Here is a 144,179-nt window from a genome sequence, read left to right as displayed (position 1 = left end):
CAGCAGGTTTTTTGTTTGGAAGTTTTTTTGTTTTAGACCCGTTTTTTTGGCATGGAGCCAGAGCTGCCCCTGGGCAGGCGATGGCCCCACGCCATCATACTGCAAGTGTTGCTGCATCTGCATGACACAGTCATGAGGCTACTTCCCCATCTGGACCCAGACCAGAGGTACGAAGGGATCGTCCGTCATGCAGCCCCACTGCCCTTGCCTCCAAACTTCTTTGTGGACAGGGTGTTTGGAGGCTTGACACCCGCTCTGACTGGTGGGACCGGCTCGTTATGGAGCTCTGGGATGACCAAGAGTGGCTACGCAACTTCCAGTTGCGAAAGGCCACTTTCCAGGAGCTGTGTACCTGGCTCGCCCCTGCTCTGCAACGGCAAGACACCCACCTGCGGCCCACTATCCCCGTGGAAAAGAGGGTCACCATTGCCTTCTGGAAGCTGGCAACCCCTGACAGCTACCGCTCCATGGGACACCAATTTGGAGTGGGCAGGTCTACTGTTGGATACATCCTGATGGAGGTAAGTCATTGTCTGGGGACAGTCACAGTTTGGGGTGGGGGAAAGGGAGACTGACAGGAAGGGCAAAGTCGAGTGTGAGTGGGAGGGAGCTCCTCCACTCACTCTGAATTGTTGGGGGGGAGTTCTGAGGAGGGGATTCCCGGGGTGTTTGAGAGGGAAGGTGGGTGGTGGGTTCTCCTCCTAAGAGATAAGGCACCCCTTCTAACATTTTGTTGTCTGTCTCGTTCTGCAGGTGGTGAGGGCCATCAATTCAGAGCTGCTCAACAGGCTCATCTGTCTACCAGATCTGGACAGCATCATGGCCGGCTTTGCTGCCCTTGGCTTCCTGAATTGTGGAGGAGCGCTCGATGGGACACACATTCCAATCCATGCACCGCCCCATCGAGCAGCCCAATTCATTAACAGAAAGGGCTACTTTTCTATGGTCCTCCAGGCCCTGGTCGACCATCGTGGCCAGTTTTCTGACATTTGTGTTGGGTGGTCAGGGCGGGCACATGATGCCCGCATCTTCTACCAGAGGCTTCAGGCAGGAACATTTTTCCCGCATCACAACTTTGCGGTTGGGGATGTGCACATGCCGGTGTGCATAGTGGCTGATGCCGCCTACCCTCTGATGCTGTGGGAAGCCCTACACCGGCCACCTGGATGTGAGCAAGGAGCAGTTTAATGCTCACCTTAACCGGGCTCACAACCAGGTGGAATGTGTGTTCGGATGTTTAAAAGGCAAATTCCAGTGCTTGCTCACACGCCTAGACGTGGGAGAGAGCAACATCCCTGAGGTGGTGGCCGCGTGTTGGGCCTGAGGTGGCGCGTGTTGGGCCGCGTGTTGGGCCTGAGGTGGGAGGCCTTCTTACCAGGGTGGGTACAGGTGCTGATGGTCAGGAGAGGCACTTTGCCCAGCCCCGGACAGCTGCTATCCGCCAGGCTCACCGGTCTGCTGTTTGCATACGGGAGGCCCTACGGGAGCAATTCTCAATTGGAGGCCACTGACTCTACTGAGGGGCTTCTGCCTGGGGACTGGGCCCTGGCCCAATAGAAACTTCCCTCCATAACCCATCTCCTGACTCTGTTTGGAGAAATAATAAACACCAGGGTTTGTCTCAAAATAATAAGTTCTGTTTTATTTTTTTAAATATCACTCACTGGAAAATGGTATAACTGTTGCAAACATAAAAAAGCTTTTGTTCATTTTTGATGTAGAAAATATACTTTCATGCCAAACTATGTACAATAAACATTTTGTTTAACACATTGCTTGGCATTTAACTGCGGTGATGGGGGTGCTTGAAACCTGGAGGGGGGAAGGGGACTTGAAACCTGGAGGGTGGAAGGGGATCAGGTTGCACAGTGCTTGCCTGATCTCAGTCTCCTGCTTGGGCCTCGTGTTCGGGGTCCACCATGGCCATGGGATCGGGTGGTGCACCTGTTGGTTGGCTGGATAACAGCGGGTAGGTGCTCTTGGGACTGGGAGGCCTGGGGGAGAGGAGGGCCAGGGGGAGAGAGGGGCTGGGGAACTGGGGGGGCTGGGGGAGAGTAGGGTCCAAGGGGGGAAAGGGATGCTGCAGTGGAAGGGGGTTTGGTGGGGCGGGGTCATGGGGTGCTGGAGGAGCAGGACCAGACACAGGAGCAGGCAAGCCGCAGACCTCCCTGAGAGTGGCACTCAGGGACGTGCGCTGCTGGACCAGCTCCTCCATCAGCCGGTCATGCCACCGATCCTCTGCCTCCGCCCTCTCTCGCAGGATTGTGTTGAAATAGCTGTAGTTAGATTTTGTTAATTGTCTAAACAAAATTGAAATAAAATTTGAGGCAAAACATTGTTTTGGATCAAAACATCAAAACCTGTCTTATTTTTTCTATGAAACATTTAGACTGTTTGGAATCCCCCCCCCCCCCCCCCGCCAAATTCACACAAAAAAATTGCCCATCTCGACTCCTCTCCTCCTCTCTCCCTTCTACACTTGCAATGATGCATTGTAAACTTTTTGACCATTTAATCTCTGTGCTTTTCCAGGTGGCTTTGCCCCTCCCCACAAACTTGTCTGATAGGATATAGTTGCATGAGTCATTGGTGAGATCATTTAAACTGTGGTAAATACAGACCAAAACAGTTAAATGTATTAATGTAGAACAGATTTTTTTTAAAAAAGCTAGACTATATTCTTGGGAAATAATCTGTAGTGGTGATCAACATAGATACCCACATCAGAACTCAGTTGCAGAGAAGGGACACCTCTTGGCAGAAACCAAGAAATTACTTCACAATACTAACAAGACTTGGCATGGAAGATTATGCTTCTGCTATTCTATAGGATTAATAAAATGATTCTGTAACATAGAATTCTGTACCAGAAAAGTAACTCTCCATTAAACACTATAGAATGGTTTAAAAATTCTATAGAAAAAAAATCATTCTCTATCAAATATCATAGGTTTTAGAGTTATTAATGGTGCCATTCCTATTACATTCTATAAGGCTTTTCCATGTGGAACAGTTCTATATTCATAATGGTTAAGAAAACTATAAAGTAATAGGGAATGAAGTATATGATTCCTCAACAGTTTTGTTCCAGCATCTCTAGTGACTCATAACGTCCATTCTTGAGTTCATCCTGGGTGGTTCTATATCACTTTCCGTGGAGTGTTTTTCCCTTCATTATAAACTATATTGGCATTGTACAGTGTTTGGTGGATCATTCAATCTCTTGAAATGATTCTTTTTGTCAGCCTCTTGAATCCTGTTTGTAGTCACACCACAGATGATCAGATGGCTCTTTTTCCTCATTCTTCATTGTCTGTCATCTCCAGTGAATTAGGTCCATACTTTAGCCATCTCTCCTGTGCCTTGATAATTTTTTTCCCAGTGGCAGTAACAGAGAGGAATAAACACAACTGTGCAGTTAAGATTCTTCCTCAAGATTTCCTCTAGTAACTATTCTAATTTAGAAGCTTCAGGGGGTAGCCGAGTTACAGAAAAAAACAACAAATGGTCTGGTAGCACTTTATAGATTAACAAAACATGTAGATGGTATCATGAGCTTTCATGGGCACAGCCCGGAGTTATCATTTAGTTCCTAGAAGGCTACTTCTGGGATCAGTATTGTGCAAAACTTCCTCCCTTTGTTTCATGTCTCCAGAACAGTCTTGCCCTGCAGATCAACACAGAAATTATGTTAGTCTAGCACCCCAAAAAGCTATCTTTTCTGCTTTTAGTAATATGGCTATGAACATACTGCACACCTAGGCCTTTTGTCAGAAAGTCAGCCCCACAGGTTCTTGAATTATTATTCCCATTCAGGCAAGAAATCTTTGCCATGTTAGACTGAGTGGTTTCATTCATTTCTCTTTCCAGCGGGCCTGTTTATGTCTCCAGTGCTCCGCACACCACATTCTGCTCCCAAAAAGAAACTACAACCATCATTCAAGCATTCTGAACCCCAAGCTATGAAGCTCTGTGTTCTCCAAGGATTCCCTCAGTGACCCTGTTTTTAACTACAGCTTTTAATATCTTTTCTTTGCATACTGTGTGTTGTAATGAATGCTACTCTCTAGAAAACTCAAAATTAAGTTTCATCTCATAAAGATGCCTCAGATTACCTTGTTGCTAGGCAGGCCTGTCATGGTTTTTCCTGTAGGCTATGGGAATTTAAAAACCACCAAAGTTATGTGTTTCTTGGTCTTAACTAGTGAGTCTCATGTTTACCTGCCAGACAAACTAGCCTCATTAAAGCTGCAAGATACGGGTAGAAATTCAAGGTTTAGATAAATTTACAGGTTTTAGGCCAGAAAGGATCACTTTGATATTCTAATTTGACCTCTTGCCTGATATAGGCCACAAAATTTAGCCCAGTAACTCGTACAATTCAGGGAATATGTTACCCTTATTGTTTAAATAACAAAAATGACAGTCACTGAATATTTTATTTTCAATATCTGCACACTTCTCAAACACCTGGCAACTAACTTCTATTTTGCCTTCATGCTCTCAAACCACAAAAAGCCAGGCATCTCTAATACAATAGATGTGTTCCAATATTAGAAAAGCAACTAACTAAACATAGCTTCATGTATTTAACACAAACTCTACAGCACCAAGAGGATGTGCTGTGGGGGCAAAGGAGCTCCACATAATATATGGATACCCATAGGACCTAATTCATGGAAAAAATACACTAATGAAGACTTGCCTTTAATCAAATAAATTAAACTAGATTGTAAAAAAATACATTTTAAAAGGAAGAAAATGTTCCATTGAATGTTTTTCTCCTGACTAGGGAAAAATTGATTGAGGGCATGGCTACACTACAGAGTTTTTTTTTGAAAAAACAGCCATTTTTCTGAAAAAACTTCAATTATGTCCACACTGCAATCATGTTCTTCTGAAAGAAAATGGAAAGAACAGAGGGGTTTTCATGACATTAGTAATCATTATTCTATGAGGAAGAAGCTTTTTTCCGAAAGAGCTCTTTCAGAAAAAAGCGTGTGTGGACAGGGATGGGAGAGTTCTTTCGAAAGAAGAGGAAAAAGGAAAAAGCACAGGTGCCCTGGTGGCCACTCCATCCATAGTAATCATAGTTGAAATGCAAGTCAGCATCCCTTCAGTCTGGACACTATCTTTCGAAAAAGCAGATCGCTTTTGCAATGCGCTTTTGCAGTGTGGACACTCACTTGTGGAAGAAGTTTTTCCGGAAGATCTCTTCTGGAAAAGCTTCTTCCAAAAGAAGCCTGCAGTCTAGATATAGCCTGCATTAGGTAAGCTAACCACCCAAAAATCTCCAAACTCATTAAGATCAGTTCAAGCCAAACAATTATAGCTACTGGAACTGGGCAATCATAATGAAAAACAAATAAACAAATAATACTGTACTGCTAATCAGAAACTATTAGATTGCAATCTAAAGTCCTTTCACAAAAGTAAAAGCAAATGAATTATAGATACATTCAATATTAGATAATCTGATCTAGATATTGATTTTTATATTGGCAAATACCTTTCCAAGATAATATAATATATTATAATGTTAGCGTATTGTAATAATGGTGTTGTATTATGTTCCTTCTTGGTTTTGCCTACATAGGTACTACTTTTAGCTAGAATCCGTAGCTTTCACCTCTGAATATACACTAGTTTTCTAATAAGAGAACAAAGTTTTGTTGTGTGAATGAAGAACAGATTATATGACTACTAGAGGCGTAGTATATACTGGAGTTCTGACTTTAGCTTAAAATTGATACTACCCAATCGAAATCCATAGAAGCAAAAACATAAGTGAAGTTCATGCAATTCGTACATCACAATGTACATCTGGTTTAGTGAATTCTGAAATTAAACTCACCAAGGGCCTGATCCCATACCCCCTGAATTAAGTGCGAATATTTCTATACATATGCAATCATGCAAACTCTACACTGAAAATTTATTTTCAGCTGAATTCAAATTGTACCATATTTTACTCCAGGGAAAACCTGACGGGTGGATCACACACTGTCGTTGGCTCAAGGAGGAAGGATACTAACAAGGATTTGACTCCAGAACAATAACTCATTTTCTGCACTGAATGTTGTTTCAAAAAGGGAAGGAAATGTTCTGTGTTCACATCTTCTGGTCTTGAATCTCAGCTCTGAGCTACAGAACTGATTTGTGTTAATTAAAGTTCTCTGATCCCTCAAACCTTTGCTCATTGCTAGAACCAGCCTCTGCACCAAATGTTTATGAGGTTCTGAGATATTGCTGCTGCTAATAATGTTAAGTAATAACACCTTCTTGTCAACTACAGCACTTGAAACAAATTAACGTTGCTCTGCTGTTCTTTTATGCCTCCTGTGGCTAAGTATGCTAAGACTTGTATGTGTTCCAGAATAGTGGTGCTATATATGAAATAACATACAACAGTACTTACTGGTGTGAGTAGATAATAAATCTTGTTGCGTGACAGCCATATAGTTAACTTTAGGACTCTGGCACAGGTCATGTGACTAGAATTGGGCCATAGAGCTTCTGTTTCTTTCTTTCAAGCATCCATTTTTTTATCTTTGTGTGAGGCATTTATTACATTTCATCATTTTTCTATTATGACTGCAATGAATGGGCACATCAGAACAAGTTAAGGGAGTGGCCTGAATTCTAAGTTTCCTTGTTTTTTTGAGTTAGTTTCAAACCTTTGACCTTATGTATTTCCCCTTTGTGTATTTAATGGAAATACATTTATGTGTATAAAAATGTTCTCTCAGTTAAGGTGTGCCTTGTCATGTGGAAACCCACAGGAAGGACAAAACTAACTAACCTGTGTTTGAATTTAAAGAGTTTTGAATAAGCTAATTCATAAATTAACTAAAATATTAATTGCAATTAAAATTCATCACTATTAATCTCATGTTTTACTTGTACTTTTAAAAATTGAATACTAATTGAAATGTATGAAATATTTTTGATGTTTTCTACATTTTCCAATATATTGAGTTCTCTTGCAACATAGACTGCAACGTGTACAATGCTCACTTTATATTATTTGTATTACAAATATTTGCACTGAAAAAAATGATAGACAAAATAAATTGTATTTTTCAGTTCACCTCGTACAAATACCATAATGCTATACTGCAGTGTCTCACAATACTTAAGGGAAGAGAATGGGAAAAATCTTTTTAACAACTGAGTTCCATTCTAAAAGTTGCCACTAAGATCAGGCTCGTTAGCTTCAGGATTCACTAGTATGAGGGGCAAAAACATTGCAGGACAATTTTCAGAGTCAATTCTTGAGTTGTCTATATTGTGCAATGATGTCAAAAGGTTTTACTTTGTAAGCATCTAAAATATCACCTTTTTGTTTAGAAAAAATGCCATTTCAGCAAATGTATCAGACGTGTTTAATTTGTGGCAATACACACACTCTCTCTCTCTCATAAGCTATTGGCTTTTTTATATATTCTCCAGTGTTCTGAAAGGAAGAGTGGAGGGCAAATGGATTCTAGTACAAAAGGATAAAAGCTTGGTTTCTTAAGTTTAAAAGTTAAGGTTGACACTCCATCCTTCATGTATACAAGTTGTGCCTTTTTCTGAGAAGTATATTGAAACATTATGACGACAAAATTAAAAACACTCACTTACTGGAAAGGACCCACTATCTACCCACTATCCTATCTTCAGCAGTGTCCAGTGTCAGACACATTATGGAAAGGTCTAAAGTGTTTGACCCAGCTCTCCGTTGGGGACTAGATACTGGACAGATACAGATGATATGTGACGCTTCGATGTTGTTGGTTGGTTTGGGTTTGGGAATTTTTTAGGGGTAGGAAATAGTGGTGGATTAAGTAGGGGAAACTCAGGAATATACATTTCAAAAGGCTCAGAATATGCCAATGCTTTATAGATCAGTCATGCCTCTCCATTTTCTTTTTTTCACAAGGAAAAAAAATGTGGTCACTGGAAAATATTCAAAAGCTGAATCCTGCTACTTGTAAGAAAAATATGAAACTGGCTCTATATTCTAATTGAAGTTGTCTGGTATGTATGCCACACATATTGAACCTATAATATATCTTAAAATTACTAGCCGTGGGATGGGTTAGAAAATATCTGAACAACACCCTCATAGGAAAGATGGAGCTAGCTGGGAGGCTTAATCAACTGAATTCCTTACTTTCTAGTCATCCGCTTTATTTTTTCTTTTGCTCTGTTATACTTCATTAATGGTCATTCATTCATTCATGAAGGCAGGGAAAGATCTTTAAAACTGAGAGGTATATCTGTGTTAGTAACTTTAAAAACAATGAATAGCCCTGTGGCACCTTAGAAACTAACAAAAATATATAGAGTATTATGAGTGTTCATGGGTAAAAACTGTAAACCTGAGTGTCTCGGGTTAGACTTCTGATATATTCAACAGCTGTCTATTAAAGGGGCAGCTCCACAGACACTTGAGGGCCAAATTCTGCTGCCCTCCCGTATTCATTTAGTTATGTCTAGATATCATTCCACAAACAGTACCATGTAACTATAAGTTGCTGGGCAATTTCACCAGCCTAGAAAGGGAAACTGAGCTCCAACCATTAATTCATTTAAGGCCTTTTCCTTGAGCTCGTTTCGCTGTCCACAAAATGATCATATGTCAACTAAAAAACACAGGACAGTATTTCCCGAAGGCTTTCTCTTGTTTAGTCGGCAGGCAGAAGACACACCTCTTACCTGAGACTTGGCTTCTCCTACTTTACATCAGCTCCCTCCCCCACACCATTTAGCATGTGGTAGGAGGTTAGCCCTGTTGTGTATATGTTAATTATGACTCGGGATTGTTAAATAACACAGAATGCAGAAAGAATAGATACATTGCCATCATAAAGACATGGCCTGTATTTCGCCTTCATTGTATCTGGAGGGATGTGACAGATTCATTCCCCAACTAAATTCCAGTAGCAGTGTCATTACACAGAGATTTCAAACAGGCACCCGCTTTTGCCAAATGAAATATATTGTAATGTCATTTCTACACTGTCTTAATGTACCTGATTTGTGGAGGAAGGTATTTATCTCTGAGAGGACTTAACAACATCATATATTTCAGTGGGTCTTTCTTCCTCCATAATTATTCTTTCCTATCTTCTGTAACAACCATTCCTTATTAAGTCCCCAAGTTTACACATGCTTATGTAGGCATTTGTGTAAATATATTAAGGGAATGCTATCCCACACTACCTGGAGTTCTGTGGACATAGAGGTGCCCAAGATTGTTAAATTCAACATGAAACATTCTGAATAGAGTTACTTATTGGACAAGATCAATGTTCTGGGCCTTAGAATTCAACATACAATTTGTTAATACCAGTTGCAGCTCCCAAAACTGGGACTCTGTCATCGAGCAACATCCATGGCCCAGTAGGCCCATGGATATTCCTGAACAAGAGAGCCCCAGGACAGAAGGGCCAGCAGCTTAGAACACCGTGCAAAGCGAGGCTGGTGGTAGCCGGGCCTGGGCCTCACCAGCCCAGCAGCAGTAGTGGGGCCATGGTAGCGGGGCAGGGGCAGCCTGACAACCCAGCTGGGGCCAGAGCAGCCTGTGTGTGCCGTCCCAGCAGTGGGGCTGGTGCCATGGCAGCCTGATCAGAGCTGAGTGCCAGCCCGGTAGTGGGGGCAGAGCTGCAGCAGCCTGGCTGGCAGTAAGGCCAGACCATGGCAGCCCAGTAGGGGGAGTCCAGCTGGGGCCACAGTAACCCAGCTGGGGCCAAGGCAAGCCAGCAGCCCAATCAGGGCTGTGTGCTGGCCAGCAGTGGGGCTAGTGCCACCATGGCTCCGGCTGGACCAAGACAACTCAGCTAGGGTGATATGCCACCCAGCAGTGGGGCTGGAGCTGCGCCGGCAGAGTCACCTTTCAGTGGGGCTAGGGCTGCCCTGTTGCCTGGCAGGCAGCAGAGCTAAAGAAGCCAGTGGCGGGGAGGAGCAGCAGTCTGAGGGGGCTGGTGGCAGGGGACCTTCCCTAGTCTGGCAAATTCCCTCATCCAGGACTGCTTAGGTCCAACCTGTATCTAAACATTCTAAATAGTTAATACGTACATCAAATATACTGAAAGGACAGAACTAAGACTACGTCTAGACTGCAGTGTTAATTCGGAAAATGATACGTGATTTGCGGTATGCAAATTACATATCTTTTTCCAATTTACTTTCAAAAGAGGCTTTTCCAAAATTTAGTGCACCTACATGGTGCCAAATTTCAGGAAAAAGTGCTCTTTCAATACATCCCTTATGCCTCGTAGAACGAGGTTTACAGGGATGGCGAAAGAGCACATTCACTTTTTCAAAAAAAATTCAAAAAAGTGGACGTGTTCCTTGGACATGGCGTTGCTTTTCAGGGAAACTTCCGGTATCCTGAAAATCAATGCAGTCTAGATGTAACCTAAAAGAGTTAATATTTACTAACAGAAACTAACAGCCTTTTAGCCCTTTACAAGTCACAGTGTCTCTACTTTGACATGGTGCTATAGCACACTTACCAATAAAGCCTTTCAGACTGCTGAGCTAAATTCAGTAACAACTTTTGAAAACCTCAGCATCTTCTGAGTTCATTTTTTCATCCTAGCCTGTGTAAGGGAGCATTTACACTGTACCGTTTTTCAAGATAACCAGCATTATTTCGAAATAACAATGTGAGCGTCTACTCAGACTTTCCGTTCTTTCGAAATAATTTTGAAATAACAGACAGCTTATTCTGAAATCTGTAAACCTCATACTATGAGGAATAATGCCTATTCTGAAATACCTATTTCGAAATAAGGTGTGTGTAGATGCTCTGCTGCTATTTCGAAATAGCTCCTCACCAGGGCCAGTCTAAGTTATTCCTCCCCAGGGCCTTTTGGGGCTCTAAATTGAGATAGCACGTCTACATTAGGGAAGCCTGCCTTGGACTAATTTTGAGGCTTCTCTGGGGGTATAAACTTGCTATTTTAGAAACTATTCCGGAATAGCTTATTTTGAAATAAGTGTGCAATGTAGATGTACCGCAATACTGGGATGTCAGCTGTTGCTTCAGATATTTAACCCTTTCTCTCTGGCTATCCTTGTACTATAATATCAAGGAAACTTCTGCCCTTTGCTTTGCTTTGCTTTGTGTTGTGTTGTGTTGTGAGAGTAGCACAGACAACATTTATAAAACTATTGTACCTCTTTTTGTAAAATGTCTGGAAACCTTTTGGTATTACCAAAAGACGTAGGATCTTTTAAAAAAATATAAAATCTTAAGCCCTTTGAAGTATTTAGGCACAACTTGCATACATTCAGGATGACATGTCAGTGTTAACCTCAGCTTCAACTCTTTCTCAACCTCACTGAATATAGGATGATATTCTTCATCATAGTAGAAATGTTACCAACCATGTTTTTAAAACCTCAGTAAAATAAACCACCCGCTAAGAAAGATGGAAATGCTGACATAACTCTTAACACTGCATTGCTGAAGTAAGAAGCCACTGCTAATAGTGGAGCTGTCAGAGCTTGAGGAAAATGTACCTGAAGAACAAACTCTCTCTCATAAAAAGGAAAAACAAACAAAAGAAGTATTTCCAATCCACCCTAGCCTTAGGAAAAGCATATTTCTGCAAGATCTCTCTGCTTTGATGTTGTGTGTTTTCTACTTTGATATCCAGCCAGCTGTAGACACGTTAGACATATTCTTAAGTAGTATAAATGATGTGGCTACATTTCACTAGATTAGCTGTTCCATTATATATCAACTGAGGATCTGGCTTTGTTTTTTAAGATAATATATTAAAGTGACTAAACCTTCAGAAATTCTGGTTAAGCCATTGCCCACCGTTCCCCTCTCAGCTGCAGATTCTCACTCTCTGAGCCTTGTTTTGGAATAAAAAATAAACAAATGAATTGTGAAAAAATCTGCTTTGTGTGCCTGTCCCACTCCAGCTGCAAAAATTCCCATCCCTGATTCCTACCTCTCCCCTTTTTTCAACTAAGATGTAATTGCATAGAGATTTTTAAAAAGCATCTTCCTTTTGCATCCCCTTTCCAGCTGCACATTCCCAACGCTGTATTCTGTGCTTTCGCCACATGTTTAAAATAAAGAATCCTCCTTTCCCTCTGCTTTGACAAATGACTTACTCCAGCTCTAACAGGAATATAGGGCCTTTGCTAAATATCTAAGGAGGAAAACATGGGGGCATTAAAAAGATTCTCCTGTTTGATGGGTATTCACTTGTTTCAGCTAAGCAAGCTAAATAGGCTGTTCCCATAAGGCTATGCTTTCTGCAGAGTTGAAGTTTACATTAAACTGCCCTGTCTTCCATCCTCCCCCAAACATTCAGAATAAAGAATTTTATCTCTTGAATCTAACAGTATAGCCAAGACAGCCAGCTCAAGGGAAGATGAAAGGATGATATTGCTTTGTGTGTAATGCTCTTCCTAGTCAAGGTACCCTGTGTCATTTTAAAAAAGAACAACCTTACTAAATGTAATGCAATGCAACCCAAGAGCACTTCCACATCAAACACTTGCTACCTTGAAAGAATATATGGTAGGTAGAGAGGACTCTGGATAATTCACGGACAGTACAACACAAGTGGAATTAGGTGAAAGGAGGTCAGCTTTTTTATCTTTATGTTTGTGCTTTGCCATTGTCAAAAGCTGGGAGCTGCTGCTGCTCTTGTATTCACACTGCAAAACTCTGTGTTGCTGGATGAATTCCAGTTAAAATTGTTCCACAGCACATAGATTCCTGTGAAAAGACTGACCCTCCAAGAAAAGGCTAAGTTGCTTTACTGTGTACAGAAATTCTTAATATGAGCAGCTGGAAGTCCTCTCTCAGCATTCTATAGGGCATCCTCATGACATAAGTTCAGGAGGTCATTGTGATGGGTATACCCATGAGCTACCTCAAATAATGTTGAAGGCGAAGTCATAGAACCACGAACTTCAAGAGTGCTAGTTTAAGAGGGCAGGTATGTGTAGCTCTTTAGCCAGTATAGAAGAAGCTGTGAGGCTTTTGGAACACTGTATGGGTGCATCTCCACTGCACAAATTGCGTAGCTTGTTTAGAGTTATTTTGAAATTTGGTGCTGTGGAACGAGGTTTACGGGGACATCGGAATAGCGATCCCATTATATTTCAAAATAACAGGCTTGCTTCAAAGATGCAGAATAGCTATTTCGGGATACAGAAGTATCCCGAAATAGCGCCGCAGTGTAGACGTACACATATATGAAATTAGATGAGGATTAGCTCTTTAAAAACCTGGAGCCTGTACTTTCTACAGCATGCCACTGCTAGTGCTCTCTGTGCATAAGGATTTGGGGCAACCCTCACAAACACACTCTTGCACAAACAAGATATGCTGTTTTTCAGCAAGTAAGACCTGGTGGTAAATTCTGACAGCAGTGCTAGCTGTCTACTCTTCTTTTGGACTTCTGAGCCCAGCCAGCCAAATCATGACTTCCCTCCTACATGGCTGTACCTCTGGTGAAGTAATGGGGACTCTTGCTGGAATCAGAAAACTAGGAATTTCTAACCATCATCTTCATGACTAGTGTAAGGGGACTGTTACCCCTTACTAAAACTCTGTGGGAGTTTTTTGGTTTGCCAGCTCCCAGTTTCAGAAGGGGAAGGGTTCATGAGACTGACAGACCCCAGAGACAATGGAAAGCAGCCAACACTCCAGCTCAGCCTGATTGACAGGTTGGACAGGCCAGTGAGGAAGGGGAGAGGCCAGGCCCCATCCTCCCTGTGAGCTGGGATTGTTCTGGCTCTCTCTGAGCAAACAGAGAGCTGAGAGACAGCCCAAGGAGTGCAAGCTGTGTGCAGAAGAAGTCCTGCAAAAGGAACAGAGAGCTGAGAGACAGCCCAAGGAGTGCAAGCTGTGTGCTGAGGGGCAGTTTTTGCAGCAGCTGAGCCTGACACAACCTGCTCAAGGAGCGCAGACCCTGTGTTGAGCAGCAGACTGGCAGTGCTCAGAGAGCCAAAAGGAACAGAGAAGCAATGCAAGAAGCTAGAGACTGGCCAAGCAGCACCCTGCAGCTGGATGTGGTGAGCAGCTGGGAACTGCAAAGTGTGGGGAGAGGCTCTGGACTGGGAGAGGGGTCTGGCCACTTAGAGCTTGAGGCTGTGTGGTCACTGCTAGAGCAAGCGTGTCCAGCCTGCAACCCCCTCCCCTCCGCAGCACATCCAAGGCCTCTAAGGGGCCTCTAAGGAAGAGACTGTGGACTGTCCTTACACTCTGCAGGCTGCTGTTTTGATGTCCCTGTGCTACAGAGCAGGGCTGTGTGTTCTCATTTAACCATTCTCATTTTTTTTCTTATTCTATTCTCTTTAATCAGTTGATGTTTAATAAATTGTATTTGATTTGAACCTTATGAAGTGATCACTGGGCCAAGAAGGCCTGCAGTTTAAAGAGAGCACCTCGGAGTGGGGACACCCTAACTCCTTCCCCTAGTGACTACAAGGTCGGGGATTAAGCCCCAGGAAACCTGGGCCCAGCCTTGTTGGGGTTTCAAGGGCTCTGCTACTCAGGAGAGTGGAGGGGGAGCCCTCAGGAACAGGGGAGCCGTGGGGTAAAGGAAGTGGGAGCACTGGTTCATTTCACCGGGGTGGTATAGAAGCCAGGAAAGTTCCCCACAATAGCGGGATCATTCCCCCGCTTACACTAGTGATGCATAACATGAGCAACCACTATGGTCACAGTCCGGGGAAATGCCTGAGCTAAGTTCTATTAGTTTTAAAAGAGACGGAGCTGCTGACAAGGTGTTCTTCATTAGGGCCCTGCCCCTTTGAAACTCACTTTTCCCCCTTGGTCCAGAACAGCCCAAGTCTATTAACCTTCAAGGCATGCTGCAGTGCAGATCTTTTCTCCCTGGTTCACAGAGAGTTGGGAGAAGGGTGAAATTGGAAACTGTGGAGGCTTTGTTAATTGAAATTATTAAATATTGTTATATTTGTGTTGTTGCTGGGGTAGTTCTATAACTTGGTTGCCAGTGTTTGTATACATTGTAATTTTAAGTGTTTGTTGAAGCCTCTGAGAGCTCGGAATGGGCATTCTTTTCCATAGCTAGAATACAGAATTAATCAACCTGGCACCAGTGTAGACTGTCTGTATTTGAGATCACTTCCAATATTAATCTCTGCATGTTGTACTGTAGCAAGGAAATGTATCTGGTTTATAATGTAATTAAATCATTGTGCTGAGCAACAAAGGACACATGTATACTGACACATAAATAATGTTTCCTTAGAGTGTTGAGAAGTAAGAGCTTAGAATTCATCTTGGAGAGAGAGACAGAGACAGAGAGTCAGTCAAATACAGTCCCGTCACTAATACAGCCAGGCCCAGCTCCACTGAAGTCAATAAAATACACTGTGGCTTTATTTGGCTCATAAACTGTGAGCTAATATGTCCTCAAATACTAAGCCACAAGAAATGTGCATGGAAAATGCTGTTCATTGTGATTATATATTAACATTGTGCTTTTCTCTGCAATCTCAAAATTTAAGAGGCCAAATTCAGCCTTGGTATAACTTTAGTGACATAGTAGAGTTGTGTCAAGGCTGAATTAAGCTTAGGATCTAATGCCTGGGAAGTAGAAGATGGGCCACTGTATAACCCATCAGAGTCTCTTCTTTGCTAGTAGAAATTGATAAATGGGATGGTTGGGAGGGTATGCACATGTGCAACACATGCATGTCATTGTATATGAATAAATATTCTTTGTTTTTGTTCAAGGCAAACTATATACTCACATACATTTTCTGGCTTAATGCTGACTGAAACCACTATCAAAGAAAGTTTGAATTGTGTTTTTGTTTGCTTGTGTGTTGTTTGCACTGTCCAGTGTGGTAAACAGATGGAGAAAACTTTATGTTAATCTTTAACCTTGATGCTCACAGGAAATTAAGAGGCCTGATAGCTTCAGGGTAACACCAAACACACAAACACAATGCGACTTGAACTACACGTTCATGCATATGTTCCAAATTTCAAATACCCAGCCTGCGCTATTTTGCAGCATTTGAATTATGTAGTGTCTTCTATGTAAGAATCTCAAAGTCCTGAACCAGTATTGATTTATTAAACCTGACAACATCACTGGGAGGTTTAGTCCAACTTAACAGATGGGGAAACTAAGGTTCAAAGAAGTTAAATGATTTGCTTAAGGTCACACAAGAATCCACGGTAGAGCTTAAACCTCTGACTGGAAGAAGGGGGATCTTGGAGTTAGGACATCTAGGGTCTATCAGATATATATATTTGTATTCTGTCGACTAAAAGTATATGATTTAAGCACAAATTATTCCATGAGAATTGTAGTCCCCATTGTGCATTTCCTGTTGACTTGTGCACACTTAACTGGGGATAGAATTTAGTTGTGAACGCATATAGAGAGTTCCTGAAACCACAAAAACTGCTCAATAGGATTACAGTAGTGTAAATAACAGAAGAATTTGACCAATGTGATGCTTAATTAGACAAGTAGTACATTATCTTTCTGTGTCTGTCAAACTGAAGGGTCCATTAAGTCAATTGAAATTGATGGAGTTATATGCATTTACACCAACTGAGAATCTAGCCTGGGATGTGCTGGAGAGTGGGATTAGAGTAGACAATGAGGATTTAATGGCTTTATAGTAATATGAGCTTGTATCCTTTTAATTGAGAGGGAGAGAGAATATATATGTATGTGGATCCCTATTTCATTTGATCACTTGGGAAGATTATTCAGAAAGAAGATGAAAAAAATCCCATAGCCAGAATTTACTCTGCTGTGGTAATGTCAATGCTGCATACAGACATAATACTTAATTATTTTTTAAAAATACAGATACAACAGTGAAATTCTGTTTCTGTAGTTCAACACTCACTGCTTCCAATATGTTTTAAAAGAAATCATTGAAGGGAATCATTGACTGCTGGAGCATTTCTGACACTTGCCACCTCTCCTCACAGATCCCTCATAAATGAAGTGCAGGATTTTAAAAGTTCAGACATCAGGGAGGTTACAGAATTCCTGGCAGTTCCTCATTAATAAGTGCCCAGTTGCCAGGAGTGACAGTAAATGAGAAGCTGGTTGACAGGGACAAGATTTGCTTTCCCTCACTATGCTATTTTTCCCCTTGAAGTCAATGACAGAGCTTTCCATTGATTTCAGAGACGATTAGGCCCCTTACTCATATTTTTTTTTATTCCATACTCTAGGATTATTTTCATTATTCAAAGCTACATTCACTACCCTTACTCACATTCAATAGCACCTTACTCCATGAGTAATCTCATTGAAATAAATTGAACTAGGCACAGAATAAGGCACTTCTCAAAATAATAGTGGCACAATCAGGCCATTAATGTTCCTCAGGAAAATAGGCCAATGTCATTAAGGGTCAAAGAATCCCTCGTATTCACCCACTGTTGAGACTTACATCAGTCTTTCTGCATATTGCAAAGAGCTGATCCTTCTCTATAAAGCTGTCCTGGGGAACCTGGGAATTCTCATTTTATAAAAGCAGCATTTAATAATGTAATTCAGTGGAAGCAGAAGTTAAATTACAACAGGAAAATGAGAATGTAGTGTCACCCGAATTGTTTTGGAAAGTCGGAGGAAATATTAGTCAATTGTAGTACTGTATTAGAAAATTCAGTATTGTGAATGGAGCCACACTTTCAGCCATATGGGTATGTCTACACTACCACCCTAGTTCGAACTAGGGTGGTTAATGTAGGCAACCGGAGTTGCAAATGAAGCCCGGGATTTGAATTTCCTGGGCTTCATTTGCATATTGCCGGGCGCCGCCATTTTTAATTGTCCGCTAGTTCGGACTCCATGCCCGCGGCTACACGCGGCACGAACTAGGTAGTTCGGATTAGGCTTCCTATTCCGAACTACCGGTACACCTCGTTCCATGACGAGTAACGGTAGTTCGGAATAGGAAGCCTAATCCGAACTACCTAGTTCGTGCCACGTGTAGCCGCGGGCACGGAGTCCGAACTAGCGGACATTTAAAAATGGCGGCGCCCGGCAATATGCAAATGAAGCCCGGGAAATTCAAATCCCGGGCTTCATTTGAAGCTCCGGTTGCCTACATTAACCACCCTAGTTCGAACTAGGGTGGTAGTGTAGACATACCCATAGTTATTTACGTATTTTAGTTTAAACAATAAGAAAATTAATCACTCACAGGGAAATAGAAACAGGGCAATTAATCCCTCTCCAAATGCAATTTTTTTTTTCAGGGATGAGCTTTGTGGCATATTCAGAATGTCAATCGATGTGGGCTGTTTCTAATTCAAGAAGCCTTCATGAAGAAAGAAATGAAGGCACATATTCACAAAGGTTTTTAGGCACCCAAACATCAGGTGTAGATGCCACAGCAAGTCACAAAAGCCCTGCTCAACTGGTACCTACACTTGGTCCTTACATTTTCAAGATAAATATTCCTTAGGAACCTAAGACTTTTGCCTCAGGGCACAAGCACTACTGCTTCATGCTAGGCATCTGGGCACATCTCAAATGATGATCCATGACTCTAACTCACCTTTGAGGGCCTGATCTAATAAACATGCACCACTACCACCTACCACACTGGGCTTATTCCAGATGTGGTGGTGGTGCTGCTGCCACCACCCACCTTGTAACTTTTACCCCAAATGTTAGAGCACTCCCCTGGCTCAGGGGAGCATGTGGTAAGGTGGTGGGAGAGAGGATTTGAACTGTGATCTCCCACTCCTCAGAGATGCACATGCTAATGACTGAGCTATGGGATAACGTAGAATCATAGAACACCAGAACTGGAAGGGACCTCAAGAGGTCATTGAGTTCAGTCCCCTGCCCTCATGGCAGGACCAAGCACTGTCTAGACCATCCCTGACAGGTGTCTGTCTAACCTGCTTTCAAACATCTCCAGAGATGGAGATTCCACAACCTCCCTAGACAATTTATTCCTGTGTTTAACCACCCTGACAGTTAGAAAGTTTTTCCTAATGTCCAACCTACACCTCCCTTGATGCAGTTTAAGCCCATTGCTTCTTGTCCTATCATCAGAGGCTAAGGAGAATAATTTTTCTCCCTCCTCCTTGTGACACCCTATTAGATTCTTGAAAACTGCCTTCATGTCCTATTTCAGTTTTCTCCTTTCCAAACTAAACAAGCCCAATTATTCAACAGGACAGATTGAGGGTAGACCACATCAGAATAACTCATAGTTCAGTGGTTAGGTAGCCCTCTTGAGAAGTGCAGGAAATCTATGTTCCAATTATTTTTCCCCCTCAGGCAGAGGGAAAAAATGGAACCCAGGTGAATACTATAACCACTCGGCTAAAAGTTATAATGTGAATTCTTCCCCCAACTCCAGTCATTTTATGTAAAGTGAGCCAGGTGTTCAACTCATTTTCATAAGAAATTAATTAGCTGCCTAAGTTTGTCTGCTTCCTTGCAGCTTAGATTTAAATACCTAAATCCATAAAAGCATGGGGTTTAAAACACTCTTCTCTCATAGGCATTTCCCATTGGCTAATTTAGGTGATTTTCTGCTTAGCTTGCTAGCTTTTATGGATCTCATTCTAAGGTGCCCGTATCTCCTTATTTATTGTATAGGGAACCTATGTGCCTAATTCAGGTTTTGTGGTTCTCAGGGTTGCTCAAATGTTTCTTGGGGCACATAAAGGTGAGATGCAATGACACTGAGCATTGCAACACATGAACCCCTTTGGGGGCCCAAGATGAAGATACTGAAGGGATAGCTGCATTGCAGTTGAGAGATGTGATACCCATTGAGCAGTTGAGCATGACAGACTCGTGCTAACCAAGCACCTTAATGATGAGAGGATGTTGTGGCCCCATCATGCTAGCCACCCCAGTCAAGCCCATCTGACCCCATCAGCCTGAGCATGGGCAATTAGTATGACCAGTGTCATAACACAGTGCTCTTTTTAAGGTAGCAGAGCTTAGCTAGTGTGAGTCTATCTACCATGCTGGGAATTACACCTCCTAGGTGCAGAGCAGACATACCCACAAGGCACCACTTTCCACTCCTGCCAGGGACTGAAGACATCCATCATGTCAAAGACAGTAGATAGATCTAATAAGTGAGTAACTCTGAAGGAGTCCTGGATGTATGTACCTGCCCATGGGAGCTCTAAAGCAGGATACATGCCAAGTGAACTATAATTGTGTTTAAATTGATTCTGTCAATGGCTAACCCTTACATTACCAAGCTTGTATATAGTACATAGCACATGAATATAATTGGAAAAGGGAAAAAAATAAAATATTAGTGAAATAATTGAAAATAAGGGCTAAAATTTGTAGTACATTTTGTAAGAAAACTTATTCTCCAATTCATACCCAGGCTTTTGTGTGTGCAAATTGTAATGAGCATCAAACTGACTTTGCTGTGGACCAAATTCTGGACCTTTGTATGTTCTGCTGTGGAGGCAGGGAGAATTATGTAGCCCAGGCAGACAAAATAGCCAGGGGAGCTCTGACAAATCTTGGAAAAGCATCTACAGAGTTATCAACCCCGCTCCCTACCCTCTAAGGCTATGTCTAGACTGCAGGCTTCTTTCAAAAGAGGCTCTTTCGAAAGCATCTTTTGAAAGAGCCTCTTTCGAAAGAGAGCGTCTAGACTGCACGGAGAAATTTCGAAAAAGCGGCTTGCTTTTTCGAAAGAAAGCATCCAGTGAGTCTGGATGCTCTCTTTCGAAGAAGCCCTATTTACATTGAAGAACGCCTTCTTTCAAAAGAGGAACTTTCGAAAGAAGGCGTTCTTCCTCGTAAATTGAGGTTTTCCGCCATCGAAAGAAAAGCCGCGTTCTTTCGAATTAATTTCGAAAGAACGCGGCTTGAGTCTGGACGCAGGGGAAGTTTTTTCAAAAAAAGGCTACTTTTTTCGAAAAAACCCCTCAGTCTGGACACAGCCTAATAGTCACAAACTTTGCCTCAGCTGCATGCTGGTGGATAGCAATGGAGTTAAGTGCTATGCTTCCCTGGGAAGCAGTTTGTCCACCCTGCCCAGCTCTCAGTCAGTCAAGGAGACTGAACAGGACATACTGTGCCAAACAGGATCTTCAGATACCATCTCTGAAACAGCTGTCAACAAGGGATCAGGCAGTATCCACTGGAGTGAAGTTGCCACTTCTTGTGTAGAAAGAAGGACAAACTCCCAACATCTCTGTGTCTCCTCTACCAGCTAGCAAAAATCTTTTTTTTTTAAAGAAATCCAGTTTCCCTTATCCCCCTCCTGCCTGGTAACCAGCACTGCATGCATCATGATTTTTTTAGTTTGCTGGCAATTCTTACATCTCAGATCACAAAAATGCAGTTTGGGTTGACCTGAAAACCAGTAATTGGAAAATGAAAAAATTGGCATAAATTCAAGATGGGTCAAATGAAAACTAGATTCACAAAATGATCAGAGAGGAGGTTGTGCCCTCTTTATAACTTTAGCCCAGTAATTAGGGTGCTTACCTAGGATGTTGGAGTCTGTGATGAATGTGGAGAAGGGATATGAATTTTGGTGTCCTACAGTGCACTATGGAATATTCCGGTATACAGCTTCCTCAGTTGAGCTATCTGTCTGGGAGTCCATTCAAAACTCTCTCTGAATCGTAAGAGCTAGGACCACCAAATTTGGCATGGAGCTTCCTCTTATCCTAGGTTAAAGCAAGGACAAAGTTTGACTGTGCCAGGACAATAGGATGTGCCTGGAATTCAATTGTTTCTCATAAAATGGAAAAATACGGGTCTGGTATGTGGAATGACCACAGGGGGGCAGCAAGCACCCTAGCAGCAAGCCACTGGCTAGCAGCAGCCAACACCGTTCGGTGCTATACCCTCCCAAGAAGTGCTGGCAGGAAGCCCATGCCCCTCCCCCCACCCCTGGGCTGGGACCGAGGCATGCTAGTGGGAGGCCTGTACATCCCCTTGTCGTCAGACCAGCCCTCAGGAGTGCCGGCAGGAGGCCTGCATATAGCTGCTCCCCACTCCCAGGTTGGGCCCCGGGCAAAGCTGGTGGCTGGAATATGTGCCCCCCCCCCCAAATTCCAGGCCAGCTCAGAAGCTGGTATGTGCCCACACACACACACCTATGAGCTGAAGAAGGGAAGTGCTGATGTGAGGCCTGCTTCCCTCCCACCCACGATCCACCCGCCTACAGGTTGGTCTGGGAGAACACCAGCAAGAGGCCTGCATGGCTCCATCTGCCCCTGGGAAGGCCCTGGAGTGCTAGTGGGTGGCCTCTACACCACTCCTCACTGCTAGGCCATGCCCCCTGCCACCAAGCACACTCCCCGTCCCCCATGGCAAAGCCAGCGGCCAGAGTGCATAACACTTCCCCGCTCGGGGGAGAAGCCAGGAGCCAGCATGTGCAGCCTCACCCGCACCCTGGGCCAGACCCAGGAAATTCCAGGTAAATCTAGTGTGTTATATTGATGCTATTTCATGTGTAAATAGTCACTGGGAAGAGACATGAATTTGCATCTCCTCTAGGGCTATGTCTAGACTGCAAGCCTCTTTCGAAAGAGGCTTTTTCGAAAGATACTTTCGAAAAAGCCTCTTTTGAAAAAGAGCGTCTAGACTGCAAGCGGAACTTTTGAAAAAGCAAGCTGTTTTTTTGAAAGGCAGTCTGGATGCTCTCTTTTGAAAAACCCCTGTTTGCATTCAAGAACGCTTTTTTTCAAAAGAGCACTTTCGAAAAAAGGCGTTCTTCCTCGTAAAGGCTGTGTCCAGACTCAGGGGTTTTTTCGGAAAAAATAGCCTTTTTCCGAAAAAACTTCACCTGCATCTAGACTGCAGCTGTGTTCTTTCGAAATTAAATCGAAAGAACGCGGCTTTTCTTTCGACGGTGGTAAACCTCATTTTATGAGGAAGAACGCCTTTTTTCGAAAGTGCTTTTTCCTGGAATCAGCCGCTGATCAGTTTCAACAGCAGCTGAATCTGGACGCCTGGGACAGAGCAGCTGGGGCGCTGCCGGGTAGGTCCTCACAGTGCCGCACCTCGGCGCTGCGGGGACCAACTCGGCAGCACCCCAGAGAAACTCTGCCTCGGGCTTCCTGTAGTCAGCTGCTGGTCAGTTTCAGCAGCGGCTGAATCTGGACGCCAGTTCCGACTTACATACAAATTCAACTCAAGAACAAACCTACAGTCCCTATCTTGTACGTAACCCGGGGACTGCCTGTAATGCGGTTGAACATGGATACTGATGATTTGCCTTTTCCCATTTGAGAAGTGGGAAATAGTGAAAAGCATCTTTACTGTAAAATTTCCAAGCATTTTGTCTGTAATCCTTTCCAGAATGAAGGTGTTTACAGTAATGAGTATTTGCATGTGATGCTAGTGTGAGAAGATCGGCAGAAACAAACAAACAAAAAGAATAAAGCAGGAGTAGGTGGAATTATGAAGGGTGTATCCCATAATCCTGCAGTAAATTCTGTCCTAGTAAATAGTAAAAATAGTGTTGTCTCGCTAATATTTTCAAGCCATTTTCATGTCACTCATTGTAAAGCAGGTGGTTGAAAGCTGCAGTGCAGTGTCTGAATAAAGACACTGCAGGTGTATGGCTAATGAACTACTAACTAGGTAGCTAGAAGTGGCTGAATGGAAACACACATATTTGTGACACTCCTGTTGATCCCAGAATATTTGAAATGACTGAGCTTAGCGAAAGGAAATATTAACACTGTTCTAAAGGTTTTTTGATAGTCTTTTACAAGGATAAGATACTTCTAAGGGTGGTTTGACACCCATCTACTGGCAATTGAGTTACCACTCCTTACTTAGTCCAATAAACATGCAAAAGTTTCAAATCCAGGAATTTTAATTTTTTTATAGCTGTTGGTAAGTCTACTAATTTAGTCATCTCACAGTTAACTAGAACTATATTTCCTTCTACATGTTAGTGTGTCATTAGACTCTTGTTTTGAATGCTTCAGAAGGGTAGCAGAGTTAGTCTGTAAGAGGAAAAACTTAAACAACAAATAGTTGAGTAGCACCTTAAAGACTAACAAAACATGTAGATGGTATCATGCGCTTTCGTGGGCACAAACTTTGTTGTTTTGAATGCTCGGTCTTATTGAGAGTGCTTTTGTTCACCAGTAGTTAATCATGTGGAATGTATCCAGAGTTTCCTAGAAGCTATGTGAAGTGTGTAATATGCACTACAATTTTCTGTACTTTCTTAAATGCAATTAGGATGATTAGCTCAACAGCATCTTCCCTTGCTGAAGCTGTGCTGGTTAGATGATGACAGTATGAGTGCTCTGTCCTCTCTAGTCCCTCAGGATGTCATTATTTTCAGTGCTATTAGTAGTGAGATAATGGGCTATTGGATTCTTTTAAAAGTTCTAAAGCTCAGTATGATCACAAGTTTCTTTGGATTTTTTTTTAAGCATATCAAAGCCTAACTCTAATTGCATCGCTAAGACACTGAAGGTTAAACTGATGAATGATCACAAGTTTTGAAGTTGCATAAGAATTCTTGATTCCTCTCCCTTATCAAAGTCATAATGAAGCTCACAGGACTGTTCATTGAGAGTGGAAGGAGAAAAATTGAATAAGCAGCTTAATTGTTCCTCTGAGGTTCATGTTTTTCCCCAAAAAGCAGTCTCTCATTTATCACTCTGGTACATTGATTACAGCTATCTTTAAGATTGCATCATGTCTGAAATGAGAGGGATCCTAGTATTCTGTAAGTGCTGCTGCTAAGGTTTCCAAAAGTGACTCATCTAATGATTACGGCACCCTATCTGAGATGCCTTAACTGGATTTGATTTTTCAGAAAGCACTTTCTTCCCTTCTCTCAAGAGTGGCACCCCAAACCAGTAGTGAGTTTTGAAAATGGTGGCTTATGGTTGTAAAGCAAATGCAATTTTGGGTGTGGGCCTTGTAAGAAAGATGGGAGGAACTGCACAGATGGAAACCCAAGACAAATATCTCTGAGGACTCAAGAGATGGTTTATTTGAGAGTTTAAAAAAGCAGTGCCCAGAAGGAAACTGACCCAGAAATGCTCACCAAATGGAATATGCTCTATGCTAGTGAAAGAGAATGATCCCTACATAAGAAGTAGTAAATCTATTGATATGATTGAGATAGCTGTCTAAGTCACAGTCGGACTAAGAACTCTAGTAGCAGTGCTTGGGAGGGTGTAGTTATAGCTAAATACTGCCGTGTATCCCACGGAAAGCATTTAGCAGCTCTGTGTCCATTTTCTCCTGATTTGTAAATGATATGAATACAGACCTACTTACGAGCAATGTTGTGAGTTTTAATTCAGAAATATTGGTGATCTGCATTCCGGTCCTTGAATGGAAGATCGTAAAGTATTATTAAGGGATTCTTTCCTCACGGTTCAGGGTCAAGCCAAGAAGAAAGACTTATCATAGTTAAGATGGAGATCCAATACAGCAGCAGTGGAGCATGGGCTGTTTGTCTATAAAGGTTCAGACATGAGCTAATTTATTAGTGACAACCTTGGCTGAGTGTTGACCGTAATAACTCAGTTTGAGCCTGAGGTTCAGATGCTGGGGCGGAGAAGCAAGAGAGAGGGTAAAGATGGCTATGATGGCTTGACTGACACAAGTGACCAGAAGCAGAGCCACATGCTAGCATGTTTGTTTAGTAAGAGCTGGAGGTGACAGTAGCAACTGTGCACTGAGTGAAGATGGACGAACTGTGATATACGTGAATCAGCAACAGTGGTGCCTAAGACCTGTGCATAAGAATTTACAGCCACTATGTTTCAGTGAGATACCCAGGTTTCTCACAGATAAACACACACACACAATATTGAGAATCCAATTTGGTTAGTGCTGATTGATATAGTGAAATGTAAGCAGAACTCTGTGATTCTATCCGTTTGGTAAAGGGACCACCCTAAGTGTAGAGGAAGTGTCAGTAGGAAATTGTGAAGTATTTATTTGACTCTTTATTAAGACTGTTTCCTGAAACTACAGCTGCAGGTGTCATGTAAGGAAAATCTCAGGGTTTGCAGAGGTGGTGGTACTGAAATGCAGTTCTGTAGAAAATAAATTAATGTATATTAAACAGGAGCATTCCCGTGGTGCATGATTCCCATTCCAACTCCATTCTAACTTTAGGTCATTAATGATAACTGCTATTATTTACTTAAAAGGGTATTTTACCTTGGGAAATTATTACAAATATTAAAAAGCATAAAAAGGGCAATTTAGTATTATAATTACAGTAAGTATGAAGCAAGTGGTTTATGGAATGTAATAAAAGTAAAAGAAAATACTCCTGGGAGAATTGAGATATATCTCCAAATAATTAAACCTGCAGGTCTTTGCTGTACAAGAATTTGTAGCCTCCTTTTTGCTAATAAAATAATCTATTTGGTTTTATTTGAAAGCTGTGGGTCTCATGTAGACAACCAAAGCTAAATAAGAGAATGGAGTTGGGTTTAAGTAACAATAGGCTGTAAAATGACAAACTTTATGATCAACTAAATGAGAAAATATAAGATCTTCTACTCACTGAGATATTACACTGTTAAATATTGGAGAAAGCTGGAGCCCTGGGTTAAGGCTTCATCAGCCAGGCCGTTGTTAGCCTAACCCAGGCTACGTCTAGACTACATGCCTCTGTCGCCAGAGGCATGTAGATGAGGCTACCAGGCATAGGAAAATGAAGCGGCGATTTAAATAATCGCCGCTTCATTTAAATTTACATGGCTGCCGCGCTGAGCCGATCAGCTGTTTGTCGTCTCAGCACGGTAGTCTGGACGCGCGGGTGTCGACATCAAAGGCATTTGTCGACCATCCTGGTAAACCTCATTCCAGGAGGCATACCTAGGTGGTCGACAAATGCCTTTAATGTTGACACCCGCGCGTCCAGACTACCGCGCTGAGACGACAAACAGCTTATCAGCTCAGCGCAGCAGCCACGTAAATTTAAATGAAGCGGCGATTATTTAAATCGCCGCTTCATTTTCCTATACCTGGTAGCCTCATCTACATGCCTTTGGCGACAGAGGCATGTAGTCTAGACGTAGCCCCAGTCTTGAATAGAAGAATTTTCTTTGGCTCTGGGTTCCCTCCTGAGTTTTTTATAATGCCCTCAACACTACAAACAGTATAATCAGCTATGACCTAACAGCCATTTACATTCTAGATTGTTCCTGTCTGTTTGTGGAACCCACTGGCCCATCTTTCTCTCTCCTTGCTTTGTACTAGTTTACTTACGCTATTGTGGCCTTTTCTTTCCTTCCACCTGGTAGAGTCCCCTGAATCTCTTGACACTGTCTCTGCTCCTTTGAAAACATTACTGTCACATCAATCCTCCTGATGCATCTTGAACAGTGTATTTCTTGCTCTTCATGTTATTGATGTTATGCTTAAATGAAGCACACAAGATCTTTTATAGGGGAAAAGGCAGAACACCGCATTTATTGAGAATACAATAGTTGCATATACTTTTCAATCATTCACACTCAAGCACCATGTACACACACAGTCCCACCAGATGATGTTATAGTTATCAGTCCAGAGTCTGTATCAATCTAGTGGCCAGTTAGATTGATCACAGAGGGACAGCAGGGCCTTTGTCGGTCGCATGATCTGATGCTCCTCTGGAGTTGGTGGCAAGATGAACCCTAAGTTCCATAGCAAGGCACCCTGCTTTTATAATCCTTTTCTCTGTTGAAGTCTATGGATTCTGCTGTGTCAGTCTGTGACTGGAGTGTTATCTTTTTGATGTCAGTGTTCCCAAAACATTTCCAAAGCTCATCATGTAATCAATCGTCTTTCAAGGCTGCTCGCTCCGCTTTAAGGCCCAATATTCCAATCATCCTGTGAGTAGGGGTACACATCAATGGTTCTAGGTGGTCCTTCTTTGATGCCAGTCTAGTTTTCACCCACGCTCACCCCTCCTTCTTTGGCCATCTGGTTCTGAGCAATAACTTTTGCACCTTTATCTCGACACATACATACCACTTTCACACACAAACAATCTTTTACAAGGACTCTCGAGGAAAAGCATAACATCAGTATCTGCATTGAGCAAAGCAAAAAGGCATTGTGAATCAAACAATTAAGGCCTTAGCCTTCAATATTCCTCTAGTCTCATTAACACAGACATAATACCAAAACTCTATCTCTTTACTCACTACACTTTAGAACAAGGAAATATAGGAGATATATACTTAACTAAAGGATTTAATTTGATAAAATATTTAATGTGTGTTAATATGTTACCTTGCATTACTATACAGGCAGTCCCCGGGTTACGTACAAGATAGGGACTGTAGGTTTGTTCTTAAGTTGAATTTGTATGTAAGTCGGAACTGGTACATGTTGTAGGGGAAACTCTAGCCAAACATTTCTCCAGAGCTCAGTTTTATTCTCCCACACCTCACTTCCCTCAGTCCTTTATTCTCAAGATGAGGTGTCTGCTGAGAAAAGCCGCTCCGCATCTCTCTGGTCTGCTGGGGGAGGGGGAGCGCTAGCTTCGCGTCTCCCTGGTCTGCTGGCGGGAAGCAGCTAGTGCGGGGTTGCCTCACCCCGTTTGTAAGTAGGGATCTGATGTAAGTCGGATTCATGTAACCCGGGGACTGCCTGTATTACTAAACCTAAAATACAAATATAAAAAAGAATAAAACCTTCAATCCCAACACTGATCCAATGAAATGTGTGGCCCCAGATCTCTTGGATGGCTTACATCTTAGTATGTTCATTCACACAAAGGCATATGGAGTATGAATGAATGAAGTGCATTGACATAGAAATCTATCTGGTAAGAGGAAAAACTTCTGCTGGCACATAGTTCTTCATGTTCTGCAATGTCCAGGAAGGATACATAGTACATTTACAAGACAGTCAATCAAATGGAATTTCAGACAAATATTGTTTTATAGCTTGTGTGCTGTGGGTTCTGTAATTACATAGACAATTTTACTTTTTTGCACATAGACATACTGCCTAATCTATAATAGAAACTTTCTTCTGGATTTTGAAATGAAAGAACAATTTGTTCTTTCCATTCCAATGGCACAGCACCCACATCCTCATTTGCATTCATAACTTACAAAACAAGAAAAGGTTTTCTGTTTTATTGCAACCAGTATTCATTAAAGAAAAACAGCTGAGACTGTCAAAATTCATCCTTTTGGCAACCTCCCAATAATTGTGCCAAAGGAAAGGGTAGGAGTTGAAAATCAAGGAAAGAAAATAATCAGAAAGCAGAGAGACGTTTGAAACCATTAACATTCTCAAAAACTAAGCAGCTATGAGAGATGTAGAAAAATATAAACCTGCCCACATGAATTCCCCAATGCCTCTGTGATATATGCTCTCTTGTTTTGTTTCAAATCAATTTTGTGAGGGTTAGGGAGAGATGATACAGATGCTAAACCTGGATTTCACAAGCAACCTCAGGAAGCTTTTTTTGCATTGTCAGAGTCTTCTGTAATCATGCATTTTGCCTGCCTCTTAATTTATGTCCCAAGGCCTAATGTAGCCCTGGAGCCCAATTACTCAAGCCTTTTGGAAGCAGTTATTGCTAACCTGCTAAGGGAGCCACTGAAATCAAGTGCATGTTTCTTCATAACCTGCTTTTCCTTTCACAGACAAGTCACCTTGATGAAGCTGTTTTGTACTCATGGGGGTAGCAACTGCCTTAGCTTAAGCTGTTTCTATTCCCACCTCCTGTTTTCAGTTGCCTACACCTTTAGAAAAGTTTTCTTTGATGGGAAGATTTTCCAAGATAAGTTTGTGTCCGAGTGACATTTTATTCTGAATGGAGAAACAAATTGACCATTTGGAAGGGAGAGGTATACAACTTCCATTGTTTAAAAAATAAAATTCTTTTGAGTGTTGTTGAACACATTTTCAGCACAAACGGGCAGAGGTAAAAAGAAAAAAAAGGAATAGAAATAGCCCTCGCTGAGGAAAATTTCCTTTGAATAGCCTTGTGAAAATTGCTTTGGGTGTGACCAAGTTACAAACCTCTGAAAACTGACTTCTGCATGTGTCCAGAACATATTACACAGATTTCTCTTGCTGAGTGTGAGGATAAAGAGGACTGTACTGCATATTTGTACTTGCTACCTTAGGTGTGTCCTGAGAAGTGAATGGAAGGTGTCCACTTTCTAAGATAAGGTCTTCCAGACTTTAGGATGGATCTGCAAGAAAAGAGTTCAGCTACCACACAGAGAAGTGGAGTAGCTCTTCTGTAATCCTGCCTAGTGGACAGGGCACTCTACTGAGCCTCAGACTACCTCGTGGCTCTGCCTCTGGCCTGTTAGAACACTTTGGGCTTGGGTTGCCAAAGCTCTAGGATTGTCGTGGAGCCCCCAGGAATTTAAGGCTAATCTTCCGTTGAAGATTATATCATATGATGAAACCTCCAGAAATACATCCAACCAAAATTGGCAGCTCTGCTTTGGGCAAGTCATTTTCTTCTCTATTCCTCAGTTTCCTCATATATAAAATGAGGACAGTGATTCTGACCTCCTTTCTAAAAGCACGTTGAGCTCTACTAATGAAAAGCAATCTACAGAAGCTGGATGATATTGTTATTATTGTCTGATGTCTTCAGAAGCTAGCTTGGGAGCTAATGATGGCTGGGAAGACTGAGATTTTTATGGTTGTGGAGCAATGAGAATCTCTGAAACAGAAAACTGATTTTTCTTGTGAGAAAATGTATGTACTCAGTACTACCATGATAGTTTTCATATTAATTGATAAAAAGTGCCCATCAATTTAAGTTCTAAATATTTAACTAAATTCAAATTTGAGGGGGGAGGGAATTATATAGTTATATTATGAGTCTGTTTATTGGGTGCATACAGTTCATCTGAGAGAGATTTTGACTTTTTTTTTTTTAGTTACCATGCTTGTGATTGTAAAATACAGATGATAAACACTGCTATTTGGCTATGCATGCACTTTATATATATATGGGATTTTCTCCGGGTCTCTACTTTGTTAAGCAAATTATCTAGTGAAATGATGATGGAAAATTGAAGCGAGACTATAAAATAAGGTATTTAGGACTTGTCTACATGGGGGAATTGACAAGTATAGCTATTGTGGAAAAAGATATTCCACTATAGCTATTCTGGTAGAACAGACCTGTGTGGACACTCTAGAATAAAAGTGATTTCATTCTGGAAGCAGAAAAGTTGTTAGAATAGTCACTCTTATTGAAGAACAGTGTCCACACAGGAGTTTTTTTTACCAGAATGGCTTTTTCCATTGTCAGGATGTCAGTCAATTTCCCCTTGTAGACAAGCCCCAATAACATCTTCCCTCCCCTGCCTAAGCAACTCTTTAGAACTATTGATTTAAAAATCTTCTGCCTTTCAGTTCAGAGACTGCAGTACTTGGATGGTGGGTGAACTAACCCCTCCACGTTCTGTAAGTTATAGAACCGACTGGAACGTTATTACCATAATAGGCTGTCTAATTGAAGCTGAAATACTTTGGCTCCACAGAACTCTGACCAGCAGAGCTTTTGAGATGAGTGATGGAAATATTCTGACTTTAAAACTAGGTGATCAAAGCAGCAGCCTTGGATGTGGAAGATGCAAGTTCAAATCTCTTCTCTGATTTGCAGTGATGAGGGTTGATAAACTCTGTTCTGAATTAGGCAGAGCAGTCACTTTAACCTTAGCCTCCTACCCCCCTCAGTCCAGTGCCCTAGCCACCCAAAGAGTGATGACACATCAAAATAGAGCACACCAATTTCTCATACAATTTTGTTTTCACTACAATGCAGAACAATATGAAATACTGAAAGCTAGAAAGCTGCTGCGAAAGGGACTTGTCATCTGGTTGAGGCTAGTAAATCAGGAATGTTCTGCCAATACTGAATTGGCAGGAGACAGGACTTTTCCATCTCTAATGTTTATGAATCTGTGACTGAATGGTTGGGACACTTCAGTACAACATAAATATGCCAGGCATGATCAGAATACTTCCTCCTGGTTTGTCTCATCCCTCCAAACATGCAGATTTAGAGAGGGTGGTTGGCAACTGTCACACATAATGTTTACTCGTTGCATTCAACTTTTGCTGTAAGTGGTGTGCTCTCAATGAGAGTGTCTGAGTGGGCCACTTGTCTGTTGTAACTAATGAACATAAACACTGGATAAAATCCCTTCACTTGTTTGGGAGAACACTATTTGGATTTACCGTCAGTCTTTCTTCCTCCAGCCCATACTAGCATGTGTCACTCTTGGCTAACATTGGAGCTGGAAGCAATTTGACCTAACCGGTCCAGCTTGTACAGAGGCCTTGAGCTTTCCATCCCCTTGAGAAAGCAATTCAGCTCATCTTATTACTAGTGAAGTCTCACCTACATAAATTCATGCATGAGCTCTGGGACCTTCCCCTCTCTCCATGAGGTCTCAGGGGCAAGGCTCCACTCTAAGCCAAAACATCTATACTATAATTTTGTAGCACCACGGACTGAGCCTAGACAGCTTGAATCAACTGGCAGGTCAGCCAGGGTGTTTTACTGCAGTGTAGGTGTACCCTAATTGGTTTGATAGAGCAAAAATCTATAAAGGATAGCTAAATACAAGTGGGTTCCTCTACAGGCTGCTGGTGCATCCCCCACCCTTTTGGGGGACAAGTTATTTGGTTCTCTTTCTTATTCATATCTTTCAAATTTGCTAGTGCAGTGTGCTATAAAAAGGAATATGAAAACTGGCTCCAACAACAAAGTACAACCACAAGAGAGATTTAAGCACAACTTCTCAAACAATTGTATTCATATACTTACATTTGAGAAATAGTGTCTGCCCACAGTGGAGATGGGGCACCAGGAAAAGCAACTTTCTTATCAGTAATTAAGAAGTAAATTAAAAAATAGATGACACACAGACTGGCAGAATGGTAAATAATGATGAGAATAGAGCACTCATAAAGAACAATGGTAAGCTGGGCCCATTCAACTAAAATATATTTTAATATATCCAAACCCTAAGTTACGCATCTAGGAAAATATAATGAACTCCTTATTTATAGTCCAGGATACTATATCTAGGAAAGGAATTAGGAGTCAGTGGGAAAGCAATTTTGTTTTCCCAGTATGATGCTAGGACGTATTAAAGTGGGTGTAATGGGTAGAAGAGGGAGGTGATTTTTTTTTTAAAAAAAATCTCTGTATACGATGTTAGTGATACCAATACAGACTTAACCTCAGGCTTGGAATTCTGTACTGGAAAACTGCATCCAGTTCTGATCTCAACAGCTTAAAGAAGATGCTGAAAAAACTGAAAATGAGAGGGGGCAGTCAAGAGCCAGAAACAATATTTGAGAATTGGAGTAAATGCCTTACAGTGAGCGATGTAAAGAACCCAGACTACTTATTTTATCAAATAGACAAGATTGAGAGGTGGCTGAATTATATCTGTATAAATACTCTGATGAGTAAAAAACCTGGGTATTAAAGGGCTCTTTAATCTAAAATAGAACAGTATAACAAGAACCAATAGCTGAAAGCTGAAGCCAGACAAATTTCAGTTAAAAATGAGGCACGGTTTTTTAACAGTGAAGTAACACTGGGATGTACTACAAAGGAAAGCAGTAGATTGTCAGTCTCTTACTAGCACTGAATGCCTCCCTGAAAATCATGCTTTAGCCAAACACAAGTTATTGGTCTTGTTACAAGAGTAAATAGGTGAAATATCTGTGACACATTGGAAGTCAGACAAATGACCTAATGGCCCTTACTGGCCTTAAACTCTTTGAATCCATGAAAAATACTAGAAGGCAACAATTTTTAGGAATTTTGATCTGTTGTCAGTGAAACTGAAATCTTAAGGGCACCAGTAGTTAAATCATATATCCAAACAATGACCACCTTTTATACAACAAGTATAAGCTGTATTGCATAACAGGCATTTTAAAGTCACCTTAGAGTAGTGGACCAAACCTTTTCCCCCTCTGTTATGTCAATGGATTTGCTCCAGATTTATACTTCATGGTACAGGGATTCAGACTAGGAATGTAAAAAGTAATTTAAAAATGTAACTGTGTAACCGCTAAAAATCCTGTGAGTTATACGCACTGCAGGCTCTGCAGCATGAGCAGTTGGGCAGCTGAGGCTGGGAGAGGCAAGTTCCCAACCCCACTTACAGCCCCGCCCTCTCTGCTGAGGCCCTACCCCCACCATGGGGAAGGAAAGAGAGGGCCCAGGTGGGTGGAAAGCGGCTCCAAACCCTACGGATTAACAGGAACCAGTAAGCCTCACCCATTAAGGGTGAAGCTTACCAGTTAACTGGTTAACCATTTACATCCCTAATTCAGTCTTGGTATCTAAGATCAGAATTTAGCTCCAGGGCTTCAGCCAATCATTGTCAGTTTGAAAAGCCAAAATTTAAAGGTGCCATTTTGGCCCTAATTAAATCAATATAAAAACTCCCACTGACTGTAGTGGCCCAGGATTCATACTCCAACTTTGTTTTTTGTATAGAGTTGTGTGCACCATACTTATGAATACAGTTGCACCCACAATTGTAGAACAAACCATGGGCCTGGGCCTGGGAGATCTATGTAGACCTCATCCAAGGCACAAAAGTGATGTCTTTGTAGCTTTTTGGTCCCATGTTCTAATGTATTAGAGCCTTTGATGGGATAGCATTTAGCATCATTTTAACCTATGCAGTTATGTTTGTTACAAGTGCACTGGAACACAAAAACATGATGATTATAACCATTGCTTTGTTTGATTGATTGATTGATTGATTGATGATACACTCACTGGTCAGGGATTTTGTCTTTCTCTGTGTTTTGGGAAGTGGTGAAAACAAGATTGTTTCTTTGAAAAGTTCTACTTTGAATGGTGGATCCAGCTTGGTTTCGTTGATACAAGGTGGCTAGGGCTTACTTAAACACTAATTTCTTCAGCAGCCCCTCATCTATCATATTAGAGTGAAGATAACAATGGGGTAAATAAGCACACGGGAGTAAGCAAACTATTTAAGACTTAAAGTTGCATCCTTTCTAATAAGTCGATTATAGGTCTCTAATAATATGAAGCAGTAGCCAGAAGGTGATCATAGAATACTAGGACTGGAAGGGACCTCGAGAAGTCATCGAGTCCAGTCCCCTGCCCTCATGGCAGGACCAAATACTGTCTAGATCATCCCTAACAGGTGTCTGTCTAACCTGCTTTTAAATATCTCCAGAGATGAAGATTCCACAACCTCACAGGGCAATTTATTCCATTGTTTGACTACCCTGACAGTTAGGAACTTTTTCCTAATGTCCAACCTAAACCTCCCTTGGTGCTGTTTAAGCCCATTGCTTCTTGTTCTATCCTCAGAGGCCAAGATGAACAAGTTTTCTCCCTCCTTCTTATGACACCCTTTTAGATACCTGAAAACGGCTATCATGTCCCCCCCCCCCCCTCAATCTTCTCTTTTCTAAACTAAACAAACCCAATTCTTTCAGCCTTCCTTCAAAGGTCATGTTCTCTAGACCTTTAATCATTCTTGTTGCTCTTCTCTGGACCTTCTCCAATTTCTCCACATCTTTCTTGAAATGTGGTGCCCAGAACTGGACACAATACTCCAACTGAGGCCTAACCAGCGTAGAGTAGAGCAGAAGAATGACTTCTTGTGTCTTACTCACAATACACCTGTTAATGTATCCCAGAATCACGTTTGCTTTTTTTGCAACAGAATCACACTGCTGACTCATATTCAGCTTGTGGTCCATTATAACCCCTAGATCCCTTTCTGCCGTACACCTACCTAGACAGTCGCTTCCCATTCTGTACGTGTGAAACTGATTGTTCCTTCCTATGTGGAGCACTTTGCATTTGTCTTTATTAAACTTCATCCTGTTTACCTCAGACCATTTCTCCAATTTGTCCAGAATTATGACCCTATCCTCCAGAGCAGTCACAACACCTCGCAGCTTGGTATCATCTGCAAACTTAATAAGCGTACTTTCTATGCCAATATCTAAATCGTTGATGAAGATATTGAACAGAGCCGGTCCCAAAACAGACCCCTGCCGAGCCCCACTTGTTATACCTTTCCAGCAGGATTGTGAACCATTAATAACTACTCTCTGAGTACAGTTATCCAGCCAGTTATGCACCCACCTTATAGTAGCCCCATCTAAGTTGTATTTGCCTAGTTTATTGATAAGAATATCATGCGATGTGTGACCTGATGCTAACTGACAAGCAAATTGGGATACTTGTGATTAAATTAGTGAAAAAAAATCAGAGAGTAACTAATAATGAGATCTCAGGCCCATCTCCTAAGAATTGCCGATATGAATGTAGCTGAGATCAGTAATGACTGAAACTGCGTTAAATTTGCATTCATGAAATAAATGAAGTGCCCATGTCATAAAATCACTAACATGAATTGCAGTTCATGCTAGTGAGGGGCCAAGCATGGTTTTGGAGACAGCAAGTTCTTTGTAGTGAAATCTAAAGATGGAGAGTTGGGTTCTATTCAACACTTGTTTGTCACATGACCAGGGCCTTCTATGCCTCAATTTCCCTAATATGTAAAATCAGAAGAAAAACTGCCTATTTACTTTTGTAACCATTTTAAGATCTGCTGATGGATGGCACATATATATATGAATTTTATACTTGATGAGTGTTGAGATTTAGTTTTCTCCTTGTCCCTGCAGATGGCCTTTCTAGCATGCTGGGGGGACAATATGCATGACACTTGCCTTGCTGCAGCCTAATCATAGCTGTAAAGAAAATTTCTAAGCAGATAATGTGGGATATCCACTGATAGGTAAGTTTACTTAAAATCTATTTTCTTTCTCTACTTCTAAGGAAAGAAATATTGCAGGATATCATCTCTCTTCTGCTTGTGTGATTACATGCCTGGCAGAGCTAATCAAAGACAAAAGGAGACTTGGAAAATGAACGAAGATACACTCCACAGTAGTTAGACCAAATGTGAGCAGACACAGTGGTTAATTTCCCGCCTGCGGGTTGCCAATTTCTTTAAATCTACTGTGGGGAAGATCAACTTTCTTAGCAGAAGAGGAAATTAATTTTCTCTCTTTGTCAATCTTCCTTTGAACAGAGTCCAGCAGCTCTGTGGGATCTGTTCCTATCTAGTGACATGGAACAATTAGGCACATAAATGTACCAAATCTTGAAAAGGGAGAGAGAAGTGTGTGTGTGTGTGTGTGTGTGTGTGTGTGTGTGTGTGTGTGTGTCTAGCTACATAGGTTGGGTCTAGGATGTGAACTACTGTACATTGCAAGTTGTACTTGCAGGCTTGGTCTTAAATCTTTTTTTTTCTTCTACAGTTGTGATACAGAAGTTTCCAATGGCTCTATTTCCCTCCGGTATTGGCTCACTGCAAATATACATCTTAATCCTACCCATGGCAGCTCTATTATCCTACATATAGACTGTAGGATTACCTGCTATGAGTTGTAGACGATGGTTTTATCGGTGTTAGTTGTCCTCAGTTTCATCACTTTGGACTTGCCAGGGTGAATTCTGAGCCCAATGCTTCTGGCTGTCCTGTCAACAATGTCAGTCTCTTCTTGGATGTCCTGCTGATCATGCACGAGAAACGCCAGGTCATCTGTGAAGTCGCAGTCCTCAAGCCGAGCAGTCGGTCCCCATAGCACTCCCCTTGATCTGCCCTCAGTGGCTCTACACATCACCCAGTCGATGACCACAAGGAAGATAACAGGTGAGATTACACAGCCCTGTCTGACCCCTGTCTTCACGTGAAATCAGTCACTCTGCTGTCCTTCATGTCACACACAGCATTGATTCTCAGTGTACAGGTCCTTCAGGATGTTAATGATCTTCTCAGGGAACCTGTATGCTTGTAGAATCCTCCAGAATGAGGGGTGGTGGATGCTATCAAACGCCTTCTGAAAATCGATGAAGTTAATGTAGAGCGAAGAGTTCCACTCTATTGACTGCTCTACTATGGTGCGTAGGATGAAGATCTGGTCCGTGCATGACCTTCCACTTCTGAAGCCAGCCTGCTCTTCCTTGAGGATTTTCTCAATGCCCTTTCACATTCTCTGTAGCAGGACTCTGCAGAAAATCTTTCCCAGCACAGACGGCAGATTAATGCCTCTCCAATTCCCACAGATGGACAGATCACCTTTTTTGGGTAACTTCACAATGATGCCCTTCTTCCAGGCCTCCGGTACCCTCTCTTCTTCCCAGACCCTGTTGTAGAGACCCTTCAGAGCTTGTGCGCTTGCCTTGGGGTCTGCCTTAAGCATTTCAGCAGTGATCTGGTGATGTAGATGATTAATCACATACTATTAACAGTCAATTATGAGTATATAAGCACAAGAAGCAGGGGTGTGGATTTTGTACCCCACGCCAGGGTCCCACCTGTCAGCCCATGTCTAGTGCTTCCTCTTCCACCTGGGATCCTGGCTGCCAGCTTAGGAGGTCCCACCTGCCGGCATTACAGGCTCTACTAGTGGTCCTGGGACCCCGCCCACCAGGGGCTCTGCTGCTACCAGGGTCCCAGCAGCTCTGCTGCAGACCCCAGGGTCCCATTTGTTGGTCCCATTCTTGGAGCTCCACAGCTTCTCCCATGCTGTGGCCTCAGCCTGGAACAGTGAGGGGCATGAACTAGTTAAGGTGGGGGAGAGGTGCACTTATACCCTAAAAATTGTTCCAGTGCAACTATATCAGTAGTGTAGCTTATGTTTTCATAAACCATTGATGCAAAACTTGCAGACACAAATACTAAATTTATATAACTGTACTACAGTGAACTGAGAAAGTACTGCTTATATTAACTTGGATTATTATTGTGAAATAGTCTTTTCAAAAAGAGGAGACAGAGAAACAACAAAAGACAGCTGAAAAGCTTTAAAAGGTTTATTTTTCTTGCTAATTAGTTACCCCTTGGACAAACTTCAGACAACGGGACATGTTCTTCTAATGAACCAGCCGTTGGAGAAAATACAGCAATAGCTGCAGTTATTTGCTAGTCCTATCTTTATTTTGGAAGATGGTAGGGGATCAGAAATAGAGCTGTCCATATTTTATGTCACTAATTATGCCAATGCCAGATTATAGTAGTGAAATTTCTGCATCAAGGACTTTGTGTTTGAACCACTTCCGTACACTCTTCCCTTTGATTCTTCACTCTTCTGTGGAGATTATTACTCCCAGCTGCTCCAAGCGGTGAAAAAAACAGAAACTCATAAAAATGTATTTGGTTTTGGGTCCTTCCCCCCCATACATACACTGTTTGCCTGGCCCCTGAGATGTTCTGGTTGTTCTGTGGCTACATAACATTCCCTATGCATGAGAATGTCCCAAGCATGCACCACTTTCTTCCTAGTCTAAGGAGCAAAGTGACGACAAGGCTGACTTGAGGGGGTGCCTACATAAGCACGTTACATTTTCACTGTAAACTAGAGTCACCTTCTGAAATTAAAAATAACAAACCTTTCATTTTTAAGGATAAAGCAAGAAGTTGTACTAGTCAAACCCTAATTTGTGATTGCTGGGTTTTTCCATGATTGGTTTCATATAGGTTCATCTAAACCTGACCAAATTTGTCCCGTGCTTTGAGGGAACAACTCATCAAGGCTTTCCTCAGGAGATATCTAGCCATGTTCCTTTAACCACTGATACTGTCTTCTAGGTAGCAGGCTTCAAACAAGACACACGGGTCAATTATAAACTTAAGGGGCAAGGAGATTCCAAAAGGATAGTTACAATATGAGCTAAAACAGTGTACGGCATGTATTAGAGTAACCTAGGGGGTTAAACAAATGTGTACACAAGGGGACAGTAAAAACAGAAGAGGTCATCAGTCCTGAATGGATTTCTTAAGTTGACAAGGAGAAAGAAATAATAAATGAAAAATTGTAGAAAGCGGTTGGGTAAACAAAAGTGATATAAATGTAATAAGCAATTGCTCTAAAACCCACGTATTACTCCCCTCCCCTGGCTTTTTATTTATTTAATAGGTCTAGTGATCTTTCCCAGTGACTTTTCTGAAGAGATGGACTCTTGTTGCTATGGCAGTTGAATCCAAACTCATTGCGAGGAGTGTAATGATTTGAGGAAGCATTTTTTCTGGAGCTGCATAGATTGGGTGGGGCTTATCTAAGTACAATCTTGTGTGTCTAAAGATAGAGTGGTCAGGCTCTTAAACAAGTGGCAAGCTCCAAAGGAGTTACAGCCATTTCCTTATTAATCAGCTAGGTTGGGTGCAGCAATTTAATTAAATTTTCCAAAACAACTACAATGGCAAAGCTCAAATTCAAACAGAGGACTGATGTCATCGGGGAACGGTGTTCATGGGAATTTATTATGGTTCTATTGTAAAATTATAATGACTGTACATTATTGACAATCTGCTTTACCTCACAGCAAGCAAATTTTGACAGCTATTTTAGGAGAGTTTTAGCTGAATAATTATAGCTTGCTTTATTGAGTTGAGCTATTGGTTGCTCTTAAAAGAGAATTACAATACCATGTTATTCTTCTTAACTCAAGTACCCTGAGCTATTGGGAGGCTGCCAGCAGTCTTTCAAAGCAATCAAAAACTTCTCAAGATGTTTTGCAAAAAATTCTCTTATTATTTTTACTGATGCACACTTGGGAGTGACAAGTCATCAAACCAAATAAAAGCAATTGGACTGTACGATGTTTAGAAAGGAAACAGAGCCCTAAGAGGAAATGACAGGGCTTACATGAAGGAAAGAGCAGTTTTGGAAAGCTCACAATTTTTTTGGGAAAGGTAAAGAACCAAAAGGCAATGGAATAGAGAAAACCTACCAACAAGAGTAGATTGTGCCTGCTGGTGCTCTATTTACTCTGCCAGTAAATAGAGGTTTAAGAATATGCAGCATAGTTCCTGCATTTTGTAGAACCAATATAATATGATGATGTTATGTACTGAAAATGACTTTCATGGTGTAATTCTTTACATGGCACTCTTTTAGGTTCTAATTTATATCTGTATAAATTAAACCACCTAAATCTAGCTTGCATGTGCACAATGTTTGACAATGGGGAAAACTGGGTGCACTAGAGTCAGGAAGGGTCCAAGCTTCAGGGAAATGAGAACTACTTTGGACACATGTAGTAAGTGACTCAGTTTCAAAGCCTGCTTGAGGAGGTCCGAGAAGTTCTGCTTCCTAACTCCTATTGTGTTGCACAGACTCTATGGGTGCTCCTGGGCTCAAACACCCACAGAAAAAAATAGGGAGTGTTCAACACCTGCAGGGTCAAATTAATATTTTATGGGCAACACTGACCAAACTGTTGCCCTGCCCTCACTCAGCTTCTTCCCCCAAGATCCCACCCACCACTCGTATAGGGGGTAGAAAGGAGCTCCAATAAGAAAATGGCTGGCTGGGGGCAAGACTCTGGATGTTGCCGACTACCATACACAGGTAAGGTTCCCATGCCAGTGCTGGGCATAGGCAGCCCATTCCTTCCATTCTGGTTCCATCCCCCACAGACCAAAGCCGCCTTCCCTCCCGCCAGCCCACCATCACAGTCCTTGGAGTCAGCCACAGCACATCCAAGCTCCAGCCCCAAGGATCCAGTGGCCAGGCAGTGCAGCCCCACTGCCCTAGCCAGCCCTGGGGATCTGATGGGCAGGCAATGCAATGGCCACACTACCCCCAGTTCCCTGCCCTGAGACCCCGAACACCCAACCTCCTGCCCTGACTCCTACACCTTCCACATTTCTGCCCTCTGCTCCCCCCCCCCCACACACACACACCCTGCCCTGATTCCAGCCCTGAGCCTCAACAGTTCCCATCCCTCTGCTCTGATTCCTGCACCCTCATTCCCTGGCCTGGGCCCCCACACAGACCTTCCAACCCCCTGGCCCTGACTACTGCACCTCTTACCCCCTGCCTTGAACCCCCAACACTCCAAACCACACTTACATTTCTTACAGTTACTGTCATGTTGCAACCCTTTCCAGCCCTCTGCCCTGAGCACCCCTCCTTCCAAGGGGGGATTGCAGTACAACAGTACCTGTAAGAAATTTAAATTATTTTCACCCCTGGACATGCTGTGATCCCATTTAAACTTCCCAGAACCACGTTTACCATTTTAGCAATTTAGTGATACTGAAGAGCTATCTGAATCCATAGGATAGAACTGGCACTGACACTGGCCAACCCCATCTCCTTATTCTTGTCAGCATGGTCTCATCCTAATCTACCAGCATCATTTCTAAGGACAAAGTATAGAAGAATCTTCAAACCCATTTCACACTTGGCCTATTGCTGGCATTCTGATTTATAGTATGTCTTCTAGAAACTGCACTGTGGACTACTGAATCTTCTTACATAGCTAACCAGAGAGGCATCATATAATACTGTAATTTTTTAGCTGTTTCAGCCTGATCTGAATATGAATCAACAAGCTGGAGAAGAAAGGCCATTGAAAAATGTTTTAAGCTGATCTAAAAGTCATACCATCAAAGGGCATAGTGTTAATACTTTTTAAATATTAAATGTACTTCAAAACTGTTAGGCTTAGACTAGTGTTTTACTTTCATATTAGGAAAAATGATTTCATGAAGAGACTGTTCTGTACAGTATTGTTTGCTATAAATGCAAAGTGTTTCAGATTAAAATTGCCACATTAAATATAAACAGTGTTCAGGTTATTCATTTTTATTGCATATACAGAAATTGCATGCAGATAGTTCTGTAGCTATATAAGTTGCAATTTCTTAAACAAGGAAGAATCTTTTGAAGTACTCTGTGCAACCTAAGAGTGTGCTTTCATGCCATTTTTTTATTACACAGCCTGCAAATGTAAAAAAAGGTAATGTGAAAACCACAACTATTCCTATTTATGGGTGGGTTTTTTAAATCCAGTTTCTATTTAAAAGAAAGCTAGCTTTAGTATTTTGGACAACAGTGCCTGCTTTCTAAATATGGGTGTACCTTTGTGTGAAGATTTCAATACCTGTGCATTCATTATAGCTCATAATGGTTTGTTTGGCTCTACCTCACTTAATAGATTTGTCCGAAGTCCTAACAATAATTTGGACAGAAAACCAGGACATAATAGGAAACAAACTTGACAGAATGTGTTCCTCTTGCACTTCAATTATTCCCTAAAATAATATTTTAAATTATTTTTTAATTCATGCAGACAGTGAAGAATTAAGGAACCTAAAGCCAGAAATAGTACCCAACATTTAGCTTCTTAAGTATTTCAAATAACCACCATCATTAAAATAAATAAAACAAAGAGTTATTTGTTTTAATCTAAGATGCTCAAGGAGAATTTATTGCCGGATTTTTTTTTCTGTCCAAAAGGAACAGCCAAACACAATAACAAAGTAAAATAAACACTGGAAAGACAGATAAATATATAGCTCCTACAGTGCTTTGGGATAACTGGTTCTTAGAGTTATAAGGAAAAGTTACCAGAGATTCCACAGTGTTAAAAAGAAAACACTCCTGATCAAAGAATGTCCCTGAGAATCCTGTTGGGGTAGCAGTCACATGGCAGAAAGGCAAATAAAATCTTAAATAAGTTTGCTGAAAAGGCTTGAACCTACTAAACTGAAGGTTTACCTCTTTGGCCCTTTAGCCAGGGGAAGAGATTTTGCTTTGTGCTTGGAGTCAAACTAGTCACGGGACTCAAAAAAACAAAAAGTTTGATGCTTCACTTCAGTTTCTTGGCAAAACAGATTTCTTGGCAAAATCAGCATTTATGCTTGCAAAGTGCAATAAACTCCCCGAGGGCAGTGTCAGGAAGAAAAAAAAAGAAATAATGGAGGGAGAAAAAAGGTTAAGGGAACACTTCTGAATCTTGGAATTGCTTTTCCTATGTGTAAAGATTTGGTTTCTGTTTTTATCTGACCCATTTTGCACATCTCCAGTTCTATTTAGAGCAAACTGTGATAGTCTCATTTTGACAGTTATGGGTACTCAAACTGTCTGTTATAACAGCAACTGAATGACCTATATCAGAACTAGAATGGAGGCATCATCAGATCTAAAATGGAGATGAAAGAATAAATTCAGAAAGAAAAAGAACATCCAGACTCAATCTCCTTTTTTACCATTCACTTATCCCTAGAACCAAACTCACAGATGATCTTTTTTGATACTCACATATATTTGATTAAGGACCTCATCTCCATCTCTCTCGGTACATCTACATTAGCCCCCTAGATCGATCTAGGGAGGCTAATGAGGGCAACCGGAATTGCAAATCAAGCCCGCGGCAGTGAAACGGGATTCCGGAATAAAGCCCCTAAACCAAATTAGGTGGTAAACCTCTTTCCACAAGGAATACCACTTAATTCAATTTAGGGCTTTATTCTGGAATCCCGTTTCACTGTCGCGTGTAGACACGGACAGTTACTTCGGGCTAGTCAATTTCTAAAATGGCGACCAGCTAGGAACATGCAAATCAAGCGCAGGATATTTAAATCCCAGGCTTGATTTGCAATTCCAGTCACCCTCATTAGCCTCCCTAGATTGATCTAGGGGGCTAGTGTAGACGTACCCTCTGAGAGGCAGGAAGATGGAGCTGATGTAGCCATATATTACTGGGTGGCAGATTTTCTTGGTTGGTAAACATCCTCCATGGCTTCCCAGGGACAACTAAGAAGCCATCTTGCCTCCTGGGTAGAGCTGAGTGTTTACAAAATGGAATTCATGTATTACAACAACAAAAAAAGGGGGGAGAGGGGTTGAGTGTCCTGCGGTAGGGGAAATGAATTAGGCAGACCAGACCTGAACCTAGATTTCCTACCTATGGGGTCAAGCTCTGAGCACTGGGATATTGCTGATTTGGGGTAAGTTTGTATCTCTGGCTTTGATGAGGAATTGCACCCTATACTTGGAATACCTTACTGACAGTAGTTTCATTAAAATGATTTACTTCTACAAAATTTCATTTCTCATGAACTGGCATTTCACACACACACACACACACACAAATGTTGAGTCTAACAGCACTACTCTTGAACTACAGGTAAAGATCTTTATTTGGTTTCTAGGGCTAGCCACTCCTAAAAACAGCTGCACAAACTCTGCCCTTATACACAGGGACTGGCAGCCTCTCCTGGTTCCTTGTTGGCTGCACCTTTTAGGGAACTGAAGGGGTTAGATCTGGCTCCCGACACACACATGTTTGGAATAAGAATCCCAGACACTCTTATCTGAGCCCTCCCTCTTTGAACCTTGAGTGCTTAAAAGCCTTAGACTGAACTATACAATCTTTCATTTTAAATCTAGGTACATTAATTCATATTTAGGCACCTGTAATAGGAGAACTAGGCCCTGAGGCCACCTGCTGGAGACCTTGTGGTCCTGCCACACCTTGACCCAGAAAAAAAAAGCAGTGGAGAGGTCCTCCATGCAGGCTAGAGTGGCTGCAGGGGAAATAGACAATCAGGGGCCAGGAAGGCCATATAAAAGGAGCTGCAGCTAGTTGCTTTGAGGAGGTCAAGGAGTGAAGATTGTGTGATTGGATGGCCAGAAGAGTAACAGTTCCATGGACAGCTCAGTTTGGAGAGTTCATGGCAAACCGGACAGGGCCCTGAGGTAAGGGTAAAGATGGCACTGGAATGTGAGGAGGTGGCCCCGGGGATGAAAGCAGCAGTGGAACAGGCATAGCAGACAGCTACTAACTATAAGGACCCTTGTCTGGGTGTGAATGTGTCTCTCCAACTCCCCATTAGCTACTGAAAGAAGTGGCCTAGATCTTGAAGCATCTTGGGGAGGGGGAGAATTGGACTATAGTGACCCAGCCCAAAGGACTGGAACCAGAAGGGCCCTGAAAAGGCAAAGAAATTGCCTCCAGGATGGCCCAGCTGTATTCCAGAGTGGGAACAAACTGAAAGACATTGAAGAGGGCACCAAGAGAGGTCCTGTTAGACTTGCACCCTGAAAGGGCTTTGTTTTATTTTGCACACAGACTGTGTGATTTAGCTGAAGGACTGAGTCACCAAAGAGCCATTATAAACAAAACGAGCATAGGCACATGGCCACAGGGAATTCTCGAGAGGCGAGTACAACCTCATTACAGCACCTAAAAGAGTTACCTAGCTTTCCGAGGTTCTGAGTGATATGACCAGTCAGACAAAATCACCAAAAAATGAAACTTTGAATTAAAAAAAACACACTATTGGTTGGCCTGGGGACCTTCCCGTAGCTCTTATTTTGTGACAAAATTAAGAATACTTAAGAATTTTTAACAAGAATTTGGGATGATTGGCGCTCATCGCAAGTGACCTCTTTTCTGTGGAGTGTTTGCACATCACCAGTCTTAGACCCTTTTTTTCCTCAACGTCCTTCACATGTAGGTCAGAATGAAGCGTATGGTGGATAAAAATCCCATCGTGTACTTCCTGTACTAGACCTGACATGAGAAAAAATGGGAAAGTAGCAAAGCTACGCTTTTCCTGTCCAGTTCCCCAAAATGCCAGGCAGTCCAGGCTAATGTTCTTTCCCAGATTCTTGGCAATCGTGGGGGAGAGAGAAGGAAAAGACCATCCACAAGAGTTACAACTAGAGGGCAGATCTGTAGCTGGTGTAAGTCAGTTTAGTTCCACTATTCTCAATAGAGCTACGGGTTGAACCTCTCTAGTCCAGCACCTTTGGGTCCTGACTGCCGTACCAGAGAATTTGCCAGATCACAGGAGATCAATATAGTCTAGCAGTATTAACAACACTTCCACTGCTTACTGGGCTCTTAGAAGACATTTAGGGGTAAATTTGATCTAAATAATAACACAGAACACTGAGAGCCAGGACTAGTGGCTGTAAACAAGCTTTAGAGGACCGTGGGAAACTTGGCCACACCCATGACAAGTGGATAGTCAGCTAACTAAAATCATGCCGGACCCAGATGTTCCCGTCCCAGAGTGTGCTGGACTAGAGAGAGTCAACCTCTATGATGATTTGCACCAGCATGTGTTAGTAGAAGCCTGTTTCTGGCCTTTCATTAGATTTTTATTGGTATTGGGTTTTGGTAATATTGTTTTTGCATTTAAATTCTTTAGCACATTTTTGGCTTGTTTGTTTTTTAAACAACTTAATTCACTCTTGGGCAAATGTGTATTTAGGTGTTTTTTTTAAAGTGTCTTATTTACCTGAGAGAGACCAAAATGGATTGAAAGGAGCTGTCTTGTTCTGTAGTGTAAATATGTGTTCTAACAGTTTAAAACCACCTCCTATTTATTCAAGAGACTGGAATGCCTCTCAAGCATCAGTTCTGGTCTGTGGGATAAATGTATGTCTGCAGCATTTTAAATAAACCCCTTCTATTAAACTGATAAACACTTACAGGATGTGTAAGGTATGTATTAAAATACCATAAAAACTGCTGAGCAAAGTTTTATATTATGACTATTTTTAAATGTTTCTGTTTATAATATGTCAGGAGTAATCCAAATATTTAATCTGGGGGTATTTCATTTGTTTGAAATTCTAAACTGATTTTAATTATAAGAGCAAAGAAAACCTATACTCCCAGAGCCTGGATCAATACTGTGTTCCTAAAGTTTTCTGCCAATCCAACTCCATTTGCTGAGATACAATAAGGGTGAATCAGACTGCCATTTTTGTACTTGTAAATGTAATACAAAAATTAACTAAGATCTCAGCATCCATTTAGGCATCCAACTTCTCTTCTGAAAATTGGCCTTCCTCTTGTTGATTCTGAACATGGTTTTGGATTGGGGTTGGGTTTTTTCATATTTGGCCCTCTCTATAATTTTGCATATATTCTTTCTTTTTTGTGCTTTCTACCAGTTAAAACTGTTGACAGGTAAATCATACAAATCAAAGGCCTGATTCAGGAAGGCACTTTAGCATATGCCATAACTTTTCAACACAAAGGGACTACTCGAACTCGAAGTTTTATATACAGGCAGTCCCCAGGTTACATGGATCCGACTTACATCGGATCCCTACTTACAAACGGGGTGAGGCAACCCCGCACTAGCTGCTTCCCCCCAGCAGACCAGGGAGACGCGGAGCGGCTTTTCTCAGCAGACACCTCAGCTTGAGAATAAAGGACTGAGGGAAGTGAGGTGTGGGAGAATAAAACTGAGCTCTGGAGAAATGTTTGGCTAGAGTTTCCCCTACAATATGTACCGGTTCCGACTTACATACAAATTCAACTTAAGAACAAACCTACAGTCCCTATCTTGTACGTAACCCGGGGACTGCCTGTATTGCAGTATCTTGCTGAACCAAGACAGATATTTTTTCCATTTACCTTAACATTATGAGCCAAAGTGTTTAGTCAGCAACACATTTTTGTGGCTAAATTATAACTCTTCTAAAAGCTTTTTTGGTAGAAACTAACTTTAAACGTGCTCTGACCTTGCTGTAATCACTTTTTTAAAAGAGCTTCCTAAAACAAGCAGTAGATTCATGGAGTGAACATTTTATTCTCTGGACAAACTTAATTTTGATGAAAACACACTATTGGCCTAGGCCAAAATTTGAAAGTGGGTGCCTAAACTGGGCAACTAAATTTTATATTTAGGGGTAACAATATGCACTAAATGGGTTATTGAGTTGTGCGTATGACCTCAGAAGGAAATTGAAGGTGCTCAAATTGTTATGGATTCAGGCAAATATTTTATAAGATACCTAAAATATAAAATACCTTTAGGTACCCCAGTTTGAATATGTTGCCTCTGATTTTTACTATAGTTCTGTACACAGACATGACCATAGAAAATCTCCCAGAGCAGATGTAGTTTGTTTGTTTTGAGTTGTAGGGGAGGATGGAAAAGCACAAAACATAATAACCCTTAAGAATACATGAGATATAAAATGAAAATCCAAAAGAAATATCTGAGTTTCAAACACAGCAGCAGAAATGCAGCTGCTGTAATAGTCCTAAGTTTTCCCAGTTTTGCAGACAATTATTATTGTAGGAAGCTTATTTGAGGAGGATTGCTGAAATAAACAATGAGTCATGACCATGTTTCAGAATTAGCTTGGGATTGTCAAAATGAAGGCGTTCAGTTCCCTGCTAAAAAGTAGATCAAAATGTACTTGTTCTCTTTCTAAAGACATACTTGCTTTTGGTTGGGCTTTCCCTATATGGCATGCATTGGGATTCAGTTAACAACAAACTTTGCTATCTTTCATGATATGCTGAGGAGCATCACTTAAAACCTAAGTATTTTCTGTTGGGCTTATTGTGCATTGCTGAGATTTAAAAACTTTAAATACACCGATAAGCAAAAAAGTAATGAATCGTGTGTGACACAATTTGTGAAAGTAACCAGTTAGAATGAGGGAAAATACCGGAGGATGTAAGCCCCAATTCCGCAAAGCATTTAAACACGAGATTAAATCCATCCTTCATCAGAAAAGTATTTATACATGTGTTAAAATTATATTGAAAAAAGGAATAAAAATGTGTATGAATAAAAATGACATGGAACTACTCATGTGACTAAAGCAATACACACTTAAAGGTTTTGAAAGATTGGGCCTATATTAATGAAAGGCAAGTAGTAGAGGACAATGTAAAGTTTCCACTTGGCATATCTTTTAGATTAATTTGTCTAGTAAAGACCAAATCTAGCATTTTTTATACAGACAGGATTTCCAGATCAAGCCCATCTGTGTTTGTGCTGTGTTAGGAGAGGAGTGTATCTCAAATCTCAAAATTACTTCACTAGATTTGATATGGAGATGAAGGTCCTCAATACTTTTGAAAATCAGGCCATTTTTATTTATGAGCCTGAATGTGGACTTAAGAGCCTCACTTTAGATGCCCAAGTTTGGGGAAAACTTGTCCTGAAGCAATAATTAAAATAATAGTATTTCTATTCCTCTCAGTGGATGTAATTAACCTTATCCTCCCTGTACATCTACTGAGCCATAAATCTTTTGTCATTAGAAAGCTTAGATCAGGGCTACTCAATTTTGGAAGCCCCAGGGCCACAATTATATCACAGCACATGCCGAGGGGCACATCTTAAGTGTGGTTGCATATACATGCAAATATATGCAAATAATTTCTTTCACACTGATGGCATGAATACAAAGATTAAGGTAAGACTACACAACATGCAGGCCCCATTTAAGTCAGTTCTGCTGATATTAATCAAATGAAATATTTACCTGATTTCCACCCATATGACAGCACTTTTAATGAGCAATGAGTGTCCAGGAATTTAACTACTAAAATGCATATCAATAGAAGACCATTATATTGACTACTTTTTTGTTTTGGTTCCCACCTGCGGGCTACGCATTAAGCCCCACGTAAACTCAAACTGCACCATGGACTGCAAACAAACAGGCCACAGGCCACATGCAGTCCATGGGCCATGTGTTGAGTAGCCCTGGCTTACATGTTAAATGATAAAGGATGGCTGCCTAAATGAATGTTATCTTTTTTCCCTTTAATACAATGGTGGTGCTATTTTGAGCTTTTTTTGTTGTAGTTGTTAAGTCATATTTTCCTCATTGCTATTTCTGTGTTCTACTGTACTTCATAAGTCTGTTAACTACATTCATGCTTGGGGCTGGTTTAGTTACATGGCAGTGCTAATTAGGTCCTTTTTCTAAAGACTATTTGGACAAGCCTCATTGGCATGTATTTATCCAATTCTCTCCAACCAAACAATACAGTAAACAGAATATTTTCTTGTATATAATCAAGCTTCTTACCATGCAGCAACTTGAGATTTATAAATGTTCTCTTGTGTTAATCATTTTAAAAATATCTACTCCCGACAAATGTTTGGATGTGCTTTTCCCTTTATTCAGTTCAGTACAAAATCTTGGCAGATCAACCATTAAAGACAAGAGAGAGGGACAAGTGAGAGCAGAGGAGTAGTGATATGTCTATCCTGAAATCCAACACCCGTGATCAGCCTGTGTCATCTGACTGGTTCATGTGGCTATAAAACTGCAGTGTAGACATTTGGGTTTGGACATTAGTTAGGAGAGCCAGCCTTAGGGGAGGGCGAGCCAGGCAGTCACCTGGGGCTGCCATTTTCAAGGGGCTGCCAACAGAGCTGGTCTTAGGTTTCCCTGATTACTCCCCGACCCTTTTCCTTTTTGGTTAGGACCAGCCCTGATAGTTGGGTCTGGGACTCAGCTAGCAGGGAGATTCTGAGTGCCCAAGCTCTAAAATCCACATTCATGCTACTAAATAAAAGTGGTTGGATACTCAGAACTGCTGAGTATCACAGTTTTAGGACAATTGTACCTATACTCTTACTCGGTGATCCATCAGGGTCACCCATTCTAGTGTCCTGGCTCCTTAGCTGTCATCTCTCTCCCTTCCCGGCCAGCAAGGTTTCATAGCTCTGTGAACTACACTGTGATATTCCATCAAGCCAGACCGTCTAAAAGGCAAGTGTCTGAGATTTCCTTGCTCTCTTGAGACTCTACCCTGTGTACTGGCTACAGCTGTAAGTTACTACATAGTGCTTTTTTAAGCAAACACATTTATTCTTAGGTGAAAGCATTACAGAAAAAAACATAGTGAAAACCAAAGAATCTACACTCCTGCTAAAATGCTTGCCAGACACAAACCTAAACTCCAACCTTGGGCTCTGGTAGATGTCAGTCCTTCAAAACCCACAAGTAAATTTTACAAATTTTCAGATTCAGAATAGAACACAGGCTGGGAAGTTCAACTGTTTTATAACACAGCTCAGACTTTGACCTTCCCACTGGGTATAGGAAATCAACAGACAATGACCCAGTCCTGAGAACATTACTTCGGAGCTGAGGAAATTTAACCTCAGCCTAGATTTTTTTCCAAGCAGGAAATCCACTTTACACTTCTTGTCCTAAAAGTCCATTCTAGTCTGTCACTTTTTCAATATAATCCTTAGAACTCCCAACATATTTTTGAGAGGTTGCAATCTCAGCCCACAGAAATACATTAACTTTGCATTTAATACAATAGCGTCACAAGATAATTAAGCTTAATTCAATAAGGTTTCACAAGGATATGCAACAAATTGCCATATCTATCACAATGAACACCTTACAATTCCCATTGAAATCATTTGGACCTTTGTATGCTCAGTACTGTACTTTGGAAAATCAAGTCTCGTTTATATAGGAACAAGAATGTGTATTTTGGAACTTAAGTTTAGATGCCCATTTCTGAAAATCTTAACCTGAAACTAACTCTGGGAGTAGAATTGATATTGATCTCAGTTGAAGCAACTGACCTTAATCCCTCTGTATATCATTTTATCCAGGTATGTCCAAAGTCCGGCCCGCAGGCCAATTGCGGCCCATGTTCCGGTTTAATACGGCCCCCCAGGTAATTTGGCAATACCTATCTTTTATGGCCTCCAACGAATCCATATGTATTGAGATGAATACATTGTAAAATCTCAGTTAATGTCAGTTGGTCTAAATCAGTTATAAATATATTTGGACACAACATGTATACTTTGTGTTATGTTCCTGTTCATATTTTTTGAACTTAAAAGTTGACAGACAACCTTTATTACCAATAATATGTAATGTACTTTACAATGTTCCTGACATATATTTCAGCTTCCTGGATTTTTTTTTTCATCTGGCCTTCAGATATGAAAGGCAGAGTGATTTAACACCTGTTTAGATTTATCATCCATGTGACGAAATGAAAAGTATGCCGTTTGCAATAAACTTTGCATAAAATAGTTAATTTGCATTTAATTTTAATGGTTCAAAGAATGTCAGGCAAAATGGTCGGCCCTCACGCATGTTCACTTCATCAAATCTGGCCCTCTTTGAAAAAAGTTTGGACACCCCTGATTTTATCCATGTTTTACCTGGGCATAAATATTTATCTTCCTCACAAAGTATTGTGAAGCTTAATTCAACTAATGTTAATCAAGCACTCTAAAACAGTTTGAAATTTTCTACAGAAGTGTCAAACTTTATTATAATAAATATTTTAATATTGTTGCTGCTGCTGCTGTTTTTTGTTGAAAGCGTGTCATAGCAATGCTGGATGATGAACTAACACATTGATAGAAGCCTAGAGCAAAGCAGGATTATATAAAAATATATAGCTTTTGTGGCTCCTTTAGCAGCTACTTTGGCTTATGTCAGAGTTTTCTGACTTATGACCCTTTTGCAATATCCTGCAGAGAAGCCATATCTTGTATTTCTGATATCACAGTATATTACTGGAGAAATAATATTTTCACAGCACTTTTCAACTGAGTCTCCATAATAATACAGTAGAACCTCAGTTACAAAGACTTTGGAAATGGAGGTTGTTCATAATTCTGAAATGTTTGTAACTATGAACAAAATGTTATGGTTCTTTCAAAAGTTTAAAACTGAACATTTACTTAATACAGCTTCAGAACTCTACTATGCAAAAGAAAAATGCTGCTTTTAATAATCTTAAAAATAAGCACAGAAACAGTTTCCTTACATTGTCAACTCCTTTTTTATACTTTTCCTTTTTTAGTACTTTACATGAGCTTTCGTGGGTACAACGCACTTCTTCAGATGAAAGTACCCACGAAAGTTCATGATACTATCTGCTTTTTTATTAGTCTTTCAGGTGCTGCTAGACCAGCATTTCTCAAACTGTGGGTCCTGACCCCCCAGGGGGGGTCACCAGCAACTTAGAGGGGGGGTGCAGTATCACAAGTTTGAGAACCCCTGTACTAGATTATTTGTTGTTTTTTAAGTTTTTCCACTTACAGACTAACTTGGCTACCCCTCTGAAGCTTTACTACTTTATGTTCAACATAGCATTGTACTGTGTTTGCTGCTTTTGTCTGTGCTGCTGCCTGATTGGACACTTCAAAATGGGGTGTATAGTTGACCAGTCTGGTGTTCATTATTCCACGGTAGTGATAATAACTAGCTCTTACAGGGAGTGTGGCATTAGCTGTGTTGGTCCCAGTTCTGTGTGACTTAAAAGCTTGTCTCTTTTAGCAACAGAAGTTGATGCAACTAAAAAAATCTCACCCACGCTATGTATCTAGCATTTTTTAATATAGTACTTTGCATGAATAGATTGCAAATCACTTACAGATATTAAAAGTTTAGTCTTACAACATTCTTGTGAGGCAGATAAGTGCTTTATAGGGTAAATGAGTATAGAGAAGTTGAGTTAATTGTCTAAAAGTGCAGACTAAGTCTGTGTCAGAGCTGTGAATGGAATAGTCTCCTATTTCTGTCACTTTTCCACTAGATCATCTTTCCTCTCCTATGACCAGGGCTCGCCAAGCGGCAGCGAGCCCTGCTTGCCAACCGCGCAGAAGCACATGCTGTGTATGCGCTGACCATGCTGCACAGCCCCACCGGACTAAAATCTACTCACCACGGGCAAGCAGATTGCTTGATTTGTCGAGCCCTGCCTATGACTATACTACTACACATTCAAATGACTTCATTGCTTCACCAGGGAGAAGAAGTCAGGCCAGAAAGAAGGTAAACTTTCTTTTTAATTGCTTGTATTATTTTGTTACTACTGACCTATACACAAATCCATTGGACCAGATCTAATGCATCCGAAGGTGCTGAGGGAGTTGGCTGATGTTATTACAGAGCCAGTGGACGTTATCTTTGAAAACTTGTGGTGCTAGGGGGAGGTCCCGAACAACTGGAAAAAGGCAAATTAGTTCCCATCTTTAAAAAGGGGAAGAAGGACAATCCAGGGAACTACAGACTAGTCAGCCTTACCTCAGTCCCTGGAAAAATCATGGAGGGGATCTTCAAGGAATTGATTTTGAAGTACAGTACTTGGAAGACAGGAAAGTGATCAGGAATAGGCAACTTAGATTCACCAAGGGCAAGCGATGCCTGACAAACCTGGTTATCTTCTATGATGAGGTAATTGACTCTGGACATGGGAAAGGCAGAGGATGTGATATACTTTGACTTTAGCAAGGTTTTTTATACGATCTCCTAGAATATTCTTGCCAGCAATTTAAGGAAGTATGGGTTGGATAAATGGACAGTAAGGTGGATGGAAAGCTGGCCAGATTGTTGGGCTTAACGGCTCGATGTCTGGTCGGTGTCTGGTATCAAGCGGAGTGCCCCAAGAGTCAGTACTAAGGCTGATTTTGTCCAACATCTTTATTAATTACTTGGATGAAGGTAATTTGCAGATGACACTAAGCTAGGTGGAGAGGTAGGTATATAGAAGGGTAGGGATAGGGTCTAGAGCAACCTAGACAAATTGGGCCAAAAGAAATCTGATGAGGTTCAACAAGGACAAGTGCAGAGTCCTGCCCTTTGGATGGAAGAAACCCAAGCACTGTTACAGGCTGTCAAGCGATTAAACAAATTAATCACAATTAATCATACAATTAAAAAATGAATCGCGATCACAATGTTAAACAATACTAAGACTCCAGATGACCCTAGGCTCCACGTTGTGCTGCCCCTTTGAAAAGCTGATGAGGACAGTGCTGCACAGAGCCCAGGATCAGCTGTACAGCACTGTCCCTTTGAAACGCCACCGTGATGTTTCAAAGGTGCAGCATCGCGGGAGCCCAGGATCAGTGGAAGTCCCCAGTTGACCCCAGGCTCTGTGCAGCACTGCCCCTTTGAAATGCCACAGGGGTGTTTCAAAGGGACAACACGAGCAGAGCCCAGGCCAGCTGTGGGGCGCTGCCTCTTTAAACACCGCTGTGGCATTTCAAGGGGCAGCGTCTCAGGAGCCTGAAAACAGCTGGATTCCCCAGTTAACCCTGGGCTCCATGCACCACTTCCCCCTTTGAAATGTCATAGTGGCGTTTCAACGGGCAGCACCACAGGAGCCCGGGATCGACTGGAGTCCCCAGCTGACCCCAGGCTCCATGCAGCGCTGCCCCTTGGAAACACTTTGGTAGCATTTAAACGGGCAGTGCCGAGCTGAGCCCAGGATCAGTTGTGCAGCACTGCCCCTTTGAAATGTTGCCAAAGCATTAAAATGGGGCAGCACCAAGCGGAACCCCTTTGAAACACTGCCACGGCATTTCAAAGAGCACTGCCACACAGCTGATCCCGGTCTCTACTAGCGCTGCCCCTTTAAAATGCCACAGCGGCATTTCAAAGTGGTAGGGCATTGGAAATGCCTGCGATTAACTCATGTTAAAAAAATTAACGCATTAATTCTGCTCTGCTTTAATCGCATTCATTAACGCACATTAATTGACAGCCCTAATTAGGAGCATGGCCAGCTAATCTAGAGAAGTGATTATTCCCCTTTATTTGGCACTGGTGAGGCCACATCTGGAGTATTGCATCCAGTTATGCAATACTATAAAAAGGATGAGGACACATTGAAGAGGGAACAGCAGAGGGCAACCAGAATGATTAGGGAGGTGGAGCACATGACTTATGAGGTGAGGCTGAGGGATTTGTGTTTAGTCTACAGAAGAGAAGAGTGAGGTGGGATTTGATAGCAGCCTTCAGTTACGTAAAGGGAGGTTCTAAACAGAGTGGTGAGAGGCTGTTCTCAGTAGTGACAGATGGCAGAACGAGGAGCCATGACAAAACCCTGACTGGGATGATTTAGTTAGGATTGGACTTGCTTTTAGCAATGGGTTGGACTCAATGACCTCCTGAGGTCTCTTCCAATCCTATGATTCTGTGATTTTTTTAAAATGTAGCTTGTTGGCAGTCTCCCTTTTTACAAACCAAACATTTATTTTCAGTGGTGTGGTGGGCAGGTTTTTGTATTTTGTTTTTTTGAGGGGGGGGGAGAAGAGGTAGGTTGGGGTTTTTTAAAGATCTTGTTTAAGTATCAACATATTGTGGAAACCATAGAACAATTCTGAAGTGACCATTTTGTTAGTGGTGGTTCTCTGCTCCACCTTATGCACTGATGTTTCATTGAAATTAGTTTATTGGACATCTCAGGATTTTGTACTATACTCATCACTGCATATACACCTAGTCTTTCTGGCCTGATAGAGCAGGTTAGGTATAGTATATGTAGGCCTTTTTTAGTGTGAAAGTCCCTCATTAGGGACAGATTTTCACTTCCCTTTTTCTTCCCCTCTCCTTGCTGCCCATCTTCACTAGCAAATCCTCTAGGATGTAAGTTGTAGATGCACAAGGCAGCCACAATTACTTCTCCACAGAGGTGTCCTGGGCCAGTTCTAGGGGTTATTCTGACCACAACAGAAAATATTTTTTGTACCCCTCACACACAAAGAGTTAAATACTTTATACTTGACTCTTAGTAAACGCTACAAAATTAAATATAGTTACTCATCATTGTGCATACAAATTTGTACTGAAAATACACAGTGATTCCCTATATGACGTGTGAACTAAGCTATTTAGAAATAAGAGTATGTCTACACTACAGCACTAATTCGAACTAACTTAATTCGAATTAGTTAATTCGAACTCAGCTAATTTGAACTAGTGCATCTAGACCTAAAAACTAGTTCAAATTAGCGTTTTGCTAATTCGAACTAGCATGTCCACATTGAGTGGACCCTGAACCAGGGTTAAGGATGGCCGGAAGCAGTGCCGGCAGGGCATCAGATTAGGACTTAGAGCGTGGAGCTGCTATCTCAGGCTAGCCAAGGGCTGTGCTTAAAGGGACCCGACCCCCACCCCGGACAGACAGTTCTCAGGGATTCCCCACTTGCAAAGCAGTCCTGGCTTGGAGTCCTGAGTGCCCACACTCGGCACATCACAGCACTCGGCCATCAGCCCGACTGCACTTGCCGCAGGCTGCCATCTGGGGGGGGTCAATTGGGGGGCTGCAGGAGAGCTTCCACCCGAAGGAGCCCACAGAGCCACCCCAGTCCTCCCCATTGGGGGCTCGTACCCCATTCCTCCCTCACCTCCTTCCACTTACCGCTCCCTAGCCCCCCCTTCCTGATGTACAAAATAAAGGACACGTGTGTTCAAAAATAGAAACTCTCTTTATTGAACAAAACTCGGGGAGACTGGGAAAAGGAGGTGGGAGAGGGGAAGAGAGAGAGTGGGAGAGGGGAGGGCAACTAAAATGATCAGGGGTTTGGAACAGGTCCCATATGTAGAGAGGCTAAAGAGACTGGGACTTTTCAGCTTAGAAAAGAGGAGACTGAGGGGGGATATGATAGAGGTCTATAAAAGCACCAGTGGTGTGGAGAGGGTGCATAAAGAAAAGTTCTTCATTAGTTTCCATAATAGAAGGACTAGAGGACACCAAATGAAATGAATGGGTAGCAGGCTTCAAACTAATAACAGAAAGTTCTTCTTCACAAAGCAAATAGTCAACCTGTGGAACTCCTTGCTGCAGGAGGCTGTGAAGGCTAGAACTATAACAGAATTTAAAGAGAAGTTAGATAAAGTCATGGAGGTTGGGTCCATGGAGTGGTATTAGCCAGGGGGTAGAAATGGTGTCCCTGGCCTCTGTTTGTGGAAGGCTGGAGATGGATGGCACGTGACAAATGGCTTGGTCATTGTCTTCGGTCCATCCCCTTCAGGGTCACTATTGTTGGCCACTGTCGGCAGACAGGCTACTGGGCTAGATGGACCTTTGATCTGACCCAGTACGGCCATTCTAAGCTCAGGGCTCAAGGTTGGGTGTCTTACTGGACCACCCTGATTTTCATGCAAACCTGCTCCTGGGTGGCCAGGCTGGCAGCTATCCTGCCCTAGACATCCACTTTCCTGTGCCTAGTGCGGAGGTCGTGGATGAGGTCCACGATCTCCACACTAGACCAGGAGAGCGCCCGCCTCTTGCGGACCCGGGCAGGCTCCCGGGAGCCGCCAGCCTGGTCCCGGGAAGAGGGGGAGGGCTGGGTGGCAGCGGGTGGCTGGTTCGTGCCGTGCCAGGTGCAGGGTCTGCTGGCTGGATGCTGGCAGGCTTGCACCTGACACGGGCACCGTAGCCAGCCCGTGCCCCTTTAAGGGCTCCGGGGCCGGGAGGGGGGCAGACGAGTTTCCCTGGTGGTGCCCAGAGTGGCCACCAGGGAAAGCTGGGGAGGGCTAGCCTCCCACTAGTTCGAATTAAGTGGCTACACAGTAATTAAATTACTACTTAATTTGAACTAGGCGTTAGTCCTCGTAGAATGAGGTTTACCTAGTTCGAATTAAGCGCTCCGCTAGTTCGAATTAAGTTCGAACTAGCGGTTTGTATGTGTAGCGCCTATCAAAGTTAATTCGAACTAACTTCTGTTAGTTCGAATTAACTTTGTAGTGTGGACATACCCTAGCATATTAGCAATGTCTCTTATTTATTTGGTGTCTTATTTTAGGATGTGTGGCATCTTTTTTAAATCTTTTTGTTTTTTCTCTTTTTTTTCGTTGTGACGATTTAATTAAAATCTGTTTTGTAGGCACAATGGGTGGATAAAGTGGGGGAACAGAAGCAACCAGAAATTAATAAGGAATAACCAAACCGGTCATTTCAATTCCCAGATTGTTCAACATTTAATACTGTACCATGTGACAGGTTTCATTACTAGTTTGCACATGGATTCCATGAGGTTACTGATGTTTCACATTGTTAAAATGGCTAACATGCTTTTCCTGCATCTTCTACAGGGTATTGGTATAGCAGGGTCATTGTTTTTTAAATGGCAAATTCTGCCATGAGAACTATGATCACTTTGTTTAATACAAATCTATCAACCTCATGAAGAAACTTGCACAAGTACAAACAGATATCATCTTTCTCTCCAAATGCAAACGGATGGACATTATACCAAATGGACTGAAGGTGAAAAATCCATTGCTATCTACATACTGCACAGACTACAGTGAGAGATTATGCCATATACTATCCAAAAAACTGAGGAACCACCTGATCAGCATCCTGTCCAGCAAACAGGAAAACATCAAAAAAGAGCTCTCCAGTCTGGAGTCTCTCATAAAACACCAACCTTCTGCACAAGTGGACTTTACTAAAATAAGACAGGAGATCTACATTACACACTTCACTTCTCTACAGAGGAAAAAGGACTGTAAGCTGTCTAAAATCCTACCTGCCACATGGGGCCACAACAGTGGTACCCCTAACTCACCCAGCAATATCGTCAATCTCTCCAACTACACACTCAGCTCGGCAGAAGAATCTGTTCTATCTCGGGGACTCTCTTTTTGCCCCGCCACCCCCACTAACATGATTCAGTTCTGCGGTGATCTGGAAGCCTACTTTCGCCATCTCCGTCTCAAGGAATACTTCCAACACAACACTGAACAGTGCACTGACACACAGATACCTTCCCACCAACAGCACAAGAAGAAGAACTCCACATGGACTCCTCCTGCGGGCCGAAATGACAGTCTGGACCTCTACATAGAATGCTTCCGCTGATGTGCACAGGCAGAAATTGTGGAAAAACAGCATCGCTTGCCTGGTAACCTCAGTCATGCAGAACGCAATGCCATCCACAGCCTCCGGAACAACTCTGACATTATAATCAAAGAGGCTGACAAAGGAGGTGCTGTTGTCATCATGAACAGGCCTGACTACCTAAAGGAGGCTGCCAGACAACTCTCCAATACCAAATTCTACAGGCCTCTTTCCTCAGATCCCACTAAGGAATACACTAAGAAACTGCACCATCTGCTCAGGACACTCCCTTAACAAACACAGGAACAAATCGACACACCCTTAGAGCCCCGACCAGGGTTGTTCTATCTATTACCCAAGATCCACAAACCTGGAAATCCCGGATGCCCCATCATCTCAGGCATTGACACTCTCACTGAAGGATTGTCTGGCTATGTGGACTCTCTGCTCAGACCCTACGCCACCAGCACTCCCAGTTACCTTCGTGACACTACGGATTTCCTGAGAAAACTACAATGCATAGGTGATCTTCCAGAAAACACCATCCTAGCCACCATGGATGTAGAGGCTCTCTAAACAAACATCCCATATGAAGATGGAGTACAAGCTGTCAGGAACAGTATCCCTGATGATGCCACAGCACAACTGGTGGCTGAACTCTGAATTTATCCTCACACACAACTATTTCAGATTTGGTGACAACATATACCTCCAGACCAGTGGCACTGCTATGGGCACCCGCATGGCCCCACAATACGCCAACATTTTTATGGCTGACCTGGAACAACGCTTCCTCAGCTCTCGTCCACTTACACCCCTTCTCTACCTACGCTATATCGATGACATCTTCATCATCTGGACCCATGGGAAGGAGACTCTGGAAGAATTTTACCATGATTTCAACAGCTTCCACCCCACCATCAACCTCAGCATGGACCAATCTACATGGGAGGTCCATTTCCTGGACACCACGATACAAATGAGTGACGGTCACATGAATACCACCCTATACTGAAAACCTACCGACCGCTATACTTACCTGCATCCCTCCAGTTTCCATCCCGGACACACCACACGATCCATTGTTTACAGCCAAGCACTGAGGTACAACCGCATATGCTCCAACCCCTCAGACAGAGACCTACATCTACAAGATCTTCAACAAGCATTCTGTAAACTGCGATACCCACACGAGGAAGTGAGGAGACAGATCGACAGAGCCAGACGTGTACCCAGAAGCCTCCTGCTACGGGACAAGCCCAAGAAAGAAACCAACAGAACACCACTGGCCATCACCTAGAGTCCCCAGCTAAAACCTCTCCCACGCATCATTAGTGATCTACAACCCATCCTGGACAATGATCCCTCACTTTCACAGGCCTTGGAAGGCAGGCCAGTCCTCGCTCACAGACAACCCGCCAACCTGAAGCATATTCTCACCAGCAACTAAACACCTCACCATAATAACTCTAACTCAGGAACCAATCCTTGCAACAAACCTCGGTGCCAACTCTGCCCACATATATACACCAGCAACACCATCACAGGACCTAACCAGATCAGCCATACTGTCACTGGTACATTCTCCTGCACATCTACCAACGTAATATACGCCATCATGTGCCAGCAATGCCCCACTGCTATATACATCGGCCAAACAGGACAGTCCCTACGTAAAAGAATCAATGGACACAAATCAGATATTAGGAATGGCAACATACAAAAACCTGTAGGGGAACACTTCAATCTTCCTGGACACACAATTGCAGATCTAAAAGTAGGCATCCTGCAGCAAAAAAACTTCAGGACCAGACTTCAAAGAGAAACTGCTGAGCTACAGTTCATCTTTAAGTTTGACACAATCAACTCTGGATTAAACAAAGACTGTGAATGGCTCGCTAACTACAAAAGCAGCTTCTGCTCTCTTGGAATTCACACCTCCAGATCAGCTGCTAGAAGTGGGCCTCATCCTCCTTGATTGGATCCACCTCGTCATCTCCAGCCTGATCCTGGCCTGCATATTTATACCTGCCTCTGGAAATTTCCACTACATGCATCTGACGAAGTGGGTCTTTACCCACGAAAGCTTATGCTCCTACACTTCAGTTAGTCTATAAGGTGCCACAGGACTCCTTGTCGCTTTTGTTTAATAGAGTAATTCACAAAGTTTTAGAAGTTAAATGACAGCTTCTATCTAATCAGTATTAAGCTTAAGACATGGATGTTGAAGATGCTCACTATAGAGTGTGGTGTCTAACACAGTGCTCTCAAAAATAAAATAAATGCATAATTATCACAAAAAGAAAATAATTCAAAACACCATACCCTAATTTGTTTCCCCTGTTCTCTTTCTGTCCAGTTTATATTGTAAGCTTCTTGAGGCTGTGACTGTTTGTAGTAGTTTTGTACAGCTATGAGAGAAATGCGAAGACTTCCAGTTGCATAGAAATTTAATAAGAGCAAACAGTCGGTGATAGAGGGAAGTCAGTAAGAAGACTGGGTGCTTTTTGGGGATTGGTAATCAAGGTCTGAGAGACCTTTTCAATTTCTAGCTTTCTAATTTAAAATCAGGGAGATAAATGAGTGAAGGGACTTTTGAACAATTCTAATAGTTGATCAAAAGCCTACATAAAATTTGTAATCTCACTTCAGTTCCTCATTATTCTGCCTCTGTACCAGAACAAATAATTAAGTACCAATTTGCACTATCATTGGTAGTTTCAGCAGAAGTCAACAAATGGACGGGCCTGGTTAGCAACCCACCTTGTTGGTTTTGAACATAATTTATCTGTCAGGGTTTAGGAACATGGTGAAGAGGTCTGTCCTGCTGTATCAATTCTGTGTCTAAAGAGAGTATAGTTCATTCTTCAAACTGTGAATCCAGCATCTTTTGCCAGTACAAAATTCTTTATTTTTTTAAAAGAAAATCTACTTGAGTTGTAACCAGAACTACATGTACCAGAGATGCAATTTTAATCCCTTTATAAACGGGACTTTTGAAATATATTCTTAGAATTTCAACAGTTCGGGAGGTTAAATATATCCAAAACATTGTGCAAAGAAGTTACAAAACATTATTTTGGCCAGAATCCAGGTAAAAATCTGTAGGCTATTCCAAGAGAATATGAATGTCTTTCCATAAGGGACTTTAGAGAACAGAATTGAGAATATGCTTAGGGCTGGGAGAGTGATGATTTTATCCAGTGTGTCATGACCAAATACTGAGGACAGCATGTACATGTCTGTGGGGGAGAAACATTCTCTGAGAGATCTTAGTTTTAAAATGACCTCATCTAGAAGAAATCCAAGCACCATATGTTCAGCTGGCCTGAATTCGATTCAGTAAGGGTTTTCAAATGCAAATATTTTTGAGAAACAACCTTAGCATGAAGTGGCTGCAAGAAAATCGCCTTCTATGTCTTGTTTTTGTTCGTGCTAATTTTTAATCTGCTCCAGACATTTGTTGGGATCCAAAACATAGTAGCCTTAGGCTGAACAGAAACAAATATAACAGCAATTGACTCTCTTCCCTCTGCCAACTGCACACTGTTTAAGCTGAGACAGGAAGCAGGGGATGGAGAAGGATCAAGACACCTGTGTGGTTTTTTTTTTTTATAAGCCAGTAAAACAGAGGAAAAAATCCACACAACTTTCCTGGAATATAGAGGTTTTATAACATATTGTGACTTTCAACATATGCAATCTAGACATGAAACACATCACTTTCCATCAGTTACAATGATGTGATATACTTTTCATTTGTATATGGTGGCCATAAATTCAACTGTTTATTAAGAGCAATGGTATTTTGGGTTCAGAGCTAACACTTTATTTACCATTTCGCTCTGTTGCCAAAATAAGAAATGGAGGAAGGATGAACTTCATTCAGAGATAGTGCTTCTGATAAACTCCTCCCAGAAAACATGATTACGGAACTAAAATGTGCTGGTATAACAAAAAATAGGTGCCACCATTTCATTGGCGCCATATGTAGTTACTCACCTGAAGATTTGATTAGGAGCGATCTTGATGATTCAGTATATGGTAGTCTACTCTCTAAGAACCTGCTCCAAAATTGATGTCTTTCCACCAGATACATTCAAAAACCTCCAGCTACTCTTTAAAAATATTAATACTATTGTGAGTGCCTACTGCAAAAACACACACTATGATCTGCAAGGGCCTGGAGTAGTAAACAAGTATTTCCTCTGATTTTGCTCTTAACACTGACCATTCACCTGCATTTCTTCTGGTGGTTTGATAATTGAGCCTAATTGTGAGTGCAACCATAAATGTACCCTGATTGTGAGCACAACCATAAAAAGTTGAAACAAGCAGTCCCCGCTCACCCTGTGATCTATGACAGGCAGCAAGAGGTGGGGACAGAAGCCAGTTCCCCCTAGCACCATCTCTGGGGTGCCACCTGCCCTGCCTCCCGTCTCTATCAGAGGCAGCAGGAGGGGATAGAGAGTGCTGCTACGAAGCAGCCCCTGTCCACAAGGGTCCTAATGGGGAGCTGGGACCCTCCGCGGACAGAGGCTGTTGCCATCAATCAGCCCGTGTTCGTGGCAGTCAGGGCTGGCTGCCTACAACTACTGATCAGGCAGCAGCACCATGTGCATGGCCAGCCTAGGCTACCACGAACAGGGGCTGGTGCTGGAACAGTCTCTGATCGTGGTGGCCAGTCCTGTCCACTGCAAACAAGGACTGGTCTAGCACCAGCCCCTGTTCGTAGCAGAGAGGGTTGTCCGCGGCGAACAGGGGCTGCTGGACAGATCGCTGCACTTCTGTAATTTAAATGTAGTAAGAACTAAATGGTTCTTACTACATTTAAATTGCAGGGCCGCAGCACAGGTGTCTCTGGAGCTGGCTCAAGCCAAAACAGCTCTTTTCAGCTGGAGTCAGCTCCTGGAGCTACCCCCACTGCGGCTCTGCACAGCAGCGCTTATTGACTAAGCATATAGTCAATACCAATTGTATCGACTATACGATTAGCTGGATAATCGCATTTTAACATCCTTAGTTCAGACCCTGCTATAATTTAGTGGAGCCTCAGGCGTACACTACACTATAGTTGAATGATGAAATTGCTGGAAGGGAAGCTCCAGATTGTGGAGACTGTGATGAAGTGAAGGGCCTGGAGCTGTTATACCAACTCTACACTTCCAAGAAGTTCTCTTGATTCTGGTGAGCCTCCAGATAATTTCATTTGCCAACTTTTCAGCTCCTAAGTGCTACTGGAATGGCACAAACAAGTTGAAGATGGAACTAAAGACTTGGCCCCTCATATCAGAGTTGGGTCTAAACCTTGTACACCAAGAGCTTTCTTGATGGGCTTGGTGCTCATTTTGAGGAGGAAGCTTTCTCCAGAATCTGACAAGCTGCTCTCCATTATTGACCTGCGACAGTGTTAGAGAAACTTCAGTGTATTTACTTCATGGAATATATCGATTATCCTACAGTTTATTGGAGTATTCTTGGAGAAGTGAACTGCAATAGTTTTGTCCCCAAGATGAACAATGCTTGGTGACAGATCTGTAAAATATCCTGATGATCTGTGCCCTGGGCCTAAAGATCTTAGTACAAATATGGCAGTCTTTAGACCTAAAGGCTGTGTCTACATTGGCCCCTATTCCGTAATAGGGATGCTAATGTAGCACTTTGGAATAGGCAAATCCGCTTGGGATTTAAATATCCACCGCGGGATTTGCATTTTCATGGCTGCCGCTTTTTTCCGGCTTGTAGATAAGCCGGAGAAAAGCGCCAGTCTGGACGCGATCCTCCGGAAAATCAGCTCTTTTCCTGAGGATCTCTTATTCCTACTTTCAAGCGCTTTTCCAGACTGGCGCTTTTCTCCGGCTTATCTACAAGCCGGAAAAAAGCGGCAGCCATGAAAATGCAAATCCCGCGGGGGATATTTAAATTTGCCTATTCCAAAGTGCTACATTAGCATCCCTATTACGGAATAGGGACCAATGTAGACATAGCCACTGTGTAATAGCTTGGTTCTGAAATCTGAGCCACTGGTTGATAGATTTGATAAATGAAAGATATTGCTGCCTTGGAAAGACTCGATTGATGACCTCTCCCTGTATTGTGAGCTTAAATTGTAGCAAGGGAGATTTAGGTTGGACATTAGAAAAAACTTCCCAACTGTCAGGGTGGTTAAACACTGGAATAAATTGCCTAGGGAGGTTGTGGAATCTCCATTTCTGGAGATATTTAAGAGCAGGTTAGACAGACATCTATCAGGGATGATCTAGACCATAGGTTCCCAAACTGGGGGGCGCGCCCCTTGGGGAGGCGTGAAGAAATTCCAGGGGGGGGTGCGAGGCAACCCAGCCCCCTCCCCCTGCTAATCCCCCCCAAGAAAGAGCCTAGTCCGTTCAGCTTGGGCTGGCTGGGGTGGAGGGAGGATGAAGCATCCTGGGCAGACTTCAAAATGACCACCTTAAAAGGGCAATGTCTGCTCTGCTCTTAAAAGGGCAACTTTTTTTTTCTCAGCAAGGTTTTTTGGGGGGGCATGAAGGTTTCTCAAAAATCAAAAAGGAGGTATGATGCCAAAAAGTTAGGGAACCACTGATCTATGCAATGCTTGGTTCTGCCGTGAGGGCAGAGGCTGGACTTGATGACCTGTTTAGGTGCCTTCCAGTTCTAGTATTCTATGATTCTGTGATAACTATCTGAAAAGGCAGAGAGTTCCCAACTTTGAGTGATCTGCATTCTACGTCTTTTTCTTTAAGCTCATAAAAACCTTCAGGTTTGCCTAAGATGACTTCTGCCTATTCTGTGAAATGTGTTGTCCATATTTTCAAGTATCAGAGGGGTAGCCGTATTAGTCTGGATCTGCAAAAGCAACAAGGAGTCCTGTAGCACCTTATAGACTAACAGATGTATTGGAGCATAAGCTTTCATGGGCAAAGACCCACTTATGCTTCAATACATCTGTTAGTCTATAAAGTGCTACAGGACTCCTTGTCGCTTGTCCATATTTTGTATTTTGAAGCCTGATATGATCTTGCCTTTTGGATTCTGGTTCTCTGTTTATTTTCTTTTTGGCTCCAAGTGCCTTGCACGTTTCTTGCTCTGTGTTCAATTTTTAAAAGTACTGAACTATTCCCTTTGTGGTTTCATTTGAACAAGGCATTCTGCATTGCATGTCCTAAACAGTTGTGCAATGCTGTTCTTCATTAAACAATTGCAGCATTGTGTTCCAAAGATGCTTCATGTTAGTGGCTAGGTGAAGGGCTCTCACATTCACATGTATGGTTTGTAAAGTGCTTTGGGATAGGAAAGGTGTGAGAATAAATATGCCACTAGTTTTATATATGGTTGCACCTGTGGTTTTAAATATGCATATTTTTTCCTAAATATAAGAACAAAACTTTCTCCCAAATGATTCAATAAATCATTCTCAGTCATACAAATGATTAGATTCTTAACAAGATGAGTTACATCCAGTTAATTATACAGGATGTAATATTCTTTGGATTTTGTTCTTGGATGTTTCCTCTTAGGCTTAGTTAAGGAAACGTGGAGATAGTTTTTGTAGAGCAAACAACTATGTAATGTGACGTGCATAAATGCACACACCAGTGATACTGAAATAATAAAAGCCAACTAAGAAAGTCATGTATTTCTGCTTGGCAAAGCAATATGGATTAATTAAGTCTGTGAGTAAAAGTTGTGGCAGTCAGCTCTCTAATATGTAATAGAAGGTATTTTCTAATTAGCAGTTTTTCCTTGTTTCAATTTTTCAACCATTCACATCTGTCTCTTTTTTTAAAATTATGAAAGCAACAGGGAAAACGCTACACTTTTTTTTAATAGGAATGTTGAACATTCCAGTGATTTCATCAGTTGGTGACTTTAAAGAGGAAGGAAAAAAGGTGAAAGACTTGGCTCCAAAGAGAAAGCACTTTACTTTGTTCAGACTTACTAAAGAGAGCATGAGAGCATGAGAGAGCATGAGAACGAAGTGCAAGAGAGTCCTAGGCATAAGTGCAAATATGAGTAAGTATTGTCAGCAGGGGCAATTTTTAGATATAGAGCTGCTGTGTGAGACACACAGGAACTCTGTATTTTCGTATTCACAACAAACAAGTAGGTTCACTGAAAAGAATCAATGGGACAAACTCATCCCATTCATTAAATATGCACATATACATCCACCTACCATGTACAGAAGTGACAGGAATGGCTTCATGGATACCAGATTGCTTGCTACTGCAATTTGGGCTCAATCCTCATCATGATGAAATCGCTGGGATTTTTCCCATTGGAGTAACTGACTTCATGTAAAGTCAAATGCTGGAGTCTTTACACAAACAAAACTACCATTTAAGTGGGATTTGATCACACCAGACCTGTCAGTAGGCTAATCTCCCTATAGAACTTATAAGTTGGTAACAGTTATTTCCACAAAGCCAGTCAGTAAGTAAAGAAGTATTTATGGAGCGGTATTTATTTTATGCCTGTCTCCCAAGCACATCATCGTACCCCCCAAAATACTGTATTTGCACAGTGATGTCCTGGGAGGTGAATGAAGAAACATGGGCGAGGGGGATTTGGTAGCAATATTAAGTTGTCAATTTGACCTTCATTTTTTAATAATTTTGGGGAGATTTATTGACAAAATAGCTTCAAATAAAATTTCTGTAAACCAATTGGAATATATCATTATACCTTTTTCCTCGGTACCATTTAAAATTAGATTAGACATAGCACTAGAAAACAATCAAATTATTTCTTCTAATCCCATCATTTTTTTATTTCTGTGAATCACCTGCATACAGATCACTATTTTTAAGAGTCTGTTTGCATATATGGAGTCTACTGTTGAAAAGTTTATACAGGTTGTACCTCCCTTAACTGGCACTCGGGTCCTGCAACATCCATGGTCTGTCAAGGTCACAGAAGTTCCTGAACCACCGAGTCCATATATAAATAGATCTGGCCACAAGGCAGTAGCACAGCAAAGAAGTAGGATTCACCCAGGAGCCCCATGGGGGTGGGGTGCCACAGCAGGGAGATCTAGCCCAAGCAACTGGGAAGTAGCAGTGGCTGTGATGCTCCAGCCCTGGCCTTGGAGCTCTGGCCCCGGCTGCAACCAGGAAGCTCCGGCCTGTCTATGCAGCTCCAACACTGACAGCAGCAGGGCCAGCGGGAGCTGGAGAACTCCAACCCAGGGAGCAACAGCTGGCCGGGCAGCAGGGGAAGGTGGCTGCGGTTTAGCACAGACCCTAAGGGGAGGGACCTCCCCGATTCGGCAAATCCCCTTGTCCAGGACCAGTCAGGTCCCTAGGGTGCCGAACCAGAGTGGTCCAACCTGTAGAAAGTATTCATTCAATTCTTTGAAATCAGTTATTTGCCATCTGGCTCATATGGTATTGCTTCAATTCCCCTACTAGAAGACCCAGGGTATGTCTACACTGCCACCCTAGTTCGAACTAGGGTGGCTAATGTAGGCATTAGAACTTGCAAATGAAGCCCGGGATTTAAATATCCCGGGCTTTATTTGCATGTTCCTGGGCACTGCCTTTTTTAAATGTCCCGTAGTTTGAACTACCTGCCCGCGGCTACATGCGGCATGGACGAAGTAGTTCGAATTAAAGCTCCTAATTCGAACTACCGTTACTCCTCCTGCAGGCAGGTAGTTCGAACTATGGGGCATTTAAAAATAGCAGCGCCTGGGAACATGCAAATAAAGCCAGGGATATTTAAATCCTGGGCTTCATTTGCAAGTTCGAATGCCTACATTAGCCACCCTAGTTCGAACTAGGGTAGCAGTGTAGACATACCCCCATTCTTTCTAATCTACTTCTACCTGAAACTAATTTGCCATTACTATTAATATTGGATATGATCGCTGAATTTTGCTTCCTTTGAATATATGTGTACATCCTCCTCATTTATAAATGTCAGAAAAAATACTAGTCCAAATTCTTTCTTGATCCCTAAGATTTCATGCAATCCTCTTGACTTTAGAAGCATTTCATGGTGAACAAGGCAGAATTTGCCATGATATAGACCAGATCTGCATTGGAAGTACATACCACTATAAACATTGAGATATTTTACACTTATAAGGTTGCATGAGGTATTACCCTTGAATTGCTTGTGAGATGGGTCCCTGAAGGATAAAAGAATCACAGATCAATAAAAACAACACTTTTTAAAAACATGTTGACCCGCTGACAGCTGGTAATTGTTTGTTTTTGAAGTAAGTTTTTAACAGAGGGGGTATAGTGTAGCGTGCTCCTTAGAAAACTGCTATAGCTTGTTTAAATAATCTGGACTTTTTGCACAGTTCATGGTTCACCAGAGTCACTCGTATTCAGATGATTAAAAGACAAAGACACAGCCAAATTTGTGTCTCTTGTTTTTTGTCTGTCACACGTGTTAATAGTTTGTTTCATAAGTCATGTATTGGAGAGATCCAACTACCCTCTCATAGAACAGGGGAATTCAAAATAGTTTGGTTGAACAGAGTGCTACTTAATTCACTCTAAAGAGACAGCCTGTGTAAAAATAAAGAGAACCAAGAGACAGATAAAAACAAAGTAAAAATAAAGAGAATCCACACTATTCTACAGTAATGGCTCTGAGCAACTGCAGAATCACTACAGCAAGCTAAAATGTTTTGTGCTCTTCTTGCGGAATATTGTGGTGTATTTGTAAAAGGCTTTCAAGACATCTGAGTCTCAACCACTGATCCAACTGAAGTTCAGGGGAGGGGGAACCTTTTCACTGATCTCAGTGAACTTTTGGATCAGATTCTTTATGAACTGGATTATTTAACCACTTCATTCCTTTGTATGACACAGCGCACTCAGTTACTCTTTGAGAAGTGCATTTATTCCTTTGAGACTGGTTCTTGGAAACTATGCTGTCACAATCCACACACATGCACACCTTTAGATATTTGTGCAATACTTTAATTCCTCTTTAGTATATGGTAAGGACCCAAGCATTTGCTCTAGCTGTAAAGTAATGGCAAAGAAGTAAAGGTCTTTGTCTTTTGCAAGGGCCCACAAGTTTGAACAAAGGCTTGCTCTGTGCACAAAAGCTTTGAACAGAAGTTGCTTTGAATGTTCTGCCTATTTAATTTTTCTGCACACTGTAGGTGCCCACCTTTCCACACAACATGCAATGTTAGGAACACCACCAAACTCATTTAGCAGCATAAAAGTTTTACTGTTCACTGTGTAAAACGATTTGTCCCTGGTGGCACTAAGCTTAATGATACTGTTAGTAACACAGAGTTGGCTATGAAATAGCCTGCATGGGTAATTCATCCCAAATGAGGAAGCAAGGAGACACATGAGGTTTTCATTTCAGATACTGTCTGTCTATAGTAGAGGAAACACTAACCCACTCGGGAAAGCAGCTAGATTTTATTGCATGATCACGTCTCTCTGAACTTTTCCAAGTGGAATGGGTTGCTACATAAATGTCTTATGTGAAGTTGCATACTGGGGGAAGGGGAGAGCTTTAATGAGTAGTTGATAAAAGTCATCCATGCTGGGGCCAGGGTGCAATATAACAGAACAGTACTGATAAATTCCAATTTTGTTTTCATAGGAGAGGAAGTCTTTGACAAAGACCTTCCTGCAATGGGATCAGAGCCTGCCCTTGCCCACAGTATTTGATTACTTGGGGAGATGTTTCAGAACCCTTGAGTCTAATTGAAAAAATAGTTTGACAGAACACTTAAAAAACCTTAACAGGAGTGTTTTGGGGAAATACTCTAAAGGAAAGAGAAACAGCAGGGTTCAGTGTGTGAGCATAGAAATATGTTAAACTTACACTTGCATAATTTACTTACTAGCATGTGTAATTTATCCAAAGCTCTGAGAGATTTGAGAAAATTCTCCGTTTATTACATCTTCAATTTAAAAAAAAACCCATGTCTTCACATATTGCTGGCAGGCTAGTTGGGATCTTGCTTAGAAGAGTTAATACTTGATCACCTGTGACTTCCCAAAGTGTGGTGGAAACATATTACTTGAGTAATTTAAAAGATCTATTAATAAATTTTATATTATTACCTAAAGGCGACAACCAACACTGGGGCCAATTGTGTTGTGCATCACACATATCATTTATGCATATTAAGAGACACTTGATGACTACCTGTTCTGTTCATTTCCTCTGGGGCACTTGGCATGTATGTTTTTTGAGGAGTACAGGATCTTTCGAAAAGGGGCATTTCTGTCGAAAATGCCCCGTCTAAACTGCCGGGGTTTTTTTTTGCAAAGCCCTGTTTCGAAAAAAAAGTGGCAGCTGCCATTATGCAAATGAAGTGTGGGATATTTAAATCCCATCTTCATTTGCATTTTTGATAAGTCTAATTTACATCCCTCTGCCGACAGAGGGGTGTAGTTCAGACATAGCCTGTCAGTGTGTTTGTTCAAGACCTTCTCCTTAACAGTAGGGGCTAGGACTATCAAATTTAGTATGCAGCTTCTTTCTGTCATAAAGCAAATTCAGGGTTTGGTTATGCCAAGTCCATGAGATGTGCATGGAATGCAATTTATTTCTCAAACAGAAAAGAAGGGCTGTGATAGCAGGGACAGTTAAACTCCAGAATGACCATAGGGAGGCTGCAAGCAAACGCACCCCTGCCACCCTGGGAACAATGCCACTGGTGGGCCTCTGCCGCCCCAGGGAGCAATGCCGCCAATGGACCCCGGCCCTTGTACTAACTCTTGCTGCCTGCACACCCTTCCCTGTGTCCCCCACACTCTCCCAACCACTTGCCTGCCTGATCTACTCCCCACCCCCACCCTTGAGTCCCCCCACACCTCTCAACCTCCCGCCTTGAGGGTCCTGACCAATCCCAGGTAAATCTTCTCAATTACTATATAGGCACAGCAATTTTTAACAGATTTTCAGAATCTGTTGTTGCAAACAGATTTTGTACTTCTGCATGAAATCCATGGTAGGCTGTATGCTAAATTTCATTCCACTTTGGCTGTTCCATGCTATACTGTAACTGCATTATTTTTCTGCCATATGCTTTGGTTCTTAAGAAACATTTTTCTCTGAGAAATTGCCTAATTACCCTACAATCTAAATGTTATCCTGACTTATGGATAATGCATCATTTAATTAAAAATGGAAATTAAATTAAAATGGACTAAAAGTAAGACACAATAGTGTATATACAGAAAAATCTGATGACTAGATAGTTTAAGGACTCTTTAAGGGTATGTCTACACTAGCCCCCTAGTTCGAACTAGGGAGGCTAATGTAGGCATTCGAAGTTGCAAATGAAGCCCGGGATTTAAATATCCCGGGCTTTATTTGCATCTTCCTGTCCGGGCGCCATTTTTAAATCCCCCTAGTCCGAACTAACTGCCTGTGACTACACGCAGCAGTCAAACGTTAACTCAAACTAAGTCCTTAGTTCAAGTTAACTGTTACACCTCATTCCACTAAGGACTTAGTTTGAATTAACGTTTGACTTCCGCGTGTAGCCATGGGCAGTTAGTTCAGACTAGGGGTATTTAAAAATGGTGGTCGGACAGGAAGATGCAAATAAAGCCCGGGATATTTAAATCCCGGGCTTCATTTGCAACTTTGAATGCCTACATTAGCCTCCCTAGTTCAAACTAGGGGGCTAGTATAGACATACCCCAATAGAGCATGGAAGATTTCACCTGTAGGTCTCAGACTTGCATCTGAATCATTTGGAAAGTGAGAAAAAGTAAGCAACATATGATAGCTGCTTTATAGTCCTTGTGAATTCACTTGGCAATTTCAGTCTAGATCCTAGTCAATAGGTGTTCATATCCCAAAAGAGCCCAGAAAATCTGGACAAACTCACTCACCAACAGACAGACACACAAACTCTCTCAAATATATAGTATATAACCTAAAAAGGAGAAATATGGAGCTCTGAGACTCTTCCAAGAGCAGTGGGAACAACTAGATCAGCAACATAAGTACCAGCCACATAAGTTACAGATGTCTGAGGGCCTCTTAAACATGCATGCCTGGTGCCCCAAAGGGAATAAATAGAACAAGTAATCAATTGACCCATTTCCTATCACTCATTCCCAGCTTCTGGATAACAGAGGTTAGGAACACAATCCCTCCCCATCCTGGCTAACAGCTAATAAATTCCATCCATGAATATATTTGGTTCTTTTTTGAAACCTGTTATAGTCTTGGCCTTCACAACATTATCTGGTAGGAAGTTCAACATATAGACTAAGTGTTGTGGGAAGAAATACTTCCTTTTGTTTGCTTTAAATGTGGTGCCTATTAATTTCATTTGGTAACCCCGGGTTCTTACGTTATGGGAAGTAATAGCCCTTATTTACTTGCTCCAAACTAGTCAAGATATTATAGACCTCCATCATACCCCTCCTTAGTTATCTCATTCTCAACTTGAAAAGTCCCTGTCTTATGAATATCTCTTAATATGGCAGCCATTTCATGCCCCTGATTTTGTTGCCCTTTTCTGAATCTTTTCCAAATCCAATATATCTGGAGACAAGACAGCCACATCTGCACACAGTATTCAAGATGTGAGTGTACCATGGATTTATAGAGAGGCAATAAGATATTTTCTGTTTTATTATGTATCCCTTTCTTCATGATTCTCAACACTGTTGCTGTCTTAAATGGAAGGAGAGACCAACAACTGATTGCTTTTGACAATCTTACTGCTATGATAACATAACCCATAAATCATAGTACTATTAGAGTATAGCAATGGTTCAGTAAATTAGCCCTTTTCAAGTCACCCTCTGTATATTTTTTAAAATACACAAATGAAATAACTGAGAATTATGAGGAAATACTTGCAATTTGTATATACTTTCCCAGGAGAAACTTCTATCTTTGCTATTGCTCATCAGAATATTTACTATACCGAGACAATATATGAGTGCCAGAAACCTTGATTTTTTTGTCAGTTTATAAATAGATTTTTACTAAGGAAACAATATGAATTATTGTTTCTACCTATATAGATAGATAGACTGTTTAAAATAGTCACATTGGTTCCAGATTACTGAAATAAATAGATATCATTTAAGATATATCAGCTAGGCCAATGACATTCTAGCAGTCACTATAATTCTTAGCTAAAATCCAGCTAAACGAAATGACCTGATCAGAACCAGAGAAATAAGTTACATCTGAAACTCTAAGGCCATGCTTACACTAGGAAACTATTTTGAAATTACTATATTTGACTTAACTCCCAATTTAACAAATGTGAACTAGCATGTCCTTACTACGGAGAAGCCTCAAAATCAGTCTGAGGCAGGCTCTGTTAATGTGGATGGGCTACCTTGGACTTACAGCCCCAGGAAGCACTGGGAAGTAATTAGTTCAAATTAATCTGGGAAGTAATTATTTCAAAATAGCAGCAGTGGAACATCCACACTACCATTATTTCCAAATAACTATTTTTGAATTCACATTACACCTGATGAAATGCAGGAGTACAGACTTCAAATTCTATGGCCCATTATTCTGAAATAACAGGCTTGGTAGTGTGAATGCTTCACTTATAAATTCAACGGGGGGGGCGTATTTTGAAATAAAGTCCTACTATAGACCAGGGCTAAGAGTTTGTCTATGAAATCCAGAGATCTCTTTGTGAATCTTATCCCCATATTTTTAACATTGCTGCTCTTCAGATTTGGCTATTGAATACACAGAAGAACAAAAACATGAGGGAAAAATCACAGCCCGTTGCTCTTTTTAATACATCTGTCTTACATTTAAGCTCATAGATAACTATAGGTTGTTCATAACTGTCTTTCCATAACATGTTCTACTATACACACATCTACTCCCAAACCTAGTACGACAGGCAGGGGTGTAGCAGGATTACTTTCAACACTAATTGATTTTTTTATATGGTTCCCTGGACAGTTACATAGAAGGGATGAGATAAGAGTTGGAAGAAAATTAAACCTTTTACCCAATATGCGTGTTTGTTTTATTTCTAATGCAACTTTTTTGCAATCCTACTGAGGCAAAAATAGGGGACCTCTGTCTTAAAGAAGAGCTGGAAAATCAAGAGGATTTATTTTTCTTAAATCTATATCTGAGGAATGGTTAGCTGATGGCTAGCACATACAGCTGTAATGTCTTCTAGGTTTGAATCATCAAAGTTAATCCATTGGTAAAGAACTACACTGCAATTTCTTTTCTCCCAGTTAAGAGTTGTATGTCCTTGTTTGGAGCACAGAGAGAGGTGAAAGTAAGCCAGTGTGCTGCTCCGGTTAGGAGGTGATGGTGGTTGGGGGGTTTGCGGGAATGGGGAGGAGGGGGCGTGGTGCACTACCAGCCAAGACCTAGGCTCTTCTTCATATTGCCACACTAAACAACAGGCTGCCAGGCAGGTTAAAGTGGCTGGTGGTGGGAGCTTGCCTCCACTGGTCTAGGGCTGCCAGCCCTGAGCCCCCAGTGTGCCCTTTAAGGAGATCTGGGAGGACTGAAGATTTCCCAGCCTCCCCACCCAGATTCATACCAGGGCACTGCTGTCTGTTTCCCTTCCCATCACTGTCAGGGAGTGAGGGGAAAGCGCAGTTTGCTGCATTCCTCCCACTTTCCCTGGGAAGAGCAGGGGGCGAAGGGTCTGCATACCGTCTTCTCACTCCCTGACAGTGATGGGAAAGGGAAGAGCAAGCAGCAACCAGGTATGAATCAGGTGGGGGAGAGGCTTCAGCCCCCCTGCTTTCCCCACATGCCCCCTGCACTGGCTCCTGCACCCTGCCACACAAATGCCCTCTGCCCTGAGCTCCTCCTTGCCCCCAGCCTCCTGCACTCTACAACACGCCCCATCTCCCTACCTTGAGCCCCCCATCATTCTCCCCCCAGAGGAGTAGCTTGAGGTCTGGCTGGGAAAGGCTGAGGTGATGCCATAGGAAGGGCTTGGGGTCTGTGTGAGAAGGTTTACTACTTATCTCTTCCAGTGCGGATTGGGAGGAGAGGGAAAATACTTTTCTGATGTGGTGGTGTTGTAAGGGCATCACACACTTCACAAAAGGTTGCCTCTTTCTTTTGAAATGAGGATTAGAACCAAGTCAGCAACATGGGCAGCAACATTAGTAAGTTGGCCTCCCTGAAACTAGGGTTTGTGTCTCCATGGAAGCCCATTAGTTCTCTTCGCTCAGCGTGGTCTTCATAGCCTATTGAAAGTGACCACCCTGCAATCAGGGATCATGTCCTTGCCCTCTTGGCTCTAGGCGAGAGGTCTCAGACTCACAGCCTGCGGGCCATCTCTAACTGGAGAATTTCTACAATCTGGCCCAGGAGTACCAGTGACCTAGGGATGCATGTCTGTCCCTGTCCCGCAAGGCTGGCACTTTCCAGCCACCACCACCACACCTCTGTCCTCCATTGTACCTCATCCTCTGAGTGACATGACCTTGGGGATTACCAGAGACGGCCTGGCACAGGGTACTAGCCATAGTCGGGGCTACTTGCAGTCCCCGTTGTTTTTAATCTGTGCCTTTTAATTCTGTACTGCTCTTAATCATCTAATTCCTGTTGGTTTTTATAAGAAGACTGTTGAAGTACTTCATTCCTTTGTTTTCAATGGGGAAATATGAAGAGTTTTGGCTTTGAGATGTGTTTATTGGTATCGCTTTTATTGCATTTTTGCTTTCCCTTGGTGTTCTGATTTACTGAATCAGCCAGATTTTACTTTTCTTATTATACAAATCACTTTTAATTATTACCTTTTAGATTTGAGCCATTATTTTCTTCAAATATTCTTTTTTTCATTTGTTGTTCTATACATCTGTCCACTTCATTGGTGCTTGCCAGAGACTGAAATTGATAATAATTTAAGAATCGGTCTTCTATTTCAATAACCAAATCAGTAGTTAATTTTTTCTACTTTTTGAAATTTATTTTGTACTTTTTCCCAACTTTTAACATGTTTTTGTTTTTATTTAGGATTTCAAATAACATTGTAAGTCTGCTGTAATATTCATACTCTTACAGTCTCATGATTACATTCTCTTGAGGAGAATTGGATGAAACAGAATCATACAGTCTAAAAACAAAGAGATGCTAAAGGCCTAGGAAAAAGAAGATAGGAACCAAATTCTGACAGCAAATTATAATTGTGCAATCTATTTCAAAGGTAGATTGTGCTATAAAATCACATACAGGCAGTCCCCGAGTTACGCGGATCCGACTTATGTCGGATCCGCACTTATGAACGGGGCTTGCTCGCCCCGGAGCTCGCAGGCAGCGGGACCGCCCAGAGCACAGCGGTCCCGCCACCTCGACCTCCGGGGCGAGAAAAGCTGTTCCGGGTGCCCCTGGTCTGCTGGGGACCGTCTCCAGCAGACCAGGGACACCTGTAGCAAAGCCGTGGAGGCGGAGGGGTCCTGCGCCTCTGAGGCTTTGCTCTGGCAACGCCTCACAGGCGCGGGACTCTGCTGCCGCTGCGGCTTTGCTCCCGGTGTCCCTGGTCTGCTGGAGATGGTCCCCAGCCAGACCAGAGGCACCGGGAGCAAAGCCGCAGCGGCGGCGGGGTCCCGCGCCTCCCCGGCTTTGCCACAGCTAGTGCGCCTCCCCCCCCCCCAGCAGACCAGGCTTTTGTTGTGGACCCTGGGGTAGAGCAGCTGGGGTGCTGCCGGGTTGGTCCTGCAGGGACCTACCTGGCAGCCCAGCTGTTCTGTCCCAGGCTCGAGATTCAGCCGCTGTTGAAACTGATCAGTGGCTGATTCCAGGAAGCTGGGGGCAGAGCAATTCTGCCTCCAGCTTCCTGTAGTCAGCCCCTTGATCAGTTTCAGCAGCAGCGGCTGAATCTGGAGCCAGTTCCGACTTACATACAAATTCAACTTAAGAACAAACCTATAGTCCCTATCTTGTACGTAACCCGGGGACTGCCTGTACGGAATATAAATTCATTCATGTAATTCATTAATAGATTTCCTTAAGCAATATTAAATATTTCTTATGTAATGTAATTAACATGGCTTTAAAATAATATTTTTGTTTTCTCTCATGGTTTATACCATGTCCATTACATGGTATTTAAGTTCATTGGAAGAATAAATTGAACAAGTCATTAGCATCTCTCACTTGTCAAATGCTTATTGATGTTAATAGGCAGTCCTATAACAAACTCTGAAACTCAATTACTTGTGGCACCATAATACTGAAGACTGAAGAACAGCCTTTCCTTTGATCATCTTTCAATTTATTAACTTCCTGTGCCACATGAGAACTGATATGTCATCTGATTTTATAATCACTTATGTCCTATCACACTGTCTTTTACTAGTGAGTCTATAAAGCATATTTTTGTGCATCATACTTACGGTAGAAAGGCTGGCTGTATCTTTTTAATGTAATTCATGAAACTTAATTTTTACCCTTTTTCACGAATCATTTTCCTGTTACTTCCTGATTATGAACTACTTGCTTAACAGAAACCCAAATAAAGTTTCTGTTGGCTACAACAGAGCAGCCATTTAAAAAGAATAGAGGAAAATGGAGATGTAAGGTACAGGGGTTACCCTGAAGAGCATTGGAAGGCCTTTTCAAGTAGCCACACTATTGACATTTCTCCAACCCCATATGAAAGCCCCCCTTTTTTTCTACTAAAACAGTACAATAGCTATGATGCTATATGGAATTAAACCAAGTTTCCACCTATTGTCAATTAGAAATTGTCAATAGAACTAGTTATTATCACTTAAATGTTGATTTCATGTAGATATGTAACCAAATATTTAAAATGTTTCACCACATTTTATGATAAAATGTTACATACATCTAAAAGAATGTGTTCCTTTTACTTACGTGTGACTCTCTTATATAGTTAGATGACTAATGTTTAATGTACGTTTTGTTTTTCCTAACAGGTTTATCATTAGGTACCAAAGAATAATTTTGATTCTGTAATGTGGAGACCTTAAACACACACGCATTATAGAATCCTAGCTAACAGTTATTAATAAATCATCATTTCCCATTGGAAGTGCAAAGATGTAAGTTAATAGAAAGCATGTGTTGTATTCTCTACTCATCCCCAAGTCCCTTCAAAATGCTGTTCAAAGAGAGTACAGCTTGTAAAGATGAACATTTACCCTCCCCCCCCCCCAATTTAATAATTTTAAAGCTCTGTATCTCTCACACATTTCTGAAAGCAAGCGAATAAAGCTAAATATTCTGGAAACGGGCAGTTTTTCTCCCCCCCACCACCAACTTCACAATTTTCAAGCAGCTACTCAACTTCAACAGTCACACCAACCAACAGTACCACACATTCATATTTAACTTTGTACCTATGATGTCAGGAGTTAAAGTATTCTTTGTTGTTGTGTGTACCGATTAAGTGGCAATAGAAATGTTTTAACAGGTTTTTGTGCTTATTGAATTAAGAGGGTGTGTGAGTGTGATAATGTGGATATTTGTTGTCGGTATTCTTTCGTTAAGTCTTGGTAGTTGGGTAAACATGCTGAATTTTGTGATGATGACAGATTTTCAGGTATTGGTTTAGTGTCAATTGTAGAAAATTTTGTATACGTACATGAGTAGGAGTACTTAGATGGCAAAGGGGAGGTTGTCTGGTGCAGTTTTATGGAGTGAAAATTAATTTAGATTTGAAAGGAGCCAATCTTCACACATTCCTCCAGGGACAACACAGCAAATTCCTCTGATTGTCTCAGCATTTCAGTCACCTTTGCACTGCATGTAAGGTATTTCTAAGTAGTAATGCAACTCTTTGAGAAAAGTAGATCATATATAAGCCTTACTTGATAACTTGCTGTTCAGACCCCACTCCAAGGAAAAAGCCACTACACACCACCCAGTCTGAATTGGTGATTTACAGATAACAGGATTAACATTTTTAATACTCCTGACTTATTCAGCATCCCTTCACTGAATATTGTTATCTTTTCTAAGGAAAGCGCTTCCCATTTTAGTGAGTGGCAGTCTGAAATATTAAACAGTAAGTGCTACAATATTTTGTTGTGAGCCAAGATAAACAAGCTCTTTCTGCATGTAATTATTTCACACACACCATTAATCCACAGTTAATAGAGTAACCCCACACTGATTTCAGAATTCAGTAGGTTCATGGAAATTTCTTAAGACTGTGAGTGGCTTCTGGTACTAATGTTGATAAATATTTATATCTGTAACCTAGAGTTAGTGAAATATAATTAGATAAAATGAGTTGTTTGATTAGATTATGAGCACCAGAATTTGCTATGATGGTCACAAGCTTATTAACAGTTTCAATCTTTACAATGTGAACAGCTGTGTGCTTTTAAGTTATTTAGCATAATGTACTCTGGTACTTACATATCTTCAGCAGATCTTGTTTAATCTTTTTCTGTATTCTTAGCTTGTTTACATGAGTGATGATTTACCATCTGTTTAGTTCTTTGCTTTACTTAAATCTGCAAAAAGACTAGGCTTTTTCCCTAGTTTTGGCATAAAATGTAGTATATGTTATCATACCCATTGCTTCTATGTGTACTCCATGTAATTTTTGCGCTTTGAATTTTCTAGTTGAGCATTCACTTGTTTTGTTGATAAACCACCTGTGTACTGTGATTCTTTACTGAAACAATGTTCATACACTGTTCCTAATCCTTGTACTTTAAGTACAACTACAGACTTTAGTTCTTCAAGAATCTAAAAAATACCAACAAAGAGTCCACTGTACTCAATGGAAAGACTTCAATGTATGAATCAGACCTTAGTTTAATATTTATGCAAAACCAAACTTTGATATTTATTTACTATATATTAGAGTTTGTCTGTGAGTGGGTCTGTCCATCTATCTGTTGTGTTCAAGAACTCCTCCTAAATGATAAGATCTAGGATCACCATATTTGGTATGAAGCGTCCTCTTATTATAACTTAAAGCAAGGTAAGGGTTTGGTTGTGCCAGGACAGTGAGATGTGCCTGGAATGTGACTGTTTTCCATAACACTGAAAGAGAGGGGGCTGCTAGCAGGAACAGTTATACCACAGGGCAGCAAGGGGCCTGAGATGGGGACCAGAAGGAGGGGGCAGCAGGAGGCAGGGTTGAAGGTAAGCTTCCTGTCCACAACCTGTCCTGCTTAGCCCACATTGTTGGAAATAAATGGGTTAAATACATGTTTGATTTATATGGCTGCCATTTTGTTTGATTCTCCATCTTGAATTGGCAAAAGGACAACCTGGCCTCCATTTTGGTGCCCCTTCTTTTCCAGGATTTTGGTACCAAAACAGAAGAAAGGGCGGGGACATGGAGTGCCATGTGATAGTAAATCTGCCCAGCAACTGGAAAGTATATAGAGGAATATGTGTCACTCTGACAGCCCTCTGTGTTTCTGGATGCTGTGCAAGCAAGTCATCCCAGTGGGGCACAGAGCCCTCCCACAGTAAGTCAGCCTTGCTAAGAGCTAGAGCCAGGGGAGATAACATCTAGAAGGGACCCTTTAACTTAAATCCACACACAAAACCTGATAGGGAGTGTCTGCATACCACACACAGGACAGTGTGGGATAGAAGATCAAGGGAAGTCCACTTACCTGTTCCAGAGGTTCCTGGCATTCCTGTGTCCTCCCCTGTATCATCTCAGTGTCTACAGGACATGGGTTAGCCCCTCCTTATTGTCTTGCTTCCCTATGGTAAGGGTGTGGACTCTGGGGTTCATCCCCTATCTGTGCTCACATCCGAGCCATTTCTGTTATCTAATAAAGATCTTGTTGTTTTATTTAATCTGCCTGCATCTCAGCTACACTAAACATTGATGATAGAAGGGGTAGGATAGTGCAGACAGCCCATCTTCTGACCAGTAAAATCGTAGATCTAACTGTTTCAGGCCAGCAGTTTTGGTGACCGTGGCAGGACTCCCTAGCTGTACAGTCTATTTTTCATTTGATTTTTGTTTTGTTCTCAGTTCTGTTAGCACACAACCAGCAGGCTGAGTGGGAAGCTTGTCACTACTGAGGGCACCAGAGTGGCAACAGCAGGGTGGGCTGTGAAGGCCATTTGTTGGTGGACTGGTGTGAAGACTCGCTAGCAGGTAGGCCACTGGGCCAATAGCTAATGTGCCATAGATTCCCGCAACATCTGGCTCTCTACCTAGTGTGTGGCTAGGGTGGGTAGCTACCAACAGTCATGATCTCCCACTGGAAAGGATGTCCAGGACAGTTGGGCAGCTTTTGAGGGAAACCTCTGCCTGGCCTGTGTGCAGGAGGAATACTGTTTTCTGCAGCATTAAAGTTGCGCAGCAGGAGGATATGGCATCCTTCCAGCGAGCCCAAACAGCATGGGTGCTGTCTGTTTCTAGAAAATGCTTGCCTGCACTTTCTTCCTACTGGTTCAGAAAACAAGTGGTCGGACCGTGACAAGAAAGCACTACTCAGGCAGTGTGCTGGGGCATAGGACCCGTTTGTTAGGTTGTGCTAGCCTGGATCCTATCACTGGTATAGGGCAGGTAGAGTTCCTAGCCCAGTACTGGAGGACTAACCCCACACTTCTAGAGCCATTCCACTATCCATTCAGCTATACTCAGCCACCACTGGGTGCCAAGGAACCTATAGTCAAGTGGGTTGTGTCTGAGAGACTACAAGTCACCTGTCCGTATCTGGGTGGAACCGCTCTATCTAATATGAGTGCCTGGACGTGTGGAGAGTCTGGTTGGCTACCAGCAACAAATAAAACATCTCTTGCCTTTTGTGTTGATTCCTTTGGGAAAGGCAAGAATCCGTGGGCGGGGGGCTGCTCAGAGGTGGGAAGGCTTATACCACCCTGGTCGAAAAATGGGAAGGTTTTGTATTGGACAAGCCCAGGTCCAAGGAAGACAAGAAAAAGATGGCATTGACCTATGGCCCGTTAATAGCTTGCAGTGAGATGAATGAGTTTAGTGAAGCTCAGGTGGCCCCGTTTGAACAGCAGATCAATGCCAAAGACTTGGAGTTGGAGAAATTGGGCGGCAGGGTGGAGGACTTAGAATCACAGAATGCCAATTGTGTGGCTCAAATTTGGGAGGCTGGATATATCAGTCCTTGACCTCAGTGACCTGGTTATCAAAAGGGAAAGGGAACTCCATCAGGCAAACCGAAAGCAGGAGAAATCCCAAGCAGCTACTTGAGAGCTCCTAAAAGAGCTGCGCTCCAGTCAGTCATGACCAGGGCAGCACACTAGTTGTTAGGCTAGCCTCCAGAGAGTGCAGAGGAAGCTGCAGCAGACCAAGGGGCTACTGAGGGCTGTTAGCAGGGATCCATTGGGAAGGAGCTGTAGTGGCTCCTGCAGCAGCTCTGAACAGGATCCTAAGGGAGGTACAGGAAAAGATACCCTCTGCCCCACCTTTAACATGAGAGCAGGAGAGGAAGGCAATGCACCAATGACGACCATGGTCCAGGGTCTAGCAAACCCACACAGACTTCCCATGAAGTCGAGACCTAAACTAAACCTAAGACCTGAGCAGTTGGAAAATTGATGGCCCCTTAAATTGGGATATGGCTGCGGATTGGGCTACAAAAGTGTATGTCCAGCCTGGTCTAGGCAGAGGGGACATGGCTGCTATTGCCAGGGAATGCATGTCCAGTGAATAATTCAGGGGAAGGCCCATCAGCATTCAGATAGCTGAGATTGAATCTTCACGGAAACTGCTAGAGGGGATCTTGAGATTTTACCAGCCCCATCAGAACTTCATAGGCAGTTACTATTCTGAGAGCCAGAACTCATCTGAGCGACCAGAAGGGTATATGGCCAGAAAGAAGTTGCTGTACTGAATAGTAGGAGCTCCAAGGAGTCTGTCCTGCAAGGGTTATAATCAACCATGAAGATGGCATTGAGTCAAGTGAATTCTCTCAACATCTCACTGCCAGAGCTGGAGGTTAAGCTTTGAGATGTCTTCCCAGCTTCTGGTGTGCAGAGAAAGGTGGATTGGGCCTCAGCATTTCACCAATAAGGCCAGCCCAACAGTATATGAAGTGGAATTAAAAGGGGAAAAGAAATCTAAATTAAAATGGTTTCATTCCAGTCAACTGAACCTTTGGAAAGGAAGTCAGGGGTAAAGAGGAGAGCTATTGCCTTAAGTAATTGTTCTATTCAGGGCTGGCCTTACCATGAGGCAAACTGAGGCGGCCGCCTCAGATGCCAGACTGGTGGGGGCACCACTAAGACCCAGAGGGCTCGTCTACACTCGTTTACACTCGTCAAAGTAGGAATAAGATCCTCCGGAAAAGGGCGCTTTTTCCGGAGGATCGGGGCCAGTGTAGACGCTCTTTTCCGGCTTTTCTAAAAGCCGGAAAAAAGCGGCGGACATTTTTATTTAAATGCCACGGGGGATATTTAAATCCCCCGCGCATTTCCCTACTACGATGGCTGAAATTAACATGCCCCTTCCGGAAAAGGGGCCAGTGTAGACGAAGCCAGAGTGTAGAAAATTGTGTCTGCTGCTGGTGCATATGTATTCTCTCTACTCTAGATGCACAGAGATGGTGGAGTGGTGTGCTGGAGGAAGGAGGGCACCAGAGACACAAAAGGCAGGCAGGAGAAAAGATGGCATGGGGGCGTCATTTGGTCTATGTGGAAGCCAGATTTTACACACCTGCCATGAAGGCTAGACTGCACACTCCTTCTAAGACTTATTATATCTTATATCTTATTAAATTGTAGTTCTACTTGGAGCAAGCCACACTGTACTATATCCCATACTGTCAATAGTTTATGTTCTTTGGATGAACAAATTATGCCCAAAAGCTAGTTGTATAGGCTTCCTTGATATGAATGTAAGTGTAAATGATTCTGGGACTTGGGATCTGATAAGTGTCTTTGGAGCAAAACAACGTATGGAGGTAATGGTAATTCCAAGACCCCATATAAGTCATATAGGGCCACTTGTGGTAAAACAAGACTTTAAATGCCTCTTGATTATAAACTCCAGGAATGCCTTTACAAGAATCATTATAGATCTCCAACTTCGGGCACAGTCCAGTCAGCCCAAATGTGAGCCTTTTCTAAATCCACTGACTAAGGGATGGAATGCTTGGATTAAAAGCATTGCCATGGAATATTCTAGGGCTAAGAGACATTTGACTGCCAAAATTTTGGGAGGAATTGGTAGTGGATTGGGTGTGATGAATGCTATGAGCACAGGAACCTTTGTTCAATGCATTAATAATGTGGAACAACACATAGCAACTTTAGCGGAACCCCTGATGACCCCTTTGAACCATATTGGAGATTTTAATTATGAGATAACTTCAATCATGAAGGGATGGTTCTCAGCCCAGAATGAAAGTCAGTTTCACATAGTCAATGTTTTGGGCATCTTGCAGACTAATGTTTCATGGGTCCTGACTTGTATACAGGCCCAAGCCTGGCTCCAAACTGTAGCCACAGGTATTTTCAGACTGGGATATCATGGAGCCATCCCTATTGAGTTAAAACAAAAAACCCCACATGCTGGTTAAGGAGGTAACCTCCTTTGAAAGACAGCCTCATCAGTGGTGGAGGCTTCTAGATTTCACCCATAATGAGGACACCAATCAGATCATAGGGCATATTCTCACCACTGTCAATGTGAGTGTTAGATGGGTCTATCCACTTGTTTTATTAGGTTTATTAGGTTATCACCAATAACACTGAAATTACCCTAGTGGCCATTCCTCAGTGAGCACTCAAAAGTAAAAGGGAATACCATGGAATCAATTTAGAAGCCTGTGTATGGGAACAAGACTGTGGTTATATTTGCTCAACTGATGTTCATCAAGGCCCTCGTATTTGTTTAAATGCTCAACAAGGTAAATATAATTACAGCCTTGAGTCCCATCAAGATACCAGGTCTCCAACTGTAATAGTTAGTAGTGACTGTGTGTATGTTCTGAATTTATGGTGAATTTTATGTATCCTCTCAAAAGTGATCCTCATGTTAATTTGTATATCTGTTTGGTTTTGGTAATGCAAGGGTGTGATGTTATGTATATGTCAGTAAAGCTCAATACTAGAACCATCAAGGCTGCATATAATCTTAAAAGCCAGTTCCCCCCAGCACCATCTCCGTGGTGCTACCTGCCCTCCCTGCACCCACTTGCTGCTGCCTCTCTGAGCAGGCCCAAACTCGCCACAGGCAGAGACTGCTCCAGTCAGCTGCTCCAATTGGTTCAGTCCCAGTTCGTGCCGGGTTCAGGACCTACCCCCGCTGCACCTCTGCAGTTTAAATGTACTAAGAGCTAGGCAGACAGGCAGCCCGGCTCTTAGTACATTTCAACTGCAGAGCTGCAGCATGGGTAGCTCCTGGACTCAGACTGAGCCAGGCTTGCTCAGGCCTGGTTCACACGGAGTCTGGGACCCAGTCCTACTGCATCTCTGCAGTTTAAATGTAGTAGAAGCTAGGCTTCCTGCCCACCAGCTCTTAGTGTATTTATATCCCGGGCTTCATTTGCATGTTCCTGGGCGCCGCCATTTTTAAATGCCCTGTAGTTCGACTGCCCGCAGCTACACGCAGCACGGACTAGGTAGTTTGAATTAAAGCTCTTCATTCAAACTACCGTTATTCCTCCTGCAAGGAGGTTTAATGGTAATTCAAATTAGGAGCTATAATTCAAACTACCTAGTCCGTGCCGCGTGTGATTGCGGGCAGGTAGTTTGAACTACGGGGCATTTAAAAATGGCGGCACCCGGGAACATGCAAATGAAGCCCAGGATATTTAAATCCCAGGATTCATTTGCAAGTTTGAATGCCTACATTAGCCATCCTAGTTCAAACTAGGGTGGCAGTGTAGACATACCCCCAGAGTGCATGGAGACCACCTTGCAGACAATGCAATACTCTGCCCAGATCTCAGTCATCACTTGACATCAGTGTGCTTCCAAACAACGGCCCTGTCTCCAACCTATCTTACTTAACAAAATTACTCAGTAAATATTGGGGAAACAAACTCCAGCAATAATTAAGGTTCTCCAACATCTTAGACACTTCAGTATCATGATGCAAACTGTGATATATTAAGAGAACTCTGGTGCTACTAGCAGGCAATTTCATAGCAATGGCCAGAGAACAATCTTCGGGTACGTGTACACTGCATCCCTAGTTCGGACTAGGGATGCAAATGGAGACGACTGAAGTAGTTAATGAAGCGGGGATTTAAATATCCCGTGCTTCATTAACATGATCTCGCCGGCGCGCTAGTTTGAATCACAGCTGATTCGAACCAGGAAATGCGCGCCGGAGTAACGTTAGTTCGGACTAAGGATTTTAGTCCGAACTAACGTGTTCCGTTAAATCCCCTCTTCATTAACTACTTCAGTAGTCTCCATTTGCATCCCTAGTCCAAACTAGGGATGCAGTGTAGACATACCCATCCATACTTGTATTATTGGATCTCTCAGTTCCTTTTGACACGGTCACAAGAAGCTGCTGTCTCACATAGAGAAAACATCTAGTACTAGTGAACAGTGAAGCACTCCGATGCCTTTGCTCATTCCTCTTTGACATAGCCTAGCTTAAAAAGAAAAACATCCTAATCTTGTCTTCTGTCACATTTAATATATGTGAGCTACCTAAGAAAGTTCATTAAATACTATAGGCTTCTGTGTCACCAATATTCCAGTAGCATCCAGCTGTCCTCCACAAACAGATCCACCATCATCAACTAGATCACCAAGTGCCTCAAGCAATAGTTCTCAACCTATTTATCATTGTAGGTGGCATATGCAGCTCTCTGTGTTATGTGGACTGCATTTACACAATACATATACTACCAGTATGGCCCTGAGGATGTCACATGGGCTGACTGGGCTGTAAAAGGCCCACAGGCCACAGACTGAGAACTGCTGGTCTAAAGTCTAACTATGTATCATTTGTACGTGGCTGAAACTCACCTCGGTCAAACTCAGACTGAACATGACAGAGGCAATTGATTCAAGGAGCAAGCTAAAGCAGTGAAATAACCCTCTGTGGGCACTGTTAAAATATGGTATCATGTAATGCTACTGGGCTCATTATTACTATATGCAGAAGTAGCAACAGTAGTGAAAAACGTCAGGTCCAATACTTCTGGATGGTGCTTGGTCCTGCCATGAGGGCAGGGAACTGGACCTGAAGACCTCTAAAGGTCCCCTCCAGTCCTATGATTCTAAGACTGCATTCATCTCATTTGAAGACCTAATTCTGATGAGTCATGTTTGCCATGCTATACTACTGTAGCGTACTTTCCCTGGTACTAATTGCAGACCCTGCGCTAAAGCACAGCAAGTTCAGCATGCCACAGCCTATCCATTAAGCCACAAAGCCAAAACTGCATCAGTGATCTGAAGACACAACTGGCTCTCGACTAATTTCCAGATCCACTTCAAGACTTAAAGCCACTACTGTACTAATGGTTTTCAAAACTTCCTTTCTCCCTGCTACACAAAACAAAACTTGACTCATTGGGTTCACTGGGGTAAAGAGAGCCTAGCTTTCTACAAAAGCTGACTGTCAGTCAGAGATTAATATGCTTCAGTGCACATTAAAATGACAGGTGATGCAGCGGGTATGATCCTCATTGTTTCCATATATTTAAATGAAACTAGACCACATTAAGGAGAGGAATTAAATTTGGATATTCTTATAAAGCCAATAATTGATATTCTGAGAGACGAGGGGAAAGTGTTTCTGCATCTGCATAGCCTGCAAATCTTACAGATTTTTCTACAGACCAGCAGCCACTGAAACACTTTGGGACTGAGCAGACCTATAAGGAACAAGGCAAATGCGGATTCTGCCAAATATGTCATCATCTGTAAATACATCTCAACGGATGAAACCATTATATTGCTGTATTTGCAAAACAGAACTATGGGAAAACACTGACAGAAGATTATCATTTGATTCTACAGGATAGAAGATTAAAGACCATAATAGATGCATCTGTGAGAGATCTTCTTTCCTTGTATGCACAGGGCAATATCCAAAGAAAGCACTTGAAAAAAAAACAAATTCTGAAAACTTATATACCATAGCCTAAATTTTCAAGAGTGATCTCTCTTTTGAGGGACACATTTGTTTGGGCTTCTGAAAATTCAGCTACATATTTTTATTTGCAGGTACTACAGCATAAAAAATACAATCACTATGTCATTCATGACATTGCAGTATGTAAAAATTTCAACATTTGGCACAAGGCTCACCTGTATAGTATATAATTGCTCAAATGATGTTTCTAATATTTAACTGCTATTTAAAACAAAGACACAAACATTTTGGAAGCAGCACATTAGTGAGGACCAGTAAACAAAATTACTGTTGTAGCGTTTGTGGCAAAGCCAGTGAATTGTACTGGAGATGTCAGTCTCTCAGTAAACTAACACATTTCAACAGTCTGGGCCCAGATTATCAAAAAAAAAAAAAAGTGTCTAAAGCACAACAGTGAAGTCCATGGTAACCAGACTAGAGCTCTACCATAGATTACAGCACCACCATAAAGCCTCAGACGAGGCAATGGATGCAACAAACAGACAAGTCAAGAGCAACAAACAGACAAGTCAAGTAAGGATATGTCTACACAGCAACATTATTTTAAAATAAGTTAGTCCACATCTACACAGCAGGCAGTTATTTCCAAATAATGTCAAAATACGGTCAAGCTGGAAGACTTCTTACTCTGACTCTTGTAACTTTCATTGTACGAGGAATAAGGGAAGTTGGAGGAAGAGTGCTCTATTTCAAACCAAGTGCTGTGTAGACGCTCCCAATTTCGAAGTAAGCTATTTTAAAATAAGCTATGCAATTGATATAGCTCAATTTGCATAGCTTATTTTGAGTTAAGCCCTGTTGAATAGACACATCCTTAGGGTATGTCTACACAGCATGGCTATTTTAGGATACTGGAAGTTTCCCAAAATAGCTACACAAGTGTCTACACAAGCTGGGCATTATTTCAAAATATTTTTTGAAATAATGGGCACGTTATTTCACCATCCTGGTAAACCTCGTTGCACGAGGGATAAGAGATGGCTTGAAAGAGAATGTTATTTTGAAATTTGGTGCCATGTAGACATGCCAAATTTCAAAATAAGCTATTTGAAATGGATTCTAAATTTGTGTAGTGCAAATTGCATATCTTATTTCCAGTTTAGGGTACTGTGTAGATGCCCTAAGAGACGGATTGGGAGTTAGGTTGGAGGGTAGGTAGAGTGTCTGTTAGGGACTGTGATTGAAATCAATGTCCTAAAAGTAGCAAAATAGGGTGGTGCTGGTGCAGCCCCTTTGTAAATTGTGCGCAACTAGTGGTAGGCGAATCTCACTATTGTTCTCAGCTACAGCACAGATCCAATTAATTGATGTGGTATGTCAGGTGGAACATTGGAGAGAGGGGAGGAATACATTGTGTCTGCTCTGCAGGGTCACTAGATATCCCATGACACTTTTTGTTCTACCAGAGTCCATCATCGAAATATCCTCTTCCCAATTAATATGTAGTGTGCAATATTTCAGAAACAGCTGTATATCAATGGTGCTGTACTCGCTCTCTATATATAATACTTCAATTTTCTTTTGGAGTAAAAGTGCTATATGAAAAAAGAAAATAGTGGTATAATAGGTGTAGGTTCTCACGTAAAAGCAAAATAGTCACACTAAAGACTTCAAGAGTTTTAGATCTCTGCAGGGGCTGCCATGATAAAAATACATAGGATTTAAATCCTTATCTCAGTTCCCCAAGTTTCAATCCAGAGTAACTTTATTGGCACCAGTTGAGTAACTCCAGATGTCTACCATTGTATGCAGGTGAGATCAGAATCAGCATTTTTCCCATGAAATCCTGTAGGGAATTGAGAAAAATCTGCATTAACTATAGAACAAGTTATGTCATAAACCACAGAGCAACTCACCGGTGGAATCTAGAAATTCATGGATATCACATCTGTGAAATAATTACCCGTTTCCACCAATGAAAGCAAAGGGAATGATGTCACTCCCATAAATCACCAGATTTTTATTCATGCTTATACTATGTTGTTTCCTGCAATGAGTGCCTGGCAAAAGTACAGCATCCTCTTGGGAAATAAAATGTTGCCTCATGTTGCACTCCAGGATTTTACAGAATAAAAAAAATTTAACAGTGATGTGCAAGGAATTAAATTAGCAATAGAAACAGTGTTAGCAAGAAAGATAAAATTACATTTCTTGGTTTTAGAAACATAAAAATTACTGTTTTTCTGTATGACAAAGTTGTTTTTGTTCCCACTACAATTGTACTTATTAAACTAAATAATAGCAGTATAGTGTAACTGTCCTTTAAACAAACAAAAATAATCAACTTTCTGTCCTTGAGCAAAACAACTGATAAACTTACTGAAATGGGCTACACGCTTTGGCAAAGGGTCCCTGTAGGGGATCCCCCCCTGTGCGGAGGGGCTTACGTCCGCCCCCCTCGGTTTTCCCGTTATCAATGCCTTGACGCGACCGGTTTCGATTGGTTTGGATAGGCGGTTAGACGGGGGAAGGGGGTCCGGGCCCGCCCTCTCTCCGGACCCCAGCCCAGGGCCCTAAGGTCGGGGAAAATGCTCCCCCACCTAGCAGGGGGGGTCGAGACCCCTAAACTCCCCTGCCCTCAGGGTCCGCGTCCCCGCCCTGGGCTGCTTCTTCCCCCTTAGGTCCCACAGGCTCACCTGGGCCCTTCCTCTGGGCCTGCCCAGGGCCTCCAGTAATGCTGGCCCCTCGCCGGTTCGCGGGGGGGATGCGGCTCCTCCGCGTTTCCCCCTTTGGCTGGTCCCCTCCGGCTTTTTGAGCTGCCCGCCGGTCGCAGGCAGATTACGTCACCCCCCTCGTCAGTCTCCGGCCCCTCCCAGGGCCGTCCTCCCTGTGATGTTTCTATCACGTCCGCTTGGCCCCGCCCCCTCCCTGCACTATCTGCCGGCCCCGGCTCGTCACCCGGCCGGTGTGCCGGCCCCCCCGTTCGGGAAGGACGGGCCGGGATCCGCTCCCCTACGGGGGGTGAGTCCTTCCCCCGTGGTCGCGGCGCCCCGGCGGTTTCCGGGAGGGGCGGGGCTACCCCGCCACACACCTTCCCCCTTAAGTCCGGTGCCATACTCGCGGTTCTGGTCTCTGTGTTTGCCGCTGACCGGGATAGCCAGTCCGCGTTCCCGTTGGCGGACCCCGGGCGGTGCACAACTCGGAATTTGTATGGCTGTAAGCTGAGGTACCATCTCAAGATCCGTGGGTTAGTGTCCTTCATTTGCTGCATCCATTGCAGCGGGGCGTGGTCCGTCACCACGGTAAATTCATCGCCTAAAAGAAAGTATCTTAGTGAATCGACAGCCCACTTGAGGGCCAATGCCTCCTTTTCAATTGTTGCATATCCCTTCTCCCGAGGGAACAGTTTACGACTCAAATAGAGGATGGGATGCTCCTGTCCCTCCTCCTCTTGCGTCAGTACCGCCCCCAACCCCACTTCTGACGCGTCGGTCTGTAAGGTAAAAGGTTTGTTAAAGTCGGGCTGGGCCAGCACCGGGGCCCGGACCAACCGGTCTTTCAGCTCCTGAAACGCGTCGTCGCACGCCGCGGTCCACCTCACCCTCTCGGGTTGCCCTTTCCTTGTGAGGTCTGTCAGTGGCGCGGCTACGGAGGAAAAATTCGGGATGAACCGTCTATAATAGCCCGCCAATCCCAGGAACTGCCGTACTTTCCTCTTTGTCGTCGGGGTGGGGTGTTCCCGTACCGCCTGGACCTTATCTACTAGGGGCTTCAGCTTCCCTCTCCCTACCGTGTACCCCAGATACGAAACTTCGGCCCTCCCAAATTGGCATTTCTTTGGGTTGGCCGTGAGTCCCGCTTCCATCAGTGCCCTTAATACACTCGTAATGTGCTCTAAGTGTTTCTCCCAGGACTCACTGAATATCACAATATCATCAATATAAGCCGCTGCGTAGTCCTGATGATCCCTTAAGACCTGGTTCATGAGTCTCTGAAAGGTCGCAGCAGCCCCGTGCAGTCCGAACGGCATGTTTTTGAATTGGTACAACCCAAAGGGGGTGGCGAACGCCGTTTTCGCCTGGGCTTCGGGGGAGAGGGGGATCTGCCAATACCCTTTCGTTAAATCGAGGGTCGACAAATAGGCGGCCCTCCCCAGGCGTCCCAGTAACTCATCTATCCGCGGCATGGGGTATGCGTCAAATCGCGAAATCGCATTAACTTTACGGAAGTCAATGCAGAACCTCGTTGATCCATCTGTTTTGGGCACCAAAACGATGGGACTTCGCCATTCGCTACGAGATTCCTGTATGACCCCCCACTCCAACATGGCTTGGAGTTCTTCCTTCACCGTGCCCCATAACTTCCGGGGAAGGGGGCGCATATTATCTCTTACCACTCTGCCGGGTTCAGTCTCGATCTTGTGTTGTACTAGCGAGGTCTGTCCGGGTCGGCTGGTTAGGACCGTCCTGAACTGGTCGAGAAGGTGGTGCAGCTGTTCTCGCTTTGGGCCCGGGAGCTCTTCTCCGACCCGTATGCCCTCGATCCTCACCTCCGGCTCCCCCCACGGGCCCAGCTCAATGTCGGTGTCCCGGGGGTCAACCAGGAGGGCCTCCCGTGGATGCCACTTCTTTAAGAGGTTGACATGGTAGATTTGGGTTGCCCGGCGGTTCCCGTCTACCCGAACCTCATAGTCGACCGGGCCGAGTTTCCTGATTACCCGGAAGGGTCCCTGCCAGTGGGCCAGGAGCTTGGACTCCCCGCTAGGCAGCAACAGCAGAACCTGCTCGCCTGGTTCGAACTCCCTCACCTGCGCCTTTCGGTCATAGTAGGCCTTCTGCCCTTCTTGCGCCTTCTCTAGGTTCGCTCGGGCCCGGCCCGCTAGGTCGTGGAGGGTCCCCCTCAGTTTCTGTACGTACTGGGCGGCCCCCAAGGCAGGCGATACTGACGTTTCCCATCCCTCCTTTACGAGGTCCAGGATCCCCCTCGGTCGCCGCCCGTATAATAGCTCGAAGGGGGAGTACCCGAGCGACGCCTGCGGTACCTCTCTGACGGCGAACATCAGCGCGGGCAGCAGCTTATCCCATTCCCGGGGTTCCTCTTGTGCGAACTTCCGCAGCATCCCCTTCAATGTGCAGTTGAATCGCTCCACCAGCCCGTCGGTTTGGGGGTGATATACTGACGTCCGGAGCTTCCTGATCTGCAAGACCTTACACAGTTCCGTCATAACCTTCGACGTTAAATTCGTCCCCTGGTCTGTCAATAACTCCCGGGGCAGCCCGACCCACGAGAATAGCTTAACTAATGCTTCCGCTATGGCGGGGGCGGTGGCTCTTTTCAGGGGCACTGCCTCGGGGCACCGGGTGGCGTAGTCTACGATGACCAGGATGTAATTATGTCCGCGCCCAGATTTCTCGAGCGGCCCTACCAGGTCTAATGCTACCCTCTCAAAGGGGGTCCCTACCACCGGCAGAGGCACCAGGGGAGCCGGCGGGACCCGGCCCCCGGCCGTTCTTTGGCACTGGGGGCAGGAGTTACAGAAATTCTTGACCTCCTGGTACACCCCCGGCCAATAGAACCTCTGGAGTATCTTCTGTTGGGTTTTTTCCCGGCCCAGGTGCCCGGCCCACGGGTGTTCGTGGGCCAATTCCAGGACCTTCCACCGGTACGGTCTTGGGACTAACAGCTGCCACCTTTCTTCCCCAGGGAGTTCCCCCGCAGACACCCGGTACAGGCGGTCCTCTTTTACCTCAAATCGTGGCCCGTCCGGCTGATTGGGCTGGTCCCCCTCCTGCGTCTCGCTTGTAGTGCGCACCTGCTCCCAGGCTGCCCGTAGGGTGGGGTCCTCGCGTTGTTGAGTGAGGAAGTCCCCTTCTTCTACGTCAAGACGGACGGTGGGTGGTGTCCCGGCGTCCGGGCCCCTTACTGACTCGGCCCCCCCCTCATCTTGCTCTCCTTGGGCTACCAAGGTCCCCTGCCCAGTTTCTGGCTCCCTTTTAGGATGTCCTCCGCTATCCCACTGTCCTAGGAGCCGCTTCAGGCCGGGCCAATCCCGCCCCAGCAGGAGGGGGTATGCTAACTTGGGGCCGACGGCGACTACACAGTCTCCTTCCAACTCCCCGTCCCCTATCCGTACCCGGGTCGTAGGGTAGTAGTGAATGTCTCCGTGGACGCACCGGAGGGCTATGGGGGCACCCCGGGCCCGCCCGGGAAGTATCACATCCCTTCGGACTATGGTTTGCCCGCATCCCGAGTCAAGGATAGCCTCCACCGGGTTCCCATTAACCCACAGTCGTTTAATTACCTGAGCTGCGCCGGCCGCCTTCCTGTCCGAGCTCCCAGCCCGCCTCTGTCCAAAGGTGCAGTCCATCAGGGTGCAGTCCCGCTTGTAGTGGCCCTCCTGGCCGCACTGATAGCAGACCACCTTCGGGGCTCCCTCGGGTGGCGGGGTGCCCGGCCTCGTTTCGGTCGCCCGGTCTCCCCTGGTCTCACCGATCGGCCTGTTCCACCGAGGTGCCAACCTCCTCGTCGGGAGGGGGCCCAAGGAACTCCCGGCGCTTTCCCCAGCCCGCTGGGTTCCCGTGGGCTTACCCGTCCCAGCCTCGTTCTTTCGGTGTTCTCTCGGTGCCCCAGCGGCTCCTTTCCCCTCAGGCCCTTCTGCGGCTAGGTAGTGTTCCATGAGGGTCACCGCTTCATCCAAGGTCTCCGGAAGGTGCCGCCGGACCCACCGCTGCCCTTCCGCGGGGAGGATGCTGACATATTGTTCAAGTATCACGAGGTCTGCCACCTGAGCCCCCGTCTTAGTCTCGGGTTCAAGCCATCTCATCCCCGCTTCCTTAACTCGTTGCGCCACCGCCCGTGGTCGCTCGCGGGAGTCGTACCTGGCCTCTCTAAACCGCCGGCGGTGAGTCTCGGGGGTTACCCCTAATTGGTCCAAAATAGCCTCTTTAACTTTATAATAACATAAGGCATCGCTGGCGGACATCCCTCGGTATGCTAGCTGGGCCGGCCCCGACAGGTAAGGTGCGAGAAGGGTGGCCCAATGCTCGGGTGGCCACTTCGCGGCGGCGGCCACCCTCTCGAACGTAACCAGAAATGCCTCGGGGTCATCTTCCGGCCCTAGTTTCGTCAGCCTTATGGGCAATTGGGTGCCGACCCCCTCTCCTCCTCCAGACCCCGCTACCGCCCCCGGTACCGTCGTTGGGGCGCCTCGCGCCATCTGCTCCTGGCGCTCCTGGAGCTGGTTGAGGAGCTGTTGCAGCGCCTGCATCTGTTGCTGCTGTTGTACCTTCTGGGTCTCTGTCCACCATTCCAGAATTTTATTGGCTTCCATTGTCTCCTGGTGATCAATACTTTGTTAATCCTTTCCCTTATCCGAACCCCCGTTTCGGGGTCCACTATGCCCACATTCTCCACCACGTGTAGGGGATCCCCCCCTGTGCGGAGGGGCTTACGTCCGCCCCCCTCGGTTTTCCCGTTATCAATGCCTTGACGCGACCGGTTTCGATTGGTTTGGATAGGCGGTTAGACGGGGGAAGGGGGTCCGGGCCCGCCCTCTCTCCGGACCCCAGCCCAGGGCCCTAAGGTCGGGGAAAATGCTCCCCCACCTAGCAGGGGGGGTCGAGACCCCTAAACTCCCCTGCCCTCAGGGTCCGCGTCCCCGCCCTGGGCTGCTTCTTCCCCCTTAGGTCCCACAGGCTCACCTGGGCCCTTCCTCTGGGCCTGCCCAGGGCCTCCAGTAATGCTGGCCCCTCGCCGGTTCGCGGGGGGGATGCGGCTCCTCCGCGTTTCCCCCTTTGGCTGGTCCCCTCCGGCTTTTTGAGCTGCCCGCCGGTCGCAGGCAGATTACGTCACCCCCCTCGTCAGTCTCCGGCCCCTCCCAGGGCCGTCCTCCCTGTGACGTTTCTATCACGTCCGCTTGGCCCCGCCCCCTCCCTGCGCTGCCGGCCGGCCCCGGCTCGTCACCCGGCCGGTGTGCCGGCCCCCCCGTTCGGGAAGGACGGGCCGGGATCCGCTCCCCTACGGGGGGTGAGTCCTTCCCCCGTGGTCGCGGCGCCCCGGCGGTTTCCGGGAGGGGCGGGGCTACCCCGCCACAGTCCCCCTTCTTTGTAACTAGCTCTCACTTCAGCCCTGATGAATTCATGACACTAAAAACATATCTCATGAAGTATTTATCCATAAGGAATATAATCTAAGGTGTCTACAGAATGGCTCACTCTGAGTTATAACCTTTGACATTTGATCAAAGACAACTTTGACCCCAAATTAAAAAGAGACCATGCTAGTCTAAAAAACAAATATAATGTTAGCGTTTGACTTTCTAGCTAGTATTTCCTTACAATTATTTCAACATTCTCTGATTTCAGAATTTGATTTGGCATTTCTACCCTTGCTTCCACTACCCTTTTCCTTACTATAAATTCTCACTCAGATTATACACCTCATACCAAGAAGTAAGAGAGAATAAGAATCCCTTTAATACATTCCTGCATGGGTTTCCCAGACTCTAAGTCCATTCACACAGCAGTGAGCAGGGCTGGAGGTAAGGGCTTCTTATGCCCCCAACAGAATATGTGGGTAATGGGTAGAGCTTTGACTTCATCTCCATACTTGCTGGCCAACATAATCACTGTTGTGAGGCAGAACAAGAAAATCTAAAGAGATGTTTTCATCTTGTCTGGGGAACATTCTTATACAGGTTCTCCAGAGTAACTTGTGTTGTGTCTTTCATAAAGGTAAGAAACATTTATCTAAACCTTTTTAATCCCAAACTCACTATTAACAGTATCTAATATAGGCTAGCAGTTAACTACTATCCCCTGGAACCCAGAAGGAAACAGGGGAGAAATTGTGACACTGAGATACATTTCTGATTCACAATGCCTTCTAGGCCTAGTCTACCGCCACTTCCTCAGACTATGCCTTAAATCAGAGTCTAGCCATAGTATGTTAATCCGTTCTGGTCTCTCTAAATAGAAACACATGGGTGGTATAAACAGACTTTGACCTGATCTCATTTGATTTTTCAGCTGTCCTACATTTATAAAACTTTTATTTCCTGAGTTTGTTTACAACACGGAGTATGGCCCATCCAAGCAGTAGTAAGTTGGGGACTCCTTCATATTCAGCCACTGAGGTAAAGCAAGACTCAATTGATCAGCTTTGCTCCCTCCTCCCAAAAAAACCCAATGGAAAGCCATTAGAGGCACTGCCCAACAATCACAACTATTTACCAGTGAAAAAGAACATTACAACAGACAGAAATAAAGACAGTTTTCTTTATAACAGAGTATAAAGAAAGATGTTCTGGATCCAGTCACTGGAAAACCCCTGGTAGAGAGTGTTGCTTTCAAAAATGACTTGAACTCTGATTTTTCTGATACCAGGCATCTCTGCAACAGACTGAACTTGGGATAGGGAAGAAAAAGCCTACATTAGATGGGAAACATTATTGATAAATGTAGACCTGGATTAATGTGTTATGATTTCAGTTTGTATTATCATCTCGTTTCCACTGCTCTCTTGTTTCTAGTTAAATCTTTATTCTTTCTCAAATCAATCTATTTTATGTTAGTAGTCAAAAGTACTGTGTGACTTACAGAAGTGGTAATTTAAGATAAAGCTGCTAAATTGGGGAACGGTACAGTGAAACTTTGGATGCAGAAGATCTGGAATTTCTGTGAGTATCCAGTGTCAAGGGCTGCATCTCCCTACATCAAAGCAAGAAAGTTATGGGGTAGTTGTAACATGAAGGATGATCCAGTGGTATTATTTGCCTAAGACTTTTAAGACCTGGATTGAATTCCTTGCTATGCCATAGACGTCCTATGCTATGTTGGATATGACTCTTAGCCTCTCGGTTGTTCTGTTCCCTATCTGTGAAATGAGGATAATAGCACTTCCCCACTTCATGGGGATGTTGTGAGGAAAAATATATTAAAGACAGGGAGGTGCTCAGGTACAATGTATTTTAAGAGCCCTTACCACCAGATGAAACCCTTACACCAAGATGATCCTCCCTGTATCAGTTAAATCAGTTTTATGACCTTTCAATGCCAGAAATGTGACATACAGGCTGCACCACACTGGTTTCCTATAATGTAATATTTGTATGCAGTTATTACTTTCCATACAAAAAGGATGGGCAAAGTACCTTCAAATTCAGGTTTATATGAATGTTGAGTATCTTTTCATAAAGTAAAAACACTTTATGTAGTTTCTAATTCAGTTTCTTTAAGCATTCTGGGCAGATTGTACACGTTATTCTTTAGAAAATCTTTTGGATAACTGGTATCTGTAAAGTGAAATATTAATCAAAGACAGCCAGACACTCTTACTCCAAGGTCAGGGTAGTGCAATGCTGACGCAAGCCTATTTTGTAAAAAAAACAACAAGCTTTTATCAAGCTTACATAGAAAAGCAGCCAGGTTTTTTAGACCTTTGACAGTGACTGGCATGGAATGTATTAAATTGTTTTTTGCATGAGTAAGGGAAACACTTTAATAAAGGAGGACCGGAAAATAAGAAGGTGTGTTCTGTTCTTGTCTGGTAATACAGCTGTTCCCATGTTCATTATCCAAAGATAAATTCTATTGTGTCTGAACAGTAAAAATATTTTGTTTAAACATTTTCAAACCCAAGCACCTTTTCTCTGAACCTGTAATTCTGTTCATTAGCATTAATCACTTATTCAGCAATGATCCTAGGAAGCCAACTCCCTGTTTATCTGAACATTTTGGATGTTCCTGAAACATTTGGGATAAATTAGGGATGGAAAATAACTGATAATTTTAAAATATATGTTTTATTTAAATGATTATGACACTCCACTACAATATTCATAGTGTTATGCCTAGTTAGTTTATAAGGTGCTCTAAATATCTGTATATATCTAAGATACATTGTTACAGTATGCACTAAAGAAAACACAAATTGAATTCCCTGCAGAATCAATTATTAAAAGTAAGATAATACTTTCAATTCAATTTACAGTTCATACTGAACATATATTTTGTTTGTTGTGGGTTGTTTTTTTGTTGGTGGTGTGTGTGTGTATATATACATATATGAGCTATTACAGTATAAGGTAAGGCATGAATTTAAACAGATACAACAATGCCATAAAAGTCATCTTCTGCCTACTCTCATTCCAATAAAAGGGCCCAACCCCATTCTCCAATGATATTGCTGTACAGTTCCTAGACCCGGACTTGTAGGGTTGCCAGATTGTTTCAACAAAAATACCGGACACTCTTGACATTACATCACAATCTACATTACATCTTATTTAGAAAATACCGGACATTTATATTTTCTCAATTTGTTTCCCAAACAGAAAGCTCAAATACTGGACTGTCCGGTTCAAAACCGGACACATGGCAACCCTAAGGACTTGGGAGACGCAGCTGTGTGGAAGACTGGGGTTGTGTCAGAGGAGCTGCCTGTGTGGAACTGCCACTCAGAGGTCTCCCAGTACAGCAAGAGAACAGTCTTCCCTGTCCCCTCCTCCCGTAACATGGGCTGGATATCATGAAGAAGGATGGGGAGAATGCAGGGCATTGGAAGGAAGAGTCACATGAGGAGTCAGGCTGGTATTAATATGGACATACTACCCCCTTTTAGCTGGTGAAGCATACCAATATGAAATGTACTCTAGTTGCACCACTATATTTAAGCTAAACTCATTTAAAAAGTCATTTTAGTTAGGAATAAAACCAGGAATCAAATCAATATTGTTATAGTGGTATAGTTATATAGCAAAACTTTCCAGTGTAGATAAACCCTTAAGTTGGAGATCTAAAATCATTGAATGGAGTTTATTATCATGTTCTTACTGTTGGGCTGTGTCTAGACTGGCCAGTTTTTCTGGAAAATCAGCCACTTTTTCAGAAAAACTTGCCAGCTGTCTACACTGGCCGCTTGAATTTCCACAAAAGCACTCACTTCCTACTGTAAGAAATCAGTGATTCTTGCGGAAATACTATGCTGCTCCCATTCGGGCAAAAGTCCTTTTGCACAAAATTTTGCGCAAACGGGCCAGTGTAGACAGCTCAGATTTATTTTCCGTAAAAAAGCCCCGATCGCGAAAATGGAGATCGGGGCTTTTTTGCAGAAAAGTGCATCTAGATCGGCATGGACGCTTTTCCGCAAAAAGTGCTTTTGCGGAAAAGAATCCATGCCAATCTAGATGCTCTGTTCCGAAAATGCTTTTAACAGAAAATTTTTCTATGAAAAGCATTTCCGGAAAATCCTGCCAGTCTAGACGTAGCCTTGCAGTGCTTGGGTTTCAGATGCTGCAGTAGAGTGTTTACTTCATTTAAAACAACTGTTTTCACTGGAAATTTTTCAGTGAAAACATTTGTATTGGTTTTACATTTTATAAAATTATTTTTACATCATTTAAATTTTGGCCCAAATTAAAGTTTACAGTGTTTCTTCTGTGCCTGGTACTTAGTGTGACACTAAGTGCTGCTGTGTATTAATTTATATCTGTCCAGACAAAAGACCAAGCAAAATGTCTGTCCAGGCAATTATATCAAATGGCATTTAAAAGTTAAAGGATAGAAACCTGCACGCTTCAGGGTCTATACAAACGCTAATAGATATTGGTTAAGTAGAAACTTTCTATGATTCCCATAAGTGTACGTCATAGATTTCTTGCACTTTCCTCTGAAGTATCTAATGCTGGCCACTGGAAAGGACAGATATCAGTGTAGGTAAATCATTGGCTTTAACTTGTGTGCTAATTCCTATGCTCTTCATAATGTAATTTAGTTTTTAATAATGAATATTAGCTTAGATTTTATTTTTCTCGTAATTATCAGTGAATGCAGAGTTATACAGTGGGAAAATGGTTTCAAACAAATAGTGAAGTATCCCTCTCAAATAATGTGAAGTCTAAAAGCATAAAAACATACAGTGTGGAAGATCAAAATCATACATTGTGAAACAGATGGCACGCTTTGCAGAATAGTTCTGGTTTTTACTAATTTTTTGAGAAGCCTCATTTTTATAAGAACACAGAGCCAAACATTCCTACTAAAATAGAAATATTCCTCCAGCTGAAATACTAACCAATTCGTGCCTTAGTGAAGATTCTTTGAGCTTTTAAGAGCTGAAGGTGAAGATAATAGTGCTTTGGAAGTGTGGTAAATCTGGCTTTGCTTTGACTGGATGGTTAAGAGTTAAGGATTTACAAGTAATCCAGTTAGGTTAAAAGGTGTTCATGGTGATTCATATTAATCAGCTTAAACCAGCACATTTGATTCAATTTAATGTATTCATGCATGAGGGTAAGTTTCAGCATATTTTGGTATTTTTAAAAGTTGGAGCCCCTGGTATATCAGGCAAATCAAAGGAGGGGAAACATGGTGTTTAACAAGAATTTGAAAAACTGTTGCAAACACACATTTTAAAAAAAGAGAAAGTTGCTAATACTTTTTTGTTAAAAAGTATTCTCCAAACCTTTGCCTCAATTGCACCAGAATTAAAGAGGCAGTAGTAAATAGGTCTGACAGTGCTGACACATGGTGCGCATTCATATTTTCCAGCTTTGGCGTGAAGGTCAAGAAACATTGCAAACATTTTTTGCAAGGAGAAAATGATTGAGCAACTCTGCAAAAGAGAAGGTGAGATGAAGGGAAAATCCCCGTGCTGGGAGCCAGCCATGGCTTTGGCCTCGGGATTGTTTTAAGAAAGGAAAGAAAAACTTTAAAACAAACGGTGTCTTGCTGAGGTGGCTGCCAGGAATGCGCTGCCTGAGCTCTGGCACCGGGGACGCCTGGGAACTGAGAAGTGCACCAAGGAGCTGGAGCTCCTTAGTTTGGATCTTGAGCAGCTGGGGCCCGCTGGGGGAGAGTTAGTTTCGTTTCAGGCCCTGGGCTTGTGGAGGTTTTTTTTTTAATTTTTATTTTTTTCATAGCAACGCAGCTGCAGCCTGGAAGGAGCCTGCCGCCGTCCGAGGAGAGAGGCAAAGGAGTAGAGCAGGCAGGGCAGGAGAAGGGGGGCTGTGGCCAAAAGGAAGCAGGGAGGGAAAGCAAAGCAAAGGGAACGTCTCCAGCTAAGAAGCACTGGCCTGCGGGAGGGCAGCGGAGAGAGGCGAGCCTGCAGGCAGAGCAGTGGGACAGAGGCGGGTGGGCGAAAGGGAACCGGGGGCAGATGGCGACGGGAGGGGAAAAGGAAGAAGGGGGCGAGGAGCGCGAGGTAAAGAGGGGACCGAGCCGGGGTGAGGCTGGGCTGAAAGCGGCGAGGCGCTGACTCCAGCTCGGAGGGCTTCTCCCGCCCTGTCCCCTCTCCAGCCGCCCCGCCAGGGGGTCCCCGAGCCAGGGCTCAGCGCGGCGGCAGGTCCCTGTGTGCGCGCTGGCCGGGCAGGGAGCAGCTGGAGGCCAGGGGGAGGCTCCCGCCGAGCGGGGCGGGAGGAGGGAGTCGCCCGGCAGCGCCAGCGCGGGCGGGAGGAGCGCGGGCTCGCGGGGCGGCTGGTTCCTCGGTCTCTCCCTCCCGCATGAGCAGCGGGGCGGGAGACTGGCCTGGGGCGCCCGGGAGCGTCTCCTCCAGCCCGCAGCCGCCCCCAGCGCCCGGGCGTGTCTCCGTCCCCCCTGCTCCTCCGGCTCGCGGGCAGCGGAGCTCCCCGGCCGGGCTCGGCCACACTCGCCCCGGCATGGGCGCGGGTTCCCCGCGGGTGCCCGGGCTGCAAGTGGCGGGGCAGCGGCGCGGGATGCTCTGATCCTGGCTTGGCTTCGGCCACCCTCGTGCTGCGGGGGCTGGAGGAGGGGCTGGGGTCAGCGCCCTCCCCCCGCCCCGCCGGCAGAGGCAGCTGAAGTCGGGATGAGCTGGGCTCCCCGTGGCTCGCCCGAGGTGGAAGCCCCCTGAGGCTGCCCGTGCCCCGACCCCCTCTGCGTGGTGCTCTCTGTGGCCCAAGTGAATGGCCCCCGGTAGGTGTGCGCCGCAGCACTGGCTCTGCAAGGGGACAATGCTAGCCGGGGGGCTGCTGGCCGGCTTCTCCGTGCTCAGCCTCCTCACCTACGGCTACCTGTCCTGGGACACCCTCGGATCCAGCCTGGAGGAGACCGAGCCCACAAGAGCCGAGCTTGGAGAGAAGCCGGCGGCCAGCGCCCCCACCTCTCAGCCTCACATCGTTTTTATCCTGGCTGACGATCAGGGATTCCGAGATGTAGGGTACCACGGATCAGAGATCAGGACACCAACGCTGGACAGGCTGGCCGCGGAAGGGGTTAAATTGGAGAATTACTATGTTCAGCCCATGTGCACGCCTTCCAGAAGCCAATTTATCACTGGAAAGTAAGTTTGCTACTGAATTCTTCTAATCTTAAACTTAATGCTATAATCTGGTCTGTTTTAAGCAGAACAAGCTCTCTAGTGATCATTATTAGATGTCAGTTGAGGTTGTCTTACTTTGAGTAAAAGGAAAAAGAACCTGTTGATTCACTTGACACTGTAATAAATTTTTTCCCTTAGACAAAATAGACTTGTCCAGAATACCTTTATAATGGAATAAAGACCTGCACACTCTAATCTTGCCAGCCAACAAGAAATCAGCTGAATTACCCATTAATATGCATATAAAGGAAAATCCAGTTCTGCAATACTAAGTGCTTGCTGTGATATTGGTATTGTGCATTCAGTGATCATCTAGGTCAGTTGTGTAATTTCCTTAGGGCAGACTGAGTACATGAGGTGACTTAAAGTCAAATTCCCTGTTGGTGAAGTAAAATGAAAGTTCCAAGTTGTTTCCATACATTCCAAATTGCTGATCTTCTCACAGTGAACTTTTCCTTAAGTGTAGTCTTTCTGTAGGGTTAGAGGAGGGTTCCACTGAATCTGAACCATACTCAAACAGGAGTAATGTAGAATTCTGCACGTCTCTGAACTGCACTCTCTCTCTTCTTACAATGCAATTGCTACTTTGTAAACACATGAAAACTACCATGCAGCCCAAGTCAGACAGTTTTAACCCTATGTTTGTGTGTGGCAGTTTTTCTGATGGCACCATCAATAAAAGCAATGTAATAGTGATCTTGTTGGGAAAGTAAAACCCCAGATTTTTCATTAAAACAAGCAGGTAGCCTATTGTCTTTGATGGCCATGTGGAAAAACATGATTTAATTCCTGGTCCCAAACTTCCATTCCCCCAATTTCCCAGGACAGGGAAACTGACTATCAAGGGTTCTCAAACGGTGAACTATATGCGAGGAGGAGAGCGTGTGTCTTGCAGATATCTACCCACTCCTATCTCGTAATAACATACCATACCATCCCTGATTAAAGTAGTGGCTTATAAGGAAAAGTATTATTGTGCTAATCTTTAATGGGGTTTTAGCTGCCTTTGCTGTTAACGTAGCAGCTGGAAAGAAGGAGCGGAGCCAGCACCATGTGACCAGCCAGTTCTCTGTAGATTGCCAGCAAGTCTTCTGCAGACCACAGGTGGGAAACTGCTGCTTTAAGAGGGAAATCTCATGCTGCAAAACTGTGGCTCAGCCAGTCCTTTAAAGAATGGCATTGTTTACTTACAAAGAAATCAGGGTGTTGTGCAAGCCTTTTTGAAATTCATGGCCGTTAGAGAAGGAAAAATTGGCAAACCATCAGGACAAAAGTAAAAAAAAGCTAAGGGCAGAGATTAACTTTATTAGTTTATTTTAACCTCCCTTTAAATATATAATGTGATCAATTTTGTTGGATTAATGACAAAAAAGAAACTGAATAGGCATATTTTAGAACCCCTATTTTAATAATCAGGTTTCAAGGATATAGTGATTTTGAAAATCTGCCTATTTTATTTTGGAATCTTTTGGGAAGGGGATTTGCCTACACTTGACTATTTACTTGCAGTTTGCTAGACTAACACCATTCAGATTTCTTTTTTCCCCCTTTTTACTTTCACATCAGGGAACAGTAGGAGGAAAAGACAGCTTTACACAAATGGGAAAGAGGGGAAGGAAGTGGTCAGGAGAGGCTAGGTCTGGGCAAGATATTAGCAATGTAGAACCAAAAGAATATTGTCACCTCTCTTTTGTATCAAGATGAGTGCCAGAAGTGCTACAATGCTCTGTGCAGAGAGGTAAAATAAGAATAAATAAGGACTGTGACTGGAATACATTAATGGCAAAATAAATTAGCCAGTAAAAATTGCACTCCTTATTAAATCCTTTGAAATCCTTTAAGGGATCTACTTTCACTTTAAATTCTGTGCATAATGTTCCTTGATGTTGATGACTCAAAGTGAGATTGAAAGCCTGAGCCTATGGGTTTAATGCCACATGTGATCTGCTCCCATGGTAGCTGCACTCTGGCCAAGAGAACCAAGATAAGGCAGTTGTCAGCTTTCAGGAAGCAGGCTGCCCCTAGACCTGCAGTTGCAGAACCAGGATTTCAACAGAGGACCCAGGGTGGGAGTGGATTCTAGAATCATACAGGTTTCTCTGACCTGCGCTACTCTTCACTTCAGTCCTGGCTGGGACTAATCTGATCATCGGATTCCTTCCAAAGTTCTCATTGCTAGTTTAGAAAACCTTGTGTGTTAGACTGAAATTTCTAAATATCTTTTACCTACTCTTGCTTTGTTGTTTGAGTTAGTACTGTTAAATTGATTTGGACAGTGGCTTGTTTATGCATGAGGTGTTAAGTGGGTATAACTTTGCAGCAAATACATTGAGGGTGGTGGTTTCTCCATTGGTATAAGACTGAACATAAAACATAGTCACCTTTAGGTTCTCTAAAGCTAACAGGATTTCTATAGTATCAAGTAGTATGTTGTTCGGATTTTTACTTTTTCCATAAAAGTAATATGGAAGCATCAAGTCAAAATCTCAAGTTGGAAGGGCCTAATTAGGGTACTTAAAGAACTAGTCAAAGCAATCTCAGAACCATTAGTAGTTATCTTTGAGAATTTGTGAATGGATGAGGTCCCAGAGAATTAGAGAAGGGGAAATATAGTAGCTATCATTTTAAAAGGAAGCAAAGAGGACCCAGGGGATTACTAGCTAGTCATACAACTTTGACACCGGGAAAGATACTAGAACAAATGATTTAATCAATTTGTAAGTACATAGAGGATGACATGATTATAAAGAATAGTCAGTATGGATATGTCAAAAACAAATCCTGTCAAACCACAGTAATTTCCTGCTTTTGACAGGGTGATTTGCCTAATGAGTGGGGGGAAGCAGTAGATACGATATCTTGAGTATCTAGTAAGATATTTGACACAGTCCCACTTGACAATGATAGATGTAATTAATTGCACACATCTTACAGTAAAGAGAAGTTAGGGTTCAAAAAGGGATCTAATGGAGTCATACGGGAGTCACTCTTGTGTCTGATTCTATTGAATATTTTCATTAATGGCATGGGTAATATAAAGTTTGCAGATGACATCAAAATGGGAAGGATTGCAGATGCTTTCAAGGACATAACTGGAATTCAAAATTACATTGACAAATTAGACAGTGGGTCTGAAATCAACAAGATTAAATTCAGTAAAAACAAGGGCAAAGTACTTCACTTGGGAAGGAAAAAGTCAAATGCAAAGCTACAAAATGGGGAATAGTTGGCTAGGTGACAGTACTTCTGAAAAGGGCCTGTGGAGTGTGATTTAATTGAATAGGAGCCCACAGTATGATACAGTTATGAAAAAAAGCTAATATAATTCCAGCTTTATTAACAGCAGTGTTGGATATAAGGCATGAGGCAACTGTTCTACTTCACTTGGCACTGGCGGGACCATAGCTGGTACTGTGTGCAATGCTAGTTGCGACACAAACGATAAAAGGTTCAGAAACCTGACTTATGAGGAAAGGTTTAAAAAAAACTGGTCAGGTTGAATCTTGAGAAAAGAAGATTGAGAGGGGGGACTTGATAGTCCTCAATTATGTTAAGGGAGGTTATAAAGAGACAGCGATCAGTTGTTTTCAATGTCCACTGAAGGCAGGACAATAAGTAATGGATTTAGTCTACATCAAGGTAGATTTAAATTAGGTATTAGTACAATCTTTCCAACTATGAGTAGTTAAGTTCTGGACTAAACTTTCAAAGGAAGTTGTATAATCCCCATTTTTTGAGATTAGACAAACTCCTGTCAGGGAAGGTCGAGGTGTACTTGGTCCTGCCTTAGCACAGGTGCTGGACTTGATGGCCTCTTCGTGTCTCTTCCAACCTTACATTTCTATGATTCTATTAATCAGAATATTTAAGGACACAAGACTTGCAGAACCAAAGTGAAGACAGAAGCTATCTAGATAATGGGTTTTGCTCTGGTGAGAAGAAATTTAAAAGGATATGTACAGCCCACGTGTTGGAATACAAATAATAACAGAGATAGCAATGTGTCATAGAAAAAGGCTGCAGTGAAATATTACTGACTGACTAGGGCTGTCAAGCGATTTAAACAATTAATCATGATTAATCGCGTGATTAAAAAAAATAATTGTGATTAATCGCTTGATTAATCACGCTGTTAAACAATAATAAGACTCCAGCTGAACCCGGGCTCCGCATTGCACTGCCCCTTGGAAACGCTGTTGTATCTGACCCATAAAGAGTTAATTTAATAAAAATACTATCATTAGAACAGTAATTTATTCATAACATATGTTTTTGGAGGCAAAGGTCAATAGTAACATTTCCTGTGCTGTATCTATTTAGTTGTTTGAAGACCATGGTACTTGCTATCTCAGGCCTAGATCATGTATTGGAATATGCTAATCGGGTCCCTTCAGAGTCTCCTGACATCCATAGGATTTGGAGTTCCCACTAGTCCAGTCTGAGAACTAGAGATTACTATTGCAACCAAGCGTTGGATAGAATACCTATAAATCATAGACACTGCACTGAGCTCAAGAGTGAGTTTTGCCTTATAGGGGCTAGTCCTTCTGCAGACTGCTTTTGTTCAGTGGATAGAGGTCTGTGCATCTGAAACCAAAGATGTTGAGGTCTCGCTCCCATATCATTGTATATATGTTTAGGGGATGGCTTGAGCATCTATATGCGCTGAATAAGGGTTTCATGAAATAAGGACAGGAGAGGATTTTCCTTTCCTCGTGGTGTTCTATCCCTCTAGTGTCCCCTGTGGTTTGTGGAGACAGCAGATATTTCCAGTTAATGGACTCCTGAACGCTAAAGTGCAATATACTCTTAAGATATCAGGAGTCTGTTAGTATCACTTTATTTCTAATGAACCACCCAACCCCTCCCCCCCACACACACATATAATAGAGCAAAGTCCAGTCAAAACAGGGATCTGATAGTGTCCAGATGTATCTACTGACCAGACACCCAAAGTTGGGTTATTGTGAGTGAGAGAGGTGAGAACCCCTGCTTAGCCAGTGCTGCCTCCTACTTTCCTCAGATAGCTGCCGCTCCCAGCCCCAGCTCCAGAGACAAGTCCCCCTTCCCCCCTCCCCTGGTGGTGAGGATCACAAGAGAAAAGCAGTGGGGAGGGGGAGAGTAGAAGAGGTGTGTATGGGGCCATGACCTCAACAAAAGATGTGGGACCAGGACTCGGGGAAGAGTAAGATAAAGACAGGGCTTTGTGGGGAATAAGGTGAAAGGTGGGACAAGGGAAGTTCCGGCATTCCTGCTGGGTTTTAAATATAACCAAGTTGGCAAACCTAGAAAAGCAGTGGGGAAAGACACACCATATAAATATGAAAGATTAGTAAGTATAGGGAAGGAGTAACTAGCACAGAGTGATACACAATCATATTTTTTGTGCACCGCTTTTAAATTATACTTGCAATGTTTTCTGGTAGTTTAGACCCACAACTTGCAACCCAAATGTGGCAGTATTGTATGGGATACAAAATCTGTGCTTAATTAGAAAGGTGAAACTGATAAGATCACATTTTCATTGTCCCAGATGTGTGAAATTGAAGAAATGAATGAAACAGCATACATGGTCAAAAGTCTACATACTTTAGAAATATTCTAATTTTAAATAAGGAAATATATTGTTAATTATACTGGTAAGGAATTTTAAATATATACTTGATCTGACTTTGAATTTGCTGGATTTGAATAACATTTTGGAAAAAAGGAATCATATTGCATAACAGTGTGTCTGCATTCAAAGTGCATTGTAGATAATAGGTACAGGATCTATAAAGACTTGCAAATGTACTTCAAAGACTATTAATTGAATACTCAACAACCCTAGCACATCTGTTTCATAATTGTTCGTGTGTACTTGTCATATTATTCCTTCATCAGTTTACTATTAAACAATAGTAGGGTTTCATGATCAAAGCCCTTGTATTTGAATGTATCTTCTCTTAAATACCCTTTGAAGTGAATCAAAACTCAGGTAATTCAGTTACATTCCCTGGGAAAAAATGTCCGGGAAAGGAGGCTGTTTATCTAGATGCAGAGTTATAAATACATTTATTGTACTAGTCAAAAATAATTAAAAAGATCTAAGATAGTTTGGGTTTCAAAATTTGGGAAACCGAATTCAAACGTTAATGGACTGCTTTTCATGTGATAAAAGCAGCAGAGGTGGTCAAATTTATATACTACAGCTCAGAGGAGGAAAAATGCCAAATTTGAAGTAAGGATGGTAAGAAGAAGGTAATTGACTAATCGTGTACTCAGTATAATTTGTATTGCGTACATGATTAGTCAATAAGTTACAGCTCTGCAGTTTAATTGTAGTAGGAGTTGAGTGCATAGGTGGCTGGGCTCCTACTATATTTCAACTGCAGAGCTGCCATGGAGGTGAGTCCCTGGCCTGGCATGAGCCAGGACTCAGCAGTCCTGGTTCACGGTGGGTCCTGGACTGCTGTGGCTCTGCTTTTTAAACATAGTAAGAGCTAGGGATGTAAGAGTGTAGTCAATTAACCGATAAGCAAAAGCTTATAGGTTAATGCTGTAGACTACGTGCATTTCCCTCCGCCCTAGCCAGTAAATTTTTTAGCAGGCTAACTTGGCTCAGTCCTGGCTTACACCGGGTCCGGAACCTACCCCTGCTGCAGCTCTGCATTTAAAGTGTATTAGGAGCTGGGCAGGCAGACAGTCCGGCTCAGTTCTGGCTTGTGCCGGGTCCGGAAGCTCAGACACTTCCCCTAGACAAGGGTTGCTGCCACCCTGCTCTATGCCTCTTTATCAGTGGCAACAGCACAGGGAGATTTTTTTAAACTGGCTCCCCTCACAAACCCAGCTCCTGCCTGGCACCCCGAGCTGCTGCCTCTGATAGAGGCAGCAGCACGGAGTAGCAGGGGGATCCTTGGAAGTGAGGCACACTGGCTGCCGGCCCTGCCCCCAGAGGCTATAGAATAGTCGACTAAGAATTCATGAGGTTACTCGACTATTCACTTACGAGGGCTGTTAAATATCGGTTAAGAGCCACCTGGCTCCTACTTCATTTAAAAGGGAGAGCCACAGGGGTCTGAGACCCAGCTTGAGCTGGGACTGCTGAGTCCCAGTTCACACCGGGTCCCCCGCTGTGGCTCTACCTCCCCTTGCCCCTGTTCACACTGCAGAGATGCTGCTGAGGGGAGCCAACTTTTAAGCTCGTAATATTAGGGCACCTGTCCATGTTGGATTAAATTTGTGCTAAAATATTTAACGGGGTAAGAGATATTTGAATATAAAGCACCCTCAATTTATAACGGTTATGTAAATTCAGTTGAAACTTTCATATACTTGTTTTCCTGCTGCCTGTTTAGACCTGTTTTATCTATAAAGAAATGGGGTCTACAGAGAGATATAGTGAATTAAGCAAATGGGGGGAGAAAAAGAGGGAGTGCTTCAAAGTGGCAGCACTGCATGGAGCCCAGGTCCCAGCTACCCCAGGCTGGACATGGCATTTCAAAGCAGCAGCACCGTGTGGAGCCTGGGTCTGCCACTCTGAAACGCTGTGTGCATGGGCTGCACACAGCATTTCAAAGTGAGCTCCATGTGGCACTCCCTCAGGCTCCATGCAGCACTGCCACTTTGAAACACCGCGGGGATACAGGGCCAGTGGGGGACTGCCGGAGTCTGCCATTGGCCCTGTGCTCCCCACAGTGCTTTCACCTTTGAAATGTAACAACAGCCCTGGGACTATTGCTACACTTCAAAGGTGGAGGCGCCTTTATCGACTATTCAATTGGCCAATTAATTGAAATTTTACATCCCTAATATGCTGTAGGTAGTATTTGCAACATAATCTTTTAAAATTGTAATTGTTTTTGGTTGTTATAAACAAGAAAATTAGCTTATTTATAGTTCTTGTTTGATTATTTTTGCCTTAATTTCTATAAAGCAGTGCAGTAAATCAGTTGAGTACATCTCAGAGTAAATCCAGTTCCATGACATAAGTGAAGCAGTCAGTTCTGAATTAGACACTCATTATTACCTATAACCAGAAGATTTACCTGGCATTGCTCAGGGTCCTTCAGGGCAGGAGGCTGGGAGGGCATAGAGGGTTCAGGAGTCAGGGCAGGGACTTGGAGATGTGGGGAGACTTGGGGCACCGGAGTCTAGGGATGCAAGGGGTGCTGTAGTCAAGGTGGAGGGTAAAGTGGGGCTCAGGGTAGGTGGCTGGTTGTGGGGGATGCAGGACTCAGGGTTGGGGATGAAGAGGGCCTTGGGGGAGGGCTGTGGGTGTGGGAGGTGCAGGAGCTGGCTGGGGGCATACTACTTGGGCAACAGCTCCCCAGGGCTGGCTACAGCAGGGTGTGGGAAGCTTACCTGTACCCCGGCTAACTCAATGGGGACCCTGTCTGTGGTCCTGGTCCCTATCTCTGGCACCTTGCTGCTCTACTGCTATCATTACACAGCATAACTGTCCCTGCTAGCAGCCCACTCCCTTTCTGTGTTATGGAAACCAATCGTATTCTAGGCACACCCCATTGTCTTGGCATAATCAAACCCTTACCTTGTTTTAAGTTATGATAATGGAAGCTGCATACCAAGTTTGGTCAGTCTAACTTTTACCTTTTAGGAGGCATTCTTGAACAGACAGATTCACTTGCAGATAAACTCTCTCTAATATATAGTAGATGAGAAAGTATACTAATCTAATAGACAAATATACAGAAAACTTTCAAACTAGAGGTTCAACCCAGTTCTATAACCCTGGGGTGTAAAGTTCTAGCTTCTCCCAAAAAGCCCCTCTCCTAACTCTTCCCTTGGGCCAGAATGAGATGTGATGATGAGCTGGTGTTTACTCCTTGTTCACCGGATGTTGTGCTGTGCATTATAACTCTATACCAGCGTTTCTCAAAGTGGTCCATAAACCCACTTTGAGAAACCTGTTAACTAGCTGCGTTGGTTGTTTACTTAATGGTGCTGTGGCCACGGAGTGTCGTGGCTCCGATTCGCCATTTGCAGCCAAAGGGAGCTGTGGGATCATAAGTAATATCTTTTGTCACTGTTTCAGCCCAGTGTGAATCTTGACTCTCTTTGTGTTCTTTGGCAGTAATTAGTTGGCCCCCCTGAAACTGCATATGGCAAATCTTAAGGTTCTGTTTCAACTCTTTTTTTTTTGTGTCTTGTTGGCCATCTGGTACATTTGTCATGTGTCATGAATTAGGATTCCACTGTAAGAGGAATTATGCTTCAGTTTTCTTATCCCTTCTTCCAGATCCTGGTATTTTACTCTCTGACGAAATATAATTTTTGGAGGGTCATGTCTGAATCTAGCCCAAATTGAATTGCTGTAGATTGGCACAAGACAGTGATGGTAAGGCATCTGAGTCCTTAGCTTAGGTATAAAAGGGTCAAATCTTTTGGTAACTGATTCTGTTAGGAATATTTGGGGTTCCTTTGGAGTCCATGTTAAAGCATGTTTCTGCTACAGAAAAGCTTGGCTTATGTTCGTCAGGAAAACAGCCAAAGTAATGTGTGTTCTGTAACTAATCCCAAAACTCTTCTTATCCCTGTTGCTATTACAAGCCAACAGAATTTCTGCAGTGCTCTTTCTGATGGTTTGTCTTATGTTGCTATTAAATGTCATTGTAAAGATCACCACGATTTGACAGCCTGTATTCTTGCTGACAGTGTTGCATTCTCTCATTTGGCACAGTGCTTGTCAGTAAGTTCAGTTCAAAATTTTGTTTTCACGCATGTAGCTTTCCTGTGCCAGTCAGTCTGAAAAATGGCTGACACAGATATTTCCTGAATATGATTGTCATCTCAATTCACTTCCATGGCAAAAAATAAGTTTTGCTGCTGTTATCTCAACATAGATAAGAGTGAATTGGATTCCATTCCTCCTTCTGTACTATCACAATTAATAAAATGCCACATGCTCTGAAGACAATGCAGTTGCATCAGTGTTACTGAGATCATAATTTGAGCTCACCTTCTCTTAAAAATCCAGCCTGTGCTTCACTGATTTACCTCAAGTTCCAGAATCAGTTCTTCTGGTGCTGCCAACTTGTCTTTGCTATATAGTGAAATGCTCGGGTTTGCAACCTGATATGAGTGAAGTGTTTTTAGGAAAGCAGATGTTTTACTCACATCTATAGTATTCTAGATTCAAAATGCTCTAAACAATGATGAGGTTTGTTGGTCTTGGCTTGTATAGCCAGTGTTCCATTAGCAGGGTGGAGCTTACCATTTTATGGCGAGGGAACTATTTAAACATCAAATTCCTCAGTTTGGCTCTCCTTTCTGTTGCAGTCCCGGTATCGGTATTCTCGTTGCTCAGCGAAGTGAATCATTAATAAAGAAGAGTGAATGGGAACATTTGGCTACATGTATTTTACCTTTAAAATATGTTCCATCTGAAATATAAACATATCTACAATGAACCAAATTGCTTTTCTTTCTTACTACCCAGGCATTTATTTTAAGCCTTGGAACAACCTGTTGGCAAAATATTTTCATAGGAATTTCTTTGTATTGGTAACCCTTTTAAGCAAAACATTTTCAGAATAAATAGAGTAAAAGTAAAGATTGCAAAGATTTTGTTCCCTTCACCTCAGGTCATAGGGAAGATTGGTTTTGGTTTATGGTTGATTGGTTCTTTCCCTTTATACTCCCCAAGTCTATGCAGTTCTTTTTTTTTTTTCTTCTGAGTAACAAGTAACCCATTCTCTTAGCTCATGGCATCACAGCTTGAAGAAAACTGCAATATATTCTGACATAATACACAAAAGAGAACCTGCTGCAGAAGGCTATACAACGGAAGTTATAACTACAGTAAAACTCCAATAGTCCCGCATCCAATTGTATGGCACTCCCAATAGTCTGGCATCAAAATGGCAAGAGCCTAGTGAGTGAGCTTAGGCAAAAAATCAAGATCTGGGAGTCACAAAGCAGCAGCTGAAACGAGCGAAACCGGACGGGACCAAGTCAGTCTGCCACTGGTATTGTGTGGCGCTGGACAGTGCTTGTGCTACAATAAAAAGGGTTAAAAACACTTTATATACAGTATAGTGTGTGTGTGTGTGTGTGTGTGTGTATATGTATACAGGGCTCGCCAAACCGCGGCGAGCCCTGCTCACCAGCCGTGCTGTCCGGTGATCTGCACATGCGCAGATTGTTCTGCACATGCGCAGATCGCCTGAACAGGAAAGTAGATTGCATTATTTGTTGAGCCCTGTGTGTGTGTGTATTTTTATAATATAGTACCTCCTGATAGTCTGCATATCTGATAATCCGGCACCACCTAGGTCCCAAAGGTTCCGGATTATCGGAAGTCTTCTGTATTTAGGCATATCTGCAGAATTAACAATGAGCGAAAAGTTAAGACCCTGGTATTCGTCATAATGGATGGTCCGAATAGGAGAGGCAGACCCCACAGAGAATGGGTAGATGATATAGTAGATTGGTATGTCTACAGTCTACAGAAACTAAGTCACTGGACAGGGAAAAATGGAAGGAAATAGTGAGGGAGTTATCAGACACCAATGGGCGTTGAGCCCATGGTTGTTGATGATGATGATGATGATGAATACACTTTAAATGCAATTATTCTTTTGAATTAATAGTATGCATAGATGATTTGATAGTGGGTGTATTAAATATCAGAATAGTCATTAGATGTTAGAAGCAACTTTGTGTTTCAGGTTAAACTTTCATTTCCCAACACAGAAAACCCCCCTCATTCACTAAGGGCCAGTTTGTGATTCACCTTAATGTAGCACTATAGCAGAGAGAGGGGAGAATTAGAACTCAGCCCCCTGTGAAGCTAAATGACAGGGGATTCCCAGATCTTGAATCCTGACCTTGTGGGGAGAACTTGTTGAATTCCTGATGCTATTCTCTGTCATATGTCTATCTTCCCAAGCAAGTGGGAGGGAAAGTGGCAGAGAAGGCCACAAGAAGAGTACAAAATGGGGAAGGTAGGTATGGCCCTTTTCAGCTGTTCAAATATATTTCCTCACAAAACTGCAAATACTACAGAACAAGGAAATAATTAATCACTTGAACTACAGCTAATATTCATATCCTAGCTCATTATTGTTCAACCATATTAATACACCAGTACTCTGGTAATCACATTTTTAATTAATCTGTGCTATCTGTCTCATTATATCAAAGCATATCACACATCAAAGCAAGGTATGAGCAGTGTATAGCTCTTATGCCTGCCCTTTGCACTAAAGTGAATTCCATCCTTCATGAGCACAGAACACCTTCAGGGCCCACTATCTCAGTACAAAGAGGGGCTTCCATCTACCATAATCCTGAAGAAACTCAGACAAGATCTTTTTGAAGCTTTCAGGTCTTCTTGCATTTACGTGGAGATTAAAAAGATAAGTGTTTTGGCCAAATGTCTATTGGGGTCTCATTAGATTTCAGGAGTTTAGGGATCAGATTTAATCCCAGCTGTTTCCTTTTCTGTAAATGCAGGGCATTCCCACTATACATCTGTTCTGCACTAAATTCAGGAACGGATGCATTATAAGTCCTCCCATTCCCCACTCTTAAGTACAGGCAGTCCCCAACTTACGTCGGATCCGCACTTACGAACGGGGCTTTCTCGCCCCGGAGCTCACAGGCAGCGGTCCCACCACCTCGACCTCCAGGGTGAGAAAAGCTGCTCCCGGTGTCCCTGGTCTGCTGAGGCTTTGCTCTGGCAAAGCCTCAGAGCCGCGGGACCGCAGCTGCAGCTTTGCTCCCGGTGTCTCTGGTCTGCTGGAGATGCAGCTAGTGTGCGCCCCCTCCCCCCAGCAGACCAGGCTTTTGTTTTAGACCCTGGGGCAGAGCAGCTGGGGCGCTGCCGGTTGGTCCCGCAGCGCCGCTCTGGGCACTACTGGACCAACCCGGCAGCACCCCAGCTGCTTTGCCCCAGGCGTCCTGATTCAGCCGCTGCTGGTCAGTTTCAGCAGCGACTGAATCAGGACGCCTGGGGCAGAGCAGCTGGGGTGCTGCTGGGTTGGTCCAGTAGCGCCGAGGAGCGGTGCTACTGGAGCAACCCAGCAGCATCCCAGCTGCTCTGCCCCAGGTGTCCCCAAGTCAGCCGCTGCTGAAAGTGACCAGCGCTGACTACAGGAAGCCCGAGGCAGAGTTGCTCTGCCCCGGGCTTCCTGGAATCAGCCGCTGATCAGTTTCAGCAGCAGCTGACTTGGGGACGCTTGGGGTTCTTAAGTTGAATCTGTATGTAAGTCAGAACTGGCGGTCAGTTTCAGCAGCAGCTGAATCTGGACGCCAGTTCCGACTTACATACAGATTCAACTTAAGAACAAACCTACAGTCCCTATCTTGTACGTAACCCGGGGACTGCCTGTAGTGCAAAAAAACAATTTACTCAAATGAAAGTCAGCCACCGGAAAATAATTCCCTGCTTTAAGTTATTTCTCTATAAATCCAAGTTATTTGGAACGTATCTTGGACTTATAGCAAGGACGGCCAGTAGTCATCATGTTTATTAGCAATGTAACTTTGTCTTCATCTAGATTGTGTTCTTCAAAATGGCATCAACACCTGTCTTCAGGTAGAAAAGGTTTTGACTTAAGGAGTAAGCAGCAGATCCCACTTCTAAATTATTTGTGATAGCTTCCTCTACTCGCTTTTTTCAAAGAAAACTTATAATGAGGGAGAGGATAGAAAATACAAAGTCTCTTTCAGAAATGAAACCACCAAGATTGTCACAATAGACACTTGAAAGGGAATTCTTCAACTTCTTCCATTGCATCCACCACATTCAAAAAGGACAAGAACTACCATTCAGGCAGTAATTCCCTGAATTATTATTGCTTGGAAGCTATTGCTTGGAAGATTCGACCTTGTATGCATATGTATGATGTTACCATGGCTAATTAGCCAATTTTTTTTTATTCCACATTTTTACACTATTACTGTTATAGAATAAAATCAAAAGGACAATATAATGTAATTTTTAAAATAACTTTAAAATAGTTTTTTCACAATAGTGTAGTATTTATTGTGATTTAGTTGCAAAGAAGCAGGGCGGGGCGGATCCTAGGTGGAGCCAGACAGAAGCACTTCCTGGCAGAGTCAAAAAACCAGGCTTGATTTGTTTTGGATCCCATTTTCCTCTGGGGACAGCTCTGTTTGTTGGAATAAGCCATAAATCCAGTAATGAATTTAAGCTCTTAGTCTTGTCTTTTGAAAGTGTTGTGCTGGTTTCCTTTGAGGAAGAGGACTGATATGGAGAGATCACTGTTTGAGAAGTGTTCACCCATGGGTGATAAGGTGATTAAATTGTGTAAATCTTGGCTCCTTTGGTCATTAAGTAGATCTTGCTAATAATATTTAGGCCTTTTTATAGCACCTGCCTTTCAAAGATGCCACAGAGCTTTACAAACATTAATAAATTAAATCGACACTATGTGGGAGGAAGGTAAATATGTAGCATCCCCAGTCCTGATAAAGGTAACTGTGGCACAGAGAGGCACACAGGATCACAGAGGAGATCTGGCAGACCCAGGAACAGAACTCATATTATTGCTTTAATTGCCAGCCCATTCTGAGACGGGAAATTGCAGCGTGCAGACATAGTTTTGTTTCCTATAGCCTCCAGAAAATAAACTAATTGCAGGTAATGCCAGGCCATCAAACAATGTTTACAAAAGCAGCTGGAAGATGTCTCCATAATTGGAAAGAGTTCTGAAGTGGGAGTTATTGAGTCAGAAGAACTGGAATTTTGAAAGCACATTCCTTGGGGAGTGAGTGGGAGCGAGCAGGCATTTCGTCTGGCAACAAGATGAGTTACCATATGAAATACCATGTATATTTTTGTCTTTTATAAAGACTGGAGCACTCTTTAGATGTTTTCTCTTCTTCAGAAACCCAATTTTCGAGGCTTCTTTTCAGAGCTGTTACAGGAAGTGCTGTGGTAGACACCCACTTTTGCTCATCTGCTTTCAAATCAGGTTATCTTTTGTTCATCTTTTCTTTGGCTGTCTCATTAACACTTTTTAGAATTTACAAATATAGTGAGTACCACTTTGGAGATAGCTGAAGATTGTCACTTTTTCATTCCAAGAAATGATAGCCGACAGGTATCAGAAAGATGTTCTGTTTTGCTGATACTCTGCTAGAAAACAAAAAAACAAAAAAAAACAAAAAAAAGGAAAAACATATTTTTTTTTCATTTTGCTGGCTACAGGATTTTTGTGCTGTTGGTATTTTCAGAAGGCCAAAATACCTATATTCAGAGACCTGTCCCTAAAAATAAGTTACTGTGACTGACTGAAAAGTGCTTTTATAACAGTCAGCTGGTCTAGCCTTGGGAGCAAAGCACTACCACCTCTGTACATTATGACTCTCCTCTTTCAAATGGGCTATTCTGTTTGGAGCAGATAACCATAGGTGAAACCCATCTGGAATGTGGAGAGCTAGTGCAAGACCTCCTGCACCACTTAAACCCTGTGCAACAGTCGAGTGGGTGAACATGGACAGAGTGGTTGCCTGCATATCACCTATATGCAACAAAAGAAATCCCCTGTGCCAACTCTGCTTAAGAATGGCCATACTAGGTCAGATCATAGGTCCATCTAGCCCAGTATCCTTTCATCCAGTAGTGGCCAATGCCCGGTGTTTCAGGGGGAATGAACAGAACAGATCAGCCTCAAGTGAGCCATCCCCTGTCAGCCATTCCCAGCATCTGGCAAATAGAGGGTAGGGACAATACCTAGAATGGTTTTACATCTCTGCCCATTCTGGCTAATGCACATTGATGGACCTATCTTCTATTGACTTACCTAGTTCTTTTTTTTAACCCTGTTGTAGTCTTGGCCTTCACAACATCCTCTGGCAAAGAGTTCCACAGGTCAACATGGGAGACAACTATGGAGATGAATCCCTGCAAAATTCCATGTTTACAGTGTACGTTCACAACATGCACACACACAGAAATTGGATAAAAACATAAATGCTGTTGCTTGAAGGTTGCAACATAACCCTTCATTGTTAGAATTCAGAACAATAATGCACCAGAATGCAAAACCATAAAGAGAGAGAGAGAACAAACTGGGCTGCTCCCTAAAGCAGACACGGGCTTACTCCCACCTTCCTTTAAACTGGCTGAATCCCTATGCTTGCTACAGGGCTCCCTGGCCTGCAGACAGGGCAGGAATACTGGCCTTATTGTAGTACCTTTGAATTCCAACACAGTTCTCAATACACTGTATATCAAGAACAAGATGCTGTATCTGTTATTTCATCCAATGAGATCTTCAAATACAGATGATGTGTAAGTTTACAAAGAGATTTGAGAAACAAACCAGTTGTGAGCTAGAGGAGAACGAAGAAGTGTTTGGAAACAAGTCAACATATCAGTTCAGAGATGTGTTTTATCATCAAGTTCATAGATGGAAAAATCCTTTTGACCAATTGTTTCATACATTGTTGAAGAATAATACTCAGCTTCAGGTCATATCAGTGTTGCTGAGCTAGGAATGTTATAATGGCATCTGGTATAACTCCTAGATGGGCCTCTTCAGTCAATCAGGGATGATGATAGGTTGGAAAAAAGAGCTTTTTAGAACTGGAGAAGAGTAGAGCATTCCATGAAGTTTAGGTAATATGGATCTAATTTACCTGCAAAGTCCTCAGACACTGTGAAAATTAACTCTATAGTTAATTAACTCTGAGATGCAAACTGCTGTTTTTGTACAACATCATAGGACTTTGCTTACTTTAAAAAGAAACAAAGATTAACCCTGAGATGCAAACTGCTGTTTTTGTACAACATCATAGGACTTTGCTTACTTTAAAAAGAAACAAAGATTGGGAAGTGAGAAGCAGGAAAGGAATAGAACAGCCTCAAAACTACTGTTGTTACCAAAAGCTTGTCTCCAATGGGATCTGCGTGGACAGCTCCACATACCCCATTGATTCTGCAGTGAAAATCAGGTTCTAATGATCAAGGATGCCAGGCCAGAATGATTCTTTTCTTCTCATGCCATGTAACAGAATGCAAATTTGCTCCTGTTGTCTTGCTTTACAGAAACTGCACCAACTCCACTAGTTATGCATTCACAGTGCTGTCGATTTGAGTTCCCTCCATCTATCCGCTAAAATCCCAGTGCAACAGTCTCTTTACAATAACCTCTCTGTTTTTGGATCTCTTCAGGACCTGAAAACAGCAGAAAGATGAGTCCTTTAACCTTCTAGGATAATTGACTCTTTATATTATCTAGCCTGCCAAGCTGATTATCTGATTACCTTAATCATCTTTCATTGGGGCAACTAATTGGTGTCTGAGTACTCAGAGTTCAGGGTTACCTGTTCACTCCTGTGCTCTATTCCACTCCATTTTTTACTGTCTCATTAAAGAGAGATGACCCAAGTCATCTGAGAAGAAAATCTTTATAGGTTGTTGTAGCTGTTTTCAGTTCTAAGCCTTTTATAAAACATACACAAACATGACATATCCAGTGCAGCTGTAGCTTTTTGTTACACAAACATATTTTAACTGCAGCAAGAGGAGAGTTAATTGTGCTGCAAGTTGAGGCATAGGGGTTGGATGGGGATTTTTTTTTTGGTTTTTTTTTTGAGGGGTTAGGATTATTGTTTGTTGACAATAAAGGATAACAAATCTGCAATAGCACATTGGGTATAACAGAAGACAACTGAAATTCATTTAATGGATCAAGGAAATAGAGTTCAAAGACTCTTAATACACAAACAATTATGTAAAAACGGGGGAGACTATGTAAGTATGCTATGTGACTTAGCATACATTTAAAGAGTCAGCATGAAATGTTTTGACTTGCATATTGCACAACCAAATCCAGCTTATGTATTTCAAGAAGAAATATGTCTGACCATGGCTTTCTTTATTTAATTGTCTCAGGATGTACTATGTTTCTCAATATTATAATTTAACGTTCCATTTTCCTGTTACTTGTAGACTTCTTCCCAAAACCACAAAGACTGCCAGTGCTTAAAGCTAGTGTGGCGCCTGGTATTTTCTGTATTTGATATATTAGATGGGGCAGGATTTTGATACTAGAATCTGCAGCTACAGAACATTTCCATTTTCCAGGAGTGTTTAAAATTCTTTTGGTAGGAAGGACTCTAGACAATAATATTTTTAAAAGTACCTTCCAAGAGATCATGGGATGGAGCAATAATTTTTTCCCATTACATATCTGATGGTGGTATCTTCATCATTATTTCATGTCACAGGGCATCCCCACTATACGTCCAAGATGCGTTCCAAAAAATGTGGGCGTATAGTGAAACAACATAAAGTGGGGAATTTTTTGTATTGCTCTTAAGTCAATTCTGTGAGAATTCATTCTCACCTTGCATAAAATCTGTAGAGTGCATAAAGGCATATACAAATAGTCCATAGAACCATAGAACCGGAAGAGACCTCAGAAGGTCATCAAGTCCAGCCCCCTGCTCTAGGCAGGACCAATCCCAACTAAATCAACCTGGCCAGGGCTTTGTCAAGCCGAGACTTAAACACCTCTAAGTACCTCCACTACTTCCCTAGGTAACCCATTCCAGTGTTTCATTACCCTCCTAGTGAAATAGTTTTTCCTAATATCCAACCTGGACCTCTCCCACCACAACTTGAGACCATTGCTCCTTGTTCTGCCATCTGTCACTACTGAGAACAGCCTTTCTCCATCCTCTTTGGAACCTCCCTTCAGGAAGTTGAAGGCTGCTATCAAATCCCCCCTCACTCTTCACTTCGTCTTATTTTACATGACCAAATATGGATGTGTTGTCGGGGGTGGGGTAAGGTGAACTATTTCCCATCAAAATGTATCTAGAAGTCAATAAAAACAATGTCTGAGTTCAGTTAGGCCCTGATCTCTTGTTCATTGAAGCTAGTGGTAAATGAATCAGGACTTTATTGCATTTCCTCACCAGAGTTTCCCTCTGAAAGTCTAAGGTTTCATGTATTTTTCCTTCTTTCTCCCAACCTCTTTGCCATAAGCATTGTATTGTAGCAACCATCCTTCCAGTCAGAGCTGAATGCAGTTTCCTTTAGAGAGTACCAATGCTGCTGCGGTATTGGCCAGATTGGTTGCTTGCTTCAGAGTGGTACAAGAGTCATGGTTCTTTACTGCTACATCTAGACTACATGCCTTTTTCGAAAGAGGCTTTTTCTAAAGATACTTTAGAAAAAGCCTCTTTCGAAAAAGAGTGTCTAGACTACAACCAATACTTTCAAAAAGCAAGCCGCTTTTTTGAAAGAGAGCACCAGGCAGTTTGGATGCTCTCTTTCGAAAAAACACAGTTTGCATTACATAGTGCCTTTTTTTTTTTTAAAAGAGCACTTTCAAAAAAAGGTGTTCTTCTTCGTAAAACAAGGTTTTCCACAGTCAACAAAACTGCCATGTTCTTTCGATTTACTGTTGACAGAACACGGCAGCAGTCTAGACTCAGGTAAAGATTTTTCAAAAAAAAAGGTCACTTTTTTTGAAAAATCCCTGTAGACTAGACACACCCTTAGATTCTGAGAGCAGTGTTTCTGTGACACTCTTCGTTTCTTGCTGATCAGAAGCTTGAGTTAAAGTCTCAGATATCTTTTGTGGTATCTCATTGTGCTTCTGCTAGGCTTTTTGGCTTATAAATATGCTTGTTTGAGCACATTTTTTAAAAGGTTTTATTTTTTTAAGCAAATAAAATCTATGAAGGCTGTGGTGAAAATTTTAGGACTCTACTGATGAAAACTTGAACCTTTAAATATTTAGGAATCTGGCACGCATGTATTAAGAGTGTGTTAGTATTGTGTAGCGAGTTTTATAATGATGATCAAATGAGACAGGTGTGAAAGGCCAGTTCAGTGAAGATAACTAAGCTCACAAATTGAAGAGACAGTTTGCAAACTTCCAAGGTGCCTCGGTGATATGAATGAGACTGTGAAAACGTATTCATTTGATGGTACGTGCCCACTTGTGTGAGAAACATGGTTAATGGGTTCTTGAACAAGTACATGTCTGTTGTTGTCAGATGCTATTTGGATAGATGACAAAGACATATACTTAGCTCGTACTGCATGTACTGAGTGTATCAACATAGCTATTTTGGGCTGGAGTTTGGAAGTGGTTGATTTAATGCAGAACTGTAAATTTGTGTGAAGAAATTTCTCTCTTTTTAATAACAGTTCCTTATTCCTTACTCACTTGCTCCATCTTAGGAAGGGATGACATGTGGGAGGGGCACAAAGGGTCACATGCCAACCTCAAACACTTTTGGGGGAGGGGCAAAGGGTCACCAGCCAGGTGCCATCCTGTTCATAGGATGGTTTGGGACAACTGCCCGGGCCCCGGGCTTTGGGGGTCAGGGCAACTTGGTGGACTAGTAGGGTGCTTGGCTAGTCTCTGCTCTCACCAGCAGCAGTGGGAAGCAGCTCTCAGTTGCATTGCTCTGCTTCACACCACCGTTTAGTGTGGGGAAAGTTCCACTTCTTCCCCCAAGGCCACTCCCCTAAGCAATGTGACTGGGAGCTGGAGGAGCAAAGCAGAGTGGGGATGGGTTGCTTTGCTTCCACTAGGTGCAGGGAGTTTAGGGTAAGAGGTGGAATGGGAGCGGGGTGAGAATGGGAAGAGGCAGAGTGGATTGTCCTGCAGTGGTTTTACATACCCAGCAGTCACCAGTGATCTTATCACACACACTTTTTGTCTCTTTCTTTTTAAGAGGAAGAGTCCCAGGTTTTTTCAAATCTCTCCTCATACGGCAGCAATTCCCTGCCCTTAATAATTTTCATTTCCCTTCTTTGTACCTTTTTCCAATTTGAATATATCTTTTCTAAGATGAATCAACCAGAATAGCATGTGGTATTCAAGGTGTGGGTGCTTCATGGATTCATAAAGTGGCATTATGTTATTTATTATCTTATTATTTCTTTCATAAAGGAACTTAATATTAGCTTTTTTGATTATTGCTGCATATTGAGCAGATATTTTTCAGAGACTCCAAGATCTTTTTTCAGTGGTAACAGCTAATTTAGGCCCCATTATTTTGCATGGATATCTGGGATTATGTTTCCAATATGCTTTACTTTGCATTTTTCAACATTGAATTTCATCTGCCATTTTGTGGCTCGCAGTTACCTTGTTTTGTGAAATCTCTTTGTAACTCTTCACCTTCTACTTTGAACTTCACGCTCTGGAATAATTTTGTATCACCTACAAATTTTGCCTCTTCACTGTTTACATTTTTTTTTCCGGATCATGCATGAAGATGTTGAACAACACTGGTCACAGTACACATCCTTGCTACTTAACTCTCTCCATTTTAAATACTGACCATTTATGCCTATTATTTCTTTCCTGTCTTTTAACCAGCTACTAATCCATAAGAGAACCTTTCCTCTTATTCCACAACTGCTTAGTTTGCTTAAGAGCCTTTGGTGAGGGGCTTTGTCAAAGACTCTCTGAAAGTCCAAGTACACTATAACCATTGGATCACCCTTGCCCACATGTATGCTGACCCCCCCCCCTCAAAAAATTCTAAAAGATTGGCGAGGCATGATTTTCCTTGCCGGGGAGACTCTTCCCAGTAAATCATCTTTACCTGTGTGTCTAATAATTCTGTTCACTACTGCAGTTTCAACCAGTTTGGCTGATATTGCAGTTAGGCTTTCCAACCCCTTATGTGTCAGTATGACATCTGAAATACTTGTTAAAAAATTGGTGACACATTAGCTGTCTGCCTGTCATCTGGTATGGAAGCTATGTAAGTGATAAATTACATAACTCAGTTAATAGTTCTGCAATTTCATATCTGAGTTCCTTCAGAACTCTTGGGTGCATACCAACAGGCTCTGGTGACTTACTGCTGTTTATCAATTTGTTCCAAACTGGGGAAGATTTGTAAAGCCACGAAAAGTGTTTAGGCGCTAATTGAAAATTGAACCTAACTGCCCTTTTTGAATCTCACCTATTTCGTATAGAGGGCCACCTATTGGTATAAAGATTTGCTGTGATGTTTGTCATGTGGTTCGGCTTACGAGAGGAGCCATAAAAACTCCTCAGATAGACTCTTGTTAACTTTATTATGTACAGAGTAGTAAAAGAAGGCAGTGCAAGGTTACACAGATCTATTTCAATACACAGGATAGTTAGCACAGACAATAATATAACATCTACACCTAGGACAATACACAAGATACTTAATTTTAAGAATAGGGATATACATGTACTTATTTCTATAAATCACACACAGTTCCATCTCTAAGACCCTTACGATTGTCAGAGGCCTCGTTGTTTCCCCACACACAGAGACATCCACAATGCATCGGTTGGTAGGAACAAACACAGCTTCTAGTTGCAGCGAGTAAGGTCGTGGGGACCCTTTACCCAATCCCTCCCACCGATGATCTTTTCTGCATTTACTTTTATAGCATGCTCAATTAAAATTTTACAGCTTCATCCTTTTGCCCTGCTATATGAATCCTTGTGGATTACATGAGGACAACATTTAGATGTTACTTTCTTGACATTTCATGGGTTTATGTTTTCTGCCTTCTGTTTCTGCAATTTTAAATGCATGATTTATTGCTTTTTGGGTGGAGTACCATTGTCAAATCACTCAAGGAGATGCAATAACTTTTAATGTTGTTTTAAAACAAATGGTCTTAAGACAAATTTTCAATGATTAGTTAAACTGAGATGAAAGAAACTTTAATCTGAAAAAAATACAGATGGCTCATTGTAGCCAACATGAACATACAGTACAAATATTAGAACATGGTAAGGGTTTCTTAACAATCATTAACATTTTATGAGAAATAAGTCTTCATCAATGTATAAAAATAAAGATATTCATTCACTAAATAAAAATATTGACATAGCAAGCTGTTGTAAAATATGTTCCTCAGTCATTACAGATGAATAATCATTATACAGTACCTTGCACTTGCAGTTCTGGATTCTTTCACCCAGAGATCTTAAGAGATTACACAAACATTAAATAAACCTCACAACATCCCTGTGATAAAGCTATTATTATCCCCATAATGGGGGAGGGGAGTTAAGGAACTGAGATTACAGGCTTAGTTTTCAGAAATTTTGAACAACCACAACTGCAACTGAAGTCAGTGGGAGCTGCCAGGACTCAGAAATTCTGAAAATCAGGCCCAATGTGATGTGACCAAGGTGCCCTAGCAAGTTTGTGGCAGTGCTGGGAATGGGAACCAGGATGCCCATTTTGCTCCAGTCACTAGAAAACTGATGTACTTAATAATAGAGATAGGAAAAATCTCTCAACCTGCTTTGTAATCTGAACTGTAGAACTCAGAATAGCTCTTGAATAAATTGTTCAAGTAAACAGAGGACAAGGCACCTGGCTAATAGATATCCTGCTCTTTCTTTTTAAGTTGTACCTGTTTTATCTTAAACTTTAGAACAGGTTGTGAATGGGCCAGGACAGGGAAGGTGGCATAGAGGGAATAATGTTGACACCCCTGTATAGCAACCATTGTGTGAATGAGGAGCACAAGCAATGTGAACTGGTAGATCTGTCACTTTCCTCCCCATACCTTCGCTTTCCATTCCCTACGTATGCAAGGTACAAGGAGGAGGGTGTATAATGATTTCTTTTGCCGTGTGTTGCCCTGAGGACATCGAAGTTAGTGCTTCTCCACATGAACACATCTTAACCTGACTTTAAGGGCTGATAAAAAGAATCTTCAGAGCCAGATTTTTAAAAGTATTCAGGTACCTGAAGATGCAGATGGGAAACTAGTAGGTATTTTTAAAAATCCCAACTCCCATTTAAATCAATGAGTTAGGTACCTGGGCACTTAAAAAATCCCACCAGGGACCTGTTTGTATCATTAGACAGCTAAGTACCTTTAAAAATCAGGCCCAGAGCTCTTACTATGTTCAGAAGCAGAGGTGCATCATCAGAAAGTAACGCAGCATGTGTTTATCTTTGACTTTAACAGGATTTAAGCACAGACTGGAAATGCTTTATAAATTATAAGCCTCAGATTCTTATAATTAAACCAGCATTTTACTAGAATACTTATTGTGATTCATTTAGCTTCTGTTACTATCTAAGGATCTCTGCTTTCATTTAAAAAATAGTTTCTAACCCTCATAGTAGCAGAGAGAACATGAAAACATGAATCCTACAGGTTCCATCCACAGATAGCAAGAGAGAGAGAAAGAGAGAGAAATCTCCATTATTTTGTTTTTTTAAAAAAACTAATGATTTTTAAGGCAATCTTCTGAAATGCTAGGGACTGACTTTGAGTTGTTTAACTTTGGAAGTTAGCAATACTGTGTTTGGAATTTGGTACCACATACACAATTTTTTTAGTGACCACCAGTCCATGTATTTTGAAAAATTTTCTGTAACACATAACAGACAGTGAATAGTTAACATCTGATAAATGAGGTATACCCCAACAAGATTGACATGCACGTCTGAGGGAAAAAATTGGGGCATGAAACAACATCCTCCGGAGCTTCTGAGAATATGGAAAGAGAAGATCAGAAGTATGAGATTTGACCCAAAACTAGTGAATAGGAGCCTTTCTTTTACGGTTTTGAATCAAGTTCATAAACTAGGTTTATGATATTTCAGATTCCCAAGGAAGGGGAGCTCTGGGGCATGTGAGGGACTACTGAGGGTGCTGGAGGAGTGTGTATGTCTGTGTACTGGAAGAAGTATCTGAGAGGTGTTGGAGGAGGCACCTCTGACTTCATTCTTGGAGGAGAGAGGCAGTCTGCACCTTCCTGTAGGCCTTTCCCATGCCTGAGGACACAATGGGTGGGCAGGATCTAGCAGCTGTGGTTGCAGAGAAGGAACCAGTTGGCACACAGAGATCTTTCTGAGGTGCAACATCCACTCTGCAAAAATCCTGAAGGATTGTCTTTTACTTGAAAAATCTGCTTGGACCAGAGAGTGGAAGATCAAAAAAGAGGTAATGTCTGGAAAAACCTGAGCTTATGGTAAATCTACCAAAAATCCCATCTATTACTTGAACATTACTGTTTCATTGAAGTTTTTTTTCCTGAGTAATGCATTCCCTTACTTTAATGTGCAGTGCAGCAGTCTGTATTTTCAAAAGGCCATCTGTCTTGTCATCAGCTATCGGAGCATGTTAAGTACTAGCATCGCTCAGCCACGCAAATGCTTTTAGGTAGTGGAAAATAACCATTAAGAACTGCCATATAATACAATTAAGTGAAACAAAAAATAGCACGTAGGATTAGTTTGTAATGGATTTATTTGTGTTCATTGCATTGAAAATTTATCACCAAGACTTTTTGAGAAACTGATTCCAGTCTCATTTTATGCCAATGTAACTCCACAACCTGCAGTACAGTTATTTTGATGTATTTTGGTATGGGATCAAAAACAGCCACTAACTTCTTAAGAGTATAATTTTAATACAAATATTGAAAATAGACATTGTATGACTTTGTATGTGTTTAGTATTGGACATAAGAGTCTTCAGACTGTCACAATTTAAGCAGTCTTTTTTTGTTACAAAATTTATAATCATGATTTACATGTAAGTCTGTCATTATTATAGGTATAGACAACAATACAGTAGAACCTAATGTTGTCCATACTCAGGTTTAGATTGTACTCTCCATGTGAATTCCAGCAGATCTTCCCAGAGTAGAGGAGACAACTCTGAAACACTGGGATTCTGTGGAAGCTTCTCCAGTGGTTCCAGGTGGACATGGCTTTGTGTTGTCATCCCACTAACCTTGAGAAGAAAAGTAATGGAATTTTTCATTACTATACTGTGAACCAAGCTCAGTTTTACTATTATTAAGAGTTTTAAAAATAAACATTTGCTAAGTATTAGTATCCTGAGGGTTCTCCATCGGTTCCTACTACTAAATCAGTCTCTGGGTCAGGTAATGCTACTGCCTCACGCAGGGCATACAAAAGGAGAAAGGAACAGATCCTAAATTAGAAAATGTGGTTCCAAAATCTATCTTTAGGGACAGATGTCGGGCTCTCTGTTTCATGTTGAAATCTAATCTGAGTTAAAGTCACAGTGGCATCAGTGACTAAGGGTTCAAATATAACCTGTTTCCCTTCATCCCCTTTGACAAACTTTGGACTGGACTAGACTGGTCAGGACAGGGATTGTTTCTTACTAGCTAGACGTTTGTATGTATCAAAGCTACATTACCTCTCTCAATCCCAGAATATGGATTTTTTTAAAATTTTTGTAAAAAATATTGATTCCACAGCAGTGTTCCCTGGAATTTGGGCACTTGTGCGACCACGTAGGAAAGATTTAAATGCTGCCTGCTGAATAGCAAAGCACCCATAGCTGCAATTTTTGTTTCTACTGGTGGTATGCATGTACATTCCTTGGTGCACATAAAATTTTATTCCTCAAATGGATGGAAAAATCTGCAAATGTATGGAAATGATTAAAGAGAACATAGTTCCACAATATTCATAGATGTGGGAAGAGGCCTCCATGTTTTCATTATTCTGCATGAATTTCAAAAACATCTTAAAATAAGTAAAACATTGTGCATTGAATGATGACATTCTGTGAATTTGATTTTTCCTTTTCATGCCACTTAACACTCCATGTAACGTTTGATGTGTTAATTGAGAATTGTCAAATGACTAACAGTAATGAAATAGAGTATACTCAGCTACCCACTCATTTCTTTGTTTGAGATACAAAGGCACACCTACTTGCATAGACACCAGTTCAGATGATGGTAATAAGGGTGTTTAAATTCCATGTTGAACCTGTTCCATGAATAAAGTAAGAACTTTAGTTTCTCCTGCTTTCAATCAGGCACTTCTCAGTAGAGTGAAAACTGCATTTTTTTTAAACTTAACTCATTGCTCTTTGTTTTAGCCTTTTATTTAAGCTCATGTCCAGCAACGCTAATCATTTTCTTGAGCAAAAATTTGTAAGACAAGAGTTGCAAATGAAATAGCTGATGGGCTGAATGACAGACCAAAATGATCAAAGATGTATCCACCCAATGGAAAGATAAGAGTGGAGTTGAATGAAGTTCCATAGCTCAGTTCTGAATGTCTTACAAAGGAGGAACAGTGAAGATTAGCTGGTCTATTTCAATGGCCTAGGAGAGAAAACACAATTCTGAGAGAGAAGAAATAATCCATGTTACCTCAGATGGTCATGGTACCCTGTACAACCACGGACAGTCTGTGCATCAGATGCATGCAGAAGAGGATCTGTAGTCAGCAATATGTGACAGAATTTGTTGCTGTTGGATTTTTTTTCATGTAGTACATAAAAACAGGAAACTTATTTTGCAGCCATTAACGAATTGATATCACATCACCAATTCAAAAATAAAAGCATTCATGTAAATATTAAGACCCTTCAGCTCTAATTTCTGCTGTGAAGAAAGAAGTATTGTCCCTACTTAACAAATGAAATATATGAAGTGCTAATAGACTGGGACTGACATTTTTCAGATGGTCTTAAAAGTGTTAGATGCTCATCTCCAGTCATGATACAGGTTGTGGAAAAAATATGTAACAGAAACAGGAATAAAACTTGGATTGCCAGTCTCATAGTCTTATAAACTTAGTTATCTTTCCTGCCTATCACACATTGACACCTATGACAATATACCAACAGCACACCAAATTGTGTGCTATTTAAAAGTTAAAATCCCATTTTGGTTTCATCCAGTTAAAGCTATTGTTCAAACTATTGGGCTGTAGCTTTTCTTGGAAACAGTTCAGTTCTATCAGAAGGTTTGGGGTTGCATGTACCTATTCCTGGCATACACCAATCTCAGGGTACCTGTTGTAACAGCACAATAAAAAGTCAACTTTCTTTATTATGCTGCCAAGAATGCAGTAAGTGATTAAAATTAAAAAGGGGGTTGTTAGTAGACATTTCATCACACAGATTGCATAGCTTTTATTTTCTGCTTAATACTCTCACTTTTCTTTCCAGCTTTGAAATAAAAATTATTACATAGTTAATTAATTATTATCAGGCCAGCAGTATTAATCAGCACATTTTCTGTGTTTGAAATGCTTTACAATACTTTTGGGGAAAATGAAATATTATCATTTTAAAAGGTCTATATTAAAATGTTGATATTTTACATCCTATCACAAGAATACTATTGTATACAACACTTAATTATGCAGAACAGTGGAAAAAATAAAGATGAAACTGCACAGAATAACATGTCGATGAGTATTCCTACACAAAGAAATTCTGAGCTAGGAAAGAGCTGCCATTTAATTAACTTACAACTTGGTTCTGCCCTCATCTCGCTGAATAGTATTTTATTTCTAAAGTAACCCCACTGGAATCAATTGGGCAAATCAAGAAGTATGCTTAACTTTATGTAATTTAAGATGACAAAATCTGGTCCCCTTTTTCTGTAATTCCTACCTTTACCGGGAAGTCTTAAGCATAGGTATATCAAGGTAATAGTATCTATAAATATCAAAAAGAGACTGAATCTTCCTCTCTTGTATGTAGTTGTTGCATGGATGATTAAAAAATGGTGAGTAGTAATCTTTACAGAATTTAGACATAGATATGTGTGTATTTTATTTACCTTTCCACTAATCCCTTCCCAATAACCCCAACTTTCAGATATTGCTGTGATAAACTGATTCATATTGTGTTTTACATTAGTAGGTTACAGTATTATTTTTCCTGTGTATAGTCTATTGCTTTTTGGATTCTCTTCCTTACCCCATCCCCCAGCAATTCTTTATTGCTAAGACAAGATCCTCCTACAGTATTAGGAGCCTGTATGAATCTAAAGTGCTGTGTATATAAATAACGCACATGGAGGAAACTAATTCAGAAGTGGTTTTGCATGATCAAAGTGCCTATTTTCATTAAAATATATGGAAATAATTGTTCAAAGAGCATTTCAAACATCAACAGATATAGATGCTCCTTTTATTTTACATATCTGAAATGTTTCTTTGTGAAAGGCAAACAGATACTTTTCATGTTCCATATGAGGCCATTTGTTGAATATATTATTCTTCAGAAAAACTTGTGTTTATCTGAGTTTCAAAATTTCAATCATGAGATATTTTGGCTGAACAAATTTCACACGTACACAGTAATTATTTTTATTTGGGGTGTGTAAAAATGCAGATGTCAAAACTGATTATTGCATTACTCCAGCCAAAATATTTCACATAGACATTGACTGATAGCTCTCAGCATGTTGACATTTACTCTGTCTGCAGGAATGGTTGGCTTGGGGTATTATTAATGATGTGAGATAACAGAGCATAGGTTAAGTGATCATAATTACTTTTGTCACTACCAAATTGGACTGGATGTGAACTGTTTGGATGGGTCTTTGGTGGCTTAGAAAGAGCAAGTTATTAGTCTCTAAACTTCCTGGAAGACAGGAATCTGCATCAGTGAAGCTATCAATATTATTTGGTCTCTTTGCTTGAGGACTCAGTGGAGAAGGAAAGACTGAATGGAAATGCATGTTGACAGTTCTGTCACCTGGAATGGTATCTGAGACATGGCACAGAACACACAACTAAGGGAAAGCAGCCCTTATGGTGGTGCACGTTTGTACCTTCTCACTTGGGGACTGATCCAGAGCTGTGCAAGGGCTCTTCTGTAACTCAGAGGACCCTCTCTCTCCCAAATATTCCTCTCCTGTTCCAATCCCTAACACACCCTACACTGGTGCTCAGAATCTGACTGTCTCAGATTTTGTGCCGGGGAATTCCTCCCCATCTATATTCAATGTGTTTCTATGGCCTTTTTCTTGGAATGGCCGTGTGGTGACAACCTCATGCACTGTGAATAAGGTAGGACTGTCACTGGTTTTTTTTTTTTCTTATTTCCTAGAGAAACAGGATCCCAGACTCCAAAATTTGTACTTTCAATAGTATTATATTGAATTGAAAAAAAAGTCTGTACATACGGTTACATGAGTTCACATGTGCACACAAGTAAACTGAAGTTCTTCTGAATTGGATATGACAACATTCTTTTTACAAGACTGTCTCATTGTGACATTACAGCCACATGCATTTTTTTTCTTCAGAATATGACATGATTCTGTCATGGAGAGAGGGAGAGAATGATCTGCTTTCAGTTAGAGCTTGGAGTTGGGTGGAAGGGCTGGATCTGTGGCAAGCAAGCAATTATTTAGTCACACTTTTTTTGTTTTCGTGTCTTATATATATGTGTGGGATTTAGTAAAGATGGTACCTTGATTCTGCAATCCATTTTTCTTTACAAATATTTGTGATAAAGTTGGGAATTTTTTGTTCTATTCCCAATAAACTCAGTGCAAAGGAAACAATAACCACATACGCAAGCACACTGTTTTACACCCACACATTTGCCTTTAACCTTTTTACTTAATCCATTTTAAATAAACTAATTGTCTCAGTGAAGGAGAAGGTTAGTAGAATAAACAGTGGTTTGAAAATGGGAAGTAATATATGAAAATATGTCATATTGCTGCATTTCTTGGAAGGATGGTAAGATAGTGAATCTGATTTAAAAAATTCACTGACATGAGGAAATATAATTTCATCTCCCTGTACAAGCATTTCCCTTTACATCCAGAGACATACACCCCAGAAAATGCAGATAAAGGTTTCTGCGTCCCGTCTCGTATGGGTCCTCTTTTGTAGAGGGCCATTATTCCTTAAAAACAGATTTTCTAGTGCACTGTCTCTCACCAATGAGCTGTTCAAGGACTCTCTTGCCTCTAATGTCACAGTTCCACCAAGAGCGAAGCAAAGGCAAAATACCACTTGGTTTGAAGCACATGCTTGATACTGCATAGTTGAGAGCATAAAGGCAGCATAAGGAAATCATTTGATAGCTTGATTCTCCAGCTTTAGAGCAACTGCTCATCAGTCAATTGAAGCAAAACTGCCCTAATAGAATGCAAAATTTGGCTTAGTTGCCATTCCAGAGGTAGGGAGTAACTAACTGTAAGTGTTATCTGAGATACCACAGATTAGTGACTGTCAGTAAAATTTCTTTTCTTTTTTTGTTTTATAGCAAAAATTGGAGTTACAGACTGGAATTTCACGTCTGTGAGGGTTCTGGATGTTCAGATTAGAAGTATTAACAGTAGTAGATTGAATATTTTAAGTATTGCGAAATTAATCAAATTGCAGCACTGTGATATAAGGCTGAGATATTCAAAATATTTTAAGTGAGTTAAGCCCCCAAACTGCAGTGAATTTCAGTAGGATTTGACTTCCTTAACTTACTTATGACCCTTTGAAAATCCCAGCGGAATTGTCTCAATTTAGTAAATGATGAATATACTGTTTTGACCAAAATTAGGACATAGCATCCTAATATTGCAATGGGAGAATTGATTATATCTTCTCTAACAGAAAATCTGAGGCACTTCAAATGAGACCAAAAAGTGAGGCTACCTACGTGATAAAACAGTTAATAAAGGTCAACTGTTCTTTCTACACGCATACTGTATTTAAAAAATAACTTTGTTACAATTAGATTCATGACCACATAAACATTGAAGGAATATGAATGAAGCTACATAGTATGACATGGGTTGTACTGTCTTCACAAAAGTGTTCTATGTGAGGAAACACAGTGATTGCCTGCAGAAGGCTGCCTTTTTTTTTAAATTACATTTTCTACTGTGAAACTATCCTGTGGTTTCAAGATTCAGTTGTGTTGTGCTTGTGTTCCATGAATTATCACTTCAAAATAATATAATTCTAAACCAGAAGACCGAAATGACAAAATACTAGCCAGATTCATGTAGACTTATGTCTGTTTAAACTCTGATGGAGGTTCCCAGAAGTGGAAAAGTCACCAACCATGAGAAACAGGGAAACAACAGTTCTCCAAAAACTGGCCAGGAAGTGTGTGGCTTTTGCAACACAAATTTCCTGTAGTCTTTTCCACCAGGGCTCCAATGCAGATCTAGCCATAAGCTGAAGCTGCTAGCCACATGTGGGAGAGGTAGAAAAACGCCCTTCTTATCATAATAGCGATGATTCCCCATGGTCCTATGGCACAAAGGGCTTTGCTGATGCAGGATGATTCATAGATTCCAAAGCCAGAGGGACTAGTGTGTTCAGCTAGTATAAACTATAATGCCATTTTCTATGCACTGATGAAGATTAATACTGCCTCTCTTTAAAACTACAGGAAGAATATTGCAGATAGGCAGAATATATTACCCACAATCCTGAACTGGCAGGAAAATAAATTAGATGACCTAATAAGCTTTTTCCATCTTTAATTTATCTTATCCTAAGAAATTCTGATGTTCCAAGAAGGTCATATACTGATCTATAACATTTCCTTGATTTCCTATAGGATCTCATAATTTCAACAACTCTCTCTCTGGAACAACTGCCACATGTTCTACTTGGTCAGTTACTTCCATAGATACAATGTCTCTTGTACTAAATGTAATTGCTTACTTATGGGCCTGAGTCAGCAAAGTACTTGACATCAATGAATTACTCAATTCAGTGCATTTTGGAATTGAAACCTGTTAGCTGTAACTCATGCACACTATATTGGAGTCCTGAAACAATATATACCATTTCACCTTTATGTTGTGGTATCCAATGTCTTTTGAAAATTAGAAATATTGTATAAATATTCAAGTTAAAAGGATGTATCTTAGGGCTAGTGCATGAAATAACTTTAAAACTTTTTGCTAACCCCACACCATGAATAATGCATGCAATTCTTGCCTTCCCATCTTAAAGATAGAATTTGGGGAAACATACAGAGAAGGGCAACAAAAATGATTAAGGGTATGCAATAGCTTCCACATGGAGAGATTATAGACTGGGGACTATTCATCTTAGAAAAGAGATGACGGGGGGGAAGGTATAAGACTGAGTGATGTAAAAAAAGTTATTAGAGAAGTGTTACTTTTCTCTTTACATGACTGTGTTCTTCATTCCCCTTGAGGCATCTGTTACTGACCACTTGAAAGACAGGATAGTGGGCTACGTGGGCCAGGGTGGCCATTCTTATGTTCTTTGAACCCTTTTTAACAGCTGTGGGTTTTTTTCTAGGGATATATGTGAAATTCTAATGCATTCATGGAAAGATTGGAGCAGATTCTCAGCTGATTTAAATTAGTTCAGCTTCATTGGCCTTGCCAAATGTCATTTGCATTGATGGCATAGTCCATCATTAATTTAGGATCCTCTTTGTCCTTGTCTTTGTCGTCTTATTCATAATCATCAGTAGTGATCGCTGTATTTAATGCCGAATCCCACTTCAAGTCTAGCTTTGGATTTTCTGTCTTTCCTCTTTTTCCTTCAAAAACAAAACAAAACCAGGCAAATCCCTGCAGACAAACAAGCTTTATTGCAATACTGAAACTGGGAAACCAGTCCATTCAAAAGTCTAGAAATTCAACAAATTCAGTTCACTTTGATTTTGATGATGCTATGCTGATTTGTCAGCTGAGGATCTAGCACCTTACATTCCGAAACTGAACTTTTACAACATAATATCTACTCCAGTTTGTGGCAAGGGGTAAGCATAGTATAAAACACGGCAAATGGAATTGGACTTGTCCAGTCTGGAACAAAAAGGGGAAATTAATTTTCTCATTCAGGGTTTGGGAAGTAGAATTTTTTTAGAAGTTTCCATCCAATTTGGTTAGAAGTTTCCATCACATTTGATAAGCGTAGGTAAAGATGGAATTTGTAACATCAGAAAACAAGGTGAAGACAACACTATGATTTGAGCCTGTATTTTTAAGAAAAGTCTGTGAAAAAGCCTATAGAGCACCAACAGCCAGAGGACCTATGGAGTAAGAACAAGAGTCTTATAGTATCTTTCCAGTGCAGTCCCTTTAAATAAAGTTTCCATTACAGATGAGTAAACAAGTCAGAGTAAAAGTTAGATAACATTAAGCATCTGCAGCCATCTGGAAGAATTATTACAGTGGTTTTACTGCAAATATCTGAGCAGCCTCCATGCTAGTAAAGAAGTAATAATAGAAAACAATACAATGAATGTTGCTCTAATTGCAGTTTACAATAAATAAAAATCAATCTGCTTTCATATAGGCACATTTTTAGCTGAAGTTTACACACAAATTCTGCTTATTTACTTCCTCTGCAAGAGCATAAATACTGGTCTATTCTGCAAAATTTAGGTACATAAAAACTAGTTATAACTTAGACATTGGATTGGGGATGAGGGAGCGATGGTACTTTGGAGCGATGGTCGTTAGAACTTTGGAAACAGCAGAAATCACACGATTATCTTTTATGTAAATTGTATTTAAAAAGATCAAAGTATCAGAAATGGGTAAAATTAGATTCTGCATCACAGTTTGTCAGCATTTGTTTTGTATTTAATTGGTTACAAATGCTGTAATTATGATAATGAATTCCAGACTATTTAGCATAGTCCTCCTCTTTCTGCGTATGGAACTAATTTCAAGCAATTTATTCACAAGATATACCCAGTCTTACAATAGAAAATCATAAAATGTACAGAATTTTATCTCAGATTGCAAGAGAGTCACCATGAGTAAAGCCGCTCATAAATTTACCTTCCACAGACCCAAACAATCAATGCCTGTCACTTATTGCCTTTGTAGTTTTATTCTTAAGTGAAGCCTGTGGGTCATGCAAATAATACAAATTGCAGAATACTTATGTTAAGAAACTTTTCCCAGAAAAATTGGTGCCATTTTCCTTCTGCAGTAATCCATGTCTTAACTTTTGCTTTGTGACAACCTGAAGTCAGAAATTCTGGGAGGCGACTGTCCCTTTCTTAAAAGCCCCTCCCCCAGCCAAAGGCCCAGGACTAGGGTTGCCAAATGGTTTAACAAAAAGTACTGAACACCCTCCCTTCCTCTGCCTCTCTGCCCCCCCCACTCTCCCACCCCCACACACACACACAAATACCCGGGAAAAAATTCTGTAGAGCAAAAAAAAAGAGGGGGAGGGGAAACCAAAGTTGTCGAGGGGAAAAAAAAGGCACTGCGGCTTTAAATGGCCCTGCACTCCCCCGCCAGACATGGCAGGGGAAAATTGTCCCCACTGGGCTTCCATCCAAGGGAAACAGGAAATACTGGACATTTCACATGTCTGGTATTTTCTGGGTTTTTTTACCGGACGGAGGACCCGAATAACGGACAGGCCAGGTGAAAACCGGACACCTGGCAACCCTACCCAGGATTCAACTAAATATGAGGGACAACTAAAAAATAAGAGGCTAGAAAGTGAAGGTCACAGGTCATAACTAAAAGACACTATAATCTTAGTAGGCTAATGTTGGAGGGTTTATAGGTATTCTTTATTTATATAGTAATTGCACACAGCTCTACAGACACTTGTCCAAAAAACTGGTCTGTGCTTTCAAGAGTTTGCAGTTTAACTCAGCCAAATACTAAGGAAATGATTCATACACAAGATGGCACAGAGACACTGTCAGTTTTTCACAGGTCCTAGTGTATGTAGGGTATACTGAAAAGATTGACTATTAACCTTTAAATATTCCTAAAGTAAAACACCTGCTATGTTCCTGTTTCAACAAATGTCTTGGCATGATCTCATTATTCTTTGAAATTTACACTTTTAAAATGTTTCCAACAAGGACTTTTTTTTTCCCCACAGACACATTTGTTGTTCCTATATATTGCATGTGTGTTCTTGTTTGTGGATAAGAAAAATTGTTCTTCTTGGCCTCTGATTACAGGATGAGAAGTAATGGGCTTAAACTGTAGCAAGGGAAGTTTAGGTTGGACATTAGGAAAAAACTTCCTGACTGTCAGGGTGGTTAAACACTGGAAAAAAATGTCTATAGAGGTTGTGAAATCTCCATAACTAGAGATATTTAAGAGCTGTTTGGATAGACATCTATCAGGGATGATCCTAGATGGTGCTTGGTCCTGCCATGAGGGCAGGGGACTGGACTTGATGACCTCTCAAGGTCCCTTCCAGTTCTAGTGTTCTATGATTCTATATGTCCAGATACATTTATTTTCTCTCCCTTCTAATATGTATTTCTCCTTTTTGGTCTTTTTCAGATACCAGATACACACAGGTCTTCAGCATTCTGTCATAAGGCCCACCCAGCCTAACTGTTTACCTCTGGATAATGTGACTCTACCTCAGAAGCTGAAGGAGGTTGGCTACTCCACCCACATGGTTGGCAAATGGCATTTGGGGTTTTACCGTAAAGAATGCATGCCGACGCAGAGAGGATTTGATTCTTTTTTTGGCTCACTCTTGGGCAGTGGGGATTATTACACTCACTACAAATGTGACAGCCCTGGCATATGTGGCTATGACCTCTATGAGAATGACAATGCAGCTTGGGATCATGACAATGGCATATATTCCACACAGATGTACACACAAAAAGTACAACAAATCTTAGCCTCTCATAATCCCAGGACCCCTATATTTTTATATATTGCTTATCAAGCTGTTCACTCTCCACTACAAGCACCAGGCAAGTATTTTGAACATTACAGATCAATAAATAATATAAACAGGCGGAGATATGCTGCCATGCTGGCCTGTTTGGATGAAGCCATCAATAATGTGACCCTTGCTTTAAAGAGGTATGGTTACTATGACAACAGCATTCTCATCTACTCTTCGGATAATGGAGGGCAGCCAATGGCTGGAGGAAGTAACTGGCCTCTCAGAGGAAGCAAAGGGACATATTGGGAGGGGGGAATCCGTGCTGTTGGATTTGTCCATAGCCCCCTTTTGAAAAACAAAGGGGCTGTATGTAAGGAGCTTGTGCACATCACAGACTGGTTCCCCACTTTGATCACATTGGCCGAAGGGCAGATTGATGAGGAAATCCAATTGGATGGCTATGATATATGGGAGACCATAAGTGAAGGCAGACGTTCCCCAAGGGTGGACATTTTACACAACATTGACCCTATTTATACCAAAGCCAAAAATGGCTCGTGGGCAGCAGGCTTTGGGATCTGGAACACAGCAATTCAGTCAGCAATTAGAGTAAACCACTGGAAACTACTGACAGGAAATCCTGGATACAGTGACTGGGTCCCCCCCCAGTCTTTTAGCAACGCTGGCCCCAATCGCTGGCATAACGAAAGAGTTTCTTGGTCGGCTGGCAAAACAGTGTGGCTTTTTAACATAACTGCCGACCCATATGAGCGAGTGGACCTTTCTGGTAAGTATCCAGAGATAGTGAAGCAGTTGTTGCGGAGACTTTCACAGTTCAATAAGACTGCAGTTCCTGTTCGATACCCAGCTAAAGACCCTAGAAGTAATCCTAAACTTAATGGAGGAGTCTGGGGCCCATGGTTTAAGGAGGACGAGAAGAAAAAGAAGCCAGGTAAAATGAAGGGAGAGAATAAACAAAAAAAGAACAAGAAAAAAACAAATAAAAAAAAGGGACAGCCCTTAAATTGCCGTTTGCACCTTGCTAGTGGATAGGATCGACTAGTGTCATTGCATAAACCTAAGTCAGACTGGCTCCAACTTTCAGGAGCTCATGACATTCCACCAGCATAGAAATGCCAGCTCTGCACTATGATAGACTGAAAAATCTCCCCTTCTGGTTTGTTCTCCGTTATACCAGTGCCAGTTATCATGATACTCTACCTGAAGAATGTATAAATGCCTATGTGGCAAATGTTCTTCTCCAGCACAAATGATATTGTCCCATCACAGCAACATTCCAGATAGCAATGGAAATAACTTTCGCTTTCAGTGTTTCTCTGTTTGAAGGATACTTGGTGAGGTGATTTCATGTCCAAAATAGACATTTCTATAATAGTATGGAAAAATTACTGATAGGTAATCCCAAACAGGTAAAGATGATCTATTGAGAAAGGTAAAACCCAAAATCTGACTGTCAATTTAGGTTATATTTGATTATAGTCACCATGTTTCTTTTTTTTTTTTTAATTCGGCACAGCAAAAGGTTGACCCTTAATCATCTATTTCCTTTTTTTTAAAAGCTGCTTTTAATTAAATTGTGTTTGTCTTGCATAAATGGGAGATTTTTTTTGTGTGTGCCAGGTTCCACTGCTTTCCAATAAAAACGAAAGCACAAATCTGTCTCAGTTAGCGTATGTCTTATATTATTTGCCATAGAGGTAGGCGGAAATATATTTGAGCACACCACGAAAATGAATGTAATGTTTATACACTTTAATGTCACTCTGCTACAGTACATAAAAACATAATTTATTTTACAAACATAAGTCAATTACTTCACTTATATTAAAGTTTTCACAATGGGTGATGCAAGCCACCTTTTTGTTTTATATGATTTTATTTGTGCTATCATTGGAGGTTTTATTTTACATATCTAAAGCTGCATAGTACTGTAAAAACACAAATTACTGTAAACATTGCTAAGATGCAATAGAAGAATGATTCAGGTGCATCATTTTTTATATATTTGCCTCCAGTTTGAATGTATCAGAGTGATTATTTGACTCAGTAGTCACTTGGAATATTGTTGTTCAATTTTTTTAAAGAATTAGACTAGCTTTATGTTTTGGAAGGGGAAAAGTTTACTCTAAGCCTTTTATTTATATATCTATTAAAATATTTTATTTTTGTGGCATTCATAAATGTCTTCTGTCTCTCCTTTCCACCAAAGGTCATAATTGAATTCCTGCTTTGTTTTTTGTTTTTTGCTTTTTAATGTAGGCTAACTGTTATGACATTTTATTTCTAAGATACAGCTACACCCTTCAATGTGTTGTTGAATTCAGGATACTATTAAAACTGTATCTTTATTTACAAGGATGCTAATGCAGAATTTTCCAGTATCTAGATAAATGGTTACAATGGCTTTTTTAATCTTTCTGTATTAAATTATCTACTGTAATTCAGAGTTTCCATGATCATTGAA

General features: G+C 42.2%; 1 protein-coding gene and 1 long non-coding RNA gene across 2 annotated transcripts; both read left to right on the top strand.

Moving 5' to 3' along the window:
* The first annotated feature begins 36,588 nt into the window (after positions 1-36,588).
* Positions 36,589-54,329, top strand: LOC142829407 (uncharacterized). Its single transcript, XR_012903804.1, has 4 exons — positions 36,589-36,727; positions 37,254-37,648; positions 52,145-52,209; positions 54,094-54,329. It is a non-coding gene; the product is annotated as an uncharacterized LOC142829407 (long non-coding RNA).
* A 49,376-nt stretch (positions 54,330-103,705) lies between these two features.
* ARSJ (arylsulfatase family member J) lies at positions 103,706-143,896 on the top strand. Its single transcript, XM_006119238.4, has 2 exons — positions 103,706-105,331; positions 141,352-143,896. Exons 1-2 carry the CDS (start codon positions 104,955-104,957, stop codon positions 142,745-142,747), a joined length of 1,773 nt encoding a protein of 590 aa, XP_006119300.2. The 5' UTR covers positions 103,706-104,954; the 3' UTR covers positions 142,748-143,896.
* Positions 143,897-144,179: the final 283 nt, after the last annotated feature.

This window comes from Pelodiscus sinensis, chromosome 5, assembly GCF_049634645.1.
Source record: "Pelodiscus sinensis isolate JC-2024 chromosome 5, ASM4963464v1, whole genome shotgun sequence".
NCBI lineage: Eukaryota > Metazoa > Chordata > Testudines > Trionychidae > Pelodiscus > Pelodiscus sinensis.
This window is presented reverse-complemented; position numbering and strand designations above follow the sequence as displayed.

What these genes read in the sequence shown, in the direction of transcription:
- ARSJ (XM_006119238.4), top strand. Translation starts at nt 104,955, where the DNA reads ATGGCCCCCGGTAGGTGTGCGCCGCAGCACTGGCTCTGCAAGGGGACA. An exon ending in AGCCAATTTATCACTGGAAA is followed by an intron (nt 105,332 to 141,351) that starts GTAAGTTTGCTA and finishes GGTCTTTTTCAG; the next exon opens with ATACCAGATACACACAGGTC.